Below are 129,451 nucleotides of genomic sequence, written 5' to 3'. Positions count from 1 at the left end.
CAAAATATGACTGAAATATAAGTCCTACAAGATATTAAGAATCTTGCAGGAACAATATTTGTAAGAATATAATATTCAATTTATAAAAGCTATTAAAATAATAAATAAACCGAAGCCTCCAATTCTGAGACTAACTTCCAAGATCCACTCTTTAACTCTCTCTCTCCATCTCCAACTGACACAATTCCCCCAACTGTCTCTTGGTCTCTCAGGCCTTATATCTCCTTCTCACAGAAGCTTCCAGAAGAACCTTTATCTTGCTCTCTGATTGGTCAAGAGAGCCTTCCGTAGCAGTGATGTCATTCTGCATTTGCATAAACCTCCCTTTACTGCCTGAAGGAGACCTCCATTGACTGGAGCCCAAGGCAAGGCTTGCACCTATTTCCCAATGTTGTTCTTGGGGTCTGCCTCCCAGTTGTTTCCAGGTCTTATGGTGACCTTATGGGAGTCTCTGAAGGGGTTTTCTTGGCAGGTTCCTTCAGAGTGGGTTTCCCATGGCCATCCTCTGAGGCTGAGACAGTGCAACTTTATCATCATCATCATCATCATCATCATCATCATCAATTTCTATAGCGCTGTAAATGTACACAGTGCTGTACATACAAATGATCAAGTCAATAAAAATAAAACCTGCCAATCTACAAAATATGTATAAAACAATAGGCAATAATATAAAATAGAATTGGTTAAAATAAGCATCAACATCAACATGAGGGACGTTTTCACCATGCTTCTGGGAAGCAAGCAGAGGACACCTCATCTTATGGTGTTAAATTGACCCAGGGGTCCCACAAAACATGGCGGAAGTGCCCCTCGCATCCCAAGATCACGAAAAGACCCCAGACATTTTTGACCGCTGTGGGTTACAGAGAAGTCCCTGATGCATGGAGCCGTGGGTCATGCTTTGCCCACCACATTGTAACCTGAAAGGGAAGCCCAGGCTGGGATGGGGAGAATCTTTTAAGGCATGTATTATTTAAACAATAGCTGCTTTGGATTCTTTCAAATGTGTATTTTTATTTCTTGCAACGTAGTAGGGCCCAGGGCAGTTCACCAATGCTCCCAGAAAGAGATTTCGGAGAGGACTATTTTGGGTTCTTGGTGGGAAGAAGCCGTTGTATTCCATGGGCACAAAAGGAAGGTCCCAGAAGGTCCAATGCCTCAGACAGCGACTCCTCCCCAACCGCAGAGGCCCTGCTCCTAGGTCTCTGGCCTCTCAGCCTGGAGAGACACAGCTTCTTTCTCAGGGAGCTCTCCATTCGGCCTCCCTCTCTCCTCTCCCAAAATGGAGGACAAAAGAAGGTTCTGGCTACTAGGGTTGCCATGACTCTCTTCCACAAACCTCCAGACGCAAGTCTACAAAAGCATATGCTACAACTTTTTTCACTCAGTTAGTCTCAAAGGTGCTACAAGATCCCTTAGGATACTGATATTCCTGAATAACATGGCTTATGGTTGAATCTGCACAGCAGAATTAATGCAGTTTGACATCGCTTTAACTGCCATTTCTCAGTGCTATGGGATTCTGGGATTTGTAGTCTTTTTTCACACCAGAGCTCACTGAGATTGGCTCACAAACCTACAGATCCCAGATTTCCATAGAATTGACCCATGGTAGTTAAAGCAGTGTTGAAGTGCACTATTTCTGTAATGCAAATTGAACCTCTGTCTCTGAATCCTAGCCCCTTGGAAGAGACCTTCGCAAAGGTGAGTCGAGTCCCCCCTTGACTTTTATGGGGCAGAGAGTAGGGAGGGAGAAAAGCCCCAAACAGCCATGAGACAAAGAGGGATTCCTACTCTAGGGATCATATCCAGAGGTTGCCATGCTGGCTGGACCATACAGCAAACCACAATCACACCCACAATCCACAAAACAGGGATACCTTTAGTGGCCAGCCAAAATGCACAAAATAGATAAAGCAAGCTTTTGAAGCTCAACTGGCTTCTTCATTGGGAAAAAGTGTTAAACATCAAACAGGAGAAAGGTATCACTGTTTTGTGGATTTTGGAGGTTATTGTTTGCAGTGTGGCCTAAACACCTTCTCCTGGATATGCTTTCTAGATTTCAGGATTCTGTACTTTTTAAAACTTTATTGGTAAAAGGGGGAAAAAAACCTATGGGACCAACAACAATAACACAGATACAATTAAAAGACTTGACAAATACAAATATTCACAAGCGACAAAACTTGTAAAATATACTAAATTACATTGAAACTCACCATACATCCAACCTCAGATTCCACAACAAACAAACTAAAAGACTTCCAAAGTGTATGTTCTTTGCTGTGTCTTTGTTTTCTCTTTATCCATTCTTTGCCCTTCAGTCTTCCTTTCTTTTTTGATATAGTCCAGCACTTTATCCCAGTCTTCTATCAATCTATACATTTTAGTTTTGTTTTGTTTCTGTAAGATCCTTGTGAGTTTATCTGCTTCCAATGCATCAAATAGTCCTAACAGCCTTCCTCTACTTCAAGAACTTTCCTTTGTCTCCATTCTTTTGCTAGGGTCATCCTTGCTGTTTTTGCTAGGGTCATCCTTGCTGTTGTGTCACACCTTTCGCCGTTAATCACTGGGCAGTGAATCCTATCTTTCCCATGTCTCCCCACATTTCTCCTAACCTGATCCCCATTCGGCCTCTCCCTGTCTCCCTGCTTCCCTTCCTCTGTTCCCTCTGGAACTGCCGCTCTGCTGCCCCTAAAGCAACAGCAATTCATGACCTTTTTCTCTCTAAATCCTTTAACCTCCTCGCTCTCACAGAAACCTGGCTCCCAGCCCATGATACTACAACCTCTGCTGCCCTTTCTTTTGGCGGTCTCTCCTTCACCCACTCCAGCCGCCCTGAGGGTCGAGGAGGAGGGGTTGGTACCTTGCTATCTAACTCCTGCCAGTTTCAAGTTCTATCTTCCCCACCAGCTATCATTCCTCTTCTTTTGAGTTTCATCCTATTAGACTCTTTTCTCCTCTACAGCTCCGTGTTGCAGTTATCTATCGCCCTCCTGGTTCTGCCACCCAGTTCCTCTCAGACTTCGAATCATGGCTGACATTCTTTCTTTCAGATTCAGTCCCCACTTTGATCCTAGGTGACTTCAATATCCACGTTGATGATTCCAATAACCCAACAACATCTCACTTTAACTCTCTCCTGGCTTCTTTTGGCCTCCAACCACACTCCAACTCTTCAACTCATTCTCTTGGTCACTGTCTTGACCTGGTTCTTGCTGCAAACTGCGCCATTTCTGACTACCTGGCACCTGACTTTCCACTTTCTGACCATCATTTAATCTCCTTTCCTCTAGATGGATTAGGGGGAAAAATAGACAACTTAGCTAAAGAGATATCAGGAGTGAAAGTGGAGGTGGAGGAAGTATTAGAAAGAACGGAAAGTCTGGAAAAAAAAAACAGAAGGATTGGAAAAGGCTCAATTAAGGGAACAACAGAGTAATCTTCTGCAGGAGGTCAGATATAGGGAAAGGGCAATTAAAATTAGGGAAATTAAAGAACAAGACAAACAAATATATGACAAAATTATACCTATGCTGGCAAAATATGTGGATATTGAGGAGGATTTGGTGGAGGCACAGATTGATAAGATATTTAGACTTAGCTCAAAGATAGCAAAGGAAAGGAAATTGGACAGAGACATTACGGTATGTTTTACAAGCTCAAGGATGAGAGAGCAAATATTGCAACGAAATTATGAGAAAAAATTGATTGTGGAAGATAGAATAGTGGAAATTTATAAGGATTTACCATTGCAAATAATTAGAAAGAGACAGGAATATAAATTCCTAACAATATTCTTTTGCAGTAAGAATGAGATACTGTACAGATGGGATAAGATAGAAAGAGTGATCTTTCATTACCATCAGAGGAGATATAGGATAAGTGCAACAGAACAAGCAAAAGCCTTTTATGAGAGATTAAGCAGAGATAACAGAGAGCAAGAAAAAAGAAATAAAGAAAGGGACAAGAAGGAAGGAGAAAGTGTAAATAGACAAAGAGAAGAAAAGACCCAGAGAAAAGGGCAAGGAAGGAGAGATAATCTAGGGATTAAGGAGGTAAATACTGACAATTTGGGAAACAAAAGCTCAGAAGAGGGTTACTCAGGAGAGATAGGAAAGTCTACATAAAAGACATAAGAACCTCTCTAAAAGGAAAATGGGGCTTAAAATAGTTTCGTGGAATGTAAAAGGAATAAGCCAAGAGAGAAAGAGAAAGCATGTAATGCAGTATCTAGGGAAGAATAATTGTGATTTATTGTGTTTACAGGAAACAAAAATAAAAGATGGAGATATAAAATATTTGAGAAATAGTAAATTGGGGACATTATTTTGTGCCACAGTAAATAAAAGGAAGAGGGGAGTTGCAATCTTTGTGAATAAAAGGTATGCAGCAAAGCTACTGAAGAAAGATAAAGACGGTAGATTCTTGTGTGTGGAGATTTTGATATTAATGTTAAATATGTACTGATTAATGTTTATGGTCCATTAGAGAAGAAGGAAACCTTTTACAGAAATTTGGCGGAGGTTAAGAGAGAAGTTGATAATGACAAATTAATCTTGACAGGAGATTTCAATGGAGTTCTAAATCCAATTTGGGACAGGAAATCCCAGAAAAAAGTAATTAAGAAAACACAAGGAAAATTACCAAGAGGTTTTTTGTTTTAAAAGAGGAATTTAATTTGTTAGATGTTTGGTCACATTGTAATGGGAACAAAGGAGGGTATACCTTCTATTCAGATGCACATAAATCCTTCTCAAGGTTGGATATGTTTTTCGTGACGAAGCAACTGGTTACTAAAGAGAAAAAAATGGAAATTTGGCCAAGGACGATGTCGGATCATAATATGATAGAGCTGGAATTAAACATAAATTGGGACAAAAATATAGGATGGAGAATGAAAGAGGATAGCCTAGATGACGAAGAATTTGTAAATAAGGTAAAGAGAGAGTTAAAGATGTTTTTCAAAGAAAACAGTGGAAAGGAGGTAAAAATGAAGGTTGTATGGGATACTAGTAAGGCATTTGTAAGGGGACTATTTATACAAAGAACAATGGAAATAAAAAATGAGAAAAGCAGAAAGAGGAAAAAATTAGGAATGAATTTAAAATTAGAGAACAAAAACTACAACAAACAAAAGGGGATAAAAAATAATGAATGAAATAAAACTATTGAAAGAACAATTAGAGAAAAAATGACAGAGGAAATAGCTATAAATTTAAGAAGATCAAAGCAAAATCAATTTGAGAATGCTAATAAAATAAGCCGATGGATGATAATAGATTAAAGAATGAGAGAGAAAAGAAAATGATAACTAAAATTAAACAAAATAACACAATCATAACGGAACAAGGGAAAATTAAAAATACTTTCACTACATATTTTGAAAAATTATTTGAGGAAAAAGGTGAGCAGATATATTCAGAAAATCAGTTAATAGAAATAATTGATAAATATAATGAAATAAAATTAAGATCAGAACTATAGTGTTTAGGTCTTCAGCTTCCAGGACTGGGTGCAGTTAGCATATCCACTGAAGGAGATAATAGGCACTCCTCGCCGTCACATGTATCTGAGCTGACATCTGGAGTGATGGATCCAGGAGCATCCCCCAAACTACTAACATAGTCCTTTAGGGAAAGTGTGACCCCTTATACAGGTGGATCACACGTGTCAAACCTCCATACCTGGATTAGGATCTCCAACATTACGCAGCTCTCTCTTATCTGGATTCAGCGTCATTCTGTTTTTTTCTCACCCAGCCCATTAATTCTTCAAGACATTCATTCAGAGGGGAGATGCCTTTCTTAGTTGACGCTGAAGTCCGGGACATGGAGAGATATATCTGGGATTCCTCAGCATACTGATAACACCCAATGCCATGTCTCCAGATGATCTCTCCCAGCAGCTTCATGTTTATGTTAAACAGCATTGGGGAGAGGATGGTGTCCTAAGGAACATCAGATTTAAGCTCCCTCTTAGAGGACCAACTATCCCCAAGAATCTCCATCTAGAATTTGCCCAAGAGCTAGGACCAGAACCACTGCAATGCATTGCCTCCTCGTCCCCAATTCCTTCAGACGTTCAAGAAAGATGCCATGGTTGATGGTATCGAAGGACCCTGAGAGATCCAAAAGCACCAGCAGGGTTGCACTTCCCCTGTTCATACTCAAGCGGAGATAATCTACTAAGGCGACCATAAAAGTCTCAACTCCGTATCCCATCCTGAAGCCAATTTGAAATGGGTCTAGATAATCTGTTTCATCCAAGACCACGTGGAGTTGAAGAGCAACAGCTTTCTCAATCACCTTGTTTAGAAATGGAAGATGGGAGACCGGTCTGTATTTGTTCATGTCCAAGGGATTTAGGGAGGGCTTTTTCAGAAGCGGCTGTACCACCGCTTCATTTATGGAAGATGGAAAATAGCCCTCGCTCAGAGATGCATCTATGATATATCTCAGGTGAATCCTAAGTGCATCTCCTCCTTGGATGACTAGCCATGAAGGGCAAGGGTTGAGAGGGCAAGTTGTCTTCTTCACACTTCCAAGGAGCTTGTCCATGTCTTCAGTACTCACAGATTTAAATTCATCCAGGATGATCCCATTCACAGAGTCACTGGACACCTCACCTATAGCATCAACAATAATGTCAGCATCCAAGTTGGCTCTTATCTGAGAGATTTTATTTGCAAAATGGTCATTTAAAGCATCACAGTGAGCTGTGGAAGGCTCTAATAATGGGTTCTGGGGGGGGGGGGAGTGCCTGAGTCAGGTCCCAGATTCCCCCCTCCTCCCCACAAGACCCCAGAGAAAACTCCCCCCCGCCCCCAAATAATGTTGTTTCCAATGCTATTGAAGCCTATGCTGTGTAGTGCTCTTTATTTGGCACAAAAATCTTCTCCAAATGAGGCATCAGAAGGGAGGGCCTCTCCTCTGCCCCACTTTCCAGGACGGAGGGGGCTCCTCAAAGCCCTTTTTATCTTTGGACCCCCCTCCATGGTCATGCCTGTCTCCAATGGTCCCCCTTCCCTCTCTTCTCATGATAACCCCCAAGTACCAGGGCCCCAAGGAATCCCCCGAGGAGGGGGCAGGGAAGGAAAGAGGGAGAGGAGACCTGGCAGGCCCCCTGCGTTTTGGTTGGGGGGAGAAGAGGGGATTCCTTCTTCTTATAATCCCCAAGCCCCCCCCCCCCCCCCGAAGACATTCCAGCCATTCCTCTGAACAAACAACGGTTTCCCCCCATTTCCATCCTTCCTTCCCTCAGAACAGAGTGTGAGGGCAGCAATGGCTTTAGGGCTGAGACTGTGCATGCGCACATACATCCAAAGACCCCTTCTGGTCATGCGCAGGGATCACCAGGGCTTTACTGCTCCTGCTGTTTATTCCATTTGAGGGAAGGGAAGGAGTGTGCCGGGGGTTCAGCAACCTCCCCTTCCTTCCTTATTTTGAGGACACTTCGAAGAGGCCACAATGGAGCCCAGGAAAGGCAAGAAAGGAAGGCTATGCATTGGAAATAAAGTCTATGTATACTGTATGTATGTAGATATAATACACACACACACACACACACAAACACAAACACACATATATACATATATATATAAATGTATGTGTGTTTGCCTCTGCTGTTCTTATAGCTTGGAATGGAGATGATGGCTGAGGAGAGAAGAAAGGGTAAATTTTGGGCAAATGCAGAACTTCTGTACACCAATGAGTCCAGTCTGTTGAAACAACAAAGAATTTTATTGAGAACACATAGTCAGAAATTCAGCGTTTACGTCAGAACTGCCCACTCCAATCCAAACAATACATTAAAACCCCCAAACCTAAAACTCCACCCTCTTACAACCTAGCCCCCACCTTCAATTCCCACAGTCTATGCCCCACAGGTAACAAGTCCCCCTTTGCCATTCCCAGAAACTAGCCACCTTCCTGTTAATATCAGCCTCCACTTTCTTCAGCCAACATCCCACAAATTCCAAACGCTGTCATTCCCAAAACTATTCTAACCAACTGCAACGAATCCCAGCCCCCCATTTAGCTAACTTATACCACGAACCACAATCCCCAGCCAAAGTTACAACCCGAAACAATTATCTATCCTATTAGCAATTAAAACCTAAATCTAACAAAATACAATTTTAAAACATAAACAGACATATGGACAGAAAAACAAAATCAGAAAGGCCTTTTCTTAGCACAGCAGGATTGCAAATATATTTTTTGTACTCCTTATTGACAAAAATAATGTTAGTTCACTGCTGGCATTTTTATGGCTTCTCTCCAGTGTGGATTCTTTGATGTCTCACTAGGTGTGACTTCATAGAAAAACATTTCCCACAATGCTGGCATTTGTATGGCTTCTCTCCAGTGTGGACTCTCTGATGTGTCACTAGGTTTGACTTCGAAGTAAAACATTTCTCACAATGCTGGCATTTGTATGGCTTCTCTCCTGTCTGGACTCTCTCATGTGTCACTAGGAATGACTTGCGAGAAAAACATTTGCCACAATGCTGGCATTTGTATGGCTTCTCTCCAGTGTGGACTCTTTGATGTTTCACTAGGTCTGACTTCTGAGAAAAACATTTCCCACAATGCTGGCATTTGTATGGCTTCTCTCCTGTGTGGACTCTCTGATGTGTCATAAGGTGTGACTTCTGAGAAAAACATTTCCCACAATGCTGGCATTTGTATGGCTTCTCTCCAGTGTGGACTCTTTGATGTATCACTAGGTGTGACTTCATAGAAAAACATTTCCCACAATGCTGGCATTTGTATGGCTTCTCTCCTGTGTGGACTCTTTGATGTATCACTAGGTGTGACTTCATAGAAAAACATTTCTCACAATGCTGGCATTTGTATGGCTTCTCTCCAGTGTGGACTCTTTGATGTATCACTAGGTCTGACTTCTGAGAAAAACATTTCCCACAATGCTGGCATTTGTATGGCTTCTCTCCTGTATGGACCCTTCGATGCATGACAAGGATTGACTTGTAAGCAAAATGTCTCCCACAATGGTGGCATTTATGTGATTTCTTTCCTGTGTGGATTCTCTCATGACTCAAATATTTTTCTGTAAAGAAGCACAGTGACAGATAAGACTGAAAATCAGCGTTAAGGGAGGAGGGTGTTACCCATGATTTAGCCCTCATTAACCCCTCCTTATTAGAGATTAAATTAAGAGAGTTTCTGTTAGTAACCCAAGCATGACCGTACTACTTATGCCCCTAAATCCATGGAACAATTGTATCCTTATTTATAGGAGTTAACAAAGAAGAGATTGGAGGGGGACTTAAGGGAATCACTGGAAGCAGATAGTCAGAAAAAGGAATATTGCAAAAATATTCTATTAAACATGTGGAGAAATAGTTTGATTGGCAAGTGGCATTATATCCTGTGAGACTGCCATAAAGTCCTGAGTCAGAGACCAAGGCATGATGGAAGCTGAGGTCCCTTCATGCTGTGTGGCACCAGGAGATGACTCACAACCAATACAGTATACAGCTCACATGTGGATTGGTGTGGATTAGAGTTGTGTGTACAAGGGATGGTGAAGTTGATGGAAGTCGGAGAGGAGAGCTTGCAAATAATTGTATTATTAGGAGCAGGTAACTGTTAAAGTTGCCAGATATTGTGCATCTGTGATTATTTGTAGCAGATTTTTTTTGGAACAGATGTAGAAACACCCATGAAATATCTTGAAATAATTATGACCAAGAGTCAGGCTATTACATTTTTATACAACTTCCATTTTGGAATTAATAGGATTGTATACGGTGTTTTCTGCACTATATCCATTTGACTGTTCTGTTTTATATGAATCATTTTAGAAGTTTGAAGTTAATGAGTGGGTTGCCACTATAAACACTATAAACACGCTATGTGCAGCTTGTATTCTGCTTGAAATGTTATATAACTCAGCTTGGGAGATACTCGATTAGGATACAAATTTCTAAGCAACCGTGCCAAAGCGACTATTTTAAGTCTATATTTCTCAAAGTTATTTGGGACAATTTTTACCTGCCAGGTTTAGGATTTCATTTTATGGATTGATGTTTACCCTTATTGCTACAATACAAATTACTTCTTGTGATGCTTTGTGTGTTTTTCAAGCTAGGCGATCCTGGCTTTGCTCCTGCCTTCCCCTCCTGGATCCCAGAGGCCTGATCCCCTTCCTTGTCTCCCTCCGCTCTCCAACCCTGCCTCTTGCCCATCTGCACTGCTTTACCATTTGACCTTCAGCATCTCTTCCCTGCCTTTCTGTTTTTCACATTGCCTCCATCTCTCTATCACAGACACACACCCACAGAGTGTGATGCATAAAAGGGACACTTTGAGGCTCATTTCTTGAGAAAGGCAAGACAATCATTATACAACTAATGCATTAGGAAAGGCAGAACAAGGAGTCTGGGACCTGGTTTCTGATATTAGTGAGGGTCAAGTGTGAGGGATGAGCCTTAAAACAACCTTAAGGCATCTCTAAGACAGAGATGGCCTACTGTTCGGAAGTGGGGTGGTCACATTGGACCCCAGGGGATCTCAGGGGAAACCCCAAATTGTGTTGCCTAAAAATATGGAATAATGTTTTGCCCCTCAATATCCCAAAGCATCCCTTTGTGGAAGTGGAGGCCATTTTGCCACTGTTTGGCCCTCTCTGATCCATTGCAGGGCCAAGGGAGGCCCTTTTCCCACGAAGCCTCTCCAGAGCCTCAAAAGGCTGGAAGAGGGGCCACAAAAGCCAGGAAACTTGCTCAGGAATGGGCTGAGGACCATTTAGGGGCAAAAAGCATTCATCTCCATGGCTCCTTCCCACAAAATTCCAGAATTGGCAGTTTAGGATTGGATACTGAGAATCCTTACAAAGTGGAGAACAATAGTGCCTCACTAAAACTAGAAATTCCAAGATTCCACAGGAAGTTGTTATGACAATTAAATTACATGTGAAAGGGAACTAGGAATGGTAGTAGAGCACAAGTTGAACATGTGTCAACAGTGTTATGCAGCAGCTAAAAAGGCCAATGTGATCCTAGGCTGTATCAATAGGTCGGCAGCACTCCAAAAGATCAAGGGAAGTAATAGTTCCACTCTATTCTGTTTTGGTCACGGCTCACTTGCAATGATTCTGTGTCCAGTTCTGGGCATCACAATTCAAACAGATGTTGAGAAACTGGAGCATGTCCAGAGGAAGGAAACCAAAATGGTGCATGGTCTGGACACCATGCTCTCTGAGGGATGACTTAGGAAGCTGGGTATGTTTAGCTTAGAGAAGAGAAGGTTAAGAGTGGATATGACAGCCCTGTTCAAGTATTTGAAGAGATACTGAGTATGGAGCAAGCTTGCTTTCTGCTGCTCTAGAACAAAGGACACAGAACAATGGACGCAAGTGTTAGGAAGGATCGAATCAGGGGAATTTAATTAGCTCAAATTTACAAGAGGCGTGTCCTAACAACGCACGCAGCGGATTGGGTCCCTATGTGTATACCAGAGGTCATATAGTCCAACCCCAATAAACATTTATTAAAGCCACACAACCAAAAAGGGATCACACACGCACACGCACGTTCAATGCTAAAGCAAGGGAGGGGAAGAGTTGGGGGTAAAGGAGAAAGGATAGAGGCACCGTTGAAATATTTACCTTAGGAGTCTTCTCCAAGCGACAGATGTGAGGGATGTTGGTAAGTGAACACGGCAGCGGGGAACAGAAAGGAAGCGGCAACCGCGATGGCTAGGAGCTAAGTTCCAGCGGGCTAAGCTAACAAGAGGCCCGAAAGAGACAGTGGGCTTTGGCTTGCCCAAGTGATTTCAGCAGGGCGCAGTGCCCAAGAGAGCTCCAGAGCGATTGCTCAACAGAGTTGAGGTTTGGAACTGTAGCTCACAAAGCCCAAAGGAGGGCTGGAATCTGGGTCTTATTTATACTGCGAAATGTATCCTCAGGCTATAGCTACCTGCGGAACAAAGGTCTTCATGGCTATATATTGACTAAGACTAAAGTTAAACAATGGATACACAAAAGGGTCTGCCACTTCTTTGGGAGAAGACTACTATGTAGATGGCTGGGTACTTAATACCATCAATAGGTGAGGCAAACTTCCTTTGTCCTCATTCGGGTTGCCTGCGACAATGGCAACTCCCAGAACTGGTTTTAAAGGTTTAAATCTACCTTTCTGCTTTAGCCATGGCCTGCTAGGCTTGTCTGGCTACGTGGTCAGCTCGCTTTTGGGATAATGGCGGCTGTGATGGGGTCAGTCAGGGGTCATGATTTTTGATCGCTTGGTACCCAAAATTTATATAAATCCAAACTCGATCACACAAGCCACAGGAAAAAAGGTTCCACCAAAATATTAGGAGGAACTTCCTGACAATAAGAGCTATTCAACAGTGGAATATACTCCATCAGAGCATGGTGGCATCGCATTATGGTTGTTATTATTATTATTAATTTCAAATTAATGGACATGGAACAATGGATGCAAGCCACAGGGACAAGAGATTCCACTTAAACCTTAGGAGGAACTTCCTGATAGTAAGAGCTCTTCAAAAGTGGAATATACTCCCTCAGAGTTTGGTGGAGTCTCTTTCTTTGGAGGTCTTTAAACAGAGGCCGGATGGCCATCCCTTGGGGGTGCTTTGAATGTCTATTCCTGCATGGCAGAAGATTGAACCGGATGGTCCTTGTGGTCTATTTCAACTCTTTGATTTTATAATTCTAAAGTGGAATCATAGCACTCTGACAGTGAATTATGAAAGGGCCCTCAGTCTTCAAAGGAAGTGAAATGGATTCAGGTTCCTTACCCACAGAGGCTACATTTCCATAATTCTCCATCATCACATAACTGTACATCAGTCTCTGTTTCTTCGTTAACAGTTTCCATTCCTCCTCAGTGAAATATACAGCCACATCTGCAAAGGTCACCTGCAATAGAAAATAGCCCTGATCCAGAGAGTGACTAAACAAAAGGAGAGGAAAGCACATGGTTCATCCCAAATATTATTTCAACACTTCAGAATTCAGCCCAGGAAATAAACTTTAAATTCTGCAAGAAAGCAAAAAGCTACAGCCTTTGAGATCCAGTTTGTCTCGAATCCTTTCAATATAATATACAATATGATAAACAATATAATTTCGGCCATTTCTGGAATATTATTGATTGATTAACATACTGGCTATTCCAACATGTATATTAGTTTTCATTTAGCCATATTTCACCTATTTTCAGAGGCAAATTTCATTTTTAATAAACAGTTCTGGGGAGTACTCTGGGCTTGAGGGCCACTGGGCCCACCCTCAATTTAAGTCCAGAGATATTCTTCCATATCATCCAGCATTTCACAGATGGCGAAAGCAACACACATGTGGACAAGCAACACCAGAAGTGGGTCAAGATGGCCAAAGTTGTTAATGATAAAGATCACACAAGCGAGAAAGGGTACAGCATTTTGCTTTTGGCTTAGACTCCTGGCAAGGGCAAGACCCTGCCCCCTTCTCTCCTCCCCTCTCCCCTCTTTTGCATTGATGGGCTGTAGACTCTTTTGAACCTGGAATGCACTTTGCAGCAACTGAACTGACCTGAGGAGAAAGGAGGAAATGGGAGGAGGAGAGTGAAATAGGACATTTCCTAAGCCCCTGAAAAAATGAGGAGACAGAGGATTAACCAGGACTCTCTCTGCCAAACTGGGACAGTATCTTCTCTGCTTGCTTTCATGATCCAGCCCAGACACAGATGAAAATAACAGTCAGGATGGCAACTTACCAAAGAGCTGTTAACCCTCGGCAGCCTCTTTCTGTTGGAGCCCAGCCCCGTCTGCTTGGCCTTTGTGTTGGCCATCAGGTGGGCAGGGGGATCCTGGTGGCCCTGCACTTTGGTCACTTCCAGCAAACAACGTCCCAACGCTGTGTACAAGGGGATCGCAATGAGGTTCCTGAGAAAAGAGACCAGGGTAAGGCTTGGTTTAGCAAGAAACCCTGCAGCAGTCAAAGACACGGAGAAGAGCATCCTGCTGATGACATATGCAGGTAACATATGCCTCCTTTGGGCCAATGTAGATGTGAGCATCCCCTTCCTCCCTCTGCACCAAACAAAACCCCCTGGACCTAGCACAGACTCACTGCAGCTCCCCTACACAACACTTACTCCATGCCTTGTGAGAGTAGCTGGGGATCAGGGGATGGGGAATTGCAAAGGGTCCTGACTATGTCCTCATAGCTGGATGTCAAATGAGTGCATTATCTGCTGAAACCTGCAGAGATCCACAATGCCCTCAGAGGAAGATTTCTTCATTTTGCTTCTGACTACAGAAACACAGCTGGATGCTTCTCTAATACCTCACACCAACACTCTCACCAGGCATGGAATGGCTATGCGGGATGGCTTCCACAACTCTATGGTAGGACCTGGGTCAGTGAATGGCCAGTTGTAGCCTGATTCCACTTGGAGCAACACTGGAGCATAGAGGGTTTTGCTGGGTCAGGCTGTCTGGCCTGGTGGTTCCTCATTCTCCCAGTGGCCAAACCAGTAGAACTCTCTATGCTCCAGTGTTTCTCTGGGTGGAATGAGTCTACAAATGGCCCTTCTCCAGGGAGGCCCCCAATCAAGAAGGGCAGGAAAGGAGCTCTCTCTTCTCAGGCTGCTCCCCTTCCATGGGATCCAACCCTTCTCCCAGGATCAGGGGGCACCAGAGGATTGAGCTGATGGAAAGGGAGCACCCAATTCCCATGGCAGCCTTCTGCATGCAGAGAAGTCACAATTCTGAGAGTGTCTCTGCCAGTGTGGAGAATGCCCATTTTCCACACTGTTGCCTGTCCATCTTGTCTTGGGAATCTCCTGTTCCAGCCACATGCAGACCTAAATCCTAGCCTGCATCCTATGCCTAGTCCTGATCAGAGTAGAATCACTGAATCAGTTGGATTTATCTATATATTGACTCACCAGTCACTTATGGATTCAGTGGGTCTACTCTCTAGAGTTAACCAACAGGATTCAGGACTCCTCAGATTTTTAAATTCAGGAATGCAAATTTTTCATGCTGTATCATCATCACTGATGAGAATTTGACTTCTCTTTCACACAGAGGAGGAGGGGGAGCACCTGCTTTATGTCCCAGGTGGAGAAGCTCTAGCTCTTGGGCTGGATGAGGCATGAATTACCTTACAGATCTAATCCATGCCCTCCCATCATCATGGCCCCCTCCCCATTTAAACACTGGTCAAAATAATTACTTTATTTTTGCAGATGAGACTATTTTTCTAAGCTTAACTGCTGCGTTTCCTATGTCAGTCATAGCAGGAGCATGAAGTATGAACCTCCTCCTTCTGCTTGCTAAAGCCACATAGAAATTGAGGCATATACATTTGTGTGCATTGTTTCTGAATGGATCTATTGTTAAAATCACAATTTCTTCATTTTTCCTTGAATATTTTTTAAAAAGATGCAAACTGCTGAATACGTTGCACTTGATATAACAAATATCTATAAATGTATAGCTTTATGACTTGAATATTGCACCCTGGATTATGCTCATTTGGGGTAAGTGAAGACGTATATAAATTCATTTTATAAACCCAGTGAAACTAATATCTCACAAAGTTCTAGTAAACAACACATACACACACAGTTCCCATAAAAAGGACTCACTTGCGCACTGTGTGTCTGAGGTCTGGAAATCTCCCTTCCACCTTCTGGGAAGACAATGCTGTTAGAGAGCGAATTTGGGGCTTTATGCCTGCAAAGCATGGGCTCACTCTCTCAGCTGCAACATTTCCATACAATTCTGGACTGAAACATTTAAACAAAGGTCATCTTTCAGCTCCAGGAATAAAGGCCTACCTTCAGTACAAAGACCCTGATTCCTGCAGCCCCAGAAAGGCCTCTTCTGCAGTCCTTTATGGCCGGAGCTTCCCTGGGTCAGAGGCCGTCTCCTCAGCCGTAGAGAAGGGTTGCTGTGAGTGCGAAGGAGGAGGAGGTCCACAGGGCTGAAGGAGGGAAGGCAATGGGAAAAGGTCAGTGCCAATGGCCATGGAGGGCAGAAGGTGACAATGCCTAGGAAACTCCTCTGAGTCCCAGCCCTAGGAATGAGTGTCAGGAGTTAGTCCAGGGGCTGAGGGGGTCTCCTTTCCCAAAGGGGGAGGCAAGGACCGGTGGACCCTCCCCAGCTAGGGCCCAAAGGGAGGGTCTCTTTCCCCACCTCTCTCTCTCTCAGCCCCCAAAGCCCTGCTTCTCCACTGGTCCTGCCTCCCTTCCTCAGACCCCCACAGGCCCCTTCCTTCCTTCCTTCCTTCCTTCCTTCCTTCCTTCCTTCCTTCCCCCCAAAATGGAGGGTCAGAGGCACAAAGGGACACACAACCCTCTTTTTGGCCCAAGGAACCTGGCCTCCTTCTCGCTCTGGAGCCTCAGAGAGAGAAAGAGGAACCTCTGTTCTGTTGGGGCGTGTGGAAAGACGTGCTTTGTCCACCACGACCACCTGCAGAGTTGAACCACATCGACAGGACGCCAGGGAGAAGGAATCTGTGGAGATGTCTGCAAAGGTATTCTTGTCAAGAAGGAAATATTCCTTCACCACTGCAAAAGGCCTTGAGCTCCAGGCTTAAGAAATAACCACAGAACAAGCCTTCACTCTTCATGAGGACTTTAATCTTCGTTTGCAATATTTACAATATATATATATATATATATATATATATACACAGTGTATTGGACAACCGTCTCTAATACACACTATTTACACCAACCAACAATAATAACACAACCTGTGACGCAGCCACAGTAATACCATCCACAGAGAGGCAGTTGCTCTCACACACCAACTGTCTCACTCTGTCTCTCAGTGACAGTTAGGAAGGACAGTTGACAGTTGCATCAACATTCCGATGATGCACTGTTCGAATGCTGACACATATAACTGCCACTAGAGCTGTATATATATAACTTGCACAACAGCTCCACCTAGTGGCCACATCCATTTCATTCCCTGACATGTTCAACTGAGGCTTCAGTGAATGTTCCAGAACATTATTCCCCACATTCACAAGCAGCACAAAATGTCCACCAGAACACAAAATGGCTGACAGAAACGAAAAAGTCCACCGGGACACAAAATGGCCGCCAGGACACAAAATGGCTCCCTCTGCCTCACTGCTTGGCAGTTGGCAGCCTTCAGGGAACCCAAAATGGAGGATGAAAGGGCCCTAAAGTCGGAAGGGACCCCAAACAGGATTTGCAAACTTAACAACACCTAAACATTTTCCTGATGCTATTTTCCTGATCCCCTCCTTAATTACAATCAATAGTGAAAGATATTAATATTGATATTAAGAGTGCCCATTGTCCACAACACAGCTCAGGCATTGACCGCTCAGGGAGGCCAGTCCAGCTGCAGGTGGCCCTCCGTCCGTCCTCCTTTCCTTCTGCATTCCTCCTCTTTCCCCAGCATCACCCCTTTCCCAAGAAGGCTGCATCTGCACTTAGAAATAAGACACTTTGACACCGCTTTAACTGCTCGGTGCTATGGAATCCTGGGATTTTACCTTTGGGATATTAGCCTTCTCTGCCAGAGAGCTCTCATGCCACAACAAACTACAAATCCCAGGATTCCATAGGATGGAACCAGGAGAGTTAAAGCAGTTTCGAAATTATTCGAGATTATTTCTGCAGTGCAGATACAGCCTAAGTTGGTTGTAAAAGAATAGAGGCACCCAAGTCAAATTTTTATCCTGTAAAAAATGGTTTTGCTTTTTTAAAATATAAGCAGTTTGTTTTTCTGTCTAATCATTATTTTTGTTCTTCTTGTTTGTTTCTCTTTTTGTTTGTTTCATTCTTGGTAATATGAGTTATTCTGGTCTGTCTCCTTCCTTCTTGCCTCCAAATCTATTAATAAGGAAACTGGGGAGACTTTTAAAACTTCCCAAAGGAGCCACTTTTGGCTTTTTTTGGGGGACTAGCCTCCTCTTAGAAGCCAAAGCCCAATGTTTGTGAATAATAATAATAACACTTATATTAAAAGTATCCTCCCCATTTCTGATCCCTTTTAAAACCCATGTTCCCCAGAAGGATCAGAGCTTTGTAATAAGAAAACTCTCTCAGAAAAGACACACACATCCTTCCTTTTGGCCCAAGGAGCCTGGCCTCCTTCTCTCTCTGGAGCCTCAGGAGAGAAAGAGAGGCCTCTGTTCAACTGAGGTCTCAGGGAAGGTTCCGGAACATTATTCCCCACAGTCACAAGCAGCACAAAATGGCCGCCAGAACACAAAATGGATGCCTCTGGCTCAGCGCTTGGCACTTGGCAGTTTGAGGCCTTCAGGGAAGCCATAATGGAGGAGGAAAGGGCCCCAAAGTCGGAAGGGTCCTCAAACAGTATTTCCAAACCTTAACAACACCTAAAATGCCAAACCAAAAGAACATTCCCAGAGTTCCATACCACTGAGCCATGGCCATTACAGTGGTGCAAAGCAAGAAGGCACAGGAAGGTGACATTAATGATGATTAAGGTCTGGCAGCAGCTCTATCCTCCCCCTTAGGCCTGATAAAATCATCATCATCATCATCATCATCATCATCATCATCATCATCATCATCATCATCATCTTTGCTACAGCATGAGCACCACCATTAGAAGCACTGAAATCCCCTTTGGGACTTCAGAGAGAGTGCCCCATGCCTAGAAGGACTGCTGGGCCTCCTTCCTCCCCTCCTTAATGGCAGTGGCCAAAGAAAAGCAGCAGCAGTAGACCCAAGCCAGGCCCAGCCAGATCTCAGTGCATCAGTGAAGCCTAGTGGTTCCAGGCCGTGTCCCTCTGCTGTCGCTTCACTCCCCTCACTCCTTCCTCCCTTCCTGTCTGTCTCTTTATCTCTCTTACACTCTACTCCTCTCTCCTCCTTCCTTCCTGTCTTTCTATCTGTCTCTTTCTCCCTCTGACACTCTGCTCCTCTCTCCTTCCTTCCTTCCTTCCTCCCTTCCTGTCTGTCTCTTTATCTCTCTTACACTCTACTCCTCTCTCCTCCTTCCTTCCTGTCTCTCTATCTGTCTCTTTCTCTCTCTTACACTCTGCTCCTCTCTCCTTCCTTCCTTCCTTCCTCCCTTCCTGTCTGTCTCTTTATCTCTCTTACACTCTCCTCCTCTCTCCTCATTCCTTCCTGTCTCTCTATCTGTCTCTTTCTCCCTCTGACACTCTGCTTCTCTCCTCGGTCACTTTTCCGCACGCAGAGCTAAATAGAGAAGCAGAAGCTCCTCCTCTTCTTGAGGCTGGCCAATGGGGGCAGAGGACCTGGAAGACCCCTCCCCCTGCCCCAGACTCACATTTTCTGTTCCAGAGGCCATTTTGTTTTCTGGCAGCCATTTTGTGTCCCTGGCCCTGATTGGCTGGAATCCCAGTCCCTGCCTCCTTGTGTTCTGGCGGCCATTTTGTGCTGCTTGTGACTGTGGTGAATAATGTTCCAGAACCTTCTCTGAGGCCTCAGTTGAACAGAGGTCTCTCTTTCTCTCCTGAGGCTTTAGAGAGATAAGGAAGCCAGGCTCCTTGGGCCAAAAGGAAGGAAGTGTGTTTATTTTTGTGTGTTTTGTGTGTCTTTTCAAATAGACACAGCTCTGCTCCTTCTGGGGAACATGGGTTTTAAAAGGGATCAGAAATGGAGAGGATAGTTTTAATACAAGCATTATTATTATTCTTCATAACATCAGGCTTTGGCTTCTAAGAGGAGGATTCTCCCCCCCCCCCCCCCCCGCCAAAAGGCTAAAAGTAGCTCCTCTGGGAGGTTTTAAAAGTCTCTTCAGTTTTATTATTAAGAGATTTTAATGCATGAATGAAGTTGACAAACCAGACCATCTCATATTACCAAGAATGAAACAAACAAACAACAACAAAAATAACAAAACAAAGCGCTTAGTTTTTGAAAGTAAAAGCATTATTAAGAGAGGAAAAAAAACAGACTTGGGCGCTTCTACCCTTTTACAACCAGCTCAGGCTGTGTCTGCACTGCAGAAATATTCCAGTTCGAAACTGTGTTAACTCTCCTGGCTCCATCCTGAGGAATCCTGGGATTTGTAGTTTGTTAGGCACCAGAGATCCAGAGCCACCCCAAGGCAAGGCTCTCCAGGGCTCTCTTGGCCCTCCTTTGCTTGCAAATATAGTGGGGCCCTGGAATACGTGGGGGATCCGTTCCGCCCCCCGGCGTATACCAAAATCCGCGTATGCTCAAATCCACACGTGCCAACATTGGGGACAAAAGTCCCTCTCCTCTCCTCCCCTCCCCAACTTTTTCCCTCCTCACCGCCATGGTCGGGGGAAAGGCCGCGTGGGGATGTTGGAGGCCAAGAGGGCTCCAGCCCACCATCCGGCCCTTCTGTGGAGGTGGCAGTGATTGCTGCGGTGGCAGCGAAGAGGAGGCAGAGGATCAGCGCCAGAGGCCTCCTCTCCACCTCGGACTTCACGCCTCCACTGTCATGACCGCTGAAGGGCTGGGTGGTGACCCAGAAGCCTCTTGGCCTCCAATAGCCCCATATGGCCCTTGCGCCATGGCGGCAGTGGAGAGGGGGCCGAAGAGGCCTCTGGCAGTACTCCTCGGCCTTCGCTCCACTGCCAGCACACTTGGCCTCCAGGAGAAACACCTCGCCTTTCCCCTGGCCTTGGCAACGAGGAGCCCGAGGTGGCGGAGCAGCAACACCAGATGCCTCCTCAGCCTCCTCGCTGCCACCGCCAGCACAAAAGGGCCAGGTTTGGGTGTTGGAGGCCAAGAAGACTCCAGCCCAGCACCTGGCCCTCACGCAAAGGCGGCGGCGGAGAGGACGCCTCTGGCACTCTCCTTGGCCTCCTCTCTGCCGTCACCATCACCACCACAGGAGTTGCCGGCCGCGACGGCGGAGAGGTGTCTGAGGCTTGGCCTCCTCACAGCCGCAGCTCCACTGCCGCCACCAATGCAAAAGAGCCAGGTGCAGCCTGGAGGCCTCTTGTCTAGCTTGTTCCATGTTTTTGTTTTATATACTGTTTAATTTGGTTAACTGCTATTAAGGGACATAGCTATGAGATTCTATGATATGGGGTGCACTATAAACCTTTTAATAAACGAACAGGGATTGCAATCCTATATATTCATATTATCAGACATAACTCCAGAGAATGTTAGCCTTTTGGATGCCAGAAGGTTCCTCTCATTCTTCAATGCAAGAAGCAACACCTCAGCTTCCTTCTAGAAGATAAAGCAAAAAGGCTTCAAAACCACTGAAGCCTTGGGCAAGTCACACTCTCTCAGCCTCAGAGGATGGCCATGGGAAACCCACTCTGAAGAAACCTGCCAAGAAAACCCCTTCAGAGACTCCCATAAAGTCACCATAAGACCTGGAAACAACTGGAAGGCAGACCCCAAGAACAACATTGGAAATAGGTGCAAGCCTTGCCTTGGGAAAGTGTAATGACTGGGCTCCAGTCAATGGAGGTCTTCTTCAGGCAGAAAAGGGAGGTTTATGCAAATGCAGAATGACATCACTGCTACGGAAGGCTCTCTTGACCAATCAGAGAGCAAGATAAAGGTTCTTCTGGAAGCTTCCGTGAGAAGGAGATATAAGGCATGAGAGACCGAGAGACAGTTGGGGGAATTGTGTCGGTTGGAGATCGAGAGAGAGAGAGTTAAAGAGAGGATCTTGGAAGTTAGTCTCAGAATTGGATGTTTAGGTCTATTTATTATTTTAATAGCTTGTGTGAATTGTATATTATATACTTACAAATATTGTAACCTGCAAGATTCTTAATATCTTGTATGACTTACATTTTAGTTATATTTTGTTATTTATAGTAAATATCTCCTTGGAGTATCTACTACTCGACGCTCCTTTTACACGTCTTTTGGCTCAGTTGATGCTTGGGAAGATCAGTAAAGAAGTAGAAATAAGGTTCCTTAACTGGTCCCAGTGTAGGTTAAGGGAAACCCTTTTATAATTTGCTGGATGATGGCAGCGAGATTTAAGGAAGTTAAGGGTCTGCTGGGCTAAGAGCTATAATGTCTAAATGTCTAATTAACAGTTTGTAAGACACTCTGATAGCCTTTTGGCTGAAGAGAGGGGTATAAAATTATTATTATTATTATTATTATTATTATTATTATTATTATTATTATTATTATTACAGGGCCGCAGTTTGGCTTCTTGGACCACCGGAGATCATCACAGTGAGTCAGTTGGAAAAGCCCATCTCACTCCAAAAAATAAAGGTACTTAAGGAGTTTGCACTCTACGTCTTTCTGTAATAATAGCTACAAAACTGATAATAGCATTTGGGACATTTAGTCTTTTAAAAACAAATAGTGCAGATTTAAATGCTGCTTTAAAACCTCTTTCCATCTGCCAGCTTTGTACTGGTTTTGGGGGTAAATGAGAAAGTGTTGGGAGGGAGGGACTGCCAACAGAATTAGGAGATGCATTGCAGGCTATGGACAGTTTGCGGCCAAGTAAGGTCCAAAACACATGGCAGCAATAGTCCAGTCTGAGAGCGCTTTAACTTCCCTGGCCCAGTGCTAGGGAATCCTGGGAACTGGAGTTTATTGTGGCACCAGAGCTCTCTGACAGAGAAGGCTCAATGTCTCAGAAAACTAAATTTCCCAGAATTCCTTAGCACTGAGCTCAGCTAGGGCAGTTAAAGCAATCTCAGATTGGATTATTGCTGCAGTGTGTTTTGGACTTAGGCGGCCCTTGGGAAGTCACACTTTCTCAGCCTCAGAGAATGGCAATGGCAACCCCTCTCTGAAGAAACCTGCCAAAGAAACCTCATGATAAGGTTGCCTTAGGGTTGCCATAAATTAGAAGTGACTTGAAGATACACATGAAGAAAAAAACCTGCAGTTACACTGGTACCTCGGGTTACGAAATTAATTCGTTCCGCTATTCCTTTCGCAACCCGAAAATTTCGTAACCCGAAACACATTTTCCATTGAAAATAACTAATGCGTTCTATGACCTCAGACTGAACCTGCAAGTGAAAACAAAGGTACAATAGAGGCCTATTAAGCTAAGTACCCTACAATACAATGTAATACAAAGTTGCCTGAGGCACTAAAGAGCTTAAGAATGACATGCAGGTCCATTCTAAAGTTTTTAAAGGATAAAGAAAAAAAAGGTTTTGACTTATCTTTGCTGGTCCTGGCATCTCAGAGTGAGGCAGGAGGAGGAGGAGGAGGAGAGGGGCAGCCAAAAAACCAAATTTAAACCCAATTTAACCAATTTAACCAATTTAACCAATTTAACCAATTCAACCAATTTAACCAATTTAACCAATTCAACCAATTTAACCAATTTAACCAATTCAACCAATTCAACCAAATTAACAAAGTTAACCATTTTAACACAGTTAACCATTTTAACAACATTTTTTTTTTAAATTTGGTGTTTTTTTTAAGGGTCCTGAGCACCTTTGCCCTTCTTGGATGACGGTTCTCCCTCTTTTGTGAAGAACTGGTCCAAGGATGTCTGCCTTTGCCGGGCCTTAAGCAGGTTCCTAAAATGGCTAAGGCAGACATTATCAAAATGGGCAATGGCATGGCTGGTGAGCACCTTCTCAGGATGATGCTTCTCAACATAAGAAGACACATTGTGGAATTGCCGCAAAATGTCTTTAATTTCTGCCGTTGGCAAAAATGCCCCCGCCGCCTCCTCCTCCTGGCCCCTGTCAAAATGGAGCACGTCCTCATCCACGGCCGAGTGTTGCATGGCCGCCAAGGCCTTCAGGTCCTCTGTTGTCAGGTCCTCGCTGTGCTCCTCGATGAGTTCCTCCACGTCCTCGTTGTCCACGTCAAGTCCCAGGGACCTTGCGATGGAGACAATCTCAGTCACCTCTTCTTCTTCACCTGGCTCAACACCCTCGGTCTGTGACCCTTCCAAGGAAGAAGCATCAGGCCACAGCTTCCTCCACGCAGCAATCAGGTTGCGCCTGGTGATCTCCTGCCAGGCCAAGTCCACCATCTTCAAGCACACGACGATATCAAAATGCTGCTTCCAGAACTCTCGCAGGGTCAGCTGTGTGCTCTCCGTTACATCAAAACACCGCTTGAACAGGTGCTTGGTGTAGATCTTCTTGAAGTTGGCAATGACCTGCTGGTCCATGGGTTGCAAGAGGGAGGTCGTGTTGGGCGGCAGAAACTGGACCTTGATGAAGGAGAACTCATCAAGGATGTCCTTTTCCAGGCCATGCGGGTGCGCAGGAGCATTGTCCAAGAGGAGGAGGCACTTCAAGGGCAAATCCTCTTCCTCCAGGTACCGCTTCACAGTCGGGGCGAAGACACTGTTGATCCACTCCACGAAAAGGAGGCGTGTGACCCATGCGCGGCCATTGGAATGCCACATCACTGGCAACCTGTCCTTTTGAATGTTGTGTGCCTTGAAGGCCCTTGGATTTTCCGAGTGGTACACCAACAGGGGCTTGATCTTACAGTCCCCGCTGGCATTCGCACACAACGCAAGTGTGAAGCGGTCCTTCATAGGCTTGTGGCCTGGCAATCTCCTCTCCTCCTGGGTGATGTAGGTGCGGCGAGGCATCTTCTTCCAGAAGAGGCCCGTCTCGTCGCAATTGAACACTTGCTGCGGGACGTAGCCTTCCTCCTCCACCATGGCCTTGAACTCGATGACAAATGCTTCGGCGGCCTGGTGGTATGCGCTGGACGCCTCGCCGTGACGGACGACAGAGTGGATCCCGGTCCTCCTTTTGAACCTTTCAAACCAGCCACGTGATGCTTTGAATTCCGGGGTGGCTGGCTCCTCCTGGGAAGAAGTTCCTTCGCCTGCCTCCTTGCTGGCCAGGTCTTCAAAAATGGTGGTGGCCTTCTCACAGATGACCGAGGTGGTCACAGTGTCCCCGACTCGCTCCTTTTCTTTAATCCAGAGGAGCAGCAGGCGCTCCATCTCCTCGTGCTTTGGTGTCCTCTGCTTGGCAATCGTAGTCACGCCTTTCGCAGGAGCCACAACAGCTCTGATGGCCTCCTTCTGCTTGAGGACAGTGCCAATTGTCGAAGGGTTTCTTCCATACTCCTTGGCAATGTCCACCAAGCGCACGCCCCTATCATGCTTGGTGATGATTTCCTTCTTGTCCTCCAAGGACAAGGGAGCCCTCTTCTTTTTGTCACCGCCGCTTTTATCTGTGGCTTTCTTGGGAGCCATAGCTCAAGCCTAAAAAGGACAAAAGGCACAGGCACTGAGCAAAAGCCACAATTGGAAACCACCCCCACCCCCATGGTCACACTCTCTGGCCCAAACTTGCAAAACTCACACCCCACACTCTCAAATCATCACAGCCATGACCAAAGCACCCCAGAACCCAAACTCAAAGGCCAGAAACCCCAAATCTAAAAATGCAACCCCAAAGTCACACTCTCTGGCCCACATGGGACCAAGGCCAAACATGCAAAACTCACATCCCACACTCTCAAATCATCACAGCCATGACCAAAGCACCCCAGAACCCAAACTCAAAGGCCAGAAACCCCAAATCTAAAAATGCAACCCCAAAGTCACACTCTCTGGCCCACATGGGACCAAGGCCAAACATGCAAAACTCACACCCCACACTCTCAAATCATCACAGCCATGACCAAAGCACCCAAGAACCCAAACTCAAAGGCCAGAAACCCCAAATTTAAAAATGCAACCCCAAAGTCACACTCTCTGGCCCACATGGGACCAAGGCCAAACATGCAAAACTCACATCCCACACTCTCAAATCATCACAGCCATGACCAAAGCACCCCAGAACCCAAACTCAAAGGCCAGAAACCCCAAATCTAAAAATGCAACCCCAAAGTCACACTCTCTGGCCCACATGGGACCAAGGCCAAACATGCAAAACTCACATGCCACACTCTCAAATCATCACAGCCATGACCAAAGCACCCCAGAACCCAAACTCAAAGGCCAGAAACCCCAAATCTAAAAATGCAACCCCAAAGTCACACTCTCTGGCCCACATGGGACCAAGGCCAAACATGCAAAACTCACATCCCACACTCTCAAATCATCACAGCCATGACCAAAGCACCCCAGAACCCAAACTCAAAGGCCAGAAACCCCAAATCTAAAAATGCAACCCCAAAGTCACACTCTCTGGCCCACATGGGACCAAGGCCAAACATGCAAAACTCACATCCCACACTCTCAAATCATCACAGCCATGACCAAAGCACCCAAGAACCCAAACTCAAAGGCCAGAAACCCCAAATCTAAAAATGCAACCCCAAAGTCACACTCTCTGGCCCACATGGGACCAAGGCCAAACATGCAAAACTCACATCCCACACTCTCAAATCATCACAGCCATGACCAAAGCACCCAAGAACACTAACCCAAAGGCCAGAAACCCAAAATCTGAAAATGCAACCCCAAGGTCACACTGTCTGGCCCACATCAAATCATGGCCAAACTTGCAAAACTCACACACCACACTTTGAAAACATCACAGCCATGACCAAAGCACCCAAGAACACTAACCCAAAGGCCAGAAACCCAAAATCTGAAAATGCAACCCCTAGGTCACACTGTCTGGCCCACATCAAATCATGGCCAAACTTGCAAAAATCAATGCCCACACTTTGAAATCATCACAGCCATGACCAAAGCACCCAAGAACACTAACCCAAAGGCCAGAAACCCAAAATCTGAAAATGCAACCCCTAGGTCACACTGTCTGGCCCACATCAAATCATGGCCAAACTTTTAAAACTCACACACCACACTTTGAAAACATCACAGCCATGACCAAAGCACCCAAGGACACTAACCCAAAGGCCAGAAACCCAAAATCTGAAAATGCAACCCCTAGGTCACACTGTCTGGCCCACATCAAATCATGGCCAGACTTTTAAAACTCACACACCACACTTTGAAAACATCACAGCCATGACCAAAGCACCCAAGAACACTAACCCAAAGGCCAGAAACCCAAAATCTGAAAATGCAACCCCAAGGTCACACTGTCTGGCCCACATCAAATCATGGCCAAACTTGCAAAAATCGATGCCCACACTTTGAAATCATCACAGCCATGACCAAAGCACCCAAGAACACTAACCCAAAGGCCAGAAACCCAAAATCTGAAAATGCAACCCCTAGGTCACACTGTCTGGCCCACATCAAATCATGGCCAAACTTGCAAAAATCGATGCCCACTCTTTGAAATCATCACAGCCATGACCAAAGCACCGAAGAACACTAACCCAAAGGCCAGAAACCCAAAATCTGAAAATGCAACCCCAAGGTCACACTGTCTGGCCCACATCAAATCATGGCCAAACTTGCAAAAATCGATGCCCACACTTTGAAATCATCACAGCCATGACCAAAGCACCCAAGAACACTAACCCAAAGGCCAGAAACCCCAAATCTAAAAATGCAACCCCAAAGTCACACTCTCTGGCCCACATGGGACCAAGGCCAAACATGCAAAACTCACATCCCACACTCTCAAATCATCACAGCCATGACCAAAGCACCCCAGAACCCAAACTCAAAGGCCAGAAACCCCAAATCTAAAAATGCAACCCCAAAGTCACACTCTCTGGCCCACATGGGACCAAGGCCAAACATGCAAAACTCACACCCCACACTCTCAAATCATCACAGCCATGACCAAAGCACCCAAGAACCCAAACTCAAAGGCCAGAAACCCCAAATCTAAAAATGCAACCCCAAAGTCACACTCTCTGGCCCACATGGGACCAAGGCCAAACATGCAAAACTCACATCCCACACTCTCAAATCATCACAGCCATGACCAAAGCACCCCAGAACCCAAACTCAAAGGCCAGAAACCCCAAATCTAAAAATGCAACCCCAAAGTCACACTCTCTGGCCCACATGGGACCAAGGCCAAACATGCAAAACTCACATGCCACACTCTCAAATCATCACAGCCATGACCAAAGCACCCCAGAACCCAAACTCAAAGGCCAGAAACCCCAAATCTAAAAATGCAACCCCAAAGTCACACTCTCTGGCCCACATGGGACCAAGGCCAAACATGCAAAACTCACATCCCACACTCTCAAATCATCACAGCCATGACCAAAGCACCCCAGAACCCAAACTCAAAGGCCAGAAACCCCAAATCTAAAAATGCAACCCCAAAGTCACACTCTCTGGCCCACATGGGACCAAGGCCAAACATGCAAAACTCACATCCCACACTCTCAAATCATCACAGCCATGACCAAAGCACCCAAGAACCCAAACTCAAAGGCCAGAAACCCCAAATCTAAAAATGCAACCCCAAAGTCACACTCTCTGGCCCACATGGGACCAAGGCCAAACATGCAAAACTCACATCCCACACTCTCAAATCATCACAGCCATGACCAAAGCACCCAAGAACCCAAACTCAAAGGCCAGAAACCCCAAATCTAAAAATGCAACCCCAAAGTCACACTCTCTGGCCCACATGGGACCAAGGCCAAACATGCAAAACTCACATCCCACACTCTCAAATCATCACAGCCATGACCAAAGCACCCAAGAACCCAAACTCAAAGGCCAGAAACCCCAAATCTAAAAATGCAACCCCAAGGTCACACTGTCTGGCCCACATCAAATCATGGCCAAACTTGCAAAACTCACACACCACACTTTGAAAACATCACAGCCATGACCAAAGCACCCAAGAACACTAACCCAAAGGCCAGAAACCCAAAATCTGAAAATGCAACCCCTAGGTCACACTGTCTGGCCCACATCAAATCATGGCCAAACTTGCAAAAATCAATGCCCACACTTTGAAATCATCACAGCCATGACCAAAGCACCCAAGAACACTAACCCAAAGGCCAGAAACCCAAAATCTGAAAATGCAACCCCTAGGTCACACTGTCTGGCCCACATCAAATCATGGCCAAACTTTTAAAACTCACACACCACACTTTGAAAACATCACAGCCATGACCAAAGCACCCAAGGACACTAACCCAAAGGCCAGAAACCCAAAATCTGAAAATGCAACCCCTAGGTCACACTGTCTGGCCCACATCAAATCATGGCCAGACTTTTAAAACTCACACACCACACTTTGAAAACATCACAGCCATGACCAAAGCACCCAAGAACACTAACCCAAAGGCCAGAAACCCAAAATCTGAAAATGCAACCCCTAGGTCACACTGTCTGGCCCACATCAAATCATGGCCAAACTTGCAAAAATCGATGCCCACACTTTGAAATCATCACAGCCATGACCAAAGCACCGAAGAACACTAACCCAAAGGCCAGAAACCCAAAATCTGAAAATGCAACCCCAAGGTCACACTGTCTGGCCCACATCAAATCATGGCCAAACTTGCAAAACTCACACACCACACTTTGAAAACATCACAGCCATGACCAAAGCACCCAAGAACACTAACCCAAAGGCCAGAAACCCAAAATCTGGAAATGCAACCCCTAGGTCACACTGTCTGGCCCACATCAAATCATGGCCAAACTTTTAAAACTCACACACCACACTTTGAAAACATCACAGCCATGACCAAAGCACCCAAGAACACTAACCCAAAGGCCAGAAACCCAAAATCTGAAAATGCAACCCCTAGGTCACACTGTCTGGCCCACATCAAATCATGGCCAAACTTGCAAAAATCGATGCCCACACTTTGAAATCATCACAGCCATGACCAAAGCACCCAAGAACACTAACCCAAAGGCCAGAAACCCAAAATCTGAAAATGCAACCCCTAGGTCACACTGTCTGGCCCACATCAAATCATGGCCAAACTTGCAAAAATCGATGCCCACACTTTGAAATCATCACAGCCATGACCAAAGCACCCAAGAACACTAACCCAAAGGCCAGAAACCCAAAATCTGAAAATGCAACCCCAAGGTCACACTGTCTGGCCCACATCAAATCATGGCCAAACTTGCAAAACTCACACACCACACTTTGAAAACATCACAGCCATGACCAAAGCACCCAAGAACACTAACCCAAAGGCCAGAAACCCAAAATCTGAAAATGCAATCCCAAGGTCACACTGTCTGGCCCACATCAAATCATGGCCAAACTTTTAAAACTCACACACCACACTTTGAAAACATCACAGCCATGACCAAAGCACCCAAGAACACTAACCCAAAGGCCAGAAACCCAAAATCTGAAAATGCAACCCCTAGGTCACACTGTCTGGCCCACATCAAATCATGGCCAAACTTTTAAAACTCACACACCACACTTTGAAAACATCACAGCCATGAGCAAACCAAACCACCACCCCACAGAAAAAGCATGGTCACACTGTCTCACCCCACAAGAAGAAGGTAAAAATCCATCCACCTACCTGTAGAGAAATTCCTGATGGCAGGTCTTGATCCGAAGTGTACAGTACAGTCCAACGGCAGAAAGCCAGAACAAGTCCAAAGGCAGAAAGCCAGGAAAAGTCCAAACCTCTACAGTACTGGAATAAAGAGTTAGAGTGCAGAAGCAACTCTTCCTCTCCAGTCCACAAGGCCAGACAAAGGAGCAGATCAATGGAAGCCGGCTTTTGTTTCTGAAGCCAGGCCACCCCCCCAATTTCGTTAGCCAATCCAGATGATCAGCTTGATTTCTCAAGCCAATCACTGCTGCTAACGAAATTCAAAATTCGCGCCAAAGCTAACCCCTAACCCAGCCCCCTTAGCTTTCCGTTAGCCCTGGAAAGCCTATAGCTGCACTTTGCAACATTTGAATTTCGCGCCGAAATGAATTTTGTAACCCGAAAAATATTTCGTAACCCGAAACAGTTTTTTCCAATCCAAGTTTTTCGTAACCCGGAAATTTCGTAACCCGATCATTTCGTATCCCGAGGCACCAGTGTATCATAGATGCATCTCTTAGGGAGGGCTATTTTCCATCTTGCTTAAAAGAAGCAGAGGCACGGCCGCTTCTGAAAAAGCCCTCCCTAGATCCCTTGGATATGAACAATTACAGTTCCATCTTCCATTTCTATGCAAGGTGATTGAGAAGGAAGTTGCTCTTCAACTCCAAGCATTCTTGGAAGAATCAGATTATCTAGACCCATTTCAAACTGGCTTCAAGACGGGATACGGAGCCGGGAATGCTATAGTTGCCTTAGTAGATGATCTTTGCTTGAACACCGACAGATGAAGTGTGACCCTGTTGAAGCTTTTGGATCTCTCAGTGGCTTTTAATACCATCAACCATGGTATCGTTCTGGAAAGCCTGAGGGAATTGGGGATCGGGGACAATGCATTGCAATGGTCTGTCCTCTGAGTCTGAGGTGGAGGCTGAGATCCCAGGGACAAGCCAGGGCTGCAGCCACTGTCCAGATCCTCCGGAGTTAAGCCTGCAGCCAGTCCCAGGGTCAGGTTCCCAGCAGCAAGGTTTCCCTCCTCCAGAGCCAGATTGACTGGGGCCTACTCCCACAGAGAGACCCCAAGAAGAAGAGAGACAAGGGCATTCTCTGTGGCTAAGTAGGAAGCCACTAGCTAGAACATGTGAGACCCAGATGGGTTAGAAATATCCCAGCACCTCCCTCGGTCCAGCATGGTTGAGAACCATCCGTGGTGCTTGGGAGACACCTTGCTCTTGCCTTGAATGTTGGCTGAATGCCTGTTACCTGGAATCCTGGTTGGACCTGGAGGACTCTCAGATTTCCCCTTTGAACCTGATGGACTGGAATGACTGAAGCCTCGTGATGAAAGTGGACTGGATTATACCACCACTGCTTTTGCTACACAGGACTTGGTGAGACAACCATCCCTTCTCCCTTTCACTCAGTGCTTGAAACTCTCAGATTCTGGACTGAGGGTTGGCTAGCCTTGCAATGGGAAAAAGAGGACAGAGCTGGAGGTGGCTCTGGGAAGAGTGGATCCTTCTCCTCCTCTGCTTTCACCATCATTCTTCCACCCACCCACCTTTTCCCCATCCCTGGGACTGCAGGAGTGGCTAAGAAGAATTAAAACCAATGCTGACCAAAGAATATGCAAAAACATAAGTAAAGACCTCAAAAGGTTATTCCTAAAACCCAACTAAACAAACTCTCCACAGAATTAAAACCACTAAAAACAAATCAACAAAAAGGGGAAAGATACCCCCACAATAACCTTCCCTTATATTTCATTGCATTTGTCATCTTTTTCTCCCTTAATCAATTTTCCACAGAAGGACAAAGGCAGGAACAGAAGAAGTCCTCCTGAGGACACTCTGAGGGGCCATCATTGGCTGGAATCCCAGTCCCTCCCTCCATCCCTCGCTCTGGTTGGCTGGAATCCTAGTCCCTTAATCCATCCCTGGCTCTGGTTGGCAGGAATCCCAGTCCCTCCCTCCATCCCTGACTCTGGTTGGCTGGAATCCCAGTCCCAACCCTGGCCCTGATTGGCTGGGAGGGGAAGCAAGGGCAAGATGGCAGGAATCACGGATCAACTAATCACTGAAAGACAGAGGATTGTACATAACCGACCCCCATTGCATCCCAGTCTCTCAAATTCCCAATGGCTCCACTTCAAAAAAGGAGGGCTGAACATTTACTGTCCCAAGGTCTTCTTTCCTCCAATTTCTTCCTCGAAGGAGGAAATGAGGGAAGTTTCTCCTCTCTTCCTTCCTTTGGAGGCCATCTTGGTTCTTTGCACACCTGCAGAAAGTGCAAATGGAGGTGTTTTACATGTGCAACACTTATGCAGTCTTCCATGGACCACCAAAGATAGAATTCAGTGGCTCTCAGAGCAAAGCAAGCCTCAACCTTTCCTAGAAGATCAAACAAATCAATGAAGCTATTGTACTTTGGGCAGATACTTAGATGACATGACTCCCTGGGAAAAAGGAGGATGGTCAGTAAAGTGGAAGGCATCAGGAAAGAGAAAGAGTGGCTGGAGATGGACTGAGTCAAGGAAAGGAAGACTTTCAGCTTGCAAGACCTTGTTCAGTCAGTTAATAACAAGGTCTTTGGAGTTCCCTCCTTCTTAGGGTTGCTCCAGAGTGAAGCCAATTGAACAGACGAAGGAACAGGAAAAGGCTCTTGTCTTGGGTTCCTTCTTTCTTCATTAAGAAAACCAACCCCAAACCCCTCTAGCTGGGATTACGCACAAGGCTTAGTCCTAAACTAGGGATGGGATTTCTTTTGGCCTCCAGGTGTCAGTGTACTACAACTCCCAGCATCCTTCTTTCATTTGTTATGCTGTCCAAGGGGATGATGGGAGCTGTAGTCTGTCAACATATGGTGGGCAATAGGATGTCCATCCCAGTTGAAAGAAGACCAGCAGTTTGCAATGAAGGAAACAGAGCCAGAGCCCCTTCCCTCCAGGATCCAGCCTTTGGAGAGGAGTCTGGAAAGAGCTTCAACAGCAGAGATGGTCCTCTTTTGCCTGAACAGAAGCAGATGTATATATTCACACAGAGACACCCTTTGATTCCCCTCTGAAATCTCATAGACCCACAGAGACTCCCAAGAAGGAAGAGGAGGCCTGGCAGCCAGAGGAGCCTTTGGAGGAGGAGAAGGGGCCTTCCTTGCTTCCAGCCCCAAAGCTGCCTCCCTACAGAAGGCCCTCCATCCCCCATCACTGGCTCCAAAATGGGGCTCTTCCCCTCCAGTCCTCATTCTCACAGAGGAACCAAACTGGGGAGTGCCCCATGGAGGCCCCACTTTCCCTTCCCTGCCAAGGAGACCCAGAAGGAGCCCTTCTTCTTCCTAAGCAGCCGATGGTCAAAGCCACATCCTCCTAGAACCCCATTCAGCAGCCACCTTCTAGAAGCTTCTTCCCCAACAGCTGCCCTCTGATTGGATGGTTGCCCTCGCCCCACCAGTGATGTCATCCTCCCAGAGGAGTGTCTTTGTGCCTCTGAGAATGGCCTCCTTCACTGTTGCCAGGCAGAGTCTATTGTCCCCAACTACAGCATTTTATGTGTGTGAAACAGCATTTTCTGCACAGAAAATGCTATTTCCTCCATTAAAAGTAGCATGTGCAGATTTTGCCAGAATAAGTCCCAGACTACAGATGGTCTTTTAAAACTGCACAGTTTGCAAAGACTTTGTTTGTACTGGGAAGAACATTGCTAAAACTAATTCTTGCTTCCTTCAAGAACAAAATTAGAAAAGAATTACATCCTTACCTCTTGGTGAGGCCAATGCAGTCTTCTTCCTCTTTGCTGATGGAAATAATCTAAGTGGTGATTATTAAATTCTCAGGGCACAAAAAGTATTTCCAAACCACTTACTCCTTTTTCTATTACTCTTTCGATTCACTCAATAACCTCTCTGGTTTATTCTTTTTCATCCCTTAATTCTATGCATTCACTGTCTTTCTCCACACAACTGCTTCTACTTGTTCCCTTGTACCTCCCTCCCCAGCATCTTCTCATCCCAACATGAAATTCAGATTAAATCATTACCACCTGCCTTTTACTTGTTTCTATGGCTACTCCAACACTGCAAAATTAATGCAGCTTGATACCACATTAACTGCCATGGCTCAGTGATATTGAATCCTGGGGTTTGTAGATTGTTTTGGCACCAGAGCTCTCTGACAGAAGGTTAAATATCTCACAAAACTGCAAATTCCAGAATTCCATAGTACTGAACCATGGTAGATAAAGCAGTGTCAAACTGCATTAATTCTGCAGTGTAGATGCAGCCTGTCAACCAAGATCATCTGCTTGATGTCTAGGAGAGAGAGATAATTCCCTCACAGTTCTTCTCACTTAAGAACAAGGATAGACTTGCAGGAAGAAAGAGAAAGTGTGACTAAGGGCCACTTGGAAATTTACCAGTGATCTTCTGTTCCACTAGGTATATAATAATGTCAAGTTCTATGCCAGCCTTGTTTCCCAGAATCCCTTTCTTATAGACTGGACACTATTTTCATTATATAATTTGTCAAATTCAGGCACAATATGAAGTAGGCTGATAGCAAGTTTCAATATGAAGTGTTAATAATACACTTGTTAAGAAATAAAACATTTATAAGGTTAAAACAGCCTGCTCTAGGTGAGAATATGGTTTGTTAGGGAATTTAGCCAGATTGATTATAAAATAAGATACCAAAACTATGAACAATAAACAAGGAAGAACCCAGTAATACACACAGAGAGAAATAGATAGCTGGCCAGGTGTAATTCAGCCTTGCAATTATCTGAGTCATGTTTAAAAGAAGATAGCCAGATTTACAGAACCCTTTAAAATCTACATCGGATTGATGAATTATCCTGGCAGAAAACCAGATAATAGTTCCAGTAAGTGGAAAGGCTGATGAGCAGGTAAAGAGGGCTAGACCCAGTATAAAGGTGAACTCCAAAGATCAAGCAACCTCACAATGGCTACACACAGTTGTTTCCAACAGCTGCCTACTGTGCTGCATTGCAGTGTTCAGGATCTCAATTCTGCTTCAGTGTTCTTGACAGTGTTATTTTTCCATTATTCTCTTCCTTGATAAATTGATTGAAAAAGAGGGATAGGGCTGTGGAAAGAGATTCTGTACAATAGTATTTATTAGTCCCTGGTGTGCAGTGAATGTCCAAAAACCACACAGCAGGACCTTGTGCCCCAACCTGATTCAAACCTAGTACTGAGTTTGGATTAATATTTCCAATGTTCAGTGCTCCATTACTAAGTAGAAGCAGTTCTGTGAGTTTCCCTGCTACTCAAGACAAGGGAAGCCTGACACCTAAGTCAATAATAGTGACACCTAAGTCATTAATTTGGATGTCAAATGTCCTGGAAAGTAGCTCCTGCTGATTCTTCTCAACTAGAGTAGACCTACTGAATCTGTTGCTGAATTATGAGTAATAAAAAGGTCAGTCCCATTGATTCAATGAGTCTGCTATACTTGGGACTACCAAGGCTTATACATCCTGGGGAACCTTATGCCTACAATGTTACTGGCCATTATTAAATGGTCTAGGGCAGGGGTAGGCAACCTGCAGCCCGCGGGCCGGATGCAGCCCGGCAAGGCCTTGGGACCGGCCCCAGCCCGGTTCTGCCGCCAATTGCCGCCGGGGCCTTTGGCCTCTCGCACGAGGGGCATGGTGGGGCAATTGTCTATAGAAGCCTCAGAAACATGCATTTATCTTAACATTTTTTTAAAAATCAGCAAATTTTTTCGTGTGTCCTCCATTTTTTTAAAAAAAGTGCCCTCCATTTGAAAATTTTGTCTTACATTTGTCCTGGTTTATTTATTTATTTAATTTTTAAAAAATTATTTACTTTTTTATTTTTTGGTTTCAGCCCCCCAGTTGTCTGAGGGACAGCAACCCGGCCCCCGGCTCAAAAAGGTTGCCTACCCTTGGTCTAGGGGTTCTTTGACAGGTTTCACCTGAGCTATTATCCTACTGTATGTTGAATCTATTTCACACTCTTACTGAAAGGTGATACTAACAGGTTGTGTTTGTAAACTAATGAATGGATTGTTGGACAAGCCTGCAGCCCTTGCCTGTTAACCTGCCCTGAGTTAATGAGTTAACCAATGGGAAGATGAGCATGAAAGCTAAGCAGAATTAATTGATTACTATGTCACAGAGTATAGGTTAACTTTTGCAGTGCAGTAGATTTACTCTGACACTACAAATGAAAAGGGAGAGAGAACCAGATAAAGCAACTTCAAAGCCATCAGTTTACAGCAGAAAGCTATTGAGAACAAAGCATGCTATTAAAGCTATAAAGAGAAAGTTATTGAATTGGTTACTGGTTCCAAAAGTATGAGAGAATGGAGAGAACAGTAGGGTTTTTTCCACTCTAATTGTACTTCAGGTTGGATAGTGAACGCAGGTATGTAAAGTGCTAGGACACAGTTTGAAGCTGTACAATAACCTGCAAGGGCTGGAGAAGTGAAAGCAGAATGAGGAATTTAGTCCGTAGGACACTATAAAAGCATCAGGTGTACTTATATAGAGAGAAAGATACTGGAAAATGGCATTTTACTTGATCTCAAAAAGAATATATCCTGGAATTTATAGGAAGAAATGAAAATCAAAGGTGAAAGAAGCATCAGAATATGACAGATCTTCTAAACAGTGGAAAGTGAACTAATTTAAAAAGCTGTTGTTTTTATTCTCATGCTTCTGCTGTTGTTGATGAAGATCAGGATGAGGATCATGATCTCAACATATTTATTATGGGTTTGCACTGAATTCAAGTGAATCCCATATCCCAAGGCAAATTTGACAATTCCACAAGAGAGCACAGCAAATAGCTGAAACCAGAGAGGAAAGAATCCCTTGGAAGACACTAGTGAGAGTTGGTCACATTTTAAAGTAGATCTCCTCTGGGCTTTAGTCCAAACTTTAAAGGAGCTACCCAAATTGTCCAACCATTTCCCTAAAATTGGCTTAGAACATTGGATAGTTCCTTTGCAGTCCAAATTAAACCTGGAGTAGTATCTTTCTCTATAGAAAAGTACACCTGGAGAGAACTACTGCCAGAAACCCTGGAACAGATTGCTACAGTTCACTAAGCTAGTTTTCCTAATAATCAAAGAACACTTTTTTCATAAGTATTCTTAATGAAGTCCACACACTCCATCAAGGGTGAAGCAGGCAAAGTTTGCAAGTTCTTACTGCATTTTACAATAAGAATTTTAAATTTCTGGTTTCCCAGTCTAAATCCTGGACATGGACTTAAATTATTCTGTATATCTCATGATGAACAGTGACTTCAAAAGCTTGTTATGACTTTTGAGACCCCACCATGAAATAAAGAGACCAGACATGTAAACTGGATGCATAAAAATGGGCCATTTATTATACCTGAAGCCTATTTAACAAGAACTATTGACTTTAACTCTTGATTAAGGACCCTGGCCTCAATTCATGGGGTGCCTTAAATTGGCAAGCCACTTTGTTTGGGTGTGGACTAAAGCTAGTTACTCTGGCCTGTTACAGACTGCCAAAATAAAGCTGCTTCGGGTCTCTTTGGAAGTATGCTGTTTAAATTATGCATGCATTCTAAGAATCTGGAAGCTGCACCAAAGCTGCACTCCAGTGCTTAGGAATGGAGTGTGGCTTTGGTGCGACCTCCGGACTTGTAAGACCCATGCATCATTTAAACAGCATACCTCCAAAGAGACCCGAAGCAGCTTTATTTTGGCAGTCTGTAACAGGCCATAGTATCATTTTATTCAAAGCTTGGAAGTAATATTCTTGAATTACAGCTCCCAGAATCCCCGTGCCAACACAACCAATGCCCATTCTGGCCTGGGAATTTGCATATTGTGGTCCCCAAAGTAAACTGTTTCAAGGTGAATCTACATAGCTATTCTTTCTCAAGTTTCCTATAGAAGGCAAATTATATTTCAGAAAGAAAGTGTAGCCTGAATTAAATGCTAAAGATACAGAAGACTGCAATGCTTTGCTTACTAATCTTATTCTCCTTTCTCCCTCACGGGAAGGTATCAAGATCAATATTTTAGAGGGAGGAATATATAAAGCAAGAAAAGATACACACACTACAGAAAGGCAGATACTGTCTGTAGGCCAGCACTGAGTGAAATAAAAGACTATAATCTTTAGTTTCATTAAACATTTCATCCAGTCAAGTGAGAGATGGTAATGAGCAATAACATCTTTTTAAACTGGGCCTGATACAACATGCTTGCTCTGTTTACTCATTCATGGGGTTGTAAGAAGAGCAAGTGCAATGATGGAAGCCAAAGAGAAACATGGATATTGAACTCCATTCACTTTTTGTACATACTCTTGTAAACACAAAAAGATGTGCTGCCTCATATAAAATCACTGTTTTGGAACAATGAATTCCAAATTACAGAACCTTTAACTATCATCACCAGTACAAATCATGACTAGCAGCACATAGCATTGAAGGACAATTGAAAGGAAACTCGAGTTATAGATTTCCCAAGTTTTAGGGTATGTGTAAATAAGAGAACATTTACAAGCACTGGCACGGACCATACTGTGGGGTTATTTCCCCCCTTTGAGTGGAAGTAGAAACCACAATTATGAATTATCTCAATTTCCCCTTACCCCCTTTCTCCTGCATCTCCTTGTGCTTGCCTAAATCTCCTCCTGGGGCCCGGAAGACTCTTGACCAGGGTGTGTTATGGTAGAGAGAGCACCAAATCATAAAGGAAGCTGGAGGAAAGCATCCCATCCCTTAAATAATAATAATAATAATAATAATAATAATAATAAAGTTTATTTCTATTTCCCGCCTCTCCCAATGGATCAAAATGGGATTACAAGCATAAAATCATAGCAACATCTAGATAAATGAAAGGAGGAACATCTTGACCAAATAGCTGTTTTCAGGTAGTTCTAATAAATAAGGCAGTTGTATCTGGAAGGAACAGATTAATCTCTGCCAGAAGATAAGTGTGGAATCACCAAGAAAATTGTATCTTAGATATTAAGACAAAAGAGCCAGTGTAGTGTAGTGGTTTGAGCATTGGACTACAACTCTTGAGACCAGGTTTGATTCTTTGTTGGCCGTGGAAACCAACTGGGTGACCTTGGCCAAGTCACACTCTCACAGCCCCAGGAAACCCCATGATGGGCTTGCCTTAGGGTCACCATAATATTGGAAATGACTTTAAAGCACACAGCAACAACAATTATAAGGCAGATACTTATACATTAATGAAGAACAGGAGGAGTGTCATCAAAAGAGGACACAGATTTGACTATAATTGCCATATTTCATTATATGGAGAGAGACACATTTAGAACACAGTACTTCTCACCACAGGACCTAATAATAATAATAATAATAATAATAGGATTTATTGATATGCCACCCAATCACTGGGAATCCGGGTGGCATATAAATAAATAAATATGACCTGTGTACCTGGTCAATTTATAATCCTGATGCTGTCTTCAAATAGAGGATCATCTTCTGCATAGTAGAAGTACATGGCTTCCCTGGAAGAAACAGAAAAATAATAATGATTAAATATTATTTAATACTGAAACTTCTAAAAATTACAAATGCTGTGTATTAACTATTGCAAAATAAACTGTTACCTGATGTTTTATTGAATCATTTCCTGTATTGCTATGTCCTCCCTCCAGTCCATCTCCCCTGATCCAGGCCTCGGAGGTAGAGAAGAACTGTTGGCCCTCATCCCCTTCCCCTTCTCCTTTTGTGTCGTGTCTTTTTAGATTGTAAGCCTTAGGGCAGGGAACCGTCCAATTAAAAAGATTGTATGTACAGCGCTGTGTAAATTTACAGCACTTTATAAATAAAGGTTAATAATAATAATAATAATAATGTTTGTTTTAAACTACTTTTAAGATGCTTTGGATTCCATGCTGGGAGAAAAGCAGTATATAAGTTAAATAAAGCATTCAATAAATAGATGTTGTTTGTCTCTAACCTATATTAACACTAGTGATTCATTGGGTCATGCTGTCTGGGACTGAGAGAAGCTGCTGCCAGTATCTGGTGGGCGTCATATCACCAACCACCGTAACAAGGATGACACCAAAAACTACAACCCAGAAACAGTTTTTCTTCTTCAAAAGGTGTAGATGACAAGAAAAGGTTCCTCTCATGCAAGTAAAACCAGGGAGATTATCACACTGGGTTCTGAGACCGTTCTCATCACGTGTTGAGAACGGAACGCATTTGAGTATACCGCACGTAAGTGTTCCAATCGGGTTCTCAGAACGTTTAAATGTGTTCCAAATGTGTTCCAGGAGGGTACAGATATGAATGTGTTCCCAGAGAGCTGAAACGTGATGAGAACGTTCCAACAGAGGTGTGTGCGATATTCTTATCTGTTCTCAAATCCGTTCTCTCATTCCTCCGTCTCCTGATTGGCTGAAAGAATGACAGGCAGGGAGGGAGGCAGGCAGGCGAGCGACTGCAGTCAGGGAAGGTGTGTGTGTGTGAGGGGGGAAAGAAGGAGGGAGGGAAGGGAGGAAAGTTGGGACAAGTGAGAGAAGAGGAAAGAAGGGAAAGAGAGAGAAAGAGAGAGGGAAACAGGGGGGCCAGAGCAGAGAGCAAGAGGGAGAGGGTCTGGCTGCTTCTGCGGGGGCCTCTAGTGTCATGTCCAGCGGGGCTCCTGTGCTGGAAGCCTGCAGGAGGCAAGGATGGCAGGGATGCCCAGGACCTTCTCCTCCTTCCCTCCAGGAAGGAACCCACAAAAGCTCCTCTGTTTGGAGCAACACACAAAAGCAAGCAAACAACTCCCAGAATTCCATAGCAAAGAGCCAGACAAGAATTAAAGCGGGGAGGGAAGCTCACAACCTGAAGGCACACATTACATGCACACACACAGGAGGAAATGGGATGACAGCAGAGGACTCTTCTTTTCTAACCGGTTTAAAGAGCTGCAATGGCTGCAGGGGCTCTCCCCTTGGTCCAGTCCCCTCCCTTTCCCTCCGCTTGAAGGGACCTCCGTGGAGCTCCCTTAAAGCCCAGGCTGCCAAGGAGGGGACTCTGCCCTTGGCCCATCAAGTTACATAAGTTTTATCCTATTTTCTTCAAACATATGCCAGCATATGAAGCCCCAGCGTTTTATAGGGGCTTGCCTTCCTTCCCTCCCAAGAGAATCCTCGGACTCCCTTCGGAGGGAAGACAAGCTGGGGAGGGGGGCTTGCCTTCCTTCCCTCCCAAGGGAATCTTCGGAGGGAAGACTTCTCAGTGAGGCTGAGAAGCACTCTCCCGGCCAGAGTCCCTAGGCTTACTGAAATCCCCCACCTCCCTTCCCCATAGAAATCAATCCAAAAACTGAGTTTAAAAGGAGCAGAGGCGAGCCCTTTGGGTCTCCATCTGGGAGAGATTTTAACCTCCGTTTTTGGATTGATTTCTATGGGGAAAGAGGGGAGAGGGAGAGATGGCAGGACATCCCCATAGCCAAGCAAGCTCTGCCTCCTCAGATGAAGACCCATAGGGCTCACTGCTCTTTAAGCTCCGTTTTTGGATTGATTTCTATGGGGAAAGAGGGGAGAGGGAGAGATGGCAGGACATCCCCATAGCCAAGCAAGCTCTGCCTCCTCAGATGAAGACCCATAGGGCTCACTGCTCTTTAAGCTCCGTTTTTGGATTGATTTCTATGGGGAAAGAGGGGAGAGGGAGAGATGGCAGGGCATCCCCATAGCCAAGCAACCTCTGCCTCCTCAGATGAAGACCCATAGGGCTCTCTGCTTTTTAAGCTCCGTTTTTGGTTTGATTTCTATGGGGAAAGAGGAGAAAGGGAGAGATGGCAGGACATCCCCATAGCCAAGCAACCTCTGCCTCCTCAGATGAAGACCCATAGGGCTCTCTGCTCTTTAAGCTCCGTTTTTGGATTGATTTCTATGGGGAAAGAGGGGAGAGGGAGAGATGGCAGGACATCCCCATAGCCAAGCAACCTCTGCCTCCTCAGATGAAGACCCATAGGGCTCTCTGCTCTTTAAGCTCCATTTTTGGATTGATTTCTATGGGGAAAGAGGGGAGAGGGAGAGATGGCAGGACATCCCCATAGCCAAGCAACCTCTGCCTCCTCAGATGAAGACCCATAGGGCTCTCTGCTCTTTTTTAACCTCCGTTTTTGGATTGATTTCTATGAGGAAAGAGGGGAGAGGGAGAGATGGCAGGACATCCCCATAGCCAAGCAAGCTCTGCCTCCTCAGATGAAGACCCATAAGGGCTCTCTGCTCTTTTTAACCTCCGTTTTTGGATTGATTTCTATGGGGAAAGAGGGGAGAGGGAGAGATGGCAGGACATCCCCATAGCCAAGCAAGCTCTGCCTCCTCAGATGAAGACCCATAAGGGCTCTCTGCTCTTTTTAACCTCCGTTTTTGGATTGATTTCTATGTGGAAAGAGGGGAGAGGGAGAGATGGCAGGACATCCCCATAGCCAAGCAAGCTCTGCCTCCTCAGATGAAGACCCATAAGGGCTCTCTGCTCTTTTTTAACCTCCGTTTTTGGATTGATTTCTATGGGGAAAGAGGGGAGAGGGAGAGATGGCAGGACATCCTCATAGCCAAGCAAGCTCTGCCTCCTCAGATGAAGACCCATAAGGGCTCTCTGCTCTTTTTTAACCTCCGTTTTTGGATTGATTTCTATGGGGAAAGAGGGGAGAGGGAGAGATGGCAGGACATCCTCATAGCCAAGCAAGCTCTGCCTCCTCAGATGAAGACCCATAAGGGCTCTCTGCTCTTTTTTAACCTCCGTTTTTGGATTGATTTCTATGGGGAAAGAGGGGAGAGGGAGAGATGGCAGGACATCCCCATAGCCAAGCAAGCTCTGCCTCCTCAGATGAAGACCCATAGGGCTCACTGCTCTTTAAGCTCCGTTTTTGGATTGATTTCTATGGGGAAAAGGGGAGAGGGAGAGATGGCAGGACATCCCCATAGCCAAGCAAGCTCTGCCTCCTCAGATGAAGACCCATAAGGGCTCTCTGCTCTTTTTTAACCTCTGTTTTTGGATTGATTTCTATGTGGAAAGAGGGGAGAGGGAGAGATGGCAGGACATCCCCATAGCCAAGCAAGCTCTGCCTCCTCAGATGAAGACCCATAAGGGCTCTCTGCTCTTTTTTAACCTCCGTTTTTGGATTGATTCCTATGGGGAAGGGAGGTGAGGGATTTCAGTAAGCCAAGCCTCCCTTTTTCCTCTTTCCTGGGAGCAGCGCCTCTCCCGAGCCGTCCAACCTCTGAGTGGCGACGTCATCAGAACACAGCCCACAAAACGTAATACAGCAAACCGTTCTGAGAACGGTTTCGCTGTGCGGTAAAATGCAGTTCTGATCACGTTCTGATCACGTTCTAGTTTACTAATGCAGTAATATCTGTTCCAGGAACGTTCTCATCACGTGATGATAGGAACGTTCTCAGAACCCAGTGCGATAATCTCCCAGGTTTCATATTTCATCGATGAAGCTAAATTTGCCTCATAATCTGATAATAGTCATAGCATTGTCAACCTGACATATACAGTGCTCCCTCCCCCCCCACACACACATTTGCAGCTTTGACTTTTGTGGACTTGATTATGCATAAATTTGATTAATATGTTATCTCTAGAAACCTCTAGGTTATCCAGTGCCACTCTATGGTCAATGTGCACCAGAAATCAACCTGAAGGGCCTAGAGATTCTTAGAGATCACACTTTTCTGGGCATTTTAGGTCCTCCAGCACAATTCTGTGGTTAACTTCCAGTGGATGTTGACCATAAAGTTGATCTGGAGGACCTAGGGATTCCTACAGATGTGTTCCCTCTGGTTTAAAAAAAGGGGGAGGGGGTTAATTTATGCTTTTTTCCACTATCATGGGAGTCCTGCACCTTTATTCTCAGCAAATGTAGCAGACCCACCTTACAGCCCTCCCCCCTCTTTCTTTGTACAATGTTATTCTTAAAGCCATTATTTTAAAAACTGAAACTGATCTGTTCTTGCTCAGTGGATAATTAAAATTGATAGCTGATAGAGAAAATTTTGTCTATTTGCAAAAGGTCAGATTCTTCTTCAGTGTCAATGTGAATGAACCAAGCATGTATTTTCTGTTTAGATATTAGCATATGGTTACTGTCAAATTTAAGAAAAATTACTAGTGTTACTTTAGTAAGAGTATTTTAAAAAAAACTTGCCAGGCTTTTCTTGCTGTCAGCACACTACAGAATGCTCAGCCCTTGCATAAAAGAGCAATACTGATTTGGATAGGATTTTAATGCATCAACCCTGTTGCTGCTCCATACAGCCAGAATCTGTTCTTAACCCCTTCCTATATTGAATATTTAGTCTTGAAGCAATTCTAGCCTGCAATGTAAAAGGACTGAAGACCTACCACATGGATATTAACTGCAGCCAAATGGATCTTGCTCCTTTTCTGTAACTGCAGACTGGCAGAATTGTAATTACATCTTTTCAAAAATCCACTAGAACTGTGTGCACTTGAACTCTGAAATTCGTCATGAAATCTGTGAGCAGAGAAGTGCAGGAAGGGAAGACCATTTCCCTGAATTTATCCTGGGAAAGGAATGGTTCTTCAGTAATTTCACAGAGAACACCATTAGCAACAGCAGTTGTATAATTTATTTTGTTACTAAAGATATATTGTTTTTTGTGGGTTTTTCATGTTCTAGTGGCCATGTTCTAGAAGATTTTCTTCCTGATGTTTCGCCAGCATCTGTGGCTGACATCTTCAAATTTTTTTGGGAAGCCCCATTACTTCCTATAGGGCTTCAGCATACTCTGATTTCCCCTTTCGTGGAGGGAATCCAGAATGGATCCCTGCATAAGGGGAGGGTGCACTGTATATCATCCTAGAAACCATGTGGCTAGTTTATCACCAAGGCTTGTGTGTGTGTGTACATTTAATAATTCTGTCTTTAACATGGGTTCCAGAAAAGGTGTACATTTAAGCAATTTTCAGAGACAAATAAGGGAAGAATAGCAAACTGTCTCTTTACAAGAGAGTGGTTTTGCCCCAAAGTTATTCCAAATTATTTTTGAAATATTATCCTTAATTTCTTTACTGGCATTTGTACTTTATTATTAATTTGTCATGGATGCTTATAAAGTGCCAAGTTCAGATTAAATTGAAAGGCATGATATAAATCCATGGGAGGTTCAGCTGGCCCCCTCTCTTTCCACTAGCAAACAAATATAGGCATGTTACAGACCGCCTAAAAGCGGCGGTCTGCCGGTGCTGCTGGTTGCTCCGCGAGGGAGCCGCCGCAGCAGCCAAACCGTGCAGCTCCCGCGTGGAGCAAAAAAGAAGCCCCAAAATGGCGCTTCTTCCTGCAGCACGGTTATGATGCCGCGAGGCGCCAATGGCGCACTCGCGACATCATAAGTGCCGCATGACGTGCGGACGCTATGCATCCCGAACGTAATAATGGCAGCGCCTGTGTGTATAGGGCACTGCCATTATTACACCCCCGTCACGTGCTAGGGGTGAAGCCGGTGTGGACGCTAGTTCCCTGGCCAACCCCTAGCACATGATGGGGGCGCCTCAAGAGCCCATCTGTAACAGGCCATAGTTTTATTCAGGTACGCCTTTGGGATATTAGCTCATGAGGACAAAGAATGTCTTAAAGTGTTGTGCTTTGGCTTTTTCTCCTTATTATGTTTTAAATGTATATTAAATAGCTTTAACTATGTGCTTTTAAGAGGCCAGCCTTACTATGTTTAAGTCTCTTAGACCTAAGATGTTGTTTTTGTCGCTATAGTGATTCTAATCAAAGGGCTTTCAGATTTGTTCAGAAGTGTTTTTGCATCCTTCTGAGGCTGAGAGTATGTGACTTGCCTAAGGTCCCTTACTGGGCTTCCACTGCTGAGTGGAGGTTTGGACCCTGATGTCCATTGCATAGTCCAAAGCTCAAACCACTATAGCACACTGGGTCTAGACTGGCAGCTAAATCCTTGGCTGTTTATCTTCCTAATGTTTACATTCAGAGCAGCTAGGCTGTTTTAACTTCTCATTTCCTATAGCCCTTCAAAGATGCAATGAGCTTGCCAATGAGTTCCTAAGATAAATCATACCTCTAGCTTTCCAGTCACAGCGACTACTTAACCTGTGGCTCTGTTTAGCCATTTATCTACTTCTTTCTCTTGCTTATCCTTCAGTGTTGACCTCAGAATTTGCTATACTTGTGAGGAAAATGATGCACTCAAGTCCAATTCTAAAATAACAGCTTTCTATTGCAATCAGCTTCACTCATAATTTTAGGTTATTCTGATTTCAAAGATAAGACAGTGCATGCTGCTCTGCTGTTTTCTTCAGCAAACTCTTCTTATTTCATTGTGGTTAGCTATAATTTCCAGGGAAAAATTCTTGTGAATATTAACCCCTTTCTAGATTGTTAACACTTATTTCTATCTCTGTATTTCTTTCTGGGTATCCTGTTCAAATGCTAAATTCTTCTGACAGTCCTATGGTATTCCCTTTTGTTCTTTTTTGTACTATCATGCTAGATTGCTTGGTTTACAGCAATAGAAACACTACAATTGTTTCCTGTTTATCATTTTAAAACAACAGCAACAACAACAACAACAAATGGAGTTCTACATTTTTATTTCCTTAGATACCTTTTTCTTTCCACTCTTATAGCTGGCAGATATTCTGTCTTGGGGACTTGCTTACATTAGACTGCACCTGTGGGTTTTGTACTCTGCTAGCATGCTCCACTAGCACAGTCATATATCTACCTCATAAATCATCCACCTCCGTTTCAAGTGCTTCTGTTTTGCCATATTTAGCTTTGTCTGCAGAAGAGAAAAACATTCATCAGATGAAAGGCCAAACTACACAAGACATGCATACCTTCCAATATTTCACAAGTAAAAACTGGGACACATATGGCCAAGCAACATCAGATTATGGTCAAAAGGGTGTGGCCAGGCAACAAGAAGAAGAAAAATTAATATTTTTGTGGTTTTTCAACAGAGAACCTTTGGAATATGCACACTGAGTTCCAGGAAGACTAGGTGGGGAAAAGAGATCAGTCTGTTTATATCCATGTACCTAGGAGTCAGTCCCACTTAATTCACTGGAGCATTTTAAAGGACAGTAAACCTAAATGTTAGGGCAATCTGAATAATCCTTTTGTTGTTTGTTTGTTTGTTTTTTGGCACAGTATTATACCTGTCAAAAGTTCTCAACCTCTTGAGAAAATTGCCAGCTTTCTTCTTATTTCTTTCATATTCTTAAATTAGTGCCCTGTTGTTCAGAGGCAGAGGATCTTAATTAAGTATTTAGTTTCCATCTGTAGCCAAGGGTCCTTTTAGGGGAATTTTATTGTTATTGTTATTAGCTCAAATATTGCAAGAGGAGGGCCTGCTACGACGGCCCTTGCAGAATCGTCTCCCGATATGTATACGGAGCAGACCAGGGGATTTGACCAATAAATGGAGCTGAGACAGACTTCTAGAATTAATAACCAATTTATTTATTTATAAGGGGAAATAACACATACGATTCACTAGCATACACACACACATATAAGGCTCAGGAAAAGCATAGGTGAGCATGGAATAGGATTTTAGGCATCACTGGGGTGATACGTACCAGAATGTAGACTCCCTCCAGGAATCCAAATGGAATATGATGAGGATGGCATGGGGCTCAGCCATGGAATGACTGGCCAGGAGCCAGGAGCCAGGTCAGGGTTCAAGGGGACAGAGCTTCCCCCTGAAATCCAGACTGGCCTCACATGGATGCTTCGGGCAGCAAACAGCCTCCCATCTGCCACAGGCTTCCATTTAACACAGCTAGCCAGATTATGCATGTCTCCTGCACACAGAGATATGCTAGAAGCAGCAGTAATGTTTAGGGACCTTTTGTCCAGAGATATGTACTCTTGGATGGGAGCAATCGTGATGCTATTGTGGCCAGGAAAAGCGTCTGAAGATTTATACTATGAACAGAAACAAAAAACAAATGAGGACCCTGAGACATACTTTGCCAGAGTGAAGCTACTTACAAAAATAGCCTTCAGTTTTGAGGAAGGGGACAAGACAGATAGGTTTATTTATGCCTCATATAGGGGACTCCATCCCAAGAGCAAGGAATATATTGACCACCAAGTTAAAGAACTGTATGCAAACCGAGATACCTATCTCCTGGAGTTGAGGTGTCTCACCGAGATGTTCCGTGTGAAGGCAGCAAAAAGGCAAGAAAAGGCCCTAGCTCAAAAAAGGGAGAACAAAAAGAAAAGTAGGGTGAGTGCCCCAAGAGAATGCTTTTCAGGTCCACCTAGAAACCCCACTCAGCCTGCTCCCACTCCTCAAAGGGAGATGGCAACATCAGATGGTGCAAATCTTCCCAGCGTACAGCCCCCAGAAACCCCCCAAGGACCCCATTCCCCTCATTCCCAAGGGACTGACACCAGCAGTTGTCCTGCAAACCTCCGGCAGACAACCCCTCATTGCCCACGTAAAAAGGAAAATGTCCCTCTTCCTTCTAGAAACACTTCTGCTGCAGTTCGGACTACAGTCCACAAGCAGAAAGGTCACAGGCAGGCCCCACATGGGCACCCAGGGGCCAGAAGAGTCAAAACCCCAGAAAGTAGGACATGGACTCCCTCCCAAAATCCCAAGACTTGGAAACCTTTCCAGACAGGCATGCCAGAGAAAGGAAACCCTAGAGGTCATTCATCCCATCCCCGCGGTCCATATTGGAATGGCACTGGGAGATGTGTTCCCCCAAGGAGGCACAAGCCCAGCTCCGTGGAAGAAACAGCAGGAATGGGTGACACTGTTTCAGCCCAGTTCCTTGACCAAGAGGTGAGCCACACTGTCTCAGCCTCAGTTCCCCCATCCTCAACCACATGGCAAGGAAGAAAGGCCCCAGAAAATGGCTTTCGAAAGGGAATCTTAGAGACTGCCCTTTGAGGAACATAGCACTCTGCAGGAACTCCAGGCATGTGCAGAGAACTTTGGTAAATGTTGAGATTTTAGAAAACAGGGAGTTTTCTTTTTCTCTTCTATAAAGTCTATAGTTTGCCTAATGCCACAGCCTCATGGAAAATTTGGCTGCTAGAAGCCAAGAAAACCGAATCATGGGCAAAGGAAGTTGCAAAGCCCATCATCCTGGTTAGCTTAGAACTCAAATTCAGTTAATGGCCAATTGCCTTTGTTTCCCCTTTTGTGACTTATACCACTCTGGTGTGAGTGGAGGGCTTGTCAACCAGGAAAGGTGGCTTATCTGTGTAAAATTTGCAACACCATGTATGAGAAGGCTTGGAGGGAAAAGACTTCCCTCCCCCTCTTCTTTTCCTGCTCTGCAAATTAGTGATTGAGAAATGCCTCATTGTTTTCTGTTTGCTTACACTCTGCATGTGCTCAGATGCAATGCAGGACAGAAAGCTCAGAGTTGTAGGCTCAGGTTGTTTACAACGACCCCCTGTTCCATGGAACTAGTTTGGATTTTTAAAAAAATCCATTGCGGGTGTGGCTTTAAGCCCATTCCCCCTTGTGTTTGTTCTTTATAGGTCTCTTTTTGAGTTTCTTGGTATAGCTTGGTATAGTTAGGATTGTCATTCTGTGTGTTTTAAGGTTGTGAGATATTCTTGTTGTGTTAGTATTGGTGTTCTGACTCTACTTTTGGCAAGAACACACAATCAGTCTCTTCTTTAGTGTAGGTTTATGCTATTAGGATTTTGTCTTTTGGATAAAGGCAAGTAGTCTATGTTATTGTGCCCCTCCAGTTCTTAGGAACACATGGTTGGGACCCAGAGTGTGTCTCTGCTGCCATGTGCTCAGGGCTTCATAAGTTTTAAGCTGTAGTTTCCTGTTTCAGTTTTTTCTGCTCTCTTTACATGCTAAGAGGCCTCCTGCCGCCCAACAACCCCATCTTCTCTTTTGTTATTCTTGCATTGTTCAAGAGAGCTATTCCTTTGTCTTGTCTTCAGTAATCAGTACTGTGTGTAAAGTTTTTGTAGACCTTCTGCTCAGCCAAAAGTTTTCTTTTGCTCTTGTAAGTCTGATCTGGTCATCTTCCATGAGTCTTGTCCTACATCCTCCTTCCCGAGAGTAGGACTCAACAGAGTTACACTGTCTCAGCCCCAAACCAAAGTTTTGGTCTTTCCCCCCAGGTGTTTTTAGCTGATTTGGTGTGCCTTTCTTCAGCTCCCCCTCTTCTAGTGAGTACAACAGGCTTTCAGACTGTAATTTGGATGTTACTTGGGTAGACTATAGATCTCTTCTGTAATTATGTAAAGGGACAGGGCTTTCTAGTTTTTTTCTCTTGACCCAAATTTGGGCTACTTTTGTTGTTTTGGTTGTGATAAGAAAACATAGCATTTTGTGAAATAAATCTGGTACTTAGGTATTTGAAAAACTAGACTTTCCATAGTCAGGCTGCTCGATCAGGAAAAGGGAGCCCCATTTGTCTCCCTTGCCTTAATTCGCATAGATTTGGCTGACACAGCAGGGTCAGGCATTGTAAAGTTGTTTGTTTGTTTGCTTGTTTGCTTGACTGCCTGGGATTCAGGAGTTTGAAGGCAACTTCCTCTTGGTCTATTCTAAATGTCTTTGTTTTTCTGTTAAGTAGTTATAAAGAGCCTCAGGTCAGCATAGTCTATCTGGGAAAAATATCTTAACTGCTGACTCTCAACCAAGGTATTTCCATACATAAATTGGTATTTGTGTTTGTTTAATTGTTTGAGATTTGGGAGTGTGAAGAAACTCCTTCCACTCTGTCCATTTTCAGAGCCATGGAATTCATAGGTGAGCCTCACTGACTAAGCAGTCTACCTTTTTTGTCCTCCACAATTTATGTAGGACAGCACATCCACTGTTTAATTTGAGGTGTGTTCATACCATTTTGGTCTCACAAGTGCCTCCTGTTGCTTCTGCTTTTCTCTTTACATGCTCAGAGACTATGCACTCTAAGCATGCTCAGGAATCCTTTTCTCCTAGGAATTGGGCAGGATAGATTTCCTCATAGTTACTCTGTTCTTTGTTCTTTGCTGTGAGTGTTGCCAATGATGCCACACAGCGCCTCCTAAGGTTTTACTTTGCTCTCTGCACATGATCAGAGACTAGGATCATGCTTCAAATTTACCCAGTTTTCGGAGAACTGAGTGATTTCTTCCACAAAGTGGTGGCATATTTTTATGTGTGTTGTTTTGTTTTCATTTTGTTCTGCAACTTTGAGACTGGAGAGTGGAAGTCATACTCTCTCAGCCCAAAAATTAGCTGTGCCTTCTCATTTTTGTTATTGTTTTGTTTTATTTTTGCTGTTAGCCCCACACATTCCAATGCAACACCTTTGTTTTGGATTCCACCCATTTTTGGCTAGCAGAGTTTTGGTCTTTTGATTGGTCTTTTAAGGCTGCTTCCCATACAGTATTTTGGTAACAGCAGGCCTAGTGGTCAAATCGCCTGGCTGCATGAATTTGGAGTTATTTTCTAGTCACATTACTTTCCAGTGGTACAGTTGTTGTTTTTGCTTTTTCTTTTGCCTTTTCCATTTTTGCCGGTCAGCAAGCCCAATGGTTAGATATTTTTGCCAAAGTTAAAACTTCCTCCACGGCTGCTCCAGTTTATTTTCATTTTTTTAAAATACACCCATGGCTGGACTACTCTGTTCAAATGGTGCAAGTATACCCAGGCATTGGGATCCAAAAATGAATAATTTGGCTATTTTGGATGTAGTTTTTGCTAAAAGTTGGACCAAATTTACACATCTTCACAGCAGCCTTGGTCAAGCTTGGAAATTGACCACAACCAAACAGTGCATTGCCTTACAAACCCCTTGGTTTTCCTTTATTAATGTTGTGTGTTTCTGTACTCTGCATGTGTATGCCAGTCCTATCCCTGGCCTCTATTTACTATCTGTCTGCCTATTTAAGTGCCGGACAGTGGCCTCACTGAACTTCTCTGCCACTGCTTTAAATGTTGACCTCTTCCGCATCCTTTACCTATCAGGATTGGCTCCAGCGGGGAGCCAGGGAAAAATTCCTATCTTTTTCAGTAATTCCCATGGCACATAGATATAATTTGGAGGTCCTATCCTTTTCTTACAAAACTCCTGTAGCAAAGCCAGCCTGGTCTCTGCGGGAGGCCAGGGGGGGAGAGAAGAAACTGTCCTCTTCATCCTCCAAGGCAGATAAAAAAAAAATCTCTCTTTTACACTCCTATTTTGAAGCTGACCTGCTCTGTCGGGAGCAAGGGGGGGGAGTCTGTCTTCCTTCACCCCCACTGCATGTAAAATTCTATCCTGTCCTTGCTCTGTTCTCCTATATCCTCATGGGGAAGGTAAGCCCCAACATTCCTTTCCAAAAGCCGGACCAGACCCCACAGATGTCATTCCATCGATGCCATGATACAGGACTCTCCAAGCTGTTTCCCAGCCTTCCTGATGTTCCCCGCTCCAGGGTTGAGACTCTTTTGCCTGCATCCTTCCTGTGATGTCCTCCATCCCCTGCTGCCATGGACATCCTCCAAAGGCTACACAACCGGTGTCCTCGCACCTCTGCTCCTGTTCCAGATGGTCCTCCATGGCCCTACCTACATCCAGATGCCTTTCTTATTGCTGTCTGTCCCGATGACAAGCTCCACAGACCTATCGCTGTTAGCTTTCATCACTGTTTTCCAAAAGCTCATTGCCTGCATTCAAGTGTTCCACATGTGGAACTACTCACCACAGGACTTAAACTGCCATCTCATGGACATTAGCCCACTTCACCATGACAAATGCCCACATACAGGATCTATGGCTCATCCTTTCGCCATATGGACATTGGCTGCAAAGAAATTGTTTCTTACAGGACAGCTATACCTTATGCCCGCATTCTCCACCAATTTGTAGCCAAGGGTCCTTTTAGGGGAATTTTATTGTTATTGTTATTAGCTCAAATATTGCAAGAGGAGGGCCTGCTACGACGGCCCTTGCAGAATCGTCTCCCGATATGTATACGGAGCAGACCAGGGGATTTGACCAATAAATGGAGCTGAGACAGACTTCTAGAATTAATAACCAATTTATTTATTTATAAGGGGAAATAACACATACGATTCACTAGCATACACACACACATATAAGGCTCAGGAAAAGCATAGGTGAGCATGGAATAGGATTTTAGGCATCACTGGGGTGATACGTACCAGAATGTAGACTCCCTCCAGGAATCCAAATGGAATATGATGAGGATGGCATGGGGCTCAGCCATGGAATGACTGGCCAGGAGCCAGGAGCCAGGTCAGGGTTCAAGGGGACAGAGCTTCCCCCTGAAATCCAGACTGGCCCAGTGAACAGGCAAATCTGACGATATTTATAGGCAAAATCTTGCTTCTGGCAAAGGTGCTTGATGGTGAGAACAAAGGTGTTGAATTACTTGCTTTTCACCTGGATGTCCCTGTCTGATTGTCTTAGTGGTCTTAAGCTGCTCGGACAACAGACCTGAGGAGGGGGTAAGAGCCTCAGGCAAGGCAAACATTTGCTCTTCCTGGTCATATGATAATCCTCTTATGCGACTCTCTAGATATGATGATGTGGGTACCCCTCAGGGGTGTGGTACATGTCCTTGTGCCTTGCTGGCAATGGTGGACAGAGTTCATCTAGGGGTCATTAAGGGTTATCATTTATACCAAAATTTATATGAAGCAGCATGGGTAACATTCCCCCCCCCTCGGAAATTACGAGGACTCACAGGTGGGTGGGGATGAGTATTTTCCGAATTAATCTTTGCCATAGAAATTTTGGTGTGAGAATATTGGAGAGGGCATCCTATTAAGGGAAGTATCACACTGGTGATGCACAGGGGAAGCCATACATACACCATACATACCAAAGATTATTACCAAAGTCAAAAGTGGGGGTGAAAAAGGGGCACATGAAACATAAGCAACAGAAAAAGCCTTCAATAGGCCAAGAGAAAAGCAATGAGCAATCAATATGCAGTATGAAAAAGCAACAACCAGTGGAAATGAGTCCAGTGACTGAAAAGAGCAAATGAATGTGACATGAGTCCAAACAGTTGGTGGTTTGTATATGGGATGACAGAGTCCATGTTAGTTTTTGTCCAGCGGGAGCCAGATGGCTCAGTATGGATATGAGAATGCGGGCATAAGGTATAGCTGTCCTGTAAGAAACAATTTCTTTGCAGCCAATGTCCATATGGCGAAAGGATGAGCCATAGATCCTGTATGTGGGCATTTGTCATGGTGAAGTGGGCTAATGTCCATGAGATGGCAGTTTAAGTCCTGTGGTGAGTAGTTCCACATGTGGAACACTTGAATGCAGGCAATGAGCTTTTGGAAAACAGTGATGAAAGCTAACAGCGATAGGTCTGTGGAGCTTGTCATCGGGACAGACAGCAATAAGAAAGGCATCTGGATGTAGGTAGGGCCATGGAGGACCATCTGGAACAGGAGCAGAGGTGCGAGGACACCGGTTGTGTAGCCTTTGGAGGATGTCCATGGCAGCAGGGGATGGAGGACATCACAGGAAGGATGCAGGCAAAAGAGTCTCAACCCTGGAGCGGGGAACATCAGGAAGGCTGGGAAACAGCTTGGAGAGTCCTGTATCATGGCATCGATGGAATGACATCTGTGGGGTCTGGTCCGGCTTTTGGAAAGGAATGTTGGGGCTTACCTTCCCCATGAGGATATAGGAGAACAGAGCAAGGACAGGATAGAATTTTACATGCAGTGGGGGTGAAGGAAGACAGACTCCCCCCCCTTGCTCCCGACAGAGCAGGTCAGCTTCAAAATAGGAGTGTAAAAGAGAGATTTTTTTTTATCTGCCTTGGAGGATGAAGAGGACAGTTTCTTCTCTCCCCCCCTGGCCTCCCGCAGAGACCAGGCTGGCTTTGCTACAGGAGTTTTGTAAGAAAAGGATAGGACCTCCAAATTATATCTATGTGCCATGGGAATTACTGAAAAAGATAGGAATTTTTCCCTGGCTCCCCGCTGGAGCCAATCCTGATAGGTAAAGGATGCGGAAGAGGTCAACATTTAAAGCAGTGGCAGAGAAGTTCAGTGAGGCCACTGTCCGGCACTTAAATAGGCAGACAGATAGTAAATAGAGGCCAGGGATAGGACTGGCATACACATGCAGAGTACAGAAACACACAACATTAATAAAGGAAAACCAAGGGGTTTGTAAGGCAATGCACTGTTTGGTTGTGGTCAATTTCCAAGCTTGACCAAGGCTGCTGTGAAGATGTGTAAATTTGGTCCAACTTTTAGCAAAAACTACATCCAAAATAGCCAAATTATTCATTTTTGGATCCCAATGCCTGGGTATACTTGCACCATTTGAACAGAGTAGTCCAGCCATGGGTGTATTTTAAAAAAATGAAAATAAACTGGAGCAGCCGTGGAGGAAGTTTTAACTTTGGCAAAAATATCTAACCATTGGGCTTGCTGACCGGCAAAAATGGAAAAGGCAAAAGAAAAAGCAAAAACAACAACTGTACCACTGGAAAGTAATGTGACTAGAAAATAACTCCAAATTCATGCAGCCAGGCGATTTGACCACTAGGCCTGCTGTTACCAAAATACTGTATGGGAAGCAGCCTTAAAAGACCAATCAAAAGACCAAAACTCTGCTAGCCAAAAATGGGTGGAATCCAAAACAAAGGTGTTGCATTGGAATGTGTGGGGCTAACAGCAAAAATAAAACAAAACAATAACAAAAATGAGAAGGCACAGCTAATTTTTGGGCTGAGAGAGTATGACTTCCACTCTCCAGTCTCAAAGTTGCAGAACAAAATGAAAACAAAACAACACACATAAAAATATGCCACCACTTTGTGGAAGAAATCACTCAGTTCTCCGAAAACTGGGTAAATTTGAAGCATGATCCTAGTCTCTGATCATGTGCAGAGAGCAAAGTAAAACCTTAGGAGGCGCTGTGTGGCATCATTGGCAACACTCACAGCAAAGAACAAAGAACAGAGTAACTATGAGGAAATCTATCCTGCCCAATTCCTAGGAGAAAAGGATTCCTGAGCATGCTTAGAGTGCATAGTCTCTGAGCATGTAAAGAGAAAAGCAGAAGCAACAGGAGGCACTTGTGAGACCAAAATGGTATGAACACACCTCAAATTAAACAGTGGATGTGCTGTCCTACATAAATTGTGGAGGACAAAAAAGGTAGACTGCTTAGTCAGTGAGGCTCACCTATGAATTCCATGGCTCTGAAAATGGACAGAGTGGAAGGAGTTTCTTCACACTCCCAAATCTCAAACAATTAAACAAACACAAATACCAATTTATGTATGGAAATACCTTGGTTGAGAGTCAGCAGTTAAGATATTTTTCCCAGATAGACTATGCTGACCTGAGGCTCTTTATAACTACTTAACAGAAAAACAAAGACATTTAGAATAGACCAAGAGGAAGTTGCCTTCAAACTCCTGAATCCCAGGCAGTCAAGCAAACAAGCAAACAAACAAACAACTTTACAATGCCTGACCCTGCTGTGTCAGCCAAATCTATGCGAATTAAGGCAAGGGAGACAAATGGGGCTCCCTTTTCCTGATCGAGCAGCCTGACTATGGAAAGTCTAGTTTTTCAAATACCTAAGTACCAGATTTATTTCACAAAATGCTATGTTTTCTTATCACAACCAAAACAACAAAAGTAGCCCAAATTTGGGTCAAGAGAAAAAAACTAGAAAGCCCTGTCCCTTTACATAATTACAGAAGAGATCTATAGTCTACCCAAGTAACATCCAAATTACAGTCTGAAAGCCTGTTGTACTCACTAGAAGAGGGGGAGCTGAAGAAAGGCACACCAAATCAGCTAAAAACACCTGGGGGGAAAGACCAAAACTTTGGTTTGGGGCTGAGACAGTGTAACTCTGTTGAGTCCTACTCTCGGGAAGGAGGATGTAGGACAAGACTCATGGAAGATGACCAGATCAGACTTACAAGAGCAAAAGAAAACTTTTGGCTGAGCAGAAGGTCTACAAAAACTTTACACACAGTACTGATTACTGAAGACAAGACAAAGGAATAGCTCTCTTGAACAATGCAAGAATAACAAAAGAGAAGATGGGGTTGTTGGGCGGCAGGAGGCCTCTTAGCATGTAAAGAGAGCAGAAAAAACTGAAACAGGAAACTACAGCTTAAAACTTATGAAGCCCTGAGCACATGGCAGCAGAGACACACTCTGGGTCCCAACCATGTGTTCCTAAGAACTGGAGGGGCACAATAACATAGACTACTTGCCTTTATCCAAAAGACAAAATCCTAATAGCATAAACCTACACTAAAGAAGAGACTGATTGTGTGTTCTTGCCAAAAGTAGAGTCAGAACACCAATACTAACACAACAAGAATATCTCACAACCTTAAAACACACAGAATGACAATCCTAACTATACCAAGCTATACCAAGAAACTCAAAAAGAGACCTATAAAGAACAAACACAAGGGGGAATGGGCTTAAAGCCACACCCGCAATGGATTTTTTTAAAAATCCAAACTAGTTCCATGGAACAGGGGGTCGTTGTAAACAACCTGAGCCTACAACTCTGAGCTTTCTGTCCTGCATTGCATCTGAGCACATGCAGAGTGTAAGCAAACAGAAAACAATGAGGCATTTCTCAATCACTAATTTGCAGAGCAGGAAAAGAAGAGGGGGAGGGAAGTCTTTTCCCTCCAAGCCTTCTCATACATGGTGTTGCAAATTTTACACAGATAAGCCACCTTTCCTGGTTGACAAGCCCTCCACTCACACCAGAGTGGTATAAGTCACAAAAGGGGAAACAAAGGCAATTGGCCATTAACTGAATTTGAGTTCTAAGCTAACCAGGATGATGGGCTTTGCAACTTCCTTTGCCCATGATTCGGTTTTCTTGGCTTCTAGCAGCCAAATTTTCCATGAGGCTGTGGCATTAGGCAAACTATAGACTTTATAGAAGAGAAAAAGAAAACTCCCTGTTTTCTAAAATCTCAACATTTACCAAAGTTCTCTGCACATGCCTGGAGTTCCTGCAGAGTGCTATGTTCCTCAAAGGGCAGTCTCTAAGATTCCCTTTCGAAAGCCATTTTCTGGGGCCTTTCTTCCTTGCCATGTGGTTGAGGATGGGGGAACTGAGGCTGAGACAGTGTGGCTCACCTCTTGGTCAAGGAACTGGGCTGAAACAGTGTCACCCATTCCTGCTGTTTCTTCCACGGAGCTGGGCTTGTGCCTCCTTGGGGGAACACATCTCCCAGTGCCATTCCAATATGGACCGCGGGGATGGGATGAATGACCTCTAGGGTTTCCTTTCTCTGGCATGCCTGTCTGGAAAGGTTTCCAAGTCTTGGGATTTTGGGAGGGAGTCCATGTCCTACTTTCTGGGGTTTTGACTCTTCTGGCCCCTGGGTGCCCATGTGGGGCCTGCCTGTGACCTTTCTGCTTGTGGACTGTAGTCCGAACTGCAGCAGAAGTGTTTCTAGAAGGAAGAGGGACATTTTCCTTTTTACGTGGGCAATGAGGGGTTGTCTGCCGGAGGTTTGCAGGACAACTGCTGGTGTCAGTCCCTTGGGAATGAGGGGAATGGGGTCCTTGGGGGGTTTCTGGGGGCTGTACGCTGGGAAGATTTGCACCATCTGATGTTGCCATCTCCCTTTGAGGAGTGGGAGCAGGCTGAGTGGGGTTTCTAGGTGGACCTGAAAAGCATTCTCTTGGGGCACTCACCCTACTTTTCTTTTTGTTCTCCCTTTTTTGAGCTAGGGCCTTTTCTTGCCTTTTTGCTGCCTTCACACGGAACATCTCGGTGAGACACCTCAACTCCAGGAGATAGGTATCTCGGTTTGCATACAGTTCTTTAACTTGGTGGTCAATATATTCCTTGCTCTTGGGATGGAGTCCCCTATATGAGGCATAAATAAACCTATCTGTCTTGTCCCCTTCCTCAAAACTGAAGGCTATTTTTGTAAGTAGCTTCACTCTGGCAAAGTATGTCTCAGGGTCCTCATTTGTTTTTTGTTTCTGTTCATAGTATAAATCTTCAGACGCTTTTCCTGGCCACAATAGCATCACGATTGCTCCCATCCAAGAGTACATATCTCTGGACAAAAGGTCCCTAAACATTACTGCTGCTTCTAGCATATCTCTGTGTGCAGGAGACATGCATAATCTGGCTAGCTGTGTTAAATGGAAGCCTGTGGCAGATGGGAGGCTGTTTGCTGCCCGAAGCATCCATGTGAGGCTAGTCTCTTGATTCAGGGGGCCCAACAATTCTGCCATCACACAAGCTTCTGTGATGGGGAAAAGGGATGGTTCTTGCTTAGAGGCTATTTCCAATTTCTGGATCCTAGCTGCCAGAGTGGAATTTTCCTCTCTGAGGAGGTTGACTTGGGCTATCAATTCTCTAATTTTCTTCTCCATTTTAGTGGTGGGGTCCTTGGGATATCTCTGTGTCTTGACCTCCGGTGGGAGGACAATGAGCTGGGAACTGGCTGTTGCAAAATTGCAAAATCTCCTCTGTGTGGTGGGCTAAGGGTTTTGACCCAATTTTAGCCCAAATTGGTGGGGACCTTAAGAGGTTTCTCCACTGCAGAGCTTGGGTTAAAACCACTTGCTCAAAACTGCAAGACCCTTAAGGGGCGTCTTGCTATTTTTCTCCTCTTTTTGCTAAGGGGGAAGTTCAAAGCCAGGCAACCTCTAGGGTTCTGACTTTTGGGGTCCTTCTTCTATACTATGCTATTCTACGGATGGTATGTCCATGTTGAATCCTAGGCTGGGAGAGGTTATGGAACCGGGGCCTCTTTTCCCACCTAAACCTGGTGCAACTCTCTGTCCTACAGTGAGCTGCTGTCCTGGGATCCTCCCTGAGGACTCCACAGAACTCCTAAATGTAACTCTGGGTCAGGGACGCCGCCCAATTCACGCGAGGGCCCGGCGCTCCTGCAGGTAGCGACTTAGGGGTGATCCTCCGTTTAGACCCGGTCAGAAGTCAGTTCAGCCCTGCCTCACTTTCACTGGGGAGTTCGGACGCTGTAGCTCCACTCCGGCGTGGCCTGGCTAACAACCCAAACTTTGGCCCCCAGCTAGACTCCTGCCTGAGTTTTCCTTTCCTGGGACCTCCCTGAGGCTCCCACAAATGGCACTCCTTGGAGCTGCCTTTCCCTCCCTTGACCCCGGGTTTTGGCCTTCGGACCAGGACGTCTCCCTCCTTTGCCTACCTCACCCGTTCAAGGGGGATTTGTGACTGTGATTTTTTGGGTTATGTTTTATGGGACCTTTTTTTCCTCTGGCTGTTTTGGGATAACACAATGGAAAGGGATCTGTTTGTTCCCAACCCACAATACTGTAGCTTTAGTGGTGACAGGCTGAGGTTAAAACCAATGCAGCCAGATGGGGTGTCCCTTAAAAGGCACACTAAAAAGAAAGCTCTGGGTTTTAAAACCACTTAGCTGGATGGGCTGTGACCTTTAAGAGGTACACACCTGGGGGAAGCTAGGAGTTAAGACTCACTGGCTTCAAACCAAACATGCCAAGACCTTAAGGGTTCCTTGGCTCACCATTTTAAAACAGGCTCTTCCATGCGAGGGATGCCTCAACCTGGAGGTTTGCTTGGGACTCCTTTTTGCACTGCAGCCCAAATGCCTGGATTTGGCTGCAGTGGTTCCTTGCACTAACTTTTAACTGTAAGCTTGGGTTCTGGAGTGGGAAAGTTTTCAGGATGCCTAATAACTTTTTCCAACCCACGGATAGAGAAAACAAAAATAGGGCGTCGGGAGCCTACTCCGACAAACACGCCCAAGGGTGATTAGGGCCCACCACTGGATGGCGTACCAGAGCCAATGAGCAGAACATCCAGCCAAAGAAATGAAATGGGATCAGCCAACCCAAGATAGCCCTTTGCCCTTATGGCCAAACATACAAGAACACATACACACACCTCCCTATTTATTTCTGTCTGCAGCGGCCTTTTTGGAATCCCTGTTCTCTCTACGTTCCGAGATCTAGACAGCCCAAGTGATCAGTTTGGAAAGTCCAGATTTCGGGGGAGAGTTCTATGCCCAAGCTTTCTCCACCAATTTGTAGCCAAGGGTCCGTTTAGGGGAATTTTATTATTATTGTTATTAGCTTGAATATTGCAAGAGGGGGCTGGCTACAAGAGCCCACCGAGATCGTCTCCCGATATGTATACGGAGTAGACCAGGGCCTCCCAATAACTGAAGCTGAGACAGATTTCTAGAATTAATAACCAATTTATTTATAAGGGGAAAAACACATGCAATTCACTAGCATACACACACACATACAAGGCTCAGGAAAAGCATAGGTTAGCATAGAATAGGATTTTAGGCATCACTGGGGTGATACGTACCAGAATGTAGACTCCCTCCAGGAATCCAAATGGAATATGATGAGGATGGCATGAGGCTCAGCCATGGAATGACTGGCCAGGAGCCAGGAGCCAGGAGCCAGGAGCCAGGTCAGGGTTCAAAGGGACAGAGCTTCCCCCTGAAATCCAGACTGGCCCAGTGAACAGGCAAATCTGACGATATTTATAGGCAAAATCTTGCTTCTGGCAAAGGTGCTTGATGGTGAGAACAAAGGTGTTGAATTACTTGCTTTTCACCTGGATGTCCCTGTCTGATTGTCTTAGTGGTCTTAAGCTGCTCGGACAACAGACCTGAGGAGGGGGTAAGAGCCTCAGGCAAGGCAAACATTTGCTCTTCCTGGTCATATGATAATCCTCTTATGCGACTCTCTAGATATGATGATGTGGGTACCCCTCAGGGGTGTGGTACATGTCCTTGTGCCTTGCTGGCAATGGTGGACAGAGTTCATCTAGGGGTCATTAAGGGTTATCATTTATACCAAAATTTATATGAAGCAGCATGGGTAACACATCTGGTCACTGACACCTTTTGGATTTGCCTGAGGGTAGCTGAAGATTCACTCTGTCTGTGATAGTGACAACAAACATGTTGCTGTAAGTACTGGGCAAAACTAAAAAGGTCATATTTAATATCACTAGCAGCATGCCTCAAGGACTATATGGTTTCCTAGACCGTAGAAAGCACAAGGGTCTGTGATTTAGGAAGGAACAGATATGCTGATTTTCTGCCAAGATTCTTCTATCTTTTCTTTACCAGCAGAAGATCTCTCTTCAACTCGCTACCCTCTACCATCTAGTCCAAACCAATATCTCAACCTTCAACTGTATACAGAATTCAATAAGACCCCCAGAGCAAGAAGCAAGAGTTTGTAGGGTTTGAAAAGCAATCGTTGTCAATAGTGTATGCATGTGTCTACATCTGTACATCTGGTGGAGGGAGTGTATCTTGTTAAACAGGATTGGAGTTTTCATTATGGAGCATTGGCTGCCATTGTTGAAGTTAGCAACCTTTACCTGCCTAAACTCACTGGTTTGTAATATTGCATGTCACTCTCTAGGATTTTAGGCATAGCATGTTTATGGTAACAACCACATCTTGTTAAGAAGGGATTGTATGGACCTAAACAGTCTGCTGGGGCCTTGCATCAGAATCTAGCTAAAATGCTGATGTAACAAGGCTTTAACCAAAGTGAAACAGCAATGTCTAAATACCAGAATCAAAGATGGTCATTCAACCTTTATTCTGACATATTGATGATTTGATTATAGCCATTCAGAAAGATAAAGATTACACAGTAACTGGACATTGCCTGAACAAGGGAGTTATGCTGAAAGAATTAGGAGATGCTACATACTATCTAGGCATACAGACTGAAAGAGGAACAGATAGGTTTTGTCTTCCTCGCAAAACAAAGTTCCCACACACTCTCTTCCTACATCACATAGCTTTTCTTTGTTCTCTGGGGTCTCATTTACTCCCACCCCTAGGGTTGCCATAAGTGAGGACCTCCAAACCGGGACAAATGTAGGACAAATGCAGGACAACATTTTCAAATGCAGGACACGTTTTTTTAAAATGGAGGACACGCCAAAAAAATTGAGGCTTTTTTTAGAAATGTTAATATAAATGCATGTTTCTTAGGCATGATCAAAATGGAGGACATTTTGACATTATTCGTAGACAGATCACGGAAATGTACTTCCCTTTCTGGCCACCCCCCTCTCCCCATTCCAAACAGCACATTTGAGCATTGAACATGGCTTTATTTTAACATTGCCTCTTGCATATTTCAGAGGCTTATTCCACAACCAAACCCTTTGGTCAAGGGACTTTGGTTTTTCTTCATTTTGGCTTGTTTTGTCTGTATTCCTCCCCACTAAATAAAGGAGACATGAAATGGAGTTAATGGGTACAAGTTGTTCAACAAAAAAGTCTTGTGAGACTCTGTAGGCAAGAGGTGCACCATGTTAAGAACTGCATTAAGCATACTTAGGCTGCTGCCACACTGCTTTCACTCTCATCACTCCATCCTATGGAATCCTGGGATTTGTAGTTTGTTGTGGTGCCAAGGCTGGGCTTTGAAATCTCAGGCATAAGAGAGGCAAAAGGCTTGGGCTGCATCTACACTGGAGAAATAATCTGGTTTGAGACCACTTTAACTGTCTTGGCTGAATGCTATGGAATTCTGGGAATGGTGCCCTGTTCCAGCACCACAGCAGAATGGCAGTTAACCCCTGGAAAGCTCTCTGACCAAGGTGACCAATGCCCTCACCCCAAAATGTAGGGCACCCAAGCAAAAAAATGTAGGACATGGCCAAAAATAAAAGCTAAAAACACCCATGTAATTATAAATGCATGTTTCTTAGCCATGATCCAAATGGAGGACATTTTGAAATTTGACCGAAGAGGACATGTCCTGGAAAAGGAGGAGGATGCCTGGTCACCTTGTCTCTGGTCCAAAATACACTGCAGAAATAAAACATAGCTGGACTGAAATGCCCAGAGTTCCTCACCAAAGCTGCATCCACACTGAGGAAATAATCCAGTTTGAGAGTGACTTAACTGTCCTGGGTTAGTGCTGGGAATGCTGGGAATTGTAGTACATTGTGGCCCCAGAGCTATCTCTGACAGGGAGTCCCATAACCCTCCAAACGTAGTTGAACTGCAGTGCCCAGAATGCCTCCCCAGGTGCATCCACACTGAGGAAATGGTCCAGTTTGAGACTGCTCAGTGCTGGGGAATCCTGGGAATTGTAGCCTCAGAGCCATGACTGACAGAGAAGTCTCAATGTCTCCCAAACACTTGCATTCCCAAGATTCCCTAGCACTGAGTTAAAGCAGTCTCAAAGTGGGTTATTATTCCTGCAGTGTGTGAGAGAGATATAAAAGCTAGGGACTGGATTCATTTGGAGGATCTCTGTGTCCAAAACACACTGCTTGGACTGCCAGGGCTCAGTGCTATGGAATCCTGGGAATGGTAGTTTATTGTGGCACCAGAGCTCTCTGACAGAGAAGGCCAAATGCCTCACAGACCCCAGAATTCCAGAGCATTGAGCTTTGGCAGTTAAAGGGGTCTCAAAGTGCAGAGGGGGGGGGGGGGAGAGAAAAGCCAGGGAGTGTGAATGAGCTCTGAGAGGAGGAGGAGAAGGAGGAGGAGGGAGGGAGCCAAGGGAAGTGGCCAGGACCACCAGAGGAGCCCCTGCCTTTCCTCATCATCGCAGCCTTCTCACTGCTGGCAAGAGGCTCTGCCCCCAGCCAGGCAACGCCTCCATTCAGTCTCCTTTTGTCAAAAGAGCTCTGGTGCCACAAGAAACTACAATTCCCAGAATCCCATAGCACTGAGCCATGGATGTTTAAGGGGGGGTCAAACTATTTCTGCAGCCTTTTGCAACCCCAAAGCCTTCTATTATTTACCAGCAACTTGCAAGGCAAAATCTCTTCCTTCCAAGCCCTTGAAAACCAACCCAAGGGGAGGGCTGATTGCTTCTTTCCCATTGGTCAGCTTTGGGAGAAATTTGCATATTACAAGGAAAGGTGTTTAGGGCCTCAAAAACGACCCTGTGATAAAGAATTACAACAATACTGAGTGGTAGACATTTAAAAGATGAGACATTTAGACTCCCAGTGAAACAGGAACGATTGATGGCCTTTTTTCTTTGCTCACTGTAACCTGAAAGTAATGCCTCTTGCAGGGTATATATACCAAGTGGGCTGGCAATAGCTCTGAGTGGCAGATGTCTTTAAGACCTGCTCTCTAGGCTTAAGTCAGGCAGGGAGGCAGGGAGGGTGGCACACAGCCATGGGGAGGGCTGGAGCTGCCTCCAGGGCCTTGCTGGGGGGGGGAGGTCCCGGGGGAGGGGCCAAACCCGGGTGGGACTGTGTGGCCCCGCCCCAAACCGGGAAAGTCCCGCCCCCAGGCGGGATATGGCAACCCTACCCAGAAAGAGCAGAGCTGTGTAATAATAATAATAGGATTATTAATAAGAAAACCCTCCCAGAAAAGAGACACAAAGAGACACACTTCCTCCCTTTTGGCCCAAGGAGCCTGGCCTCCTCCTGACTCTGGAGCCTCAGGAGAGAAAGAGAGGCCTCTGTTCAACTGAGGCCTCAGAGAAGGTTCCGGAACATTATTCCCCACAGTCACAAGCAGCACAAAATGGTCCCTGGGACACAAAATGGCCAGGGATGGTTGGAGGGCTTAGGACTGCAGCCAATCAGGGACTTGGATGGTGGGAGGGACTGGGATTCCAGCCAATCAGGGACTTGGATGGTGGGAGGGACTGGACCTCCAGCCAATGGCAGCCCTCAGAGTGTCCTGAGGAGCCAGTCATGTGTAAAATACATATCATAAAAGCATCACAAAGTATAAACATTCCAATTACAGTAATTGCAGGGCAGTTATGCTGTTATGACCAGAAGTCAACATATACACAATTATAATTATATATACATGCTGATGTCGAGCAGAACGTGGGCAGTGTATACATGCGCATATTTCTCCATTTGATTATGTTTAAATTGTACGCAAGTAGAAGAGTATATATATATAAATGTGTTATATATAATATGATTCAACATATATGTGTACATGTGCTTTCATATCTCTCTCTCTCTCTCTCTATATATATATATATATATATATATATATGTTTAAATACGTGTACATGTTCAGACAGATATCTATGGGTATGTATAGATGTATCTATGGATGTTGTAAGATCTATAGTCTTGAAACATTCCTTATGTCTGTGTGTGTGTGTGTGTGTGTGTGTGTGTGTGACCTCTTATCACCTCTTTTGTTTAGAGTTGCCTTTGAGTTTTGTTAAACAACATTAGAAGCAATGTGGACATTAAGGGAGTGAAGATTAAGAATTATGTTTATAAAGCTAGAGCATTTGCCGACGATCTCATTCGCTTCTTAGATCACCCACTAAATAGCATTTCGGCTCTCAATTATACTCTGGAGGCATTGGCTGAAATATCGGGGTTAACGGTGAATCAAAACAAAACTGTGTTTATTACAAAGAATTTAAACAAAGAAGAACAACTGGAGTTAAGTAATGTATCGGGGTATAGAGTCGTTAATAAAGCTAAATATCTGGGAATATGCTTAACGACCAAGAACATTGACTTGTTCCACAACAACTATGGAAGACTATGGAATGAAGTAACAAAGGATATGTCCGCATGGTCCAAGTTGCATTTCTCATTTTATGGGAGAATAGCAACGTTAGAAATGAATATCCTTCCCCGTTTTCTGTATTTATTTCAGAACATACCAATTATAGCCAAAGAGAAACACTTTGCAATCTGGCAAAAAGAGTTCTCTAAATTTCTTTGGGAAGGTAATGAGCCAAATTTAGATTGTAAGCCTGAGGGCAGGGAACCGTCTATTATCCCCTCTGTTGTAAACCGCTCAGATTCCCAGTGATTGGGCGGTATATAAATAAAACCTATCATTATTATTATTATTATTATTATTATTATTAGGGTGAGATGGGAAATTTTGACAGATGAATATGACGGGGGGGGGGGTTGTGCTTTACCAAAGTTTAAGCTATATTATTATGCATCTTGTCTGTGTTGGCTAGAGAACTCGATTAATCTAAGGAATGATAGATTGTTATCTTTAGGATGCTGTGACTTGAGGTTTGGGATTCATGCCTATTTGTGGTATGAAAAGGTCAAAGAACATAAAGACTTTAAACATCGCTTTCTTAGAAATGCTCTGCTTTATGTCTGGAAGAAGGTTAAAGACCTTTTCTATAGTAATCTTCCACAATGGGTATCGCCCCAAGAAGCCTTTTATAAAAGAACTAAAGACTTCAAGAATAGATGGATAATATATAAAGAATTGATTCAGTGGAAAGCCAATAATATTGTGTTATTGAAATTGAGAGAAATACTTGTTTCTGAAGGTAAGGATATTTCTATTTTCAGCTAGCTGAAAGGTTTAGGTCTGGCCAAAAAGTGATGGGTATTTCTTACGAAGAGAACAGCTTGGACAAAATTTTTGTGGATAAAGAGAGTAAACATCTTTCAAAATATGATAAGATCTTGAAAGAGAGAGATTTGGAGGATGAAATTGTTAAACTTTCCATGGCAAAATGGTCACAGGATTTGCAGAAAGCCATCGACAAGATAAGTGGGAAACATCTTGGAAAGAGACAAGGAAATTTACCTTGTGTCAAAATTACAAGGAGAACTATGTCAAAATGTTACATAGATGGTCTATGACCCCTCTCAAAATTAACAAAATGTATAATACTGCTAACATTAAACATTGGAAATGTGAGAAACAGGATGGCACTTTCTTCCACCTTTGTGGAAATGTCACAAAGCCAAAGGATTTTGGAGTAACATTGATAATATAATGACAAATATACTCCAGGCAGATATTCCTTTAGATCCTCGTATTTTTCTGTTAAACATGACATATATATTGAAGGATGTCTAGGCTAAGAAATTGTCACGTCTAATTCTCTACATGGAAACGTTGGCTAGGATTCTCTATGCTCAATATTGGAAAAACAATGTGGTACCAACTGAAGAGGAATGGTTAATTAAGTTGTGGGAAGCTAAGAAATTGGATATTTTGACAGAAAGACTGAGGAATAAAGACATAAATGTTGTAATTAAGGATTGGAAATACTTAGATAGATACTGTGGACTTAAGGTATTATAACCTCTGCTGCTTAACTTTGTCTAATTTGCCTAACTCTCCTTGTTTTAACTTTTTTGCATAACATAAATATATTTGTGATATTCATATATTTTCATAGAAGCTGATGATTTCATACCAATTTAGAGGAATATAAATGGCGTTATAAAAGTAGGGTACCATGTGTTATGTTGGAAGTGTATGAAACTAATGTGGAATATCATATAATCATTTATGTACTGTGTTTTGTTGTTGTTGTTGTTTTGTCTTGTATGTTTTGTATTAAGTCTTCTTTATATGTTTTCTTAATAAAATACATTTTAAAAAAACCCGGGACAGAGTGGGAGAGAGTTTTGAATTATGGCATGTAATTTAAAAACAAACATGCAAATCTCTCCCCATCTCCTTCCTGAGATCCCAAAATGAGATTTTTAATAGGTTTACTATCCAGACTAGTTTACAACACTTCAGTCAAGTCTAAAGAGTGGAGAAGCTGATGATGGCCCAAAGGTCTATGGTCCAAAGCTTTTCTCCATCACTTGTTTTTAGCCAAAGGAAATGGTGACCACCGGACATGACTTTGGGGCAGATTTTGTATACTTAGTTCATAGTTGCCCTTCCAGTTCCTAGGAGTTTATCACATGGGAGGGAACCGGCCAAATCCTGTGCAGAAAAGGGATTTAAAACCACAAAAGTGGGATCGTTTTCAGACATGTTGAGCATTAATCCAAAATCAACATACACAGAAAGTGGACAAATCCTGCAATTGCATGCAGCTGAGTATGTTGTGTGTGTGTGTGTGTGTGTGTGTGCCAAAAAAAGCAACGAAACCTAGGATAATTGATCTTGTTTTTCCCCTCGAGTTTTCCTAAAAGATTTGCTTTGTCTGAATAACTAGATCTGGGACAAACCAGTGAATGAAACTACGTGTGAAAGGGATCTAGGAGTTCAAATAGACCACAAGTTGAACATGAGTCAACAGTGTGATGCGGCAGCTAAAAAGGCGAATGCGATGTTAGGCTGCATCAATAGAAGTATAGTGTCTAGATCAAGGGAAGTAATAGTGCTACTCTATTCTGCTCTGGTCAGGCCTCACCTGGAATATTGTGTCCAGTTCTGGGCACCACAATTTAAAAAGGACATTGAGAAACTGGAGCGTGTCCAAAGGAAGGCGACTAAAATGGTGCAGGATTTGGAAACCATGCCCTATGAGGAACTACTTAGGAAACTAGGGATGTTTAGCCTGGAGAAGAGAAGGTTAAGAGGTGATATGAAAGCCCTGTTTAAATATTTTAAGGAATGTCATATTGAGAAGGCAGCTAGCTTGTTTCCTGCTGCTCCAGAGAACAGGACCTGGAGCAATGGATGCAAGCTCCAGGAAAAGAGATTCCAGCTCAACATTAGGAGGGACTTCCTGACAGAAAGGGCTGTTTGACAGTGGAACACACTCCCTCAATGGAGAATGATGGAGTCTCCTTCTTTGGAGGCCTTTAAACAGAGTCTGGATGGTCATATGTCAGGTATGCTTTGATTGAGAGTTCCTGCATGGCAGAAGGGGTTTGGAGTGGATGACTTTGAGATCACAATGTGACAATCTCAGTGCTTCAGGTAAGGATCACAATGGGCCAGTCTCAATCCTTCAGGCAAGGAACATCTGTCTGAACTCATAATAGTCCCGTCAAAATCTTTCAGGAAAGGCGCCTCAGGCTGAGATCACAATGGGACAGTCTCAATGCTTCAGGTAAGGAACATCTGCCTTGAGGGAGACTCAATCCTTCAGGCAAGGATCATAACCCTGAGGTCACTATGGGCCAGGCTCAGTCCTTCAGGTAAGGAACACCTGTAGTCTATAAGCCCATCTTAATCCTTCATGGAAGGAAGATCAGCCAGAAGTCACAATGAGTTAGTGTCAGTCCTGCAGATAAGGAGCATCAGTCTGAGATCGCAATGGGCCAGTCTCATTCGTTCAGGTAAGGAGGACCAGTCTTAAGACACAATGAGCCCATCTCAATCTCTCAGGCAATAAGAATCAGCCTGAGGTCACAATGAGCCATTCCCAGTCTTTCAGGAAAGGAACATCAGCCTGAAGTCACACTGCGCTAGTCTCAATCTCTCAGGCAATGAGTGTCAGCCTGAGGTCGTAATGGACCAGTATCAATCCTCCAGGTAAGGAGCACCAGCCTTAAGTCATAATAGTCCCATCTCAGTCTTTCAGGCAAGGAACCTCAGGGCGAGATCACAATACTCCTGTCTCAATCCTTCAGGTAAAGAGCAGCAGACTGAAGTCACAATGGGACAGGCATCAGCCAGAAGTTGCAATGTGAGATCCAGAGTCAGTCCTGTGCTCCAAAAATCAAACTAATTTGAAACAAGAAGCTTTATTGATGAATCCAGGCAGAAACATCCATTAACACCTTTTTGCAAAGTCTGAAATCCAAAGAAATTTGCTCAACCCCTCCCTAAGCCAGCCCCCAATTCCCAAGCTAAAGCAACACAAGCGGAGGCTGCATAGATACCAAGGTTGTCTATACTTCCCTTCCCTTCTCCCAGACAGCCTCACCTTGAAGAGCGGTGTTCCCAAGCCAGCTTCGCTCCTCCTTGATAACCAGTCTCCAGCTGCAACCCCAGCCCCTCTCCAAACGCCCTCCTTCATCTAAAAGCCACTCCATCTGTCTTTCTAACATTTCCCACTACATGCTTTCTATAACCCATCTCTCTACACTACCTACTATGAACTACAACTATAACTCTATAACAACTATGAACTATACTTTAACTCTAATAATAAAGCCTAATGTTTTTACTCTTTATGACAGAACCCTTATACACTGTTTCTGACACGCAATGGGCCAGTCTCAATCCTTCAGGTATACAGCACCAGTCTGAAGTCACAATAGTACCGTCTCAATCCTTCATTCAAAGAGCATCAGACTGAAGTCACAATGGGCCAATCTCAATGTTTCAGGCAAGAAGCATCAGCCTCAGGTTGCAATGGTCACGTCTCAAACCTTCAGGTAAGCAGCATTAGCCTAAATTCACAATGGTCCCATCTCATGGCTGCAGGCAAGGAGCATCAGCCTGAGGTCGCAATATGTCATGAATCCCTTGATTCATGCATTTATTCATTTATTCATCTGGGATTCATGCCATAAGGGTTATAGGTTTAGGTTTAAATCAGAGTTAAAATAGATTGGGTTTATTGTGGGTTAAAATAATATGTTTTAATATGTGCTTTAATAGAAAATGCTAGGAAGAGGTAGGGAGATCATGGCTAAAGAATGTGATTGTTTGCTAGGATTGGAATGTGTGGGACTCATCCTTCTAACAGAGGCTTGGGTTTAAAAGACTGGTCTCTGTAAAAGGAGAGGGAACCTAGAGAGTTATTGGTATTTTTATATTGTATTATGTTGTTATGGGTTTATGCTTATTATATTTTTATACGGTATCATACTAGATTGGGATTGATGGGGTTTCATATTATATATATATATATATATATATAGAGAGAGAGAGAGAGAGAGAGAGAGAGTTAATCATGAATCCTGGATGGAAGAACTGCGCGGGAACAGGCTATCCAATTAATTAGCTTTATTGGTTAATGGGGTAGGGTTAATTGATATGGTTATAAAAGTGATATGTGTATACTTTCATTACTGACAAAAAAAGTCACTTCTATTGCATGTATCTTCTTCAATACAAGCTGTTCCTTTTTCAAAGTACTGCCTTTTGTGTTGCAAGAGGGGCTGCAATTAGGAGCCTGACAAATATCTCTCTCCCCTTCCATTCACCCTGCTGTCCCAACGTAGTCAAATTGAATCCAGGTAAAACGAAGTTACTTGTAATAGGGAACTCTAATCCGGGAATGGAGTTATGTCAGCCAGTTCTGGATGGGTCACACTTCCCCTGAAAGACTCTGTCCTCAGTTTGGGAGTGCTCCTGGATTCATCACTTCATCTGACGGCTCAGTGGATGCGACAGTCAGGAGCACTTGTTATCAGCTTCGGCTGATACGCCAACTGCGCCGCTTCCTGGAGCAGGGAGACCTTGAAACTGTAGTACATGCGCTGGTCACCTCTCGGCTCAAATTCTGTAACACACTCTACATGGGGCTACCCTTGTGCCAAGTTCAGAGACTTCAATTGGTACAGAATATGGCAGCCAGGTTAGTTATGGGCATTTCTAGAACTGCCTACATTACACCAGTTCTTAAATCCCTCCACTAGCTGCCCATTAGTTTCTGGGCAAGATACAAGGTATTGGTTTTAACCTGTAAAGCTCTCCATGGCTTGGGTCCTGACTACTTGTGGGAGAGCTTCCTCCCATACAATCCATCCGGAGACTCAGGTCCTCTGGGAAGAAGCTGCTGCAGCTCAAGAAGACCAGACTTTCAGCGGTGACCCAGAGGTCCTTCTCATCAGCCGCCTCCTGGCTCTGGAACGACCTCCGGATGAGATCCGTCATATTTCCACCTTGGAAGCCTTTAGGAAGGAGCTCTTCTGGCAGTCCTTTTCAGACTAGATTAGATCTATTGAATGCCTCTCCCTCCCCCTGACCCTTACCCTTGCCATTGTTACTGTTATGGAAATTGTTACTGATGTATCGTTCCTGCCCTCCCCTCTCACCTTCAGAAAATGACCCATTTCTTGCCCGAAAAAACTTTTTTACTGTATTGTGTTTTAGATCTTTTACATTTTCTTGCTGTTTATTAGCTTTTTAATTGTTGATTAATGTTCTTATAATTGGGAGGAGGGTTGGGGGGGGGGGTTGGAATTTTAATTGTATTTCTGAAATTGTATGTTATTATATTACTGTAATCCGCTTTGATTCCTTTGAGAAAAGGTGGAATATAAATAATAATAATAATAATAATAATAATAATAATAATAATAATAACATCTCTTCAAGGGGCTCTAATGCGCTTTCACTATGCTCCAAGAACCGGGGTGGGGGGGTGGGGATGTTTCTGGGGATGCGGGTCTCTCTGTTGGTCCTCCTCTGCAGGGTTGTTGTGAAGGAAAAGGTAAGTATTTGAGGGAAGTGCCCAATCCGGATCCTGTGGGCCTCTAAGTCTAGTTCCCAGGTTGCCAGGCAATTGCCAGAGTTTTGAGGTCCCTCCGTCTTCCTCCTCTTGGCTTTGGCCTAGATTTTGGCTCTTCTCTCCCTCCCCAGAGCCCCCTCCCCCAGGACTCCAGAGAACCCTCGCCCCCGAAAAATGTTGCTTCCAATGCTATTGAACCCTATCCTGTGTGATCCTTTCTATTTGGCACAAAACCCTTCCCCAAATGAGGTATCAGGAGGGAGGGTCTCTCCTCTGCCCCACTTTCCAGGAGGGAGGGGGCTCCTCAAAGACCTTTTTACCCTTGGATCCCCCTCCCCTCCATGGCCATGCCTCTCTCCAAGGGTCTCTCTGCCCTCTTTTCTCATAATAACCCCCCAAGTACCTGGGACACAAGGAATCCCCCGAGGTGGGGGCAGGGAAGGAAATAGGAAGAGGAGGCCTGGCAGGAACCCTGCCTTTCTTTGGGGGGAGAAGAGGGGCTTCCTTCCTTCTTATAACCCCCCAAGGGTCCCCCAGAAGACCCCCCCCCAGCCATTCCTCTGAATGAATGAGGGCTCTCCCCACTTCCCTCCCACCCTCAGAACAGACAGTGAGGGCAGCAATGGCTTCAGGGGCTGAGACTATGCATGCATGGAGCTGAGGACTGAGGAGAGAAGAAAGGGTCAGTTTTGGGCAAATTCCAAACTTCTGTGCATCAAAGAGTCCATTGTGTTGAAAAAGCAAAAATCTTTATTGAGAACAAAAAGAAATTCAGTGTTTAAGCCAGAACTGCCCACTCCAATCCAAACAATGCATCAAAATCCCCAAACCTAAAATCCCACCCTCTTCCAAACCTAGCCCCACCTCCAATTCCCACAGTCTATGCCCCACAGGTATCAAGGACCCTTTGCCATTCCCAAAAAATAACCCTTTCTGTCAATACCTGCCCCCAATTTTCTTCAGCCAACATCCCAAATATCCCAAAAGCTATCATTCCCATAACTATTCTGCAACAAATCCCAGCCCCCATCTACCTAACCTATACCACGACCCACAATCCCCAGCCAAATTTACAACCCAAAACAATTATCTATACTATTAGCAATGAAAACCTAAACTTAAGAAAACACAATCTTAAAACATAAACAGACATATGGACAGACAAATCTCACAAACAAAATCAAAAGGGCCTTTTATTTGCACTGCTGGATTGAAAATATGCTTTTTGAATTCGTTAGTGACAAATATAATGTTAGTTCATTTCTGGGATTTGTGTGGCTTCTCTCCAGTGTGGACTCTCTGATGTCTTTCTAGGTTTGACTTCTGAGAAAAACCTTTCCCACAATGCTGGCATTTGTATGGCTTTGCTCCTGTGTGGACTCTCTGATGTGTCACTAGGTGTGCCTTTGAAGAAAAACCTTTCCCACAATGCTGGCATTTGTATGGCTTCTCTCCTGTTTGGACTCTCTGATGTGTCACTAGGTGTGACTTCGAATAAAAACATTTCCCACAATGCTGGCATTTGTATGGCTTCTCTCCTGTGTGGATTCTGCGATGTTCCAAAAGGTGTGACATCTGAGAAAAACATTTCCCACAATGCTGGCATTTGTATGGCTTCTCTCCTGTGTGGACTCTCTTATGTTTCACTAGGTTTGACTTCTGAGAAAAACATTTCCCACAATGCTGGCATTTGTATGGCTTCTCTCCTGTGTGGACTCTCTGATGTGTCACTAGGATTGACTTCCGAGAAAAACCTTTCCCACAATGCTGGCATTTGTAGGGCTTCTCTCCTGTGTGGACTCTCTGATGTCCCACAAGGTCTGACTTTGAAGAAAAACCTTTCCCACAATGCTGGCATTTGTATGGCTTTGCTCCTGTGTGGACTCTCTGATGTGTCACTAGGTCTGACTTTGAAGAAAAAGCTTTCCCATAATGCTGGCATTTGTATGGCTTTGCCCCTGTGTGGACTCTCTGATGTCTCACTAGGTGTGACTTTGAAGAAAAACCTTTCCCACAATGTAGGCATTTGTATGGCTTTGCTCCTGTGTGGACTCTCTGATGTCTCGCTAGGTCTGACTTTGAAGAAAAACCTTTCCCACAATGCTGGCATTTGTATGGCTTCTCTCCTGTGTGGACTTATGAAAGGGCCCTCAGTCTTCACAGGAAGGGCAATGGATTTAGGTTCCTTACCCACAGAGGCCACATTCTCATAATTCTCCATCATCACAGAACTGTACGTAAGTTTCTGCTTTTTCGTCAACAGTTTCCATTCCTCTTCAGTGAAATATATCGCCACATCCGCAAAGGTCACCTGCAACAGAAAACAGCCCTCATCCAGAGAGTGACCAAGCCAAAGATGAGAAAAGCACATGGTGCATTGCAAATATTATTTGATCACTTTACAATTCAGTCCAGGAAATAAACTTTTAATTCTGTTAGCCAAAAAAAGCTACAGCCTTTGAGATCCAGCTTGTCTCGAAACTTTTCCATATAATATATAATATGATAAACAATATAATTTACTCCATTTCTGGAATATTATTGATTGATTAAGATTCTGCCTATCCCAACATGTATAGTACATTTAGTCACTAATGAATTGTAGTGCATTTAGCCATATCTCACCTAATTTCAAAGGCAAATTTCACTTTTACTCTGGGCTTGAGGGCCACTGAGCCCAACCTCAATTTAGCTCCAGAGATATTCTTCCATATCCCCCAGCATTTTACAGATTGGGAAAGCAAGACAAATAACACCAGAAGGGGGTCAAGATGGCCAAAGTTGTTAATGATGATCACACAAGGGAGGAAGGGTACAGACGTTTGCTTTTGCCTCCGACTCCTGGCAAGGGCAAGACCATGCCCCCTTCCCTCCTCCCATCTTCCCTCTTTTGAGTGGATGAACTTGGAACACATTTTGAAGCAACTGAACTGACCTGAGGAGAAAGAAGAAAGTGGGAGGAGGAGAGTGAAATAGGAAATTTTCAAAGCCCCTGAAAAATGAGGTGACAGATGATTAACCAGAACTCTCTCTGCCAGACTGGGAAAGTATGTTCTCCACGTGCTTTCATGAGCCGGCCCAGACACAGATGAAACTAACAGTCAGGATGGCAACTTACCAAAGAGCTCTTGTGCCTCGGTAGCCTCTTTCTGTTGGATCCCAACTTCCTCTGCTTGGCCTCTGTGTCAGCCATCAAGTGGGCAAGGGGATCCTGCTCTTTGGTCACGTCCAGCAAGAGAGGCCCAAAAGGCATGTACAAGGGTCCAAGATGAAGTTCCTGAGAAAAGAGACCAGGGTAAGGCTTGGTTTGGCTAGAAAGACTGCAGCACTCAAAGTCACTGAGATCAGCATCCTGCTGGGGACATAAGCAGGTGACGAATGTCTCATTTGGACCAATGCAGAAGTGGACATCCCCTTCCTCCCTCTGCACCAACCAAAGCCCCCTGGACCTAGCATAGAGTCACTGCAGCTCCCCTACAGAACAGATACTCCATGTCTTCTTAGAGTGGTGGGGGATCAGGGGATGGGGAATAGGAGAGGGCCCTGGTTATGTCCCTGCATCTAGATGTGAAATGAATGCATCATAAATAAACAAATAACCTGCTTTCCTTCTGCATTCCTCCTCTTTTCCCCATCATCAGCTCCTTTCCCAAGAAGGCAGCATCTGCACTGTAGAAATAAGGCACACTGACACCGCTTTAACCGCTCAGTGCTATGGAATCCTGTGATTTTACCTTTGGACACTTAGCCTTCTCTGCCAGGGAGCTCTAATGCCACAACAAACTACAAATCCTAGGATTCCATAGGATGGGACTAGAAGAGTTAACACATTTTAGAACTGGATTATTTTTGCAGTGCAGATACAGCCTGAGTCGGTTGTAAAAGAATAGAAGCACCCAAGTTGAGTTTTTATCCTTTTAAAATGGTTTTGCTTTTTTAAATATAAGCATTTTGTTTTTCTGTCTAATCCTTATTCTTCTTGTTGTTTGTTTGTTTGTTTAATTCTTGGTAATATGAGTTATTCTGGTCCGTCTCCTTCCTTCTTCCTTGAAAATTTCTTAATAAGAAGCTGGAGAGACTTTTAAAACCGCCCAAAGGAGCCACTTTTGGCCTCTTTTGGGGGACTAGCCTCCTCTTAGAAGCCAAAGCCCAATGTTTGTGAAGAAGAAGAATAAGGATTGTATTGAAACTATCCTTCCATTTCTGATCCCTTTTAAAACCCATGTTCCCCAGAAGGAGCAGCGTTGTGTAATAAGAAAACCCTCTCAGAAAAGAGACACAAAAGACACCCAAAGAGACACACTTCCTTCCTTTTGGCCCAAGGAGCCTGGCCTCCTTCTCTCTCTGGAGCCTCAGGAGAGAAAGAGAGGCCTCTGTTCAACTGAGGCCTCAGAGAAGGTTGTTCCCCACAGTCACAAGCAGCACAAAATGGCCACCAGAACACAAAATGGCTTCCAGAACACAAAATGGAATTCTGGGAAATGTAGTTTTATGAGACATTGAGCCTTCTCTGTCAGAGAGCTCTGATGCCACAATAAACTCCAGTTCCCAGGATTCCCTAGCACTGGGCCAGGGCAGTTAAAGCACTCTCAGACTGGACTATTGCTGCCGTGTGTTTTGGACCTTTCTTGGCCGCAAACTGTCCATAGCCTGCAATGCATCTCCTAATTCTGTTGGCAGTCCCTCCCTCCCAACACTTTCTCATTTCCCCCCAAAACCAGAGCAAAGCTGGCAGATGGAAAGAGGTTTTAAAGCAGCATTTAAATCTGCCATATTTGTTTTTAAAAGACTAAATGTCCCAAATGCTATTATCAGTTTTGTAGCTATTATTACAGAAAGATCTAAACTCCTGAAATACCTTTATTTTCTGGAGTGAGATGGGCTTTTCCAACTGACTCACTGCGCCCCTGTAATAATAATAATAATAATAATAATAATAATAATAATAATAATTTTATACCCTCTCTTCAGCCAAACCCCTCCCAACACTTTCTCATTTCCCCCCAAAACCAGCACAAAGTAGTAGTAGACACTCTAAGGAGGTATTTATTATAAGTAACAAAATATTACTAAAATCATACAAGATATTAAGGATCTTGCAGGTACAATATTTCTAAGTATATAATATTCAATTCATAAAAGCTATTAAAATAATAAATAGACCTAAACATCCAATTCTGAGACTAACTTCCAAGATCCGCTCTTTCACTCTCTCTCTCGATCTCCAACCGACACAATTCCCCCAACTGTCTCTTGGTCTCTCAGGCCTTATATCTCCTTCTCACGGAAGCTTCCAGAAGAACCTTTATCTTGCTCTCTGATTGGTCAAGTGAGCCTTCCATAGCAGTGATGTCACTCTGCATTTGCATAAACCTCCCTTTACTGCCTGAAGATCTCCATTGACTGGAGCCCTGTTATTACAACAAAAACAACAACAACTCTTTTCCTTGGAAGAGATTCACAACTATACCTTATTTCGTGGCTGGGAAGAATAGGAGAGTTCTAGAGGTTCCCATTTCCACTAAGATTAGGAGCTCCCAAATTCCCATGGAAGAGGTTTCCTAAGGCATGTGCCAGGACAGAGCGGGGAACGGGGGACTCCTCATGGGCAAATGGCCGTTTGTCAGCTGAACTTGAGGCTCAGGGTCCCTAAGAAGAGGAGGTGCCCAGGCCCCCCAGAATCTCCTCTGAGCCTCCAGGAGAGCAAGGCGCAGGGAAGGGACAGTCTGCCAGGGGCTGAGAGCCGTTTGGACCAAACCTTGAGGGCACTTTCCCAAAAGCTGACCAGGATTGCTTTCAGGGGCTGGCATTTTCAGAGGACCATCAGGATCTCAAAGACCACTCCCCATTTTGGATTTTGTTTTTTGACTGTGCTGCCCTCAATGGAGACTTACTTACTCCTAAGGTGCCATGGAGGTGAGCATGGAATGTACAGGGAAGATGGCGTTTGCAGTGTTTTCCACCATTGAGTTTACCTTGTCAAAAGAGAGCAGGAAAGTAGTTGGGGGGAGAAAGCAAAGTCCCACATTTGCTCCCATAAGCTCCCCCTGAAGCTTTTCCCAGCATGCCCTAGTCCTCAGTCTCCTTCCCAGGCTCCACCGTTTCCTAGAGAGATGGAAACCTTCAACGGAGAGTCCTTGGGGGTCAGGCCAAGCTCTCCTCTGCTTCCCCAAGGCCTCCTTCTCCATCCACTGCTGCTCTTTGGAAGGGAGACATAGACTGCTCTTGGGAAAGTTACTTTTGGAGGAACAGAGACTCCCAAAACCTCCCAGTCTGACTCTAACATCAAGTATGTCAAATATCTGCAATGAACTGGGCCAGGTCTTACACCAGGAGTGGGGATCCTGAGGCCCTCGCTCTGTATCTCTATTAAGAAAAAGAATGAATCTCCATGACTGGTGCTATGTTTCATACTTTTGGGATGGGCAGCCAGGAAAACAGAATGCTTGAAAGAATTCAAAGGTTTATTGGATGGAGACAGAAGTGCAAGATGCCTTAAAATCATATGTTCTGAATCAAAAACAGCATCAAAGTGAGCTCTAATAGTTTTGCAGGACAGAATCTGGATAGACACTTCCTCCAAACAAAAAGTATTTCACACTTCCACTTTCTCTCCTTTTTGGAAATGCTGATGCCTCAAGGGCTGGATCCTAAGCAAAACAAGAGATAAGGTTTGAACTGCTGTGCAATTCAGAGGTCAAGGTGAAATTGTATATGGTTTTTTTCAAGGTGTAATTATATAAATGGTTTAATTTTATAAAATAGTTATAATTTTAATCCCTTTGCATTGTTTTGAATTTGTACCGTATTAAATTTATTGTTAGCCACCCTGAGTCCCTATATTTGGAGAAAGGATGGATGTATATAAATAAAATAAATAAACTGGAGATCCCTTGAAGATCCATTGGTTTCTTGGTGTAAATAGCCCTCCACCAATAGACACAGAGACTGAATGAGTCTGTCCAGAATTGCTATGGGTCATTTTTGGCACCTGGGTTGTATCTCCATTGTCCAAACCTAGCACTTAGATACCATGAAACTTAAAGGACTCTGTCCAACAGAATCCTGGGATTTCTTATTTCATGAAGTACTTAAAATTATATAGCAACTCTCATGAAGGACTGCACTGGGGCTCTCTACCAAGCATCCAGTTCTAAGCACCCCATTCCCAGGTTTCTCTGGGGTGGATCCACAGCCATTAACATGGCACCAAACTGGTACATATGCACAGGACTTTGGTTGCCTACTTTCTGGTGTCCCTCCATCTCTCTTATAGGGTTGTGAATTCAGGATTGTCCCAGGTCCTGAGGTTTGTGAGCTAAAGCCTAGGACCTGGGGCAGGGCCTCTAGCGATCTCATTCAGCCTAATGCATAAATTACTAACCATAGTCGCTCACAGTTTGTCATTCAAATCTACTCAAGATACTTTCCTGTGTAGAAATGAAGAGAGAAATTTTTAAAGGTCTGTTCCCAGATCAAGGGGAAATGAGAGAATTATTCTTTCTCACTTGCTTGGAGAGACAGGATAAAAAGCGTGAAGTCGAAGGCTTTCATGGCCGGCTTCCATAGGTTTTTGTGGGTTTTTTGGGCTATGTGGTCACGTTCTAGAAGAGTTTCTTCTGATGTTTCGCCAGCATCTGTGTCTGGCATCTTCAGAGATGCCAGCCACAGATGCTGACGAAACGTCAGGAAGAAACTCTTCTAGAACATGGCCACATAGCCCAAAAAATCCACAAAAAACTAAGGATAAAAAGCATTTAATTTAGCCTCCTTCTTTCTTGCCAGATGGCGAATGCAGGGTATAGTAGTGAGCCCTTGTACCACCACAACTGAGAGAAAGCAAGAAACTAAACCAATCCATAGACCCCTGCATGTTTTCTAGTTAAAGAAACCAATGAACTAAGACTCGCAATTTATAATAAGCTACTGCTCTCACATCACCTCTGACCTTTCCTCTTTCCTGGAATTGGGCTCCCTCCAAAATGGAGAAGAGGCAGCCTCATCTCCTGTCTGAAGATCATGCATGAAAACCAGGCCCTGATGTACCGTATCTTTACTGCCACGTGTAAAAAGGGCAAGGAAAAACACCTGTTACAGGAGAAGAAAGCAAATAAAATCTGATCCTTTCTGGTCCAGGTTTAGGTCCTGGGCAAAAGAAGGGAAACCAGGATTTGACTTGGGAGTGAGCGAATGTTGTGTGGCCTGCCCTGCCTGCCCTGGGGCCTCCCTGGGGACTAAATCCATCTCCCTTCTCTTCCCCCTCAGTCAGCATTCTCACAAAGGAACCAAATTTAGAGGTCTCCCATCGGCATCTTGAGGCAACCACCTTTCCTTTCCTTTCCTGCCGAGGAAACCCAGAAGGAGCCCTTCTTCCTAAGCAGCCAACGACCAAAGCCACCAGCCTTCTAGAACCTTCTATTCAGGCTCCAAGCCAACCGCTAACAATGGTCCAAGTTCAGGGCTGCTTTAACTGTATGGCTGAATGCTAGGGAATTCTGGGAACTGTAGTTTTGTGAGATATTTAGTCTTCTCTGTCAGACAACTCAGATGCCATAATAAACTAAAATTCCCAGGATTCCCAAGCACTGAACTAGGGCAGTTGAAGTGGTTTATTTCTGCAAACTGGATTATTTCTGCAATGTGTTTTTGACCTCTGTTACTATTTGAGCATCCACAAAGCTCTGTGGGTTTAAATGGAAGATTCATCATCATTATCATCATTATAATTTCTGCAGTGTTATTTGAACCAGATCTGAGAGAGCCCTGCAGCCTGGATCTGTCCAAATCCCAAATATTGCCCTCTCAGCAAAGCCTGGAGATATTAACCTTTAAGGACCAGAACTCCTCAAAGGCTGACTTTCCCAATCTCTCCTGAGAGACCCTCCTGGACCTAGGGCAGCCTCAAAGAAAGAGGTCCCATTGAATGGGGGCCCCATGTCTTTCTGAGTCTGTGGGTCCAGAGGAAGAGGACTGTTTTCCAGGACCCTCTTCCTAACCTCACAAGGCAGCTCTTAGCATTTGCCCAAACCTTCTCTTGAACATGCAAAGATCAGGCAAGCAAGATCTGCTTTGCTGTTTGCAAAAAAAGATGGAAAAACAATGGGCCCTTGGTATCCTTTGGGATTTGGTTTGGATAGCAAAATCCATGGGTGCTAAAATCCCATTATATAAAATGAGTGACCTTGGGTAAGTCACACTCTCTCAGCCTCATAGGAAGACCAATGGCCAGCTGGAAGGCATACAACACACACACACAAACACACATCTACATGATGGAAATGGCATTCACTCTGGGCCATGAAACCCACTGCGGGGGAACCTTGGGCAGCAGACACTCTCTCAGTCTCAGAGGAAGACAAAGGGCAAAGTGGAAGGCAAACCTGAAGGCAAGGAAACCCTGGGAATAGGGTCACTAGACATGGGTTCAAGGCACGCAGCACACCCCCAGCCCCCAAGGCACACTCTCTCAGCCTCAAACGAAGGCAATGGTAAACACCTTTCAACAAAACCTACAAAGAGACTCCTGTGACAGTGTTGCCTTGGGGTCCCCAGAAAGGAATTGAAGGCACACAATTCTCCCCCAAAATCTGGGAGGAAAAGGAAGAGGAAGGCTTAGAGGAAGGTCCTGAGGAGGAGGAGGAGGAGGAGGAGGAGGAGGAGGAGGAGGAAGGCTTAGAGGAAGAGCCTGAGGAGGAGGAAGAGCAGAGAGGCCTCTGGAGGATTCTGCAGAGGAAGAAGAAGGAGAAGAAGAAGGGGCTCCTGAGCATACGCAGAGGCCTCTGGGGGAGAAGCCACAGGGAGAAAGCTCCTGGTTATAACTTATTATTACTATTATTATTAGTAGCATTAGTATTATTACATTTTATTTATTTATAAAGACATGTAAAGAAGCATTTATAAAGCGTATCTCAGTGAGTCTCTATATTATAGCATCAGGAAAGATTTTAGGTGTTGTTATGGTTTGGAAATCCTGTTTGGGGTCCCTTCTCACTTTGGAGCCCTTTCATCCTCCATTTTGGGTTCCCTGAAGGCCTCAAATTGCCAACTGCCAAGCGCTGAGGCAGAGGCAGCCATTTTGTCTCCCGGCGGCCATTTTGTGCTGCTTGTGACTGTGGGGAATAATGTTCCAGAACCTTCTCTGAGCCTCAGTTGAACAGAGGCTTCTCTTTCTCTCCTGAGGCTCCAGAGTCAGAAGGAGGCCAGGCTCCTTGGGCCAAAAGGAAGGAAGTGTGTCTCTTTGTGTGTCTTTTGTGTCCCTTTCCTGAGAGGGTTTTCTTATTACAAAGCTCTGCTCCTTCTGGGGAACATGGGTTTTAAAAGGGATCAGAAATGGGAGGATAGTTTTAATACAATCCTTCTTCTTCTTCTTCTTCACAAACATTGGGCTTTGGCTTCTAAGAGGAGGCTTGTGCCCCAAAAAAGGCCAAAAGTAGCTCCTTTGGGAGGTTTTAAAAGTCTCCCCAGTTTTCTTATTAATAGATTTTTACGCATGAAGGAAGTTGACAAAAGAGACCATCTCCTATTACCAAGAATGAATCAAACAAACAACAAAAATAAAGATTAGACAGAAAAACATACTGCTTAGTTTTTGAAAGTAAAACCATTATTAAGGGGGGGAAAACCAGACTTGGGTGCTTCTACCCCAGGGATAGGCAACTTTTCTGAGGTTGCTGTCCCTCAGACAAATGGGGGGCTGAAGCCAATAAATAAATAAATTATTTTTAAAAAATTTAACTAAATAAATAAACCGGGACAAATGTAGGACAACATTTTTTTTGTGCTTTGACTATTACTAGTTTTCTCCCCCCCCCCCCCCCAATTTGCTCATTTCACATCTTAATCTTATTTACATTCTCAATTTTTTTATACTTATTATAATCAACTTGACAAAAACAACTATTTCTGAATAAAAAATATATGTACACACATTTTCCCTCATTTCACATTCATCAAATTTATATCAAATACCTTTCCCCATGTCTGTGCTATTGGTAACCAGTCATAATTTAATTCCAATTCAGATCTATTACTTAGCAATTTTGTCAATCTGTCCATTTCCTTCCATTCATCTATTTGTGGTGGGTTACTGCTATTCCAATTTTGTGCTATCACAAGTCTTGCAGCAGTAACGAAATACAGTGGAACCTCGCCATACGCTATCTTGACATATGCAGACTTGAGCGTACGCGCTCAAGCCGCGGGGCGCACGCAGGGCGGAAGGGGCGTGTCCCATTCAATTGAATGGGCGCACGCCCCTGTTGCGCCCTGTGTGCGCCCGCGCGCCGTGCACGAGCCCCATTGTTTCCAATGGGGCTCGAGCATAGGCGGAATTTGCCTTACGCGCCGGAACGGATCCCCGCGTAAGGCGAGGACGGACTGTATAAAAAAGTTATCCAATATTTTTTTCCATCTTTTTTTCCGTCTTTGGCAGTAAATAGTTCAGTAAATAGAACTCTGGAGACATGTTAAATTGAAAAGAAAAGGCTGTTTGTATCTCAGAATGAACCTTAAACCAAAATTTCTTGACTTTTTTACAAGACCACCACATATGCCACATCTCCAACATATTAAGTTAGGTATTATATATATATATATATGTTTTAATTTTAGCGGGTGTGAAATACCACTTATTGGATATTTTGAGATGATTTTCTTTTAGAGACTGTGAGGCGGTGAATTTATTTGTCTTGTCCCAGGCCTTCAGCCATTCTTCATATGGGATTGCACGTCCTATATCCCGTGCCCATCTTATCATATTTTCTTTTATTGTCTCCTTTTCAAGATCTCTCATTAGTAATATCTTGTAGGACAGCATTTTCAAATGGTAGACACTTTTTTAAAAAAGTGGGGGACACGCAAAATATGTGCTGATTTTTTTTTAAAAAATGTTAATATAAATGCATGTTTCTGAGATGTCTATAGACAATTGCCCCCCTTGCCCCTGCGCACGAGAGGCCAAAGGCCCTGGCGGCAATCGGCGGCAGGACTGGGCTGGGGCCGGTCCCAAGGCCTCGCCGGGCTGCATCCAGCCCGCGGCCCACAGGTTGCCTACCCCTGTTCTACCCTTTTACATCTAGCTCAGGCTATATCTGCACTGCAGAAATATTCCAGTTTGAAACTGTGTTAACTCTCCTGCCTCCATCCTGTGGAATCCTGGGATTTGTAGTTTGTTGCGGCACCAGAGATCCAGAGCCACCCCAAGACAAGGCTCTCCAGGGCTCTCTTGGCCCTCGTTTGCTTGAGAATACAGTGGGCCCCTGGTATACCTCCCCCCCCCCATGTATACCAAAATCTGCGTATGCTCAAGTCCACGCTCGCCGACATTGGGGACAAGAGTCCCTCTCCTCCCCTCCCCAACTTTTTCCCTCCTTGCCGCCACGCTCTGGGGAAAGGCCGTGTGGGGCTATTGGCGGCCAAGGGGCCTCCAGCCAACCATCCAGCCCTTCGGTGGATGTGGCAGTGCTTGTGGCAGTGGCAGCGAAGAGGAGGCGGAGGAGCAGCACCAGAGGCCTCCTCTCCACGTCAGCCTCCACGGCCCCACTGCCGCCACCATGGAAGGGCCGGGTGGTGACCCAGAGGCCTCTTGGCCTCCAATAATCCCACTCGGCCCTTGCGTCATGGCGGTGGTGGAGAGGAGGCCGAGGAAGCCTCTGGCACTGCTCCTCAGCCTCCTTTCCACTGCCAGCACACTGCCGGGGGAAAGACTGGGTGCTGCTCCTGGAGGCCTCTTGTGTAGCTTGTTTCGTGTTTTTGTTTTATAAACTGTTTAATTTGGTTAACTGCTATTAAGAGACATAGCTATGAGAATCTATGATATGGGGTGCACTATAAACCTTTTAATAAATGAACAGGGATTGCAATCCTATATATACATATCATCAGACATAACTACAGAAAATGCCATCCTTTTGGATGCCAGAAGGTTCATCTCATTCTTCAGAGGAAGAAGCAACTGCTGCCTTCTAGAAGATAAAGCAAAAAGGCTTCCAAAAGAACTGAAGCCTTGGGCAAGTCACACTCTCTCAGCCTCAGAGGATGGCCATGGGAAACCCACTCTGAAGAAACCTGCCAATAAAACCCCTTCAGAGACTCCCATAAGGTCACCATAAGACCTGGAAACAACTGGAAGGCAGACACCAAGAACAACAATGGGAAATAGGGGCAAGTATTGCCTTGGGAAAGTGTAATGACTGGGCTCCAGTCAATGGAGGTCTTCTTCAGGCAGTAAAGGGAGGTTTGTGCAAATGCAGAATGACATCACTGCTACGGAAGGCTCTCTTGACCAATCAGAGAGCAAGATAAAGGTTCTTCTGGAAGCTTCCGTGAAAAGGAGATATAAGGCCTGAGAGACCAAGAGACAGTTGGGGGAATTGTGTCGGTTGGAGACAGAGAGAGAGAGTTAAAGAGCGGATCTTGGAAGTTAGTCTCAGAATTGGACATTTAGGTCCATTTATTATTTTAATAGCTTGTATGAATTGAATATTATATACTTACAAATATTGTACCTGAAAGATTCTTAATATCTTGTAGGACTTATATTTCAGTTATATTTTGATATTTATAATAAATACCTCCTTAGAGTATCTACTACTCGACGCTCCTTTTACACGTGTCTTGGCTCGGTTGATGCTTGGGAAGATCAGTAAAGAAGCAGAAATAAGGTTCCTTAACTGGTCCCAGTGTAGGTTAAGGGAAGTCCTCTTATAATTCACTGGATGATGGCAGCGTGATTCAAGGAATTTAAGGGTCTGCTGGGCTAAGAGCCATATTGTCTAAATGTCTAATTAACCATTTGTAATCCACTCAGAAAGCCTTTTGGCTGAAGAGAGGGGTATAAAATAATTTTTGTTATTATTATTGTTGTTGTTATTATTATCATCATCATCATCATTATTATTATTATTACAGGGCCGCAGTTTGGCTGCTTGGACGACCGGAGATCATCAGAGTGAGTCAGTTGGAAAAGCCCATCTCACTCCAGAAAATAAAGGTACTTGAGGAGTTTGCACTCTACGTCTTTCTGTAATAATAGCTACAAAACTGATAATAGCATTTGGGACATTTAGTCTTTTAAAAACAAATATTTCAGATTTAAATGCTGCTTTAAAACCTCTTTCCATCTTCCAGCTTTGCGCTGGTTTTGGGGGGAAATGAGAAAGTGTTGGGAGGGAGGGACTGCCAACAGAATTAGGAGATGCATTGCAGGCTATGGACAGTTTGCAGCCAAGAAAGGTCCAAAACACACGGCAGCAATAGTCCATATTGAGAGCGCTTTAACTGCCCTGTCCCAGTGCTAGGGAATCCTGGGAATGGGAGTTTATTGTGGCACTAGAGCTCTCTGACAGAGAAGGCTCAATGTCTAAGAAAACAACGTTTCCCAGAATTCCCTAGCACTGGGCCAGGGCAGTTAAAGCAGTCTCAGATTGGATTATTGTTGCAGTGTGTTTTAGACTTAGGTGACCCTTGGCAATTCACTCTCTCTCAGCCTCAGAGGATGGCAATGGCAACCCCTCTCTGAAGAAACCTGCCAAGGAAACCCCATGATAACGTTGCGTTACAGTTGCCATAAGTTGGAAACGACTTGAAGACACACATGAAGAGGAGAAAAAAGTGCTATTTCTCAGGTTGCACATAGGATGGGAGGCAGTGTGGTGCAGTGGTTTCAGTGTTGGGTTACAACTCTGGAGGCCAGGGTCCAGTGCCCCACTCCTCCATGAAACCAGCTGGGTCCCTTGCGCAAGAAGTCACACTCTCTCAGCCTCAGGGAAGGCAATGGCAAACCTCCTTTGAACAAATCTTGCCAAGAAAACCCCAGGAGAGGCTCCCCAGAAGTCAGCAATGACTTGGAGCCACACCACAAAAAACGACAAAGCCTCAAGAAAGAAACGGCATGGTTTAGTGGCTGGAGCATTGGACTATGACCCTGGAGACCAGGGTTCGAATGCGCTCTTGGCCACGGAAACCCACTGAGTGACCTTAGGCAAGTCACACTCTCTCAGCCTCAGAGGGAGGCACTTGCAAACCACTTCTGGACAAATCTTGCCAAGAAAAGCCTGCGAAGGGCTTCCCTTAGGGTTGCCATAAGTCAGAAACTACAGAGGAACACAACGACAACAAGAGCAGTAACACCACAAACACAAGGCAGCTAGGGAGGGAGAAAGAAAGAAAGACGTGGGAGTTGTAGTCTTTGGTTCAGAGGGATTGGAGGTGGCTTACTGCAGGGCAGTAAGCCAAATGGCTCCTTTGGGAGGTTTTAACAGTCTCCCCAGTTTCCTTATTAATAGATTTTCAGGCAACAAGGAAGGAGACAGACCAGAATAACTCAAATTACCAAGAATGAAACAAACAAACATAGAAACAAACAACAACAAGAAAAATAAGGATTAGAGACTAAAGCAAACTACTTATTTTTCTTAAAGGAAAACCATTATTAGGAGGGTAAAAACAAGACTTTGGTGCTTCTACCCTTTTACAACCGATTCAGGCTATATCTGCACTACAGAAATAATCCAGTTTTAAAGTGTGTTAACTCTTCTGGTTCCATCCTATGGAATTCTGAGATCTGAAATTTGTTTTGGCAGGAGAGCTCTCTGGTAGAGAAGGCTAAAGCGGGTTACAGACTGCCAAAAAAACGTATAGAATATGTATTAGGGTTAGGAAGGGGCGGTGCTTCCGCACCCCTTAACCCTAGTACGTATTCCATACGTACAATATGGCGATGGCCATTCCACACGGCCTCCGCCATATTGATGTAACGGACGCTGTGTGTCCGCACGTCACGCGGCGCTAATGACGTCGCGAGTGCAACATTGGTGCCTCATGACGTCATTAGAGTGCCACAGAAAGAAGCTCCATTTTGGAGCTTCTTTTTTTCTCCATGCGGTGTGGCTACTGCAGCTCTGTTATGGAGCAAGCGGCGGCAGCGGCAGACTGCCGCAAAGCGGCAGACTGTAACCAAAGGTAAAGTCCCACGATTCCATAGCACTGAGCGGTTAAAGCAGTGTCAAAGTGCTTTATTTCTTTAGTACGGATGCAACCATCTTGGGAAAGGGACTAATGCTGGGTTAAAGCACTGGGGACCTCTGAAGGCTTCAGCAGATCATTTATTTATTTATGATGCACTCATTTCACATCAAACTACAGGGACATAACCAGGGCCCTCTCCAATTCCCGATCCCCTAATCCCCCACCACTCTAAGAAGGCATGGAGTATCTGTTGTTTAGGGGAGCTGCAGTGAATCTATGCTAGGTCCAGGGGCTTTGTTTGGTGCAGAGGGAGGAAGGGGACATCCACCTCTGCATCGGCCCAAAGATGGCATATGTCACCTGCGTATGTCACCAGCAGGATGCTGTTCTCTGTGTCTTTGAGTGCTGCAGGGTTTCTTGCCAAGTCAATCCTAATCCTGGTCCCTTTTCTCAGGAACTTCATCTCGGCCTCCTTATACACGGCTTTGGGGCCTCTCTTGCTGGAAGTGGCCAAGTGCAGGGCCACCAGGACCCCTGCCCTCCTGATGGCCGACACAGAGGACAAGCGGAGGGAGCAGGGCTCCAACAGAAAGAGGCTATCGAGGTACAACAGCTCTTTGGTGAGTCACTATCCTATTAGCTTCATCTATGTCACTGCTGGGCCAATTTATGAAAGGAAGCAAATCACATACTGTCGGAGTTTGGCAGAGACAGTCCTGGTTAATCCTCTGTGACCCCACCTTTTCAGGGGCTTTCCTCCTACTTTTCTCTTCTCGGTTCACTTCAGTTCCTGAGGGCAATTGAGTTTGCAGCCCATCAACTCAAAAGTGGGGAGAGAAGAGGATAGAAGGAGACAGGATATGGCCCTTCCTAGGAGGCTGAAGCAAAAGCAAACTGCTGTTCCCTTCCTAGATTGTGTGATCTTCCTCATAAACAACTTTGGCCATCTTCACTGCCTTCTGGGTTGCTTATCCACATGTGTCTTGATTTTCCAATCTCTGAAATGTTGGGGGCTATGGGAGAACATCTCTGGATCTAAATATGGGGTGGGCCCAGTGGCCCTCAAGCCCAGAGTGTTCCTCAGAACTGTTATTAAAAATGAAGTTTGCCTCTTAAATGTGGCAAGAAATGTCTAAATGCACCATAATTCTTTAGTGGCAAAATGTATTGTATGTGTTGGGATAGTCAGTATCCTAATGCATCTTCAATATCCCAGCCATGGCCTAAATTATATTATGTATTATATTGCAAATTATATTGAAAAGATTCAAGACAAACTGGATCTCAAAGGCAGTAACTATTTTCTCGCTGACAGAATTTAAAGTTTATTTCCTGGACTGAATTCTAAAGCGATCAAATAATATTTGGATGCACCCTGTGCTTTCCTCCCCTTTTGCTTAGTCACTCTCTGGATAAGGGCTATTTTCTGTTGCAGGTGACCTTTGTGGATGTGGCAGTATATTTCACTGAGGACGAATGGAAACTGTTGACGAAGAAGCAGAGACTTATGTACAATTATGTGATGATGGAGAATTATGAGAATGTGGCCTCTGTGGGTAAGGAACTAGAATCCACTAGCATTATAGAATCACAGAGTTGGAATAGACCACAGGGTCCATCCAGTTCAACCCACTTCTGCCATGCAGGAATACGCATTCCAGGCACCATCCAGCCTCTGTTTAAATAATGCCAAAGAAGAGGACTCCACGAAACTGTAAGGGAGTATATTGCACTGTCAAAGAGCTCTTACTGTCCCAAAGTTCCTGCTAATGTTTAGGTGGAACCTCTTTCTCTCTTGCTTGCATCCATCGTGGTGTCTCTTTTTCTCTGTCGCAGCAGAAAGCAAGCTTTCTCCATCCTCAATACGACCCTTTCCAATATTTAAACATGGATATCGTATCCGCTGTTAATTTTCTTTTCTCCAGGGTAAACATACCCAGCTCTCTAAGCCGCTCCTTATAGGGCTTGATGGTTTCCAGATCCTTCACCATTTTGGTTGCCCTCCTCTGGGCATGTTCCAACTTGTCAACATCTTTTTTGAATTGTGGGACCCAGAACTGGACACAGGATTATTCCAAGTAAGGCCTGACCAAAGCAGAATAGAGTGGCACTATTACTTCCCTTGATCTAGAAACTATACTCGAATTGATGCAGGCTAGAATCAAATTGGCATTTTTAGCTGCCACATCACACTGTTGGCCCATATTGAACTTGTGGTCTACTAGGAGTCCTAGATCCCTTTCAAGCGTAGTTTAATTGTGATAGCAACATCCTGTAGAATATTTGAATTTGTAGTTTAGTGAGGCACTATTGCTCTCCACTTTATAAGTGGCCTGTTACAGACAGGCCAAAATAAAGCTGCTTCGAGTCACTTTGGAGGTATGGTATTTCAATGATGCATGCATCCTAAGAGCCCAAACGCCGCACCAAAGCCATGCTCTTAAGACTCATGCATCATTGAAATACCATACCTCCAAAGTGACTCGAAGCAGCTTTATTTTGGCCTGTCTGTAACATTGTAAACTGCCAATTGTCAGAATCATCTTCTGTGGTTCATTCATAATGGTATTGGTTTTTACACGGGATTGTTAGTATTTTAAATGCTAGTAGTTTTAAGTAGTTGGTACGGATATTGGGGCCTAGAATGGCTTGGGGAAAGGAAGCAGTTGTGGAGGCTCTTAACTGACTGGTTTGTGAGCTTTGGGTGGCAGACATGCCCCAGGAAAGAAAGGCGTATGTGAACGGTGGAAGAAGAAGGAAAGAGGTACTTTGGCAGCCAGGCTGTTTAGGGGCTGAAGGGGGAGGAAAGGGGAGCGTGAGAAGGTAGTTAACGATGGAGGGAAAAGGTTTTGACGCTTCAGAGATGCTTAGACATGTTAATGGATGCTTCTGCCTGAGTTTCTCAATAAATCTTTTGGTGCAAGCAAAGGACTTTTTAATTCCACCCCCAGATATCACACCAGTTCTAGGATTTTGTGCATTTATCCCCGAAATGGTACTCAGCATATCTTTGAGTATGTTTCCTACCTTTTTGGCCTTCTTCCAGCCTTTTCAGGTGCTGGAGAGGCTTTTTGGGGGAAATACCTCCCTTGGCCCTGCAATGGCTCAGAGAAGGCCCAACAGTGTCAAAATGGCCTCCACTTCCCGAAAGAGATGCAATGAGATACTGAGGGGCAAAACATTATTGCTATTTTAAGGCAATAAATTGTGCAGTTGTCCCCGAAAGCCCATGGGGGCCAATGTGATCCCCTCAATCCCCAACAGTAGCCCATCCCTCTCTTAGAGATGTCTTAAGGCTGTTTTAAGACTGCTACCTGGTGCTTGACCCTCACCAGAATTGGAGTCAAGGTCCCAGCCCCCTTGCTCTGCCTTTCCCAATGAGTTATTTGTATTTTGATTATACTGCCTTTGTCAACAAATGAGCCTCAAAGTGTCCCTTTCATGCATCACATAAATGTGTGTGTGTATGTGATAGAGAGAAGGAGGGAATGTGAAAAACAGAAAGGCAGGAAAGAGATGGTGAAGGTGAGATGCTGAAGCAGTGCAGATGGGCAAGAAGGAAGGTTGGAGAGCGGAGGGAGAAAGGGAAACGGATCAGGCTTAGGGCGGAAAAATGAATTGCCCAGATATAGGCTGGGGGACACCTGGCTGTATGAAACTACGTGTGGAAAATATCTAGGAGTCCAAGTAGACCACAAGTTGAACATGAGTCAACAATGCGATGTGGGAGCTAACAAGGCCAATGCAATTTTAGGCTGCATCAGTAGAAGTATAGTGTCTAGAATCAAGGGAAGTAATAGTGCCACATTATTCTCCTTTGGTCAGGCCTCACCTGGAATACTGTGTCAGTTCTGGGAACCACAAGTAAAGAAGGACATTGAGAAACTGAAGTGTGTCAAAGGAGGGCGACTAAAATGGTGCAGGATTTGGAAACCATGCCCTATGAGGAACGATTTAGCTAACTTGGGATGTTTAGCCTGGAGAAGAGAAGGCTAAGGGGTGATATGATAGCCCTGTTTAAATATTTGAAGGAATGTCAAGCTTGTTTTCTGCTGCTCCAGACACTAGAGCACAGAACAATGGATGCAAACTGCAAGAAAAGAGATTCCACCTAAACATTAGGATGAACTTCCTAACAGTAAGGGTGGTTCAACAATGGAACAAACTCCTTCTGAGATTTTGGTGGAGTCTCCTTCCTTAGACGTCTTTAAACAGAGGCTGGATGGCCGTCTGTCGGGGATACTTTGATTCCTGCATGGCAGAATGGGGTTGGACTGGATGGCCCTTGAGGTCTCTTGCAACTCTATGATGTTAGGCCTCTGGGATCCAGGAGGGGAAGGCAGGAGCAAAGCCAGGATTGCCTAGCTCTGTGCCGAGAGGAAGGGACCTCTGGGAAGGGCCAGGAGAGGGGCCTTGGAGATTGGGAGGCAGCCACCAACCTCACAGATCATAATAATAAAAATTATTATTATTACTATTATTTACCTGCCTCTCTTGAAATAGCGAGGCGGTATTACAACCGTAAAATAGCCACAAAACAACAATAGCATCCAGTTTGCACACAGAAAAAAACCAAGTTGCTTAAACTCAATTTGGGACAAATAAAAACATTGTTCAAAATGCACAATTGCATTCAGAAGTGGAATTTTTCATTAAGTTCTTTACAAGAGGTCGGGTGGGTAAGTCTGCCGGAAGAGATCCGTCTTAACTGCTTTCTTGAAAGCATCCAAGGTGGTGATAAGATGGATGTCCTCCAGAAAGTTTTTCCATCACTTGGGGGCCATGACTGTGTACACTCTGTGAGAAATTGTTCTTAGCCTTACCTTTGGGTAATCTAATAGATTCTTCCCAGATGTTCTGAGATTGTGGGGCAGATTTTGTAGGGAGAGGCATTCTCTCAAGTAGCTCAGGCCCAAGCCATGGAGGGCCTTAAAGGTAATAACCAACACTTTGTATTGCGCCCGGAAGCTAATTGGCAGCCAATGTAGAGATTTTAGAACTGGTGTCATATGGTCTGATCTAGATGTTCTGGTGACCGATCTGTCTGCCGCATTTTGAACTAACTGAAGCTTCCGAACTTGGTACAGACGTTAGCCCCATGTAGAGCACTGAATTTAAGAAATGAACTTTAAATCAGGCCCTTGTTTTCATACATATTAAGGGTTCCATTTAGCAATTATGAGCAATGTCTATGAAGAGAGGAAAGGGTAACACAAAAATTAAATTTTTCTATAATGTTTATTTTCCAACCTGAGTTTGCTTAGCTCCGTGGTTGATTCCAGAGGCCCTTTCTCACTCGAAATGCTGGAGTCTGGGGAGGATACTCGCAAGTGCTATGCTTTTAGGGGAATTTCATACTTAGCTCAAAGGAGAGATTGAGGCAACAGTGACCTCGGGATTCATCCCAACTATACCAGGCCTGAAAGCTCACAGAACTCCAGAGTCCTCTCCTGGTGCCACACAGCATGAAGCCTCCTCTGCAGTTAGCTTGCATCATGCCATGTGCTCTGACTCAACACTCTATGGCAGTCTCACGGGAAATGATGACACTTTTCAATTAAAATAGTTTTAGATATATTTAATGGAATATTTTTCAACAGCCTATCTGCTTCTACTGATTTCCTCATGGCAGTTCCCCTTCAATCTCTTCTTTGGTAGCTCCGATGAGTAAGGATACAATCATTATATGGATTCGGGGTCATCCAGAACAGGGTCATGCTCAGGGCACTCACACCAACTTTGTTAATTTAATCTCACATAGGGAGGGGTGAATGTGGGGCTAAATCTTGGGGTAAGACTTTCTTTTCTTAACACTGAGATTCAGTCTTGTCTGTCATTGTCCTCCTTTACAGAAGTTGTCAGTCATGAGAGAGTCCACACAAGAAAGAAGTCACATAAATGCCAAAATTGTGGGAAATGTTTTGCCTACAAGTCAGTCCTTGTCATGCACCGAAGAGTCCACACAGAAGAGAAGCCATACAAATGCCAGCATTGTGGGAAATGTTTTTCTGACAAGTCAGCCCACCTGAGACATCAGAGAGTCCACACTGGAGAGAAGCCATACAAATGCCAGCATTGTGGGAAATGTTTTTCTCAGAAGTCAAACCTACTGACACACCAGAGAATCCACAAGGGAGAGAAGCCATACAAATGCCAGCATTGTGGAAAATGTTTTTCTAGGAAGTCAAGCCTAGTGACACATCAGAGAGTCCACAAGGGAGAGAAGCCATACAAATGCCAGCATTGTGGGAAATGTTTTTCTTCAAAGTCACACCTAGTGAGACATCAGGGAGTCCACACAGGAGAGAAGCCTCACAAATGCCAGCATTGTGGGAAATGTTTTTCTGACAAGTCAGCCCACCTGAGACATCAGAGAGTCCACACTGGAGAGAAGCCATACAAATGCCAGCATTGTGGGAAATGTTTTTCTCGGAAGTCACACCTAGTGACACACCAGAGAGTCCACACAGAAGAGAAGCCTCACAAATGCCAGCATTGTAGGAAATGTTTTTCTCAGAAGTCACACTTAGTGACACACCAGAGAGTCCACACAGGAGAGAAGCCTCACAAATGCCAGCATTGTGGGAAATGTTTTTCTGACAAGTCAGCCCACCTGAGACACCAGAGAGGCAACACAGGAGAGAAGCCACACAAATCCATGAAGTGAATGAACATTATTTTTGTAAAGATGGAATACAAAGATATTTTTTCAATCCAGCGGTGTTTAAAAGCCCTTATGAATTTATTTGTAGAGTTTTTCTGTCCATATGTCTGTTTATGTTTTAAAGTTATGTTTTGTTAAGTTTAGGTTTTAATTGCTACTAGTATAGATAATTGTTTTGAGTTACAAATTTGGCTGGGGATTATGGGTCATGGTTTAGATTAGTTAGATGGGGGGCTGGGATTTGTTGTAGCTAGTTAGAAAAGCAATGATAGCATTCGAAATTTGTGGAATGTTGGCTGAAGAAAGTTGGGGACCTGTACTAACAGAAAGGGAGCTAGTTTCTTCAAATGTCTGGGGCAGGGAGAGATTGTGCGTGTGAGAAGGATGGCAAAGTGGGGCTGGTTAATAGTGGGGGATAGATGGTGAGAATTGTGGGTGGGATTTGGAAGAGGGTGGAATTTAAGGTTTGGGGTTTTAATATATTCTGGTAGTTCTGGCTTAAACACTGAATTTTTGATATGTGTTTTCAATAAAGTTCTTTGCTGTTTCAACACACTGGTCTCTTTGATGCATAGAAGTTGTGAATTTGCACAAAACTTTGCCTTCTACAGCTCACTATGATGCTTTAAATTACTATTTCACAGATAATATCTCTCAGATAAGAGCCAAATTGGATGTCAGCATTATTGCAGAGGCTATAAGTGAGGTGTCCATGAGTAAGATCATACTGGATCAATTTGAATCTGAGTACTGAGGATGTGGACAAGCTCCTTTTAAGTGAGAAGAGGAGAACTTGCCCTCTCGACCGTTGCCCTTCATATATCACCTGAGATATATCATAGATGCATCTCTTAGTTAGGGCTATTTTCCATCTTGATTAAAAGAAGCTGTGGTACGGCCGTTTATGGAGAAGCCTTCCCTAGATCCCTTGGACATGAACAATTACAGACCAGTCTCCCATCTCCCATTTCTAAACAGTATGATTGAGAGGGCAGTTGATCTTCATCTACAAGAGGTCTTGGATGAAGCAGATTATCTGGACCCATTTCAAACAGGCTTCAGGATGGGATACGGAGTCAAAACTGTTATGGTTGCCTTAGTAAAAGATATTTTCTTCAACGGGGGGATGTAACATACCAAACTTTAAGCTGTATTATTATGCAGCTTGTCTCAAACGGTTAGAAGAATGGTTCAAATTAGAAAACAAGAATTTATTGAATATAGAAAAAGCTAACCTGAATCTTGGTATACATGCATATATGTGGTATACAAAACCAGAAGATAATAATACTTTTAACCATCATGTTATAAGAAGATCATTGCTTAAAGCATGGTATAAAATGAGACATCAATTTTGGGTGTCATTGCAAGAAGCCTATTACAATAGAACAAAGGACAAAGATACTCCATGGCTAAGATACGGAGATTTAATAAACAAAACACCAGAAGGAAAATACAATATGAAATCTATGGAAGAACTTAATGAAAAAGGAAACATGGAGGACTGGTTTTTATACAACCAATTAAACAATCGTTTTAAGGCAGACAATAAAGCTCCTGGGTTAACGATGGATAACAATGAAATAGATAAAATTATGATGGACAAAAAAGGTAAACACATATCCAAATATTATAAACTATTAAAAGAAAGCGATCTAGAAGATGAAATTATTAAACACAGTATGGTAAGATGGGCAGTGATATAAATAAAACTATACCTATAGAACAGGGGTCGGCAACCTCCGGCCCGCGGGCTGGATGCAGCCCGCGGAGGCCTGCCGCCTGGCCCCTGGCTGCTGTTGCCGCGGCTGCCCGTCACGGCTTTTCGCCGCTCTGGGCGCTGCCATTTTGGGCGGCAAAATGGCAGCGCCCATAGCCCCAGAGGCCGCTATGGGCGCCGCCATTTTTTTGCCCAAAATGGTGGTGAAATCTCGCGCGACCTCAGGGGAGGTCGCGTGAGACTTCGCCGCCATTTTGCCGCCCAAAATGGCGGCGCCCAGAGCGGCGAAAAGCCGCGATGGGCAACCATGGCGGCAGCGGCGGCAGGCCTTTCGGAGGCCCGCTGCCATCCCTGGGGCCCTCCAGCAGGGCTCCGAGGGCGGCAGGGGGCCTCTAGGAGGCCCGCTGCCGTCCCTGGGGCCCTCCAGGAGGGCTCCGGGGGCGGCAGGGGGCCTCTGGGGGCCCGCTGCCATCCCTGGGGCCCTCCAGGAGGGCTCCGAGGGCGGCAGGGGGCCTCTGGGGGCCCCGCTGCCGTCCCTGGGGCCCTCCAGGAGGGCTCCGAGGGCGGCAGGAGGCCTCTGGGGGCCCGCTGCCGTCCCTGGGGCCCTCCAGGAGGGCTCCGAGGGCGGCAGGGGGCCTCTGGGGGCCCGCTGCCGTCCCTGGGGCCCTCCAGGAGGGCTCCGAGGGCGGCAGGGGGCCTCTGGGGGCCCGCTGCCGTCCCTGGGGCCCTCCAGGAGGGCTCCGAGGGCGGCAGGGGGCCTCTGGGGGACCCTTTGCTGTCCCTGGGGCCCTCCAGGAGGGCTCCGAGGGCAGCAGGGGGCCTCTGGGGGCCCGCTGCCGCCCCTGGGGCCCTCCAGGAGCGCTCCGAGGGCAGCAGGGGGCCTCCTGGGGGCCCTTTGCCGTCCCTGGGGCCCTCCAGGAGGGCTCCGAGGGAGGCAGGGGGCCTCTGGGGGGCCTGCTGCAGTCCCTGGGGCCCTCCAGGAGGGCTCCGAGAGCGGCAGGGGGCCTCTGGGGGCCCCGCTGCCGCCCCTGGGGCCCTCCAGGAGCGCTCCAAAGGTGGCAGGGGGCCTCCTGGGGGCCCTTTGCCGTCCCTGGGGCCCTCCAGGTGGGCTCCGAGGGCGGCAGGGGGCCTCTGGGGGGCCTGCTGCAGTCCCTGGGGCCCTCCAGGAGGGCTCCGAGGGTTGCAGGGGCCTCTGTGGGGCCCTTTGCTGTCCCTGGGGCCCTCCAGGAGGGCTCCGAGGGCGGCAGGGGGCCTCTGGGGGGCCCTTTGCCCTGCCTGGGGCCCTCCAGGAGCTCCGAGGACGGCAGGGGGCTTCTGGGGGGCCTGCTGCCATCCCTGGGGCCCTCCAGTAGGGCTCCGAGGGCGGCAGGGGGCCTCTGGGGGGCCCTTTGCCATCCCTGGGGCCCTCCAGGAGGGCTCCGACGGCGGCAGGGGGCCTCTCGGAGGCCCGGTGCCGTCACTGGGGCCCTCCAGGGGGCCCTCCAGCGCTGGCAGCCCCCACCAGCTTTTTTGCCGATCTCTGACGGGGCCTGGGGCCCCGTCAGGGGCCAGCAAAGATGGGGAGGCCTGGCCCCCGGAGGGTGGAAGCTCCGCCCCTGGCATGCGGCCCCGCCCCGGAGGGTGGAAGCTCCACCCCCGGCACACGGCCCCGCCCCGTGGGGTGGAAGCTCCACCCCCCGCATGTGGCCCCGCCCCGGAGGGTTGACACTCCACCCCCGGCTTCGGCCCCCCAGTCACCTGAGGGACACCAACCCGGCCCCCGGCTCAAAAAGGTTGCCTACCCCTGCTATAGAGGAATGGGGAAAATCATGGAAAGGAACAAATGAATTCACTCAGTGCCAAAACTATAAAGAAAATTACATCAAAATGTTATTCAAGTGGTAACCCAAAAACCCACCAGATATACAAAGCTGGCAATACTAAGTGCTGGAAATGCTGGGAACCCAAGGAAAGCTTCTTTCATATGAAGTGGACATGCATTAAAGCTAAAGGATTCTGGCAAAGGATTCATGGAACCATCCAAAACATTCTTGATATAGATATAGTGCATCCTCCCCATACGCGGCTTTCTCATATGCGGACTTGAGCGTACGCGCTCAAGCCGTGGGGCGTGCGTGGGGCGGAAGGGGCGGCGCGTCCCATTCAATTGAATGGGTGCGCGTGCCCGTTGCGCCCCTCACCCCACCGCGCCGCCGTGCATGAGCCCCATTGTTTCCAATGGGGCTTGAGCATAGGCAGAATTCGCCTTACGCAGAGGGATCCAGAACGGATGCCCCGTGTAAGGCGAGGTTCCACTGTATTCCCTTTGAACCAAATTTATTTTTACTAAACATGACACACAACATAAAGTCAATAAAATACAACAGAATTGTTTTATATATGGTCTCATGTGCAAGGATCTTATTTGCTCATGTTTGGAAATCTACAGTGAATCCTTCTATCGAAGATTGGTTGATTAAGATACATGAAGCTAGAAATATGGGTATAGTATCTGCCTTACTAAGAGGGAAACCAAAAGAAGATTTAGAAATGGAATGGAGTTGTCTTAAACATTTGAAGAAAAGGGTGATAACATTCCGTTAAATTAATAGTTAATATTTGGTCGATATTTGGTCATTTAAATACTATCATGGGAATATCTCAGTGTAATAAACATTTTTGAAAATAAAAAAGGAAGACCCACATCATTGTTGTGGGGAGGGCCACACACCGAGTTGTTATAGTCACCTTCTGTGTTGCTCCTGGTCTTGCTGCAGTGGAGCCATTGACAGTTTGAGGGTGGTGACACGCTCCAATGCTGCAATGGTCAAAGGAAGTGTTTAGACTTTGCTTGTTGTTTCTTGCTCCCTTCACCCTTAAATGTAGGGGCCATTCAGACTACATTTTACCCCGGTTCCCAAACCGATTTAAAAGTTGGAAGTTCACACTCACACCAATTTTGACACAACTCCATCAGGGGCTTGCACTAGAGATCCAGGGCAATTCCCTCTTAGCGCGGTTTTTCTGAAAGCGGACTATTGACCCTTTCTTTTTGGAAACAACCGGCTCTTCCCTGCTGCTGATTGAGGTAAAGGGTAGTACGGACTTGTTTCTGGGGAGATTCAATATGGGGCACCCGGATCTGCCCAGTTCTATCCAGGGCACATGAGGGAGTGGGAATGGGGCCTTGGTGACCTTCCTGGTGCTGGACCTCCAGGTGAGCGATGCATTGGGCAAGGAGTTCCTCTCCTCATGGCCTGCAGCCTCTGGTTCTGCTGGAGGCAGGGCCTCTTCTCCAGCATCACCTGGAACAACGGACCAGAACAATGGACAACAACAGATGGTCATAACAGCATAACTGTCCTGCGATGACTGTAATTGGAATTTTTATACTTTGTGATATTTTTATGATATGTATTTTACACATGATTTCCTCCTGAGGACACTCTGAGTGGCTGCCATTGGCTGGAACCCCCCTCCCTCCCACCATCCCTGGCCCTGATTGGCTGGAGTCCCAGTCCCTCCCACCATCCCTGGCCCTGATTGGCTGGAGTCCCAGTCCCTCCCACCATCCCTTGCCCTGACTGGCTAGAGTACCAGTCCGTCCCACCATCCCTGGCCCTGATTGGCTGGAAAACCTATCCCTCCCACCATCCCTCGACTATTTTGTGTCCCAGCAGCCATTTTGTGCTGCTTGTGACTGTGGGGAATAATGTTCCAGAACCTTCAGTATCTCTTTCTTCTCCTGAGGCTCCAGAGTCAAAAAAGGAGGTCTGGACACTAACTGTCCGGAGGTCTCCTTTCCTCCAGTTTCTTCCACAAAGGAGGAATTGAGGGTCCTTTCTCTTCTCTTCCTTCCTTTGGAAGCACCTTGGTTCTTTCCACACCTGCAGAAAATACAAAGTGTTTTTATGTGCACACATTTATGCAATCTTTCATGGACCACAGAAAATACAATTCAACAGCACTAAGGGCAAATCAAACCTGAACCTGACCTAAAATTCAAAATAAATCCATTGGAAAGCAGGATATTAATTATTGATATTATTATTATTACTATTATTAGTCTTGCCTCCAAACCCTCAGAGAGAGAATATTGTGAATACTGAAAGACTAAGACAGTTCACTGGGCCTTTCGGGGCGTAGAGACCAGCATCGTTGGCTGGCATGAAGGCGAAGATGGAGTCTGCACAGCGCACTCCCTGACTCTTCCCGCATGTGTGATGCTGCACATTGCACCATATCACAGGTGACATCACGGTGTTCTTCTGGTGCTACATCCTGATGATGCAGAAAAGGAGTGGAGAAAAGCCACACCATTGGCGGATATGGCACTTTTTCCCTGGCGCAGAAAGGAGCTCCTTTTTGCCCCACAGAAAGCCCACATCAGGGCCACAGCGTAGCTTTATCATAGTGGAAAAAGGAGCTGCAAAAAGTAGCGTGTTTGTCGTGGCCCTGATCTGGCGCTAAAAGGGGCAGCCTGTACATCCCCTTAATTTCCAGAAAATGGGGCTAGGATTGGAGTCCTAGGGTTGGCCCCAGCCTTTATCACTCCAAAGATGTCAATAGGAGGAGGGCTGGGTAGGACTCATGGGTCTGATTGATTTTAATGGGTCTATTTTTAAATTTTTTCTTCCAATAATCTACATAAAATCATAATGTATAGATAGACAGCAATAACAACAACCATAGCAATTGCAATATTTAAATGTCTATATTTAATGTTTCCCATTGCCTTCCCCTAAGGCTGAGAGAGTGTGGCTTGCCCAGTCACCCAGAGAGTTTCTATGTTGGAGATGGGATTCAAACACTGATCTCCAGAGTTGTAGTTCCACTATGCTCAAACCACTAGGCCACACTGGCTCCTATATCATGGACATCATTTCACTGGACCATTGTATGCCATGGACTTGGGCAGCTTCCTCATCCATGGAGGTCATTTTGCAAGCCCCCCTTCTCCTCCTCCATTTCCAGGCCCAGGTCCTTCTGCCTACCCTCCATCTCTCCCAGTTTGACAGGGACTCTCTCCTTGTTCATCCTCTGCCCTCCCATCTTTTCAGCTGCTCTTCAAAGGCCACAGTTTCCTCCTCCTCCTGCCATTTCTCCCCTTCTTTTGAGCTCACTGCCATTGCTGCAAACTGAGTCTAAAGGGCAAAAGGAGTCTGCCCTCCATGAAGACAGCCAAGGAGAAAGGAGAAGAGGGGCCCTTCCCAGAAGCTCAGGCAAAAGCAAACAGCTGCAGCCTCTCCTAGTTTGCCTCTCCTTCCTCAGAAAGAACCTTACAATCTTGATCATATTCTGAGGTTGTTTGGTCCCAGCCTCCCTTTGATTCTCTTGGATCCCTCTCCAAATTCTCAGGGCCCCACAGAGAATCCCAAGAAAGGAGAGGAGGCCTGGCAGCCGGAGAAGAGGGATGGAGGAGGGGGGCTTCCTTGCTTCCAGCCCCCAAAGGCTGCCTCCATACAGAAGACCCTCCAGACCCCCACCCTTGGCTCCAAAATGGGGGCTCTTCCCTTTAGCCATCCTTCTCACAAGAGGAACCAAATTCGGGGGTCCCCCATCGCCATCTCGAGGCACCCACCTTGCCTTTCCTGCCAAGGAAACCCAGAAGGAGCCCTTCTTCTTCCTAAGCAGCCAACAGTCAAAGCCACCAGCCTTCTAGAACCCTATTCAGGCTCCAAGCCAACCGCCAGCCTTTCCCAGAATTCCACGCTCTCCCTCCTCCCAGCGGAGGAGACCGGGAGACGGAGCAATGGGTGCAAACTCCAGGGAAAGAGAGTTTATTGTCTTAAACTTGTAATTCCAGTTGTGTCCCTTTATGAGGGAGAATGAGATTATTATTATTATTATTATTATTATCAACAACAATTATGATAATTAGTGTCTTGTTCCCAAAACCACAGAGCCTTGTGAAATCTCAAAGACTGTGTTTATCACACGGAGGTTTTTGCAGCTCTATGCAGCTCAGATCCGAAGCCACTGCGGGTCCAATGATGCGAATTCAGGTGACAACGTTTTGTGTTATCACACGCAATTCCTTTCTATGGGGCTCCTTCCGTGGGGCTTCCGAAGTGATTCCAAAGTGACCCCTCATTTTGCTGAAATCGGTAACAAGCGAATGCACAGAAATCGCTTCCAAGCTCACTCCGATTCCACTCCGAATTGGTCTGGTGTGGAATGTAGCTTCGCTTCTGCTCTGTTTCACCACCGCAAACCCCCCGTTGCAAATTTCCCATGATGCAGCACTGCAATTCCCCCCATTTCCTTCCGGTGCTCCTTTCACTTTCAGGGCAACCAGGGGGTGCGTTGTTCGCTCCATTGTTGCTGGGATAAGGCTGAAACCTTTCGTGGGGAATAGGCAGCCAATGGGAGTGGAGGAAAGTCCAGGTAATGGGAAGGAGGCCACACCCCCTCAGGAATGGTGAGCCAATGGAAAATCACATTAGTCCCCATAGACTAATGTTTTAATCAATAAAGAACATTCCTAATACAACGCTGCCCTCTGGTGGATACTCAGGGCACTGCAGCCTCTTTGGGCTTCTCACCAACTTCTATTCTGGAGCGCCACCTGGTGGCCACTCTTGGCAATTCACTAATAGCAGTTAACCAAATTAAACAAGCACTGGGCCCCAGACAGAACCCCACTGGTCACTTCTCTCCAGGATGAAAAGGAGTCATTCTTGAGCACCCTTTGGGTTCGGCCGGTCAATCAGTTACAAATCCATGTAACAGTTGCCTTGTCTAACTTGTTTCATGTTTTTGTTTTATATGCTATTCAACATCTTTATCCATGACTTGGAGGACAGAATTGGGGACATGCTTATCAAATTTGCAGATGACACCAAATTAAGAGCAGTAGCTAATACTCCAGAGGACAGGATCAAACTTCCAAATGACCTGAATAGACTAAGAAGCTGGTCCAAACCTAACAAAATGAAATTCAACACCGAGAAATGTAAGGTACTGCATTAAGGGAGGAAAAATGAAATGCACAGATATAGGATGGGGGACACCTGGCTGAATGTACCATCGGGCTAGCCTGAGGAAAGAGGCTCCTCCCTCCCTAACTGTCATCGTCCGGCCTCTCAGGGGGAGAGAAGGCTGGCCCAGTACCATCAGGGGCTAGCCTGAGGAAAGAGGCTCCTCCCTCCCTAACTGTCATCGCCCGGCCTCTCAGGGGGAGAGAAGGCTGGCCCAGTACCATCAGGGGCTAGCCTGAAGAAAGAGGCTCCTCCCTCCCTAACTGTCATCTTTCGGCCTCTGAGGGAGAGAGAAGGCTGGCCCAGTACCATCAGGGGCTAGCCTGAAGAAAGAGGCTCCTCCCTCCCTAACTGTCATCTTTCGGCCTCTGAGGGGGAGAGAAGGCTGGCCCAGTACCATCAGGGGCTAGCCTGAAGACAGAGGCTCCTCCCTCCCTAACTGTCATCTTTCGGCCTCTGAGGGAGAGAGAAGGCTGGCCCAGTACCATCAGGGGCTAGCCTGAAGAAAGAGGCTCCTCCCTCCCTAACTGTCATCTTTCGGCCTCTGAGGGGGAGAGAAGGCTGGCCCAGTACCATCAGGGGCTAGCCTGAAGAAAGAGGCTCCTCCCTCCCTAACTGTCATCTTTCGGCCTCTGAGGGAGAGAGAAGGCTGGCCCAGTACCATCAGGGGCTAGCCTGAAGAAAGAGGCTCCTCCCTCCTTAACTGTCATCTTTCAGCCTCTGAGGGGGAGAGAAGGCTGGCCCAGTACCATCAGGGGCTAGCCTGAAGACAGAGGCTCCTCCCTCCCTAACTGTCATCTTTCGGCCTCTGAGGGAGAGAGAAGGCTGGCCCAGTACCATCAGGGGCTAGCCTGAAGAAAGAGGCTCCTCCCTCCCTAACTGTCATCTTTCGGCCTCTGAGGGGGAGAGAAGGCTGGCCCAGTACCATCAGGGGCTAGCCTGAAGAAAGAGGCTCCTCCCTCCCTAACTGTCATCTTTCGGCCTCTGAGGGAGAGAGAAGGCTGGCCCAGTACCATCAGGGGCTAGCCTGAGGAAAGAGGCTCCTCCCTCCCTAACTGTCATCTTTCAGCCTCTGAGGGAGAGAGTAGGCTGGCCCAGTTCCATCAGGGGCTAGCCTGAAGAAAGAGGCTCCTCCCTCCCTGTCATCTTTTGGCCTCTGAGGGAGAGAGTAGGCTGGCCCAGTTCCATCAGGGGCTAGCCTGAAGAAAGAGGCTCCTCCCTCCCTAACTGTCATCTTTCGGCCTCTGAGGGAGAGAGTAGGCTGGCCCAGTTCCATCAGGGGCTAGCCTGAAGAAGCAGAGCCCTCCCTCCGGTCCATCTGCCTTGGTCCAGGCCTCAGAGGGAGAGAAGAATGCTGGACCTGATTCCCTCCCTCCCTCACCATTCCCTTCTCCTTTTGTGTCGTGTCTTTTAGATTGTAAGCCTGTGGGCAGGGAACTGTCTGTTATCCCCTCTATTGTAAACCGCTCGGATTCCCAGTGATTGGGCGGTATATAAATAAAACCTATTATTATTATTATTATTATTATTATTATGAAACTACGTGTGAAAGGGATCTAAGAATCAAGTAGGCACAAGTTGAACATGAGTCAACAGTGCAATGCAGCAGCTAAAAATGCCAATGCGATTTAAGGCTGTATCAATAGAAGTATGGTGTCTAGATCAAGGGAAGTAATAGTGACACTCTATTCTGCTCTGGTCAGGCCTTACCTGGAATATTGTGTCCAGTTTGGGTGTCCCAATTCAAAAAGGATGTTGAGAAACTGGAGCACCTCCAAAGGAGGGCGACTAAAATGGTGAAGGATTTGGAAACCACAATGGGACAGTCTCAAAGCTTCAGGCAAGGAGCATCAGACTGAAGTCACAATGGGACAGTCTCAATGCTTCAGGCAAAGAGTATCAGACTGAAGTCACAATGGGACAGTCTCATTGCTTCAGGCAAAGAGCATCAGACTGAAGTCACAATGGGACAGTCTCAATGCTTCAGGCAAGGAGCATCAGACTTAAGTCACAATGGGACAGTCTCAATGCTTCAGGCAAGGAGCATCAGACTGAAGTCACAATGGGACAGTCTCAATGCTTCAGGCAAGGAGCATCAGACTGAAGTCACAATGGGACACTATCAATGCTTCAGGTTAGGAGCATCAGAGTAAAGTAACAATGGGACACTATCAATGATTCAGGAAAGGAGCATCAGAATGAAGTCACAATGGGTCAGTCTCAATGCTTCAGGCAAGGAGCATCAGCTGCCCTCAGTTTGCCTCTGACGTCTTCCTCCTCCACATCTTTGTTATGCCCAAGTTTGTAAGGGCAACCTGTTTAACCTGAGAGCATGTAATGAAAATGTCTCTTTCTGTGGACTGATTCAGAGAAAGGATAACACAGATAGTGAGACACCAAAATTTGAGTTTAAACATAATACATGTAACATTTATTAAATCACAAACATAATACAAACATTGATTATCAAGAGGTCTTTCATTCACTCACAGATTCATACAATACTCTCACACACTTTCCTTCCGCCGGACATTGATCAGTTGTCCTCAAAGGCTGGGGATGACATCATTGCTGCACATTTGGTGCCAACAAAATTACGGTGAAAGCCAAGGCTCCTTATACTTTTCTACTCTCTGGCTTTTGGCTGCTGAAGTCTTGCAATATTGCCGCCCATTACTCAACTTCTTCTTTTCGGGAGGAGACAGCAGTTGAAACAGTCCACGCTGTTCAAAGGCAGGTCGTTCTGTTCAAATTAGTCCATTGTCCTGTCAGTTCCTCTTTATTGTGACTCAGGACAAAAGGCACCTTCCAGGTCATAGTTCGACACACCTGAACAGCACCCGGCTTCAGCTTCCAAATTCCTCAGCCTTTCCTCATCTCAGTTGCCAAATCCCTCCTTCACATCAATGCTCTGCGCAGAACCATCTTGTTTAGTTCTTTAGCTTGTTTTAAAACACCATTCCTTGGTTCTTTGGTTCTTCAGCTCTGGGTTTAAGTCAGAACTCACACTTTTCTCTTACATCTTTAACTTGGACACCATCCACTTCATACGGTCCTTTAATTCCTTTCTGTATTCCTCCATTCAATAAACTTCTACCTGGGGTTCTTCTTTGCTGGGGCGGCTATCAAGCGACTCCCCCACTGCCAGGTCCCAGGCTGTCACTTTCCCCCCCTGACAGCCTTCCTTTCCCCAGTCTGGGGCCGGAAACCCAAATCCTCCAGTGGTGGTCTGGGTGCTGTGAGCTTCAGGGGGTTTCCCAGTCTTGGGCTTGGCCCTAGTTCCTCTGAAGAAGGCACCTGCTCAGACTGAAGTCACAATAGTACCGTCTCAATCCTTCATCCAAGGAGCATCAGACTGAAGTCACAATAGGCCAGACTCAGTCTCTCAGGCAACGAGAATCAGCCTGAGATCACAATGGGCCAGTTTCAATCCTTCAGGCAAGAAGCATCAGCCTCAGGTTGCAATGGTCAAGTCTCAAACGTTCAGGTAAGTAGCATTAGCCTAAATTCACAATGGTCCCATCTCATTGCTGCAGGCAAGGAGCACCAGCCTGAGGTTGCTATATGTCACGAATCCCTTTATTCATGCATTTATTAATTTAGGGATTCATGCCATAAGGGTTTAGGATTAAATTAGAGTTAAGATAAATGGGATTTATGGTGGGTTGAAATAATATGTTTGAATATGTGCTTTAATAGAAGATACTAGAAAGAGGTAGAGAGATCATGGCTAAAGTATGTTCTTGTTTGCTAGGATTGGAATGTGTGGGAATCACCCTTCTAACAGAGGCTGGAGTTTAAAAGAGTGGTCTCTGTAAAAGGAGGGGGAACATAGTGAGTTATTGGTATTTTTATATTGTAATATGTTGTCATGGGTTTATGCTTATTATATTTTCATATGGTATCATATTAGATTGGGATTGATGGGGTTTCATATATATATTGTTAAGCCATAATGTTAATTAAAACTATTGTGTCGCTGAGTTCTGTGGTACAAGGCCAGAGGTGCAGTGGTTGAGAAAAGGCACATGAGAGCTTAATTGTTTTTAGAAACACTGCCAGAATCCCGGATGAAGGGCTATCTAGTTAATTAGCTTTATTGGTTATAGGATGGGGTTAATTGATATGGTTATAAAAGTGAAATGTATATACATACTTTCTTTCATTCCTGACAAAAAAAGTCACTTCTATTGCATGTATCTTCTTTTTCAATAAAAGCTGTTCCTTTTTCAAAGTACTGCCTTTTCTGTTGCAAGATGGGCTGCAATTAGGACCCTGACAAATATCTCTCTCCCCTTCCATTCTCCCTGCTTTCCCAAAAGGGCTGGAGAGCAGACCAAACTAACCACAGAACCTTTCCCTGCTCTTGTGTAATGCCAGGTCAGATAGTCCAAGATCTCCTTCTGGACGAAGAGGCTGACCTGGCTTGTTTCACGGAGACCTGGCTGGGTGATGATAGCTCAGCCACCTGGGATCAGGCCTTATCAGCCAGGTTCTCCATCAGTGAGCAGGTAAAGGGACGTTGCTTTGGTCCATAAGACAATCTTGCTTTGGCCAGGATACCTATCCATAAGATGGACCACATCAAATGTATTTGCCTCAGCTTAAAGACTAAGGAAAGTCTGGGGATGCTGTTGGTTTAATGTCCATCCCGTTGCTTAACATAAATACTCTCTGGAAAAGATAACATCAAAATTAACACAAACCAGGGAAAGAGTGACATTCCTGGAGGAAGACAATAAAAAATTGGGAAAAGAGATAGAGAGATTAACAAAAGAAGATACTGAAGATACAGCAGAAAGAATTAAATTAGAGCAAAGATTTAGGGAGAGATGTCTTAGAATAAGAGGTCTTCCCAAACAGAAGGATCTATATAAAAGGATAATACTGGCCTTGGCTGAATTTATGGACCTGGATAATGAACCTTTTCTCCTTGAGGTGGACAAGATGTTTAGAGTAAGCTCCTGGGTCACAAAACAGAAGAGACTGCCCAGAGATATTGTGATTTATTTTGTTAGGACTCAAATGAAAGAAGCAATTCTACAACAACACTTTCATTCAAGATTCAACACTGAAGAAAATGAAATTTTATTGTTTAAAGATATCTCTGGGAAAGTGTTAAGGAAGAGGAAGGAATATGGACCACTGACTAAGGTTTTGCGCAGCAATGGAATCCACTACAAATGGGAATTAACTCAGGGCCTATCTTTTAAATTCAAGCAAAAAAGATACCAAATCAACTCGGTACAAAAAGAAAGACATTTTCTACATGAGAATGAAAAAGAACTTAATAAAAGGGACAGTCAGAAAGAAGAAATAAACAACCCCGGAAAAGGAGAAGAGGATAAGGAGGAAGAGAGCTTAGAAGAAGAAACAGAAGATGGAGAATTGCTTAGGAAACCAGATCCAAACACAAGAGAGGACGATATAAATGGAGAATATGATGATGAAACGGGAAAAGACGGACATCCTATCATTGAATGTTAAAGGAATTAACAGACCCCAAGAACGAGGTAAACTTTTCCATTATTGAGGGAAACAGAGACTTGATGTAATTTGCCTTCAAGAAACCCATATAAAGAAAGAGGATATAAGATTGTTGGAAAACGCCAGATTGGGGAAAGAATACATAGCAGCCTCAAAAAAGAGGAAAAAAGGTGTAGTGATGTATGTAAAGGATAAATGAGAATCTAAAGAGGTATTCTCAGACCCCAATGGATACTTGGTTGGTGGAGAAGTTACTTTACAAGACCAAAGGATCCTAATGGTGGGAGTTTATGGACCCTTAGGAAATAAAGGCCTATTTATTGAAAAATAGAAAAGACAAATGCCAGACCGTATGTGCGATAGGACCTTAATGATGGAAGATAGGAATAGACTGAAATACCCCCAGATAGATAGAAAAGCAGACAACAAAACATACTTAAAGCAAGGGAAATTGCCGAAATCTTTCTTTGAATTAAAAGAAGCCTTTGCATTAGAAGATACTGGAGAATGAAGTATGGTCTGTAAGGGATTTACGTTCTTTTCATACCCCCATCAATCCTGGTGGAGAATAGATATGTTCTTGACTTCCCCAACTATTAGCACAATGGTGGAAGCAGTAGAAACCTTACCAAAAATCCTATTGGATCACAATCCAATTTTATTGTCTTTGAAGAATAAACCTAAGGAACTGATATGGAGACTAGATGAGACTTTGGTGCTTTACAGACCGCCGCTTTGTGGCGGTCTGCCGGCGCTATTGTTTGCTCCGCGAGGGAGCCGCAGCAGCCAAACTGTGCGACTCCCTTGCAGAGAAAAAAGAAGCTCCAAAATGTCCAAAAACGTCATAAGCGCTGCGTGACGTGCAGACATACAGCGTCCGCTACGTCAAGATGGCGGCGGCCGTGTGGAACGGCCCCTGCCATTTGTTACAGACAGAGTCCGTAACAGGAGTAGGGGCATCTAGAAGAGATGCCCCCTTTTTAAACTGGGATGTCCTGGGGATGTCCCAAATGGCGGTATGTAACCCGCCTTTGATTCCTAAAGAAAGTAAAGAAGTGCTGGCGGTCAAAAATTTCAGACCGATTTCTCTCCTTAACAACGATGATAAAATCTGTGCAATGGTCTTAGAAAGATTTTTAAAAACCCTACAAAATATCATAAACGGAGACCAAATGGGCTTCCTCCCAAAAAGGCACCTTAGAAACAACACGAGGAATTTACTGGATATTATAGACTTCTATGAGAAGAAAACAGATTAAAAAGCAGCTGTGATTTTTCTTGAGGCCGAAAAGGCGTTTGATGAAGTTAATTGGAACTTCATGCTGGAAACCTTAAGAAACATGGTTCTAGGAGATAACTTTATCAGCTGGATAGATGCAATCTATAGAAAACAAACATTGAGACTTATTATTCATGGGGATAATAAGAGAGATACCCCTCTCACCTTTGTTATTTATGGCCACTTTAGATACTCTGAGTCCTAGCATTAAAGAAGATAAGAAGACCAAAGGCCTGAAAATAAAACAGGAAGAGTACAAACCTAAGCTATACGCGGATGATGTGGTGATATACTTATCTGACCCAATAGAAAGTGTTAATCCGCAACTTCATAAATTAAAGGAATATGGACAGCATTCGGGTTTCCGGATTAACAGGGATAAAACAAAAATTTTACCAATGGATTTAACAAAAGAAGGATCAGGAAAATCTACAAGAGGAGACTGGCTTTAAAGTAGAAAAAAGGGTCAAATATCTAGGTGTTGCATTCACCTCTAAAAACCGAGACCTCTTTAAAAGCAACTACAAGAAAATATGGGGTGATATCAACCAAGATCCCAATAGATGGGCTAAACTCAACCTATCCCTCTTGAGTAGGATCAGGGCAGTTAAAATGAACGTACCGCCTAAATTACTATTTTCATTTCAGACTATACTATCCTTCTTAATGACAAACCATTTTTAGAATGGCAGAAGGACCTGCAAAAATCCATCTGGACAGGAAAAGACCTAGATCCAGATTTAAATCTCTAATAGATGATGTAACGATTCACAATCCTATTTTGACCTGACACTTCTTTGGGTGTTTGAAGGACAGTCGTGTGGATGGATTGTAAAACACAGACCAAGCGGCTGATTTAACAAGAATATAAGTTTATTTTTAAAACAGAATAGGCAAAGATATCTTTGAGATGGAGTTGTTACTCTGTCTTCTTTTGTTATTTATATACAGGGCTGGTTTTAACTCTATAGTAATAATAATAATAATAATAATAATAATAATAATAATAATAATAACAACTCTGCCACGCAGGCTATACTGTCACTCAAGAAATGATGTAAGCCAAAGCCCTCTTCCTGAGTCTGGTTCCACTGAGTCTCTCTTCTAGACTCTCCAGAACTAATCCTGTCCCTCTCTGGACAAAGCAGTTCCTTAAGTAACCATCCCTCAGGAACTATGGGAACCCAGTCCTCTCTTGGAGTCTACTGTTCCCATCCTCTCTATCACTATCTCCCACTGAACTCCCGCTTCATCCCTCAGGATTGCAAACCCTAACTGACTCCACCCAACTGCCAAGCGGAAGCTTCAAACTCCTCAGCCAGCACCTGATTGGCTTAGAGTCTCTGGCTTCTGATTGGCTGGTTTGTAAGTCAGTCCGTCACACGCCTCCCCCCTTTAATAGGTTCATTGAGACACAGAACCAAACGGTTCTATGGTCCAAGGAACCCCCAGTTATCAATTATACTTACCCATTATATATAACATTATACACACATCAGGTGACACATGTGATATACTTCATATACTTGTTTTATCAATAACCATTTCCAACTTAAATATCTTTGGTATTTTCCTGTATGTTCCCCTTTTAAACATATGTCTAATATCAGTTCTACCTGTTATAACAACTTACCATCATTTTCTTATACGTTTAGCATATTATATCCATATCCCTTATCACTTGTTGGGTTTTAATATTTTAATAACACTTAAATAACCTTTTCCCCAATTTTAGATCTTTATATGTTCCATTTAAATGTTGTTATCAAACATATTTAATCTTTTAACCCTTTTCTCTTATTGATGGAGCATCATCTCCAACTACTTTGCCCCGTTCCCAGTATGGTTTTGAAAACATTTCATCTTCCATTATACTAATGGCAAACAACAATATATTGGTTTTCCAGTCTATCAACTCAATTATATCCTTGTCCTTTTTAGGAGTCTTCTCTGGATCAGTCCTTGTAACTGACCACGTGTTTCTTTTTACCGGCTGTGGACTTAACACCTCATCTAGTAAAAAGTCTTTGCTTCCTCCTGTTTCACTGGACCACATTCCTTGAGTGCGCTGAGCAATCTTTACATCTTCTTCTGTAGACCGGAAAGTGTCCCTTATCAAAATCATCCCGTTCTCTAGATAGTTCATCACAATCTTTGGTCTTTTTCCCTCTGTTGAATCTCCTTTTCCAGTTGGTTGATGGCTTTTGGGGTCCCACCAACGCTTGTCTGTCATCTGGTTGCCACCAGTATGTTTGACAGCGAAGTTTATAGACGTGAACATGTTCTGCATATACATATCTATTCTTTCAACTTTTACTTTAAGATTCTTCCAGTCTCTGTGAACTAAACCCTTTTCTTGGGTTATATCACCCATTTGCCAAACTACATATCTTTCAACACTGTCCCATTTAATATATAGCTTCCAGAACCCTGAACTCTTTATCAGAAGCTACAAAAGCCTGTTGTGATGCTTTTAATAACTACTTCACGGACAAAATCTCTCAGATAAGAGCCGATTTGGATGGCGGCCTCATGACAGAGGCAACAGGAGAGGTATCCAGAGCTTCCGCCCATACTGTTATTCTGGATCAGTTTGAGTCAGTTAGTACAGAGGATGTGGAGAAGCTCCTTGGGAGTATGAAAAGGAAGACTTGCTCTCTCGATCCTTTCCCGTCTTGGCTGGCCATCCAGGGGGAGATACTATCAAGATGCTGCTAAAAATATAACTAATGCATCTTTCAGGGAAGGCTCTCTTCCATCTTGCCTCAAAGAGGTGGTGGTTAAACCACTCCTTAAAAAAGCCTTCCCCTTGACTTCTGGACAGAAACAATTACAGGCCAGTTTGGATCTTAATATTCTTAGGCAAGGTATTCAAGAGGGCAGTCTCCATTCAACTCTAAGCAGTCTTGGAAGAAATGGATTTTTCTACATCCATTTCAAACTGGATTTAGGAAGTGTTACAGAGTTGAGACGGCCATGGTCACCTTAGTCGGTGATCTCCGTTTGAGCATCGACAGCTCTTTGAAAAGGGGAAGTGTGACCCTGCTGGTGCTATTGAAGGCCTCTCAGTGGCCTTCAAAACCATTGACCACAGTATCCTTCTGGAACATATGGGAGAGTTGGGAATTGGGGCACTGCTTTCCAGTGGTTCAGGTCCTACATCTCAGGCAGATTCCTGTCACTTGGGGAGAGTTCTTCGTCCAAGAGGGAGCTCAAGTCGGGCATCCCTCAAAGCGTGATTCTGTCCCCAATGCTATTCAACATTTACATGAAGCTGCTGGGTGAGATCATTCGGAGACATGGGGCGGGGAGCAGGGAGACCTTGAAACAGTAGTACATGTGCTCAGCTTCTGTAACGCACTCTACATGGAGCTATCCTTGTGCCAAGTTCAGAAACTTCAATTGGTACAGAATATGGCAGCCAGGTTGGTTATGGGCACTTCTAGAACTGCCCACATTACACCGGTTCTTAAATCCCTCCACTGGATGCCCATTAGTTTCTGGACAAGATACAAGGTGTTGGTTCACTCTGGAACGACCTCCGGATGAGATCCGTCCTATTAACACCTTGGAAGCCTTTAGGAAGGCTATTAAGACGGACCTCTTTCCAGACTAGATGAGATCTATTGACTTGCCTCCCCCTCCTCCTGACCCTTACCCTTGCCATCGTTACTGTTATGGAAATTGCTATTGATGTATATCATTCCTGCCCTCCCACCTCTCCTTCAGAAAACGACCCATTTCTTGCCCGAAAAGCTTTTTTACTGTATTGTGTTATGAAAGTTTTAAATTTTCTTGCTGTTTAATAGGATTTTTAAAGGTTGATTAATGTTTTTATAATTGGGAGAAGGGTTGGGGGTTTGGAATTTTAATTGTATTTCTTAAATTGTATGTTATTTTATTACTGTAATCCACTTTGATTCCATTGAGGAAAAAGTAGAATAATAATAATAATAATAATAATAATAACTTCTCTTCAAGGGGGTCAAAAGCCCTTTCAGTATGCTCCCAGAACTGGGGGGGGGGGGGTGTTTCTGGGGCTGTAGGTCTCTCTGTTGGTCCTCCTCTGCAGGGCTGTTGTGAAGGAAAAGGTAAGTATGTGAGGGAGGATGCCCAATCTGGATCCTGTGGGTCTCTAAGCCTAGTTCCCAGGTTGACAGGGGATTGCCAGAGTTTTGAGGTCCCTCCGTCTCCCTCCTCTTGGCTTTGGCCAAGAGGATTTTGGCTCTTCTCTCCCCCCCCAGAGCCCCCTCCCCCAGGACTCCAGAGAAAACTCCCCTCCCCCAAGAAAAATGCTATTGAATCCTATCCTGTGCAATGCTTTCTATTTGGCACAAAACTCTTTCCCAAATGAAGCATCAGAAGAGAGGGTCTCTCCTCGGCCCCACTTTCCACAAGGGAGGGGGCTCCTCAAAGACCTTTTTACCTTTGGATCCCCCTCCCCTCCATGGCCATGCCTCTCTCCAAGGGTCCCCAAGTACCTGGGACCCAAGGAATCTCCCAAGGACGGGGCAGGGAAGGAAAGAGGGAGAGGAGGCCTTGCAGGACCCCTGCCTTTCTTTGGTGGGAGAAGAGGGGCTTCTCCCCTCCAGCCATTCCTCTGAATGAACAAGGGATCTCCCCACTTCTCTCCCTCCCTCAGAACAGACTGTGAGGGCAGAAATGGCTTCTGGGGCTGAGACTGTGCAGGCGCATATAGTCCCAAAGGCCCCTCCTCTGCATGCACAGGGATTGCCAGGTCCTAGATGCTGCTGCTTATTCCGCTGGCGGCCTTTGTGGGAAAGGAAGGTATGCGCTGGGGTTCAGTGGCCTCCCCTTCCTTCCCTCCTTTCTTCCTTTGAGGAGACCACGATAGAGGCCAAGGTGCAGAGCTGGACTCAGGAGGGAAAGGCAGGAAAGGAAGGCTCTGCTTTGGAAATATAGCTCTCTCTGTGTATCCTGTATGTTTGTGTCTGTGCTGTTCTTATGGCTGGGAATGGAGATGAGAACTGAGGAGAGAAGGGTCAGTTTTGGGCAAATTCAGAAATTCTGTGCATCAAAGTCCAGTGTGTTGAAACAGTAAAGAACTTTATTGAGAACACATAGAAATTCAGTGTTTAAGCCAGAACTGACCACTCCAATCCAAACAATACATTAAAACCCCTAAAACCAAAAACATGACCCTCTTCCAAACCTAGCCCCCACCTCCAATTCCCACAGTCTCTGCCCCACAGGTAACAAGGCCCCCTTTTGCCATTCCCAAAAACTAGCCCTTTCTCTTAATGCCGGCCTCCAACTTTCTTAAGCCAAAATCCCACACATTGCAAAAGCTATAATTCCCATAACTATTCTAACCAGCTGCAACAAATCCCAACCTCACATCTAGCTAACCTATACCACAACCCACAATCCCCAGCCAAATTGACAACCCAAAGCAATTATCTATACTATTGGCAATTAAAACCTAAACTTAACAAAATCCAACTTGAAAACATAGAGACATATTGACAGACAACTTTTACAAATAAGATCACAAGGGCCTTTTCTTTGCACTGCTGGATTGAAAATATATTTGTTGTATTCGTTATTGACAAATATAATGTTAGGATTTGTGTGGCTTCTCTCCTGTGTGGACTCTCTGATGTGTCACTAGGTATGACTTCCAAGGAAAACATTTCCCACAATGCTGGCATTTGTATGGCTTCTCTCCTGTGTGGACTCTCTGATGTTTCACTAGGTCTGACTTTGAAGAAAAACATTTCACACAATGCTGGCATTTGTATGGCTTCTCTGCTGTGTGGACTCTCTGATGTTTCACTAGGTTTGACTTATCAGAAAAACATTTCCCACAACGCTGGCATTTGTATGGCTTCTCTCCTGTGTGGACTCTCTGATGTATCATTAGGATTGACTTCCGAGAAAAACATTTCCCACAACGCTGGCATTTGTATGGCTTCTCTCCTGTGTGGATTCTCTGATGTGACACTACGTGTGACTTGCAAGAAAAACATTTCCCACAACGCTGGCATTTGTATGGCTTCTCTCCTGTGTGGACTCTCTGATGTGACACTACGTGTGACTTGCAAGAAAAACATTTCCCACAACGCTGGCATTTGTATGGCTTCTCTCCTGTGTGGACTCTCTGATGTATCATTAGGATTGACTTCCGAGAAAAACATTTCCCACAACGCTGGCATTTGTATGGCTTCTCTCCTGTGTGGACTCTCTGATGTATGACAAGGACTGACTGGAAAGGAAAACATTTCCCACAATGCTGGCATTTTTGTGACCTCTTTCCTGTGTGGACTCTCTCATGACTCAAATGTTTTTCTGTAAAGAAGGACAATTACAGATGAGACTGAAAATCAGACTTAACAAAGGAGGGTGTTACCACATGATTTAGCCCTCATTAATCCCTCCTTCTTAGAGATTAAATTAATAAAGTTGCTGTGAGTAACCTAATCATGACCCTGATGCTTATGCCCCTAAATCCATTGAACAGTTGCATTCTTACTCCTAGAAGCTAGCAAAGAAGAGACCATATGGGAACTGCCTTGAGGGAATCAGTAGAAGAAGATAGTCAAAGGACTGTTGAAAAAAAAATTCAATTAAACATGTGCAAAAATACTTTGATTGACAGGTGGCATCATATCCTGTGAGACGGCCACTGAATGCTGAGTCAGAGCCCAAGGCATGATGCAAGCTAACTGCAGAGGATGCTTCATGCTGTTTGGCACCAGGAGAGGACTCACAACCAATACAGTATGCAGCTCACATGCGGATTGGTGTGGATTGGATCAGAGTTGTGTGTACAAGGGATGGTGAAGTTCATGGAAGTCAGAGAGGAGAGCTTGCAAATATTTGTATTATTTTGCAACTCAAGATAGAGAAGCTCCAAGGATTTCGATGAAATCGACTGTGTTGGTGACTTATTTTTAAGTGTGAAAAGTGGTCAGTGCATTGCCAATGCCTATATCTGGATATTTGCTTCCGTACTCTGCTATGATATTTTTGAGCTGTATTTGGTGCATCACCCTCAGATTGTAGCGTACATTGGCTTGTGAACGCGATCAAAATTCAGAGCCAACAAGAATCTGAGAGCCGGTGAGCTAATGCCTTTTGTCTGATGTATTTGCATCAAACACCCATTGCATTCAGTTTGTTTCACACCATTCTTCCCCCACAAAGGAAATATTCTAAAGTGATATAAACCTTTCTGAACTCACAGTTGCTGCCCCCAAGCAGAAACCAATTTCAGTATAAATATCAGCCCCGACTTGCTGTTCTTTGGTGTCAGTCCAGTTACAGGTAGACACTCTGTTTGTTTTCATGGCTAAACACCTCAATGCACTCACCAACCCCAATTGTCATGGGAACTACTGATCTCTCCTTATTTCAAATCCTCAACAATTGGAATAAAGATCTGGATAGATAACGTATCATCATTATCAAAGCCTTACATCTATTCACCACACCCACCTTTGTTACCTAGTTCTTGTGTGTGTGCGTGAACACTTATATGTATGTGTCTGTGTGTTTTGCTTTCCCCCTAAATAAAACACAAAAACCTATTTCAAATCCCACTGAAGATCTGTTTGATTCAGGAACTGCGATAGATTGGCTGAGTCCTGAGGTCACTATTGCCCCAGTAAAACTATTTCTTTCTATTGAGCTAAGTACCAAACTCCCCTAAAAGCATAGCAGTTGCATCCCACAACATTCCAGAATTGGCAGTTTAGGATTGGATATTTAGAAACCTTACAAAGTGGAGACAATGGCCTGTTACAGACTGCCAAAATAAAGCTGCTTCGGGTCTCTTTGGAGGTATGCTGTTTAAATGATGCATGCATCCTAAGAATCCAGAAGCTGCACCAAAGCTGCACTCCAGCGCTTAGGAATGGAGTGTGGCTTTGGCGTGACCTCCGGACTCTTAGGACCCATGCATCATTTAAATAGCATACCTCCAAAGAGACCCGAAGCAGCTTTATTTTGGCAGTCTGTAACAGGCCAATAGTGCCTCACTAAAACTAGAAATTCCAAGATTCCGCAGGAAGTTGTTATGACAATTAAATTACGTGTGAAAGGGAACTAGGAATCGTAGTACTGCACAAGTTGAACATGTGTCAACAGTGTGATGCAGCAGCTAAAAAGGCCAATGTGATCCTAGGCTGTATCAATAGGAGTATAGTGTCAAGATCAAGGGAAGTAATTGTGCCACTCTATTCTGTTTTGGTCAAGACTCACTTGCAATAATCCTGTGTCCAGTTCTGGGACGACAATTCAAACAGATGTTGAGAAGCTGGAGCATGTCCAGAGGAGGGAAACCAAAATGGTGAATGGTCTGGAAACCATGCTCTCTGAGGAATGACTTAGGGAGCTGGGTATGTTTAGCTTGGAGAAGAGAAGGTTAAGAGTGGATATGACAGCCCTGTTCAAATATTTGAAGAGATGTCATATTCAGGATGGAGCAGGCTTGCTTTCTGCTACTCCAGAGAAAAGGACATGGAACAATGGATGCAAGCCACAGGGACAAGAGATTCCACTTAACCTTTAGGAGGAACTTCCTGAGAGTAAGGGCTCTTCAAGAGTGGAATATACTCCCTCAGAGTTTGGTGGATTCTCTTTCTTTGGAGGTCTTTAAACAGAGGCTGGATGGCCATCTCTTGGGGGGGTGTGCTTTGAATGTCTATTCCTGCATGGCAGAAGATTGAACCGGATGATCCTTGTGGTCTATTTCAACTCTTTGATTATATCATTCTAAAGCAGAATCATAGCGCTCTGACAGTGAATTATGAAAGGGCCCTCAGTCTTAACAGGAAGGGCAATGGATTCAGGTTCCTTACCCACAGAGGCCACATTCTCGTAATTCTCCATCATCACATTACTGTACATAAGTTTCTGCTTCTTCGTCAACAATTTCCATTCCTCTTCGGTGAAATATACCACCACATCCGCAAAGGTCACCTGCAACAGAAAATAGCCCTCATCCAGAGAGTGACTAAACAAAAGGGGAGGGAAGCACATGGTGCATCCAAATATTATTTGATCACTTTAGAATTCAGTCCAGGAAATAAACTTTAAATTCTGCAAGCCAGAAAAAAGCTGCAGCCTTTGAGATCCAGTTTGTCCCGAATCCTATCAATATAATATACAATATAATAAAGAATATAATTTAGGCCATTTCTGGAATATTATTGATTGATTAGGATACTGACTATCCCAACATGTATAGTACATTTAGTCACCAATGAATTATAGTGCATTTAGCCATATCTCACCTAATTTCAGAGGTATATTTCATTGTTAAAAACAGTTCTGGGGAGTACTCTGGGTTTGAGGGCCACTGGGCCCACCCTCAGTTTAGGCCTAGACATATTCTCCCATATCCCCCAGCATTGCACAGATGAGGAAAGCAAGACACATGTGGCTAAGCAACACCAGAAGGTGGTCAAGATGGACAAAGTTGTATGATAAAGATCACACAAGTGAGGAAGGGTACCGCAGTTTGCTTTTGCCTCCGTCTCCTGGCAAGGGCAAGACCCTGCTTCCTCCTCTCCTCCCTTCTCCCCTCTTTTGAGTGGAAGGGATGAACACTCTTTTGAATTTGGAACAAATTTTTCAGCAACTGAACTGACCTGAGGAGAATGGGGAAAGTGGGAGGAGGAGAGAGATATAGGACATTTTCTAAGCCCCTGAAAAAATGAGGTGACAGAGGATTACCCAGGACTCTTTCTGCCAAACTGGGACAGTATGTTCTCTGCTTGCTTTCATGAGCGGGACCAGACATAGATGAAACTAATAGTAAGGATGGCAACTTACCAAAGAGCTGTTGTACCTCAGGAGCCTCTTTCTTTTGGAGCGCAACTCCCTCCGCTTGGCCTCTGTTTCGGCCATCAGGTGGGCAGGGGGTCCTGGTGGCCCTGCACTTGGTCACGCCCAGCAAGAGAGGCCCAAAGCCGTGTACAAGGAGGCCGAGATGAAGGTCCTGAGAAAAGGGACCAGGATTAGGATTGACTTGGCAAGAAACCCTGCAGCACTCAAAGACACAAAGAACAGCATCCTGCTGGAGACATACGCAGGTGACATATGCCTCGTTTGGCCCAATGCAGAGGTGGGCATCCCCTTCCTCCCTCTGCACCAAACAAAGCTCCCTGGACCTAGCATAGATTTACTTCAGCTCCCCTACTCAACAGATACTCCATGCCTTATTAGAGTGGGGGGGGGGGATTAGGGGATGGGGAATTAGAGAGGCCCCTGGTTATGTCCCCATAGATAGATGTGAAATCAGTGCATCATAAATAAATAAACCATCTGCTGAAACCTGCAGAGGTCCCCAGTGCTTTTCCCCAGCATCAGCCCCTTTCAGAAGAAGGCTCCATGCACACTATAGAAATAAGGCACTTTGACACCGCTTTAACGGCTCAGTGCTATGGAATCCTGGGATTTTACCTTTAGGACACTTAGCCTTCTCTGCCAGAGAGTTCTCATGCCACAACAAACTACAAATCCCAGGATTCTATAGAATGGAGCCAGGAGTTTCAAACTGGATTATTTCTGCAGTGCAGATACATCGTGAGTTGATTGTAAAAGGATAGAAGCACCCATGTCTTGTTTTTACCCTCCTAATAATGGTTTTCCTTTAAAAAACTAAGTACTTTGTTTTAGTCTAGAATCCTTATTTTTGTTGTTTGTTTTATGTTTCATTCTTGGTAATTTGAGTTATTCTGGTCTGTCTCCTTCCTTCTTGCCTAAAAATCTATTAATAAGGAAACTGAGAAGACTTTTAAAACCTCCCAAAGGAGCCACTTTTGGCCTTGTTTGGGGGACTAGCCTCCTCTTAGAAGCCAAAGCCCAATGTTTATGAAGAAGATGAATAAGGCTTGTATTAAAACTATCCTCCCCATTTCTGATCCCTTTTAAAACCCAGAAGGAGCAGAGCTGTGTAAGAAAACCCTCTCAGAAAAGAGACAAAAAGGGACACACTTCCTTCCTTTTGGCCCAAGGAGCCTGGCCTCCTTCTGACTCTGGAGCCTCAGGAGAGAAAGAGAAGCCTCTGTTCAACTGAGACTCAGAGAAGGTTCCAGAACTTTATTCCCAACAGTCACAAGCAGCACAAAATGGCTGCCAGAACACAAAATGGCCACCTCTGGCTCAGCACTTGGAGGCCTCAGTGCAGTAGTGAAACCTACCACTTCCAGGCCTTGTCCCTCTGCTCCCTCTCCCCTCTCTCTCTGCCTCCTTCCTTCCTCCTTGTCTCTGTCTGTCTGTCTGTCTGTCCTTCCTTTCCTCCCTCCCTCTGTCCCCTTCTCACTCACTCTTCCGCGTGCAGAGCTAAATAGAGAGGCAGAAGCTCCTCCCCTTCTTTAATCTGGCCAATGGGAGCAGAGGAGCTGGGAGGCCCCGCCCCCTGCCCCACCCTCACAGGCTCCTCCTGCAGTTAATATGGAACAAGGCAGGAGGGACTGAGGGACCCTGGAGCCCCAGCCACACTGGCGGCCATTTTGTGTTCTGGCGGCCATTTTGTGTGCTGTATGTGACTATGGAGTATGTTCTAGAACCTTCTCTGAGTCCTCAGTTGAACATGCATAAACACACACAGATACACACACACACACACAGAGAGACATACAGACACACATATACACAAATTATATATATAGACACACACACACACACACACACACAGACATATATACACATACATATACTGTATATATACATACGTGTCACAACAAACTACAATTCCCAGGATTCCCTGATTTGAGAAGGGAATTGCCTCCACGCTTCCAGATCACAGCCCCAGAGAAAGAGTCTCTACAGTATATCAGCATTGCCAATTTAAGTCCACTTTTTCAGCTGCATTTGAATTTAATAATGATAATAATAATGGTGATGATGATAGATAGATAGATAGATAGATAGATAGATAGATAGATAGATAGATCGTGTAGCACATTTGAGACTCACTAAAAGAAAAGTTGGCAGCATGAGCTTTCCTAGACTTAAGCGTACTTCCTCAGATGCATGGGAATTGTAGTTTATTGTGGCACCAGAGCTCTTTCTCACAAAACTACAATTCCCAGGGTTCCCTAGCACTGAGCCACGGCAGCTAAAGTGGTCTTGAACTGGATTATTTCTGCAGTGTGTCTTGGAACCAACTCAGGCTGCATCTTCACTCCAGAGACAATCCAGTTTCATACCGTTTTAACTGCCATGGCCCAGTGCTATGAAGTCCCAGTAATTGTAGTTTGTTATCATACCAGAGTTTGCTGAGAGAGAAGGTTCAATGTCTCAAAGAACTAGAATTCCCAGGATTCCATAGCACCGAGCCTGGGCAATTAAAGGGGTGTCAAACTGGATTATTTCTGCAGTGCGGTTGCAGCTGAACACGTTTCTATATTGCATAAATCTTCCTGGCCCCCCTTCATGTCCAAATAAGTATCTTAAAGGTATTAGAAGGACTGAAAGATTCTTTGTTTGGTCCAATGGTAATTTTGAGAGTTGAAATAAGTTACAATTATTTTTATTCAATTAGGTTTACATTTATTTGCTAAAGATCCACCATATTAATAAAAATATAAATAAATCCTATTATTATTATTATTATTATTATTATTATTATTATTATTAACATTACGGGAACTTTGAAGGGATTTTGACTGAATATTCCGTGTAATATGGGGTGGATTCCATGGATTTTGGTAAAACATGCCGGGAAATAAGTTCAAGGCTTCTTACCAACACTGGTCCTGCCCTGCAGTCAAGCCCCTCCAATCCCTCTCAACAGGGGACTACAACTCCCAAGTCTTCTTTCTTTCTTTCTTTGTTACTTTCCTTCTTCCTTCCTTCCTTCTTTTCTCCCAAGCTGCCTTGTGTTAGTGCTGTTACTGCTCTTGTTGTCGTTGTGTGCTTCTAAGTTGTTTCTGACTTATGGTGACCCTAAGGGAAGTCCATTGAAGGCTTTTCTTGGCAAGATTTGTCCAGAAGTGGTTTAGTAAGTGCCTCCCTCTGAGGCTGAGAGAGTGTGACTTCTTGCCTAAGGTCACTCAGTGGATTTCCGTGGCCAAGAGGGCATTCGGACCCTGGGCTCCAGGGTCATAGTCTAATGGTCCAGCCACTAAATCACACTGGCTCTTTCTTGAGGCTTTGTAGTTTTTTGTGGAGTGGCTCTAAGTCATTGCCGACTTCTGGGGAGCCTTCCCTGGGGTTTTCTTGGCAAGAGTTGTTCAGAGGAGGTTTGCCATTGCCTTTCTCTGAGGCTGAGAGAGTGTGACTTCTTGCCCAAGGGACCCAACTGGTTTCATGGAGGAGTGGGGCACTGGAGCCTGGACTCCAGAGTTGTAACCCAACACTCAAACCACTGTACCACACTGCCTCCCATTCCCATGTACAACCTGAGAAATAATAGCAGACTTTTTTCTGTTCTTCATGTGTGTCTTCAAGTCTAATTTATGGCAACCCTAAGGCAAACTTATCATGGGGTTTCCTTGGCAGGTTTATTCAGAGAGGGGATGCCATTGCCATCCTCTGAGGCTGAGAGAGTGTGACTTGCCAAGGATCACCTAAGTCCAAAACACACTGCAGCAATAATCCAATCTGAGATTGCTTTAACTGCCCTGGCTCAGTGCTAGGGTATTGTGGGAGATGTAGTTTTGTGAGACATTGAGCCTTCTCTGTCAGAGAGCTCTGGTGCCACAACAAACTCCAATTCCCAGGATTCCCTAGCACTGGGCCAGGGCAGTTAAAGAGCTCTCAGACTGGACTATTTCTGCCGTGTGTTTTGGACCTTACTTGGCCACAAACTGTCCATAGCCTGCAATGCATCTCCTAATTCTGTTGGCAGTCCCTCCCTCCCAACACTTTCTCATTTACCCCCAAAACCAGCACAAAGCTGGCAGATGGAAAGAGGTTTTAAAGCAGCATTTAAATCTGCCATATTTGTTTTTAAAAGACTAAATGTCCCAAATGCTATTATCAGTTTTGTAGCTATTATTACAGAAAGACGTAGAGTGCAAACTCCTCAAGTACCTTTATTTTCTGGAGTGAGATGGGCTTTTCCAACTGACTCACTGTGATGATCTCCGGTGGTCCAAGCAGCCAAACCGTGGCCCTGTAATAATAATAATAATAATAATAATAATAATAATAATAATAATAATAATTTTATACCCCTCTCTTCAGCCAAAAGGCTATCAGAGTGTCTTACAAACTGTTAATTAGACATTTTGACATTATGGCTCTTAGCCCAGGAGACCCTTAAATTCCTTAAATCTCTCTGCCATCATCCAGTGAATTATAAAAGGGTTTCCCTTAACCTACACTGGGACCGGTTAAGGAACCTTATTTCTACTTCTTTACTGATCTTCCCAAGCATCAACCGATCCAAGACACGTGTAAAAGGAGCATCGAGTAGTAGATACTCTAAGGAGGTATGTATTATGAATAACAAAATGTATAACTGAAATATAAGTCATACAAGATATTAAGAATCTTGCAGGTACAATATTTGTAAGTATATAATATTCAATTCCTACAAGCTATTATAATAATAAATAAACCTAAGCATCCAATTCTGAGACTAACTTCCAAGATCCGCTCTTTAACTCTCTCTCTCGATCTCCAACCGACACAATTCCCCCAACTGTCTCTTGGTCTCTCAGGCCTTATATCTCCTTCTCACGGAAGCTTCCAGAAGGACCTTTATCTTGCTCTCTGATTGGTCAAGTGAGTCTTCCGTAGCAGTGATGTCATTCTGCATTTGCATAAACCTCCCTTTACTGCCTGAAGAAGACCTCCATTGACTGGAGCCCAGTCATTACACTTTCCCAAGGCAAGGCTTGCACCTATTTCCCAATGTTGTTCTTGGGGTCTGCCTTCCAGTTGTTTCCAGGTCTTATGGTGACCTTATGGGAGTCTCTGAAGGGGTTTTCTTGGCAGGTTCCTTCAGAGTGGGTTTCCCATGGCCATCCTCTGAGGCTGAGAGCGTGTGACTTGCCCAAGGCTTTAGTTCTTTTGGAAGCCTTTTTGCTTTATCTTCTAGAAGGCAGCTGAAGTGTTGCTTCTTGCTCTGAAGAATGAGAGGAACCTTCTGGCATCCAAAAGGCTAACACTCTCTGGATTTATGACTAATAATAATGTATATATAGGATTGCAATACCTGTTCATTTATCAAAAGGTTTCATATCATAGAATCTGATAGCTATGTCTCTTAATAGCAGTTAACCAAATTAAACAGTATATAAAACAAAAACATTAAACAAGCTGGACAAGGAAACTGTTACATGGATTTGTAATTGGTTGACTGGCCAAACCCAAAGGATATTCAACAGTGGCTCCTTTTCATCCTGGAGAGAAGTGACCAGTGGGGTGTCCAGTGGGGTTCTGTCCAGAATGTTCCAGAACCTTCTCTGAGGCCTCAGTTGAACAGAGGCCTCTCTTTCTCTCCTGAAGCTCCAGAGAGAGAAGGAGGCCAGGCTCCTTGGGCCAAAAGGAAGGAAGTGTGTCTCTTTGTGTCTTTTGTGTCTCTTTTCTAAGAGGGTTTTCTTATTACACAGCTCTGCTCCTTCTGGGGAACATGGGTTTTAAAAGGGATCAGAAATGGGAAGCATAGTTTTAATACAAGCCTTATTCTTCTTCTTCACAAACATTGGGCTTTGGCTTCTAAGAGGAGGCTTGTCCCCCCAAAAAAGGCCAAAAGTGGCTTCTTTGAGAAGTTTTAAAAGTCTCCCCAGTTTCCTTATTAAGAGACTTTCAGGGAAGAAGGAAGGAGACAAACCAGAATAACTCATATTATTCCCAAATAAACACAGAAACAAACAAGAACAACAAAAATAAGGATTAGACAGAAAAGCAAACTGCTTATTTCTTTTAAAGGAAAACCATTATTAGGAAGGTAAAACCAAGACTTGGGTCTTTTGCCCTTTTACAACCGACTCAAGCTGTATCTGCACTGCAGAAATAATCCAGTTCAAAACCGCTTTAACTCTCCTGGCTCCATCCTGTGGAATCCTGGGATTTGTAGTTCATTGTGGCATCAGAGCTCTCTGGCAGAGAAGGCTAAGTGTCCAAAGGCAAAATCCCAGGATTCCATAGCACTGAGCGTTAAAGACAAACCTATTACTCACATTTACCATCCGCTGCTTCCAAACTACCAGAATAACTTTTATTTCTATCTCGTTCATTTCTTAATTATCTGTTAATAAGTAAAAAGCAAATATATATTGTTCTACTTATCCTTATGAATCATTTATTTTCTCTTTCAATCCTCATTTAAATTGTAAAACAGTTGATACAAAATCGCTCTCATTACATTAAACTAAATATCATTGGGTCTTTAACCTCCCAAGATACTTCTATTTTACAGGTGTTATATTTCTTTGAATAAATTAAAACACTTCAACTTAAATTAGTTCTATCCCTAAAGTATCATTTTCCCTCCATGCTTCTGGAGATAGTCAATTATAATATTCCAGTCTCCTTTATATAAATTTCACGGTTCGTTTCTAATTCCTCTTGAGAGTTTGTCCATTTCCATCACGTCCAGCAGCTTAAATATCCAATCTTCTTTTGAAGGTATTTCTTTAGTTTTCCATCTCTAAGCAAATACTATTCTTGCAGATGACAACATATAAAATTATATTTTACCATGTGTTTTGTCCTATGGTTTGTTCTATTATATTAAGCAAAGAATTTCAGCTGAGAATTTAAAAGATATAGTTACAACTTTCTTAATTCCAAATTAAATCAACTTCCAAAATTGTATCTCATTCCCACAAGTCCAAAACATTTGATAGATTGAGCCCTGCTCCTTTTCACATTTCTAACACGAATTACTGCAATTCTTATACATCTTGCTTATTCTCTTTGGTGTTAAATACCATCAAAAATGTTTTATAATAACTCTCTTTGATGTTTTGGCGGCAAGTATAGTTCAATCTGTTTTTCCAAGTGTATTCCCACTGGTCTAAATCAATTGCAAAACCAAAGTTTTGAGACCATCTGATCATATTTTCTTTAATAACTTCGTCTTCTGTATAGATTTTTTAAGAATACAATTATAAAGTCTTGCTAATAAGGCATCTTTATTCAACATTATTTCCTGTTACAGAATCTGATTTGCAAATACTGTATTGTTTTTTATCCTTTAGGAAGAGCTCTCTAATTGTTTGTCAAAGAACCATGAAAGATCATAACCCTGATCATTAGGATCTTCTTGTGTCTTTATTCTAGAACCAGTACTATCTATTTGCATTGATTCTTTATAGGAGATCCAGTTTGCGTCCTTTTTTGAATCTCTGGTCTCTTTTCTCAGGAACTTCATCTTGGCCCCTTGGACACAGCTTTGGGGCACCTTTTGCTAGAAGTGACCCAAGTGCAAGACCACCAGGACCCCTGCCCACCTGATGGCCAACACAGAGGCCAAGCGGAGGGAGTTGGGCTCCAGGACAAAGAGGATGCAAACCTACAAGAACTCCTTGGTGAGTCGAGGTTCTTGACTATTATTTTCATCTGTGTCACTGCTGGGCCAGTTCATGAAAGCAAGCGGAGAACATACTCTCCCAATTTAGCAGAGACAGTCCTGGTTGATCCTCTGTCACCCCATTTTTTCAGGGGCTTTTAAAAATGTCCCGGTTGCTCTCTCCTCCTCCCATTTTTCCCCTTCTCAGCTCACTTCAATTCCTGAGTGCCATTCAGTTTGCACCCCATCAACTCGAAAGTGGGGAGAGGAGATGAAAGAAGGAAGCAGGGTATTGCCCTTCCCAGGAGGCTGAAGCAAAAGCAAACTGCTGTGCCCTTCTTAGCTTGTTTGGTCTTCCTCATAAACAACTTTGGCCATCTCCACCACCTTCTAGATTGCTTGTCCACATGTGTCTTGCTTTTTCTGTCTGTGAAATGTTGGGGGATGTGGGAGAATGTCTCTGGATCTAAATTGGGGGTGGGCCCAGTGGCCCTGAAGTCCAGAGTGCTCCCCAGAACTGTTTTTTAAAAATGAGATTTGCCTCTAAAATGTGGCAAGAAATGGCTAAATGCACCATAATTCTTTTGTGGCTAAATGTACTATATGTGTTGGGATAGTCGGTATC

At 44.6% G+C, this 129,451-nt stretch overlaps 1 protein-coding gene and 1 long non-coding RNA gene across 3 annotated transcripts; both read right to left on the bottom strand.

Annotated features, from left to right (window-relative positions):
* Positions 1 to 8,272: 8,272 nt before the first annotated feature.
* Positions 8,273 to 75,375, bottom strand: LOC149286380 (uncharacterized; the record flags this gene model as incomplete). Its single annotated transcript, XM_089494185.1, has 3 exons — positions 8,273 to 8,904; positions 46,267 to 46,277; positions 74,636 to 75,375. Coding segments are annotated over 3 exons (1,383 nt in total), but the record flags the coding sequence as incomplete, so codon positions are not given.
* A 187-nt stretch (positions 75,376 to 75,562) lies between these two features.
* Positions 75,563 to 78,274, bottom strand: LOC149286379 (uncharacterized). Of its 2 annotated transcripts, none has more exons than XR_016277609.1 (3): positions 78,173 to 78,274; positions 76,433 to 76,591; positions 75,563 to 75,625 (listed from the first exon to the last, which is right to left on the bottom strand). It is a non-coding gene; the product is annotated as an uncharacterized LOC149286379 (long non-coding RNA). The 2 variants fall into 2 exon arrangements; XR_016277608.1 differs by lacking the exon at positions 75,563 to 75,625 and adding an exon at positions 75,934 to 76,249.
* Between the last annotated feature and the right edge of the window lie 51,177 nt (positions 78,275 to 129,451).

This window comes from Sceloporus occidentalis, unplaced genomic scaffold, assembly GCF_023333645.1.
Source record: "Sceloporus occidentalis isolate IW3139 unplaced genomic scaffold, rSceOcc1.0.p SCAF_69, whole genome shotgun sequence".
Taxonomy (NCBI): Eukaryota; Metazoa; Chordata; class Lepidosauria; order Squamata; family Phrynosomatidae; genus Sceloporus; species Sceloporus occidentalis.
The sequence above is the reverse complement of the archived record's forward strand: the minus strand, read 5'-3'. Positions and strand labels throughout refer to the sequence as shown.